This window comes from Taudactylus pleione, unplaced genomic scaffold (assembly GCF_031769625.1).
Source record: "Taudactylus pleione unplaced genomic scaffold, aTauple2 ptg000046l, whole genome shotgun sequence".
Taxonomy (NCBI): domain Eukaryota; kingdom Metazoa; phylum Chordata; class Amphibia; order Anura; family Myobatrachidae; genus Taudactylus; species Taudactylus pleione.
In genome coordinates this window covers 11,192,040-11,313,935 of record NW_028284448.1, presented here as the reverse complement: position 1 = coordinate 11,313,935, position 121,896 = coordinate 11,192,040, and the positions used below count along the sequence as shown (strand labels likewise).

Below are 121,896 nucleotides of genomic sequence, written 5' to 3'. Positions count from 1 at the left end.
TTGCCCCCGACAGCTAATGCCTCTTTACATGGTGTTAGCCCATTGTAGCCTATGCACTACATTTGGAGAATTTATCAGGAAAGGGATCCATAGGATCCCTACCATAAGCTGCCTTCTCGCACATGTGCTGCCGGATGTCGGCACACATGCGGCTGGCAGAAACAGAAATTTAAGTGATTGCGGATGCAGTAATAATTAGTGATGTGCGCACAGCCCCATTTTTAGATTTTGGTCCTAAATCATCAGTGTTTTGGCAAAACCACCCTCAATTGTTTTTGTTCGTTTTTTGTTTCAATAACATTAATTTCTATTCATTTCCTGTCAATTATGACCACCTCACAGCACCTGAAATCTGAGGGACGGATTTAAATTCAATCCGAAACGCGATACAATTTTTATATTCGAGTTCTGAATTGCGCATAGATCTGAGGGCCTGATTCAGAGCTGAACGCTCTGACCAGAGCGCTCGCTCTGAATCAGGGCCGTCCTATTTAAATGTGGAGCGGCCTTTTGGACGCTCGCATAGCTATGGGTTACCACCCACAGCTTATGCGAGCGTCCATGATGATGGTCGCGATGGTCAAAGACCATCGCGACCATCGTGCTTGCGATGAGGCCCTGCGGTAGGGTCTCGCTGCCGCAAGCCCAGGAGTGATTTTGGCTCTATCAGAGCCAAAGTCACTCCCACTAACATCATTACTGATGTCAGTGGGGCCGGACTCAGACGGTAGGCGTTCCCCCTCAGTCTGGCAGCCGCACCCCCGGCACGCCCACCAAAGAGGGTGTGCTGTCAGTCACCATCGACAGCACACCCCCTTTGATGCGAGACCCCGAGCGACGTATTTCTCATCGCTCACCGGGTCTCGCGCATGCGCACGACGGAGCTCCCTCCGTCGTGCGCATGCGCATTCGCACATTGACCCGCTTGCGAGCGAACTTCCCTCGCGAGCGGGTCTGAATGACCCCCTGAGTCAGAACTCTGTTGTACTCGGAACCCCAAAGTGATTCCCAGCTGGGACTCAATTTTGACTTTGAGACCCTACATTCAGAGTGTTCCTACCACTCATCTCTAGTAGTAATACATTTCGGAGAATAAGAATTCCTTACTGCCGCGAATTGTGGCGATAAGGAATCCTTATTAACGGTGGCAGACCAGATGTATTAATAAATATTCCCCATAATACTGTTTGGGCCAGAAAAAGGGCTTATTTCCCTTTATTAAAGATGGGCCATTGGGCTATAACATGTTCATACTGTTGAATGCATCACTTATGACATTCATTCAACTTTCATAATGTAACCCGTCCATTGTATTCAATATTAAACTTTTTTTTTTTTTTATGTTATGTTATGAAAGTTATATTTCACTACAGTACAGGATTTACGTGATTATTTCTGTACCATTACATTTAATATCCCACCGATGCTTCTGCAATTTGTATATTAGTTATTTCCCTAGTGCTGTCGGTTGGGTAAGGATGGAAGGAGGAGCTGCTGTCTCTGCTCTATCCGCGCTCATAACAAACACACACATGTCTGTTTGCTCTCTGCTGCTGCTGCTGCTGCTAAGCTCTCTTCTGATCCAGCTGATAAACACATTGCATTGCGGGGCTGCAATATATACACTGCTTTATCCGATTTACTCCCTCTCCTCTCACTGCTAGTTACACAGGCGAGCACACTCACTTTTATGGAGATGCGCCATGTACACAGACTCTGACGAGAGGGCACGCTGAGATCACCACAATCGCCGGAGAAGTTACTAAGTAATCATGTCCAGTTGAATAAGCAGAAGTGTACAGGCTGCACACAGACCTCACCAGAACCGTTGCTGCCAGGCCATGGAGGGGCTCTTTGACTATGTGGGGCATTTTGGAAGGTAAGCTATTTTTACATTGCACTTTAAGACGTGTGACTTGCACTGGAGGATGGGGAGATTAGGCGAAAGAAAATACTTTGCAGTTGTTTATCTGGAAAGTTTTAGCAAGCACCTCGGAGTAATAAGTTTGGTAGAAAGACCTGAGTGTGGGAAAATAAGGGATTACTGTGCGAGAAGAGAGGGCTATTGTTAGGCAGGGATTGCGGGCTATTAGTAGGCTATGAACAGAGTGGCTAGTGTGAGAAAATAACCTGAAAACAGGCTTCCTGGGAGGCTGCATAATATAACATTAATCCATTCCAGTCCCACTGTGTACACTGTTAGGTGAATGAGTGCCAAACAAATTACAGAGGTCCACAACTTCCATTTTCTGAGTATTACCAAGTATAAAAAACTATGTATATATTGGCCCCATTTCTCCCAGTATGTTAGTGCTTTAGTCAGGGGTGTAACTAGTTATTTGTAGGCCCCATAGCAAAAGTTTGTAAGGGCCCCTATGTACCACCCAATAGTGAAATATGTATATAATGCCGCATATTCACTATGCGATTAAACAGCGTTCACGTTCAATCGTGCATTAATCGGCCGCAAATCAGACAATTTAATGTAAAAAATGGCCAGAGATGCGCGTGCCCGCTGGTCGTTTTTGACATCTATCTTCGCCCGAACATGCTGGTCAACCTGATGATGTCGTCAGGTTGACCATGTTCAGGGATGAGATGTGCCTACACTGAATGACTGCTCGTTCAGTGTAGGCACAGACTGTGAAACGACTGCACGATTACAATGTCATATTGTGCACTCGTTTCACAGTCGCCTAGTGGATGTGCGGTATAACTCATGCAACTTTGACAAGGAAAATGTGGCCCCCTCAGCTCTGGGTCTCATTGCAGCTGCACCCCTTGTAGTTACACCCATGGCTGTAGCTATTAAAACTCTTATGCCCCCTGTCTCTGCCATGTGCTTGCCTTTAAAGCCCTCTCATAATGGGCCCCATGTACTAACAAAATATAACCCCTTTAGTGCTCGCTAAAGGGGTTATACCGTCTTTCTGTATTTAGTAAACTGTTTTTACAGCATCGCTCTCACCATCTTTTAGATGACGAGAGCGTTGCGGGCCCCATTTCCAGCAATGGAGACCCGGCGGTGCCTTTCCGGCTTCAGCGAAGCCTTCCAGGCACTGCCGGGTCTCTGTGTCATGCGCAGACGGACCGTCGCGCATAACACTGGAGCCCCGTTGCTGGCAGCGTTAGGCCCAGTAGAGGACCTCGTCGAGGGTGAGAAGTTCGCTTGACTTTGCGGGACCTCGCCGGAGGCTTGCTTAACCTTCATCATAACATGTAAACTGAATATACCAATAAAGATCTACAAAGCCCGGAGAGACAGTGAAAAATTGTAAAGCGCAACGGAATATGCTGCGCTATATAAGAAACTGTTAATAAATAATAATAAATACATTTTTATTTATATTTATTTATTTGTTGATAAAGTTTTCATAGTTTGCCAAAAAAAAATTCAGGGACAAACTTTTAACACCTGGGGGTGTTTCTGGAGATTAGGAAGAGTTGGCAACTGTTTACGATGTGTGCTATACCAAATTCACAAGCATTATAGTTGTATAGAAATTGTGACTGATCAGTATATTGATTATTTTCATTTCCCTAGAATATATTCTTCTGATGAGTTTAGTAACATATTTCTCATTGTAATATTTAATTGTCTCACAGCCCCAGGAATAGCTAAGAATCCAATAACAGATAAAAAGACATCTGAAAGGATCTGGGAACTTAAAGGCCATTGACAGGGAGAATGGAAGCTGGCAGATTGCTTTAGCATCTGTGTATGGGGTTACCAAGATGAGAGCGAAAACTTGGCCAAGACTGGGTGCAGTTCAGGACAGCAGCCGTTTCTGGGCATGCACTCTTCATGTATGAACAAATTAATCCTAGATTTAAGCCTATGCACAGTAGGCCTGGAATTTGGGAAGACAGTGGTTGAAGGGAGATCTGCAAGTCACCCCTCCTGACCCTATACAGCAACCAGTTCTCAAGCTTTCCATGGTTATATATGCTAGTGGTGGTTGGCTGGTATAGTGTGAAATAATTTCTTAGTTTTTACCTTCTTCAGTAACAGTGGACCTATAGGCAGGGAAGCATAGTGGTGTGTACGTAGCAGATAAACTCCAAATGCCAGCGGAATAAAAGGGTAATATCCCAGGAAGAGACTGCACTCCAGGAGATTGCAAGAAACATATTAATTTAGTTGCAGAAGCAAAGTTTTGGATCTAGTGTTATGCCAGGTACACATTTGGCGTTCTATTGCATGATATATTGCTCCGACGCAGATCGGAACTATATATTGTGTGGATCGCATTGTGTGTATGCCCGATCTCGCAAGTCGTTCACTGCATTGTCCCCGCTGCTGTGCAGCACAGAAAATGGGACAATGCGTTGAACGACACCATGCTGCTAAATAAATGTCCACCGCAGTGTGTATCGTGCCACTGCTGTGTACCCAGCTTAAGAAAGGATCACACTAGATCCGAAATGTTGCTTTTGCTGCTAACGAAACAAATATAATTATTGCAATCTCCTCCATTTGTTGTCTATTTCTCCCTCTCCACAGGAAAGATGTGTTGCATATCATATTAATCAGCACAGTCTGCAGGTGCATCCTAGTCGCATCACATTGTGACTTGACGCATCTTATGCAAAAAACATGCCCAGCGCTAGCAGAGTCTCTCGGGACTTGGCACAACTGCAGCAAAGATGTGTAAGGACACATCTGTATATTACACAGTCAGGTGCATAAATATTGGGACATTGACAGAATTTTCATATTTTGGCCTCTGTTCACAACCACAATGGCTTTGAAATGAAACAAACAAGATGTGCTTTAACTGCAGACTTTCAGATTTAATTTGAGGGTAATTACATCCAAATCAGGTGAACGGTGTAGGAATTACAACGGTTTCTATATGTGCCTCCAACTTTTTAAGGGGCCAAAAGTAGTGGAACTATCAACTCAAAAGCTATTTCATGGACAGGTGCAGGCTATACCCTCGTTATTTCATTATCAATTAAGCAGGTAAAAGGTCTGAAGTTGACTCTAGGTGTGACATTTGCATTTGGAATCAGTTGCTGTCGACTCTCAATATGAGATCCAAAGAGCTGTCACTATCAGTGAAGCAATCCATCATTAGGCTGAAAAATCAAAACAAACCCATCAGAGAGATAGCAAAAACATTAGGTGTGGCCAAACCAACTGTTTGGAACATTCTTAAAAAGAAATAACGCACCGGAGAGCTCAGCAACACCAAAAGACCCGGAAGACCACGGAAAACAACGGTGGTGGATGACAGAAGAATTATTTCCCTGGTGAAGATAAACCCCTTCACAACAGTTGGCCAAATCAAGAACACTCTCCAGGAGGTAGGTGTATATGTGTTTGTTTGTTTCATTTCAAAGCCATTGTGGTGGTGAATAGAGGCCAAAATATGAAAATTCTGTCAATGTCCCAATATTTATGCACCTGACTGTATTTACCTATATTTCACTTTGTGAAATGGAAACGATAAACACATCGTATACAATTATCTGGGCAACCCGCCTAATATCGGAGGATTACCCACATATTTGTATGGTGTGTGCGTGACTGATCCGAAAATATCAACCAGTTGGGCATGCTGAATCGTCCAATGTGATATTTTGAAGTTACAAGTCATCCACATCGGGCAGTGTATGCGGTGCAGTGGCAGACCGACGGACATTTCCCCTGTTGCTTTACAGGGGAGGAATGGGAAAATGTCTTCTCCCCATGGGCGGAAGCCAGATATCATGACCAATACTCTTGGAAATATCATATCTGAGGGTCAGGCTACCAGATAAAATGTTTGTCGGTCAACGTCTGACACACATTTTATCTGACAGTGTAACATTAGGAAGATGTTTTGCACATACAAGGGAAATGGTCAGTTAAATATTTAGCTACCGTTATTTGTACAGTGCACACACATTATGCAGCACTTTACAGAGAACATTTCAGTCATTCACATCAGTCCCTGTCCCAGTGGAGATTACAATATATATTCCCTAACGTATTGAACACACACACACGTTAATTTTTTTGTCAGAACTCTGTTAACCGACCAAAATGTTATTAGATTGTGGGAGGAAACCCAGGCAAACACAGTGAGACCATATAAACTTTGCAAGTACTTTGTCTTGGTCAGTAATTGAACTCATGACCTCAGACCTGTCAGGCAGTATTGCTAACCACTACACCAACATGCTGCTTAAAGTGTTGTCAGAAATGTATATAAATGAGTTTGCTGTATGTGTCGTCCAATTGGGGAAGAAACTGGCATTTGGGGTATTGGATGCAGATAAACAACATATGGTTGATGTGTACCACCTAGAGTAATTTAAGGTACGCACCATAATTGTTGGCTTTTGGATATACCTCCATGAATTATATGTACCCAAGTTTACGGGAGGTGGAAAAACCTGAAGTGACGTACAGTATTGTGCAGAAGCGTCATATCAGATACCAATCTCCTACCACTTTTGAACTTCTCGCTTTTAAAATTTTTCTGCTAAAATACACCTTGGTTTAACATCATTTACATCTTAAATTTATCATGAGAGTAAGAATGTCTGTGTCACCACTTTTTTTTTTTTTTTTTTTCTGTTCGTAGGGCTTGTTTTTTTACACTGGGCATATTGGCGCCGATTCAATTCAGCGCGCTGTTAATAGTGGCGGGAGGGAGCTCCTGGAGCTACTCAATTCAGCGCGCTGTTAGGGCAACTAAATGATTTTTTTTATGGCACCCTCCTGAGGGTGCAAGAAGAAATCAGACTAAGTTCCAGCCGCGAGGCTGTTTTCTGGCTTAGCGTGCACTTAAAGCCGACACTTTAGTGTGAGAATACCGGTTGTCAAGACTAAACACCCAGGTTAAGTTGCAAATTGGATGGCTCCGGAACCAACCTCTCGACGCAATTCAACTCCAGCTGAGTTGAATCTCCCCATTGTACCTAAGAAATGTGCTTCCCTGATGAAATGGAATTTACCAAATATTAGTATAGGATGAGCTGCATCACTAAACTGGTTAAATTCAGTTCCTTTATTTTTGAGTTGAAATGGTTGTGCAGCCTTAAGCAAGGAATCCCTTTTTGCAAGGGTCTGCAAAACTATATGTACTTGTGTGCTTAGTCTGCACTTAGCAAGCAATGTCCAGGCTCAGCCCAACTGCCCCAAAAGCTCTGTGCAAATATTTGCTAACCCAAAAAAGTCACAAGGTGGATTGTAAACCCTTTCTACAAAAAATAAGGCACGTGTTAGCAAATTGATTTTCACAAACCCACTAAAATTGAAATTTGCTCAGGTACTCAAGCGTTGCACATTGTAAATGATCTCCAATGAAAGCGTTTGGTTACTATAGTTAAGTGAAAATATTACATATTAATTCGAAGTTAGTAAATGAGCAATTACGTTTATCTTATCCAACACAAAAAAGTTTTATAAATTCCTATGGACAATAGAAGAATGCACTTCAAAGATCACTGTCAAAATACTCTAGTTATTACAATAGAGAGGAGAAGAATGCTGCTGCATCAGCGTCCATAGTAAAATCTGGGGGAAGGCTCAGAATTGCAGCACTAGCCTCTCGGGGGACCCTCTGCTTACAGAAGATTAGAGAGGGGACCTGTATGCTGGTCTAGTGCATGAGCACTGTCACCCGGTCCCATAGCGGATGAACTCCCTGTTGTGGTGTTAGGTGAGCCACTAACTGCTCTTAATGTAACTCCTGACATTGTAAAAAACAAACCACTCCCTTATCCACACAAACCAATCCTATATCACCGCAAATCCACAAGAACAATAGATCTAGTGTAAAGGTGCATACCCGCTATGCGACCCATGGAAGACAGTACGATTACGACATCATAATCGTACTGTTCCATATCCCCTGCAGTGCCTATAATGAACGATTAGTCGTTCAGTCTAGGCACCCCTCATCATCCCCGAACATGGTCAATCTGTCGTTATCGGCAGACTGACCGGTATGTTCGGGCGATGATTGATGCTGGAAACTACCAGATGGAGCACTCATCCCTAGTCGTTTCTGACATTTTAGTGCCCGATTCATGCACAATTCATGGACGACTGAATGATAACGACATCATTATCGTTCAGTCGTCCATTAATATTTGCTAGTGGATGTGCGCCTTTACACCTTCCTTATAATGGCCTTCGAGGGGATGCTGAAAGTTAAAATATAGATTTCTTCTTTCTTCATATAATGTGGAGAGTAACTCCAACTGAATATTTCGGTATTATAGGGAAACGTAAGCTACTTATTAGTAATTATTGACTCTGGGATATTGTTGGAGCCACTAGACATATTTATTATTAGAATGGTTTAGTTAGTGGCTAGAGTAGTGATTTCCAAATGTTCTTGAATCAAGGCACACTAGAGTATTAGCATTTTTTTTTTTCAAGGCACCTCTAGGCCAAATGTTTCTTATTGAGAAATTCAGCAAAATTATTAAACTTCGTAATTATGCTTACCCGTCATCCATAAGTTCCGTTGTGTGGTGGCGGACGGACAGGGTTGCGTTTCTGATTGTACACATTTTATGATTTGCAGCCATCAGCATTGCTTTTGCCTATTGCGTTGACAATAATTTGATTTGGTACGGGACCAGCAACCCATGGCAACCCTGCAAGAGCCCCACGGCACCCAGTGTGGGAACCTCTGGGCTAGAGCCATATCCGTATTGAAAGTGCAGGTAATAATAACCACATACTAATTGTCTAATAATAGACCTACTTACAATAGTATTTCTTCTCCACAGGGAGACCTTGGGGTGTAGGTGATGGGAACCAATCTGGGCACCACGCAGTTAAAGCTTTTCAGCTCCCAGGATGCATTGGGTCCACTCTCCCTATACCCCGCCCCCGAGCCAGTGGCACCTCAGTTTCGTTGGTGCCTGGCCAGAGTCTGGTGACCATTTTGCAGGGAGGCTTTTCATCAGCCCCTAAAGCTTTTTTTCTTTCTTATTCTTTTACAAAGAATAGAGCGTGCAGCAGCAGACTGTCCGAGAGACGTCTGGGCTGCCGCTCCGTCACCCCTCCGGTGCAGCGACTGCAGTACTGATCCGGGGGACAGCGCTAGCCAGGGCCCCCAGAGGGGACCCAGACTGCACCCAGGCATCAGGGGACAGGTAATAGCGTTCCCGCTAGGCTGTTTCAGCGGGGCGCGGTGCCCTGCCCTCCTTTTGGAGGGCAAAAAGCTCCCTGCCCTCACAGCCTGCGGGTGCCGTCTTCACCCGTGGGCCACCGTGTCCTGCGGGTGGAGAAATGTGCGGTGACCCAGTCGCTTGGGACCGCCCGGCGTGTCCGTAAGTGCCGGGCATGCCCCCAAGAGTGACGAAAAGGGGATGCGTCTTATAGCCACGTCCCCATTTTCGGACGCGCGCGCACAAAGGTGCCCTCTCTAGCTCTGGTGCCCTGCCTGCCGCCGGAGCTAGAGTGAACACTAGGTAAGGTGGGTCGCCACTCGCGGTAACCCACGTGTAATGGCAGTCGATACCTCCGGTCTCAGGGGACAGACCAGAGGTGCTGGGTGTGGACGCAGGCTCCGGCCATCAGGCTTCACTTGATCAACAGGGACAAATTGGTGCGGGAACCAGCGTCCCAGGGGTTAATAACTGGCCAGGGGAGACAGCTTCCGTGTTTAAGCGGCTCCTCCCCTCAGCACGGCTTTCCATTGCGGTCTGGCTTCTCTGAGCTGCTCTCCTCCTCTGGACACGCCCCCTCTGAGGTCTCTGGCGGCCATTTTCTAAGGTGCAGTCGCAGTTCTCCCAGGACAGCGTGTGGTCTGGTCCCCCTGCATACCTCTCCCCAGGGTCAGCGTATGTAGCGCTATTTCCTACCAGCCACTGCATCTGTGTAGTTAGGTATAGTGCCGCTTTGCAGCATCTTTCCTGCATGGTATGTGAATTGTCCCAGTGCTATCTGTCAGCTTATGGCTTTCTCTCATTCTGCCCTAATACAGGTGTTGTAAGGACAGCTCATACCTGACACACACTGTGGTGTTCTGCACTGTGCCATATTTTGGCAACGTGTTCCTGCAGCTTACCTAAGCATAAGACAGGACCAGGATATTGCTCCTTGTTAGTATTTATATATATATACTCGTGGTTGCTTTGTACACAGTGCACTATTGTGCATCATTTACCCTGCAGACATGTCTAATAAGGGTAATGAACACATTACTGTACTTATGTCGCAGTCTTGCAGATTATGTATTGCATTTTTCAGTGAGGAGTATGTGTTTCGGGATGGGTTATGTATGAGGTGTTATAACCCACCATGTGCCTCGAACCCCCCAAGAGGTGTTTCAACTCGTAGTGGGCAAATGGGGTCTCTCAGAGGTGGACCTCATGGCCTCCCGACACAATAACAATTTAGCAGTGTATGGGTCCAGAACAAGAGATGCCGAAGCAAGCCTGGTGGATGCTCTGTCAGTGAAATGGACCTTACGGCTGGCGTACCTATTTCCTCCGGTCTCCCTGCTTCCTCGAGTTCTTCGGAAGTTCAAGCAAGACGGAGGCACTGTCCTGCTGGTGCCTTCAGCTTGGCCCAGACGTCATTGGTACTCAGATCTTCTCCATTGACACTCCGTTTCTGCTGCCTCAATATCCAGACCTGTTGTCTCAGGGTCCTTGCCATTAACCAGACACGGATTGTCTGTCTTTGACGGCGTGGCTCTTGAGACATCCCTCCTAAGGTCCAAGGGATTCTCTAGCTCGGTCATCAACACGATGCTTAGAGTGCGTAAGCCTGCCATCGCCAGGATCTACCATAGAGAGTGGCATACATATTTCCAGTGGTGTTGTACAAGAGATTATGACCCTCGGGTGTTTCGGATTTCCAGAATATTGGCATTCCTTCAAGCTGGATTGGACCTCTGCCTACTCCTGGCCTCATTGAAAGTGCATGTCTCTGCACTGTCGGTGTGGATCCAACGTAGAATTGCTCCACTTCCGGATATCCACACCTTCCTCCAGGGTGTCCTCCGGATTAAACCTTTCTGTGTCCCCTCAGTGGCTCCTTGGGATTTGGCAGTAGCTCTTCGAGCCCTCCAGGGTCCTCCATTTGAACCACTAGGTTCAGTTGAACTTAAGTGGTTAACAGCTAAGACTTTTTCTTCTGGCTATTGCATCTACCAGAAGGGTGTCAGAATTGGGAGCGCTCTCCTGTCGTCCTCCTTTTCTGACATTTCACTAGGACAGGGCAGTGCTTCGTACTCTCCCTAGACCCACATGCTAGATGTGTACGCTCGCACCCAATGTATGCAAATTTGGGAAGGCAGGCGATCGCAAGGCATTAGCACGCCCACTATGTCTTGGCGTGCGATTGCTTTGTGTATGCAGACACCCACCAACCAGTCTTATAATGTCCACTTGCGCACGTTGTCTCCAGGAAGTGTATGCAATCATCAAATGCGATCGCAGCGCTTGTGGCTGAACATACTGCAAGCACTGTGAGCACTTCAGTGTAATATCCAACCAGGTGACGTGTACTATGAAGCTGCCTATAAATTATGCACGCCTCTGAAACGGTGTTGAGTTGCTCAGGCACGCCTACGTTCGCATCGCCTCGCCTCTTCCCCGTTTCTAGCAGCCAGCCCCTGTCACCACCCAGAAACTGCTTCTCCTGTTACTCACTCTGCTGGGCAGTCTATGCCCAGCGAGCGGACGCTTCCCAATCTCTCACACTGGTTCACGCACTGTGATGTGTACACATGCACACAATGCGAAAATCGGCCAGCTACGAACAAACGCATCCTAGCGAGCGGGTCTGAATCAGGTCCTGAGTTCCTTCCTAAGGTTGTTTCTAGTTTCTATGTTAATCAGAAAATTATAGTACCGGCCTTTTTATCGGCAGACCTCTCGGCAGGTGAGGCCTCATTGGATGTGGTCCGTGTCCTCAGGATTTATGTGGACCGTACCAGTTCTCTTCAGAAATCAGACTCCTTGTGTGTGCTCTATGGATTTCACAAGAAGGGATGGCCAGTCAATAAACAAACATTGGCTAGATTGCTTCCTATGACTATCTCAGAAGCTTACACGCAGGCAGGCTTGCCTGTTCCGACTCCTGTTAAGGCTTATTCTATTCTGTCTGTGGGTCCCTCGTGGGCAGTTTGCCATGGCGCCTCGGCTGTCCAGCTTTGTAAGGCGGTCACGTGGTCTTCTGTCCAGACCTTTCTAAAGTTCTATGCATTTGATACCTTCGCGCCTCAGGATGCTTCCTTTGGGCGCCGGATTCTCCTCTCAGCACAGGAGCCTAAAAAGTTTAAAGGACTGCTTTGGGACAGCCGAAGGTCTTTCTGTGGAGCCTATGGACCCTGAAGAAGAAAATGAGTTATGACCTTTGTTTTCTCTTTCTTCGAAGTCCACAGGGCACCCGCCTTCTCTGGCTTCATATGGGCTATTTTGCTGGCCGCCGGCTTTCCATCTCCTTCTGTGTGAGAATGTGATTCTTGAGTGTACCAGTCTTCCTTCTCTCTTATCCTCCTCCGGTCTTTGGCTTATTACCAACTGAGGTGCCTCTGGCTCGTGGGGCGGGGTATTGGGAGAGTGGACCCAATGCATCCTGGGAGCTGAAAAGCTTAACTGCGTGGTGCCCGGATTAGTTCCCATCACCTACACCCCAAGGTCTCCCTGTAGACCCTATGGATTTCGAAGAAAGAGTTAACAAAGGTAAGTTCTTAACATAACTCTCATTGTTAATCATAGGATACAATGTAAAATACTACTTAAATCCTTACCACTCTACATACTTCCTTTAATTTTCTAGCTCCTTGATGAGCTGGACATATACAAAACATCTCAGTATTCATAGACTTGAGAGGAGTCCCATACCCAATAACAATTTATACTTCAACTGAACCACAAAAGATAAATTAATGCTAGCAACACAAAGCCGTTTAGTTAACATTGTAACGGTAACCATATAAAACATAGTTGCCTACTCTCTCGGACGTTGCAGGAGACTCCCAAATTTTTGGGCACCTTGCTCGAAGAGTAGACTGCCCTGCTGTCCTGCCCACTTCATTGCTAAGTGGGCACTATGAGAAAGATAATGCGGTGAAAGAGGGAGGGGACAAGGCCAATGTGATGTGTTTCTATGAAAATCACATCATATTGACACTGTCCTTTCTTGATCGACTAGTGGCATTCCCTATGAGGGGGCTGGGCTTAGTGACTCGTAGCGTCTGGTCCCTTTTCCACCTCCAGTCATCTCTCCTCTGGCTTATTCCTGGCCAAAACTAGGCAAGTATGATTATAACCTCAATTTCCCCATGACGTGATTCATGCTGAATCGCGTTATCGTAGCCTCGTCCCCATTATACAATGCCTGCTTTCTCTACACTGTATAGCGGGGGATGGGGCCACAATGACGCAAATGTACACCATGCCCCCTGCACCGCCCACTTTCCCGTCCGCCTTTGTGCTGATCTGGTTGCCCCCGCCCAGAGGAGGGAACAGCGAAGTAGGTAAGTATGACTAAGCTGTTCCTAGGCAACCAGGACTTGCTCATACCAGTGTCTGCACAGGTGCAGAACTGATTTCAGAGGAGGAGGGTACAATTGCATCGGATGTGAAGGTCCTATGTGACTGCTAGTTAAGTGGTTAAAAAACAGTTTGTGCTAGCTAGGCATGCCGGATAGGCCGCTGACCTGCCAGGACCTTGACCTGTATCTTCCCTGTCCTTCCCCTTATAGAAGCCTTGCGTCCTGCTCCCTTGAACTCATGTGGAGCAGATCATGGAAGTAGGTAAGTATGATTCGAACTGACTTGTCTCATACTCTTTTTGTTTCTCTCCTTCCATATTATCTCCTGGAAAAATACCTTTATTGAGTTTTCTGGCGTTTGCACACTTCGTTTACCTGTAAATAGTTGACCAGCTACAGTCAGGTGCATAAATATTGGGACATTGACATAATTTTAATATTTTGGCCTCTATTCACCACCACAATGGCTTTGAAATTAAACAAACAAGATGTGCTTTAACTGCAGACTTTCAGATTTAATTTGAGGGTAATTACATCCAAATCAGGTGACCGGTGTAGGAATTACAATGGTTTCTATATGTGCATTCCACTTTTTAAGGGGCCAAAAGTAATGGGACAAACTAAACAATCCTAAATCTAACTTTCACTTTTTAATACTTTGTTGCAAATCCTTTGCAGGCAATTACAACCTGAAGTCTGGAACGCATAGACATCACCAGACGCTGGGTTTCATCCCTGGTGATGCTGTGACAGGCCTCTACTGCAAATGTCTTCAGTTCCTGCTTTTTCTTGGGGCATTTTCCCTTCTGTTTTGTCTTCATCAAGTGAAATGCATGCTCAATCAGATTCAGATGTGGATGTAATTACCCTCAAATTAAATCTGAAAGTCTGCAGTTAAAGCACATCTTGTTTGTTTCATTTCAAAGCCATTGTGGTGGTGAATAGAGGCCAAAATATGAAAATTCTGTCAATGTCCCAATATTTATGCACCTGACTGTATATGTAGGACTAGTTGCATCTATAGTCCATTTGTTGATAAATGATCATTTCCAAAAAAAGAATGCACAGGCAAATTTCATTTGTTCACATGTCTAATTAATATGTCAAAAGAGATCGCCATATTCAATACACAGGTAATGTTGTGATTTTCACAGAGGCAGCGTGTGCTTAATCTTTGTTCTTTGATGGTCTGAGAAGACACCTGTTGTGTTAGTTTTGCTTGTTATACCAATTACAATTGTCAGGTGTTGACATATACTTTTATCAAGCTGGTATATAGAATACTGTTCCCAGCTTGATTGACTATGATATTACAGTTTATTACACGCTATTCTGTACGACTAACTTAATATGTCCTCCATGTAGCTTCAACATTACCTGTGTATTGAATTTGGCGATATCTTTTGACATATTAATTAGACATGTGTAACAAATAAAGTTTGCATGTGCATTCTTTTTTTTGGAAATTGTCATTTATCAACAAATGGACTATAGATGCAACTAGTCCTACATATATATTGCTTTGACCTGGCAATTGTGCAATTTTCCCTATTATATTTACAGCCATACATTACTTGATTGCCCAATCTCGTCTGATCTTGGAAGCTAAACTGTATTTGGCCTGGTCAGTACCTGGAAGGGTGACCTCCAGGGAATACCAGGTGCTGTAGTTCAAAATATACATTTTGGGATTTTTTTTGCACACGACCAAGCAATATAAATATGTTAGTTTCTTTTATATATTATCAAATATACCCAGTTTCTGAGTGTGTAATGTATTAACAATTTGCCTTCAGATTTCATTATGTTTTATGAAGTCTGTTTTTTATGATGGGTCTATACCATCTGATTCTTTGAATAAACTATATGGTACTTTATTGTATTGCTGCTAATAAAAGTTATGTTTTAATTTAACCATAATTAGTATTTAAGAGTTCCCCAGACAATAGCCCTACTTTCTTCTCTTTTGCTGTTCAATTCCTATATATGTATGCAGCAAAACAGTACTTATGTGCTAATTGCATGTCATTATAGTATAAAAAGGATATACATATTTTCATATTGCAAAAACTAACACGCATAAATTATGCATGCTGTGCTATTGGGCTACTCTACTAGAATGTTTGGGGCACTCAAAATCTCAGGGAGCGTAAACAAATTTACAATCTAGGCAGAGGTATTAAACCACATACTGTATATGTGTGGATAAAAAATGTCCATCAGGATAATAAAGCATGAAATATATACTCCTCCACTATTTCTCAAGGTTGTCTCATGACAGTCATATATGGTCCATAGGTATAATTACCGGATTTAGGCCCTGATTCAGTAAAGATCGCTATTGTGATCACGCACATATTCTCACTGCGAAAATATGGTAATGATTGCAATCACAATGCCATATGCAGCCTAGCATAAGGACGCCCACTTTACCTTACACACATCCGTAATACTTAGCAAGTCTGCGAAACCATCGGTAACGTTGAGTTCCATTGCAGCCTCTCGCACACTTGCACAAGTTCTGACCTTACTCAGAAATTGCTAACCTCATTGCACGCAGTGAAAGCCCAAGCTGCATATGATGGATGAATAATTTAAGTACACCCATGCAATGGTATTCAAACGCACTGGCATGCCAGCATTTTGCCGGTCACCACCCCCAAACTGTGCTTCCTGTCAATCACTCTGCGATGGGTATGCGTTGTCACTGTAATCGCAGTCCCGATCGCAGTGGAGTCTTCGTGCATGCGCAGAATGCAACAATCGGCCGATTGCGATCGGTAATGAATCAGGCTCTTAGTCCAGGGCTCGACAAATCCTGGTCGCCAGGTCACCACGGTGACTAAGATTTTAGTCATGGCTACAAAGTTTTCCAAGGGTCCCCTCCCGCTGCAGGGAGGCTCCATTTCCCAGGCGCCCGCTGAAATTTTACCAGAGGGCGCCAGACTTCCCGCAGACGGAGCTCACTCCTGAGCTCTGACGTCTGGCTCCCCCACGGGCACTATGGGAGAGACGTCATGATGTTAGGAGGAGCAGCGGACGCAGGATCGGGGCTTAAGTATTCTGTGGGGGGTTTTTTTGTGTGTTCGCGCGGCACTATTACAAGGAGCTTACTACTGAGGGCACTATTACAGGACGCTTACTACTGGGGGAAACTTACAAGGGGCTTACTACTGGGGGCAATTTTACAGGGGGGCTTACTACTGGGGGCACATTTACAAGGGGCTTACTACTGGGGGCAATATTACAGGAGCACTACTACTGGGGGTAATTTTACAGGAGCTTTACTACTGGGGGCACTATTACAGGGGCCTTACTACTGGGGGCACTTTTACAGGGGGCATTACTAATGGGGTAAATTTTACAGGGGCACTACTACTGGGGGCACTAATACAGGAAGCATTACTTTTGGGGGTACTATTACAGGGGCTGGTATGGGCATGTTGCAGAATCTGATGACAATTAAAGAGGCGTGTGGTGATTTGATGGCATGTGGGGAGGTTGAGGGGCACTGAAAGGGCATGTGTGGTGGTCTATACAAGCTTTCATATATTTTGGTAATGGACGATGGTCTGGCCCCTAAACTTTTGAGATGGCTCCTAGATTTTACAAAAATTTGTCAAGCCCTGCCTTAGTCAGTCCAGAAATAAGGGATATATGTCACATATCACTCAAAACAGCTGAGCTGGACTTGGATTGTTCCGGTCTTTTGTAGAAATTAATTGCAATATCCAAAGATGACAAATAGAGATGGCCTGCCTTTGAAAACTCTGTCTGTAGACAGGGAAATGCGTCTGCCTACTTATCTCTACTCAGCAGCGCTGATCACCACTGGAATACCCTCCCATCTATTTGTCATCTTTTGGATATTGCAATTAATTTCTACAAAAGACCAAGTTCAGCGTAGCTGTTTTGAGCGAATATTGGGATATCATCTGTCATTCTATATGCCCACCCCTATGCTAAGGGACTGCAGAATATTACATACCCGCATTTGTCAAATTTCATCCCTCATTTCTGGACTGACTAAAAACGGTAATTTATACCTATGGACCCTATATGACTTTCTTAAGACATGCCTGAGAAATAGTGGAAGAGTATATAATTCATGCTTTATTATCCTGGTGGACATTTTTTATCCACACATATATGTGGTTTAATACCTCTGCCTATATTGCAAATTTGCATTGATTTTTTTTAAGTAATAATTTTATGTATATGCTATATTTACATGTGTGTGCTTATTATGATGTTTCTATGCACCTTTAATAACACTTTTTGAATATTCACATGTTTCCTTTATTAGTTTGTTATAGATCCGCAAGTCACCTTTCATTAGTATTTATTTATTAACAGTTTCTTATATAGTGTAGCAAATTTCGTTGCGCTTTACAATTTGAATAAACATTAACATTATACTGGGTTGTAAAAGGCATACATACATAGAAGACATAAGGGCAAGAGGGCCCTGCTCGCAAGCTTACTTTGCGCCGTTTACATGATTTACTTATTTCATGCCTATTGATGTTATTTAATAGCACATTTTAAAATAACTTTCTAATTCCATTCCATGTCTTCCATAAACACGTTTGAATCTACTTGTGAATACTACAAAGCGCTATTTCATATTGAGACAACAAACTTTAGCAAGGATACTCCAAAATGCTTGTGGTAAGAAGAATTTGCCAACTATCGTCTGTGTTTTCTGTTTGCTACACACTCGGACACAGAGGCCTGAAGTCTAAGAACTGAACAATCTCATTAACATGTCAGATTTAGAAATTAGATATGGTATTTCCTATTTTACTATAATTATTTTGTACACAGCACAGTATTTTTTCAGTAAATAAAACTTAAGTTACTGAATAAACTAATATGTAACACTACTTTTTATTTCAGCTAAAATGTTGCTTCAGCTCAGTGTTCCAATGGTTATGGATGCAATCCCAGTTAAGCAACATAAAATAATTACTAAGAATACTGCATAACTTTGAATAAGACAGTGTGCTTTTTCCCATAGTAGTACTGTAGGTGACTAAGACTAAATCCCAATCCTAGTGATGTTAATAATTAATTTAATTTAGAACAGTTAAGGGGTTTAAACTGTAATATGGCATCTAACAGTAACATAATTAATTAATCATCAGCATATGGAGGATAACCTAATGCAAGGGGTTTAATGAGAAGATCATTATGTGATGTGAATGACTACAAGACAAGAGAGGTTTATAAAATAAGTAAGAAATCAAGATATTAAATAAAACAAAATAGAGCAGTTTAACAAAAATGAGTGGTACTGTTTTTTTCTTTTTTTTTTTTTAAATCTTTTTTGCTTGTAAGTAGTCGATATCCATGTGCTGAGAGTATTATCAGTGTTGAGGTTAGGAACCTGGGCTGACCATAATTAGCACACAGGAGGACCTTTATGAAAAGCAAACCAGCTCCTCCATAGTGCAAATACAGCTTTGAACTCTCTCTGGTCCTCAATTTAAACGGATGCATCTAGAAGTTTTGTAATAGCGTAATTTGGCAGAACATGATGGCTGCATTTGCTAATGAGCAGCAGTTTGCACAGGTAGCCTGTAGGAATTGTGGTATTGTGAAGTCTGTCCCAGTGAAGTGTGGAGTGTGGGCACTGGTGTGCCCTATGTTGTTGAGTAGTACAGAAATTAATCATATTTTGCAAAGCAAGATCATTATGAGCGATAAAGGGGCAATTTCTTGCTGTATGCAGTCAGTATGTTGATACCAGAATGTTGACAGTTGTGATGTCGACATGGACAAAATGTCGACATATGACAATTTTGGCATAATTAGAGTTAGGTATACCTCAGTAATAGCTTGCCGACATGATGAACATGTTATCCCTTGACATAATCACCATGTTGACATTCTCTTGCCAACATTATGAATGTTGACATGGTCACCACGTCATAATACACTGAACCCCTTCTTGCTAGTGATGGCCATTGGCTTTGTGCAAATGTGCTTCAATTATGAAACTGCCGGAAGCTGTTGGAAATTGACTCTTGTCCTAGACTTAATGGAACCCTACTCTTCAATGTTGCATTTTTGTAGTGAAGCTTATGTTCAGTTATCTATAATAAAAAAGTTCCCATGCACAGTGCGCTGTATGAATTAAAAATAAAAGCAAGCAGCGCACTACCCCTATTATGATCTCAACAGCCCCCCAGTGCTAGGTTCCTTTCATGTTTTCCACTGTTATAAGGAAAGTGAGCCCAGGGTCTCCCTTGCACAATTAAAACCAGCCTAAGTCTGATCAGCAAACACTAGTGCCTCTATGGGGGATAGTTAAAAAACCACCATGCCATCCCCTGCTGATGCTACAGATGCCACCGTGAACAGTAACGATGCTCTTGGCTGTAGATAAGGTAATTAACAAGAACAACACCCAATATTGCCAACTCAGTATTATTTCACATTAGTCTATGATAGTGTGGGTCCCTGTCCCCCCGTTTGACTACACTATATAAAAAAATAGTCATTTTTGGGCGTGATATTGCATACTTACCTACTTTGAGATAAATCTGCAGAAGTGGCTGGCTACCGCCATTGTCGTCAGTGTATTTGCATCTACAAGTGATAAGACTACTGACAAGTTAAGCTAAACTTCTATATGGGTATGTCTCCGTACCAATTACACAATCTCGCCCATACTGTACACTGACTGTGTTTTCATGTACCTTCTCTCTCTGTTTTGTCCCTCTATGTGTAAGGAAGCAAAAGTGTTAAATCAGCAACAGTATGGTGTAGTTTGTTTTGTGTGTATAGTCAGAAATAATGTGCATTTATGCTAAGCCAATGGGCAGTTTGTTAAGGTGCCATACACATGCATGCATACCCCAATTAATCTACCAATATGGAGTACCTAGGGGAAACTCTTACATGAGGGGCACATACAAATCCCACACAGATAGAGCTTTGGTGGTAATCAAACTCAAGTACTGTGAGGCAGCAAGCCAAACATTGTGCCAATGTGGTGCAGTTTTCATGATCCCATAAATCTCAAACTGATTAATTCCCATGATCATTTACCACAATTGCGGTGTCTAATAGTTGGAGCTAGATATGAAAGGCATCCAGTCAATAATTAAATCCTGTTAAACAATTTCCCATCACTACTTCTATTGGCAGAGAGTTTCATAGTCTGATAGTTTTGTCATTATCCCCTGTCACTTAATCAGTTGTGTTTTGTAAAAATAATAATTTTAAATGTTTAAGGTTTTTACTCTTTTAAAAAAAACAAAAACTTTTTATTCTATTATTTTTGATTAAAATAAAAAAATTCACAAGTATAAATAGCTAGACAAGTCACATGGCAAATTTTGCTGCAATATAGCGTTTAAATATTCAGCCTTATTACCAATAAATGGTACCTGTATTGATAAATAGGCTCCAATAGCAGTGGTGTATCTATAGTGGGTGCAGGGTGTGCTGGACACACATGCCCAGGGTCAAGCAGAGCCTTGCAACTAACACCCTGCACCCAGAGTAGACTCCATTATATGCTGTGCAGCATATCCCCCACACCTGTAGCTGCCACCAGCAGTGCAGTCTTGAGTGATCTCTTGGGAAAGATTGCATGACTGCAGGAGGCACTGTGCTCTGAATTATTTTCAGGGTGTTTGTGTGCTCTACACACAGACCCCCATTTATTAGTATGTCTTTGTCTGCTTCTTGGGACAAATCTGCCTATACAGGTTGAGTCTCCCATATCCAAATATTCCGAAATACGGATTTTTTTTGGCATGACTGAGATAATTAAACATTTGATTTTTAATGGTTCAATGTACACAAATGTTGTCTAAGGCACAAATTATTAAAATTATTGTATAAAATTACCATCAGGCTGTGTGTATAAGGTGTATATGAAACATAAATGAATTTAATTTCTATACACAAACTTTGTTTGAACCACAAAATTATTGAGTATATTGTATAAAATTACCTCCAGGCTGTGTATAAGGTGTATATAACACATAAATGCATTCTGTGTGTATATTTGGGTCCTATTCCCAAGATATTTCATTATGATATGCAATTATTCCAAAATACGGAATAGTCCGTTATCCAAAATACCCCTGGTCCCAAGCATTTTGCATATGGGAGACTCAACCTGTATTTATAAAAACAGTCAAGAGAAAATGCTATTTTCTGAAAGTAAATAAAATTGTTCATTTAACTACCACCATGTATCCAAAGTAATAAAGGGTTGAGGTAGATTCTGTTTTACTTATGACAGTCTGTGCTGTCATAATGATATCTGCTTTTTATATGAATGGTTAATGTCCACCTTTGCCCTAGGTCCAAGCGGCTAGATCATGTTCTGCATTACTATGGCCTGCTTGTCTATTTAGTAGATGATTTACTGAATCCTCATCCTCTTAATTCCATGGGATCTTTAGTGCAAAACATATTTTATTAAATTTATCAAAGTAAAATAAGAACAACACATGTATTCAAAAGCAGAAACCGGTCCGTCATAAAGAGAAACCTCATAAAATGCAGATACACTGGAGAAGAGAGAAAAAAGCAGCTAATATAATTAACAGACTGTCAATAAATGTTAAAATAAAAACAAGGAAATCAATACAATGGGGAAAGTAGGGGGAGAGGAAGAGGGGAAGTAAAAGCAATATAGAGAGAGCAAAGTCACTCCAAATCAGATGTATATCAGTGACGCCCATAGACATAATAATAATAATCAACTACTAGGGGGTACTATCTTCCAAAGATCAGTCCAGACCCAGAAAATTTAGGGATGATTAGAGGAAAGGATGTTTTTGAAGGTCAGTCTTTGAAGTCCATCCAGCGAAACCAGGTATCTCTAAAGAACTCATAGCCTCCATCTGTGGAAGTCAATATATCATCCATTTCCATGTAGAAATCAATTTTGTTAAACCAATCAATTACTGTTGGAGGAGAGAAGGACCACCACTGTACTAGAATAACTGATTTAGCCGCAAAATTCAAATGGCACAGCAAGAATTTCTCATATTTTGAGATGGGTCTGTATGATAGATGAAACAACCAAAACACGGGGTCTGTAGAGACCGATTCCCCTAAAATTTTGTCAGAAAGGTTGAGCACCTCTGTCCAAAAGGGTTGGAGTATAGAGCAATGCCACCAGATGTGAAGTGGGTTACCCAGGGCACTGGAACAGCGCCAGCAAATATTAGTCACACTGATCCCTATGTCTGAAAAGATATCTGGGCATCGGGAGAGCAATTTAGAGTATATTGGGTCTTAGAATAAAAGAAATGGGGAGAGCGCTGGACAGAGGTATAATATTTAATGATCACTTACAAAAAACATAAAAATATAAGCAATTGCAATATAATATACAATAACAAAATTAATATAAATCCAGGACCCGTCAGATCAATTATTGCTGAAATGTTAATTAGGAGGCACCTCAGTCAGTCAAAGATAATGAATCGATAAATGCAGATAAAATCACATAGATAGCAGCTAATGTTAGTGAAAGCAGGATTAGCTGAAAAGCATCTCATGCACTTCCAAAAACCACATACAGCCAGAAGTATTAGTAGATTGCCATATACCTAACCGCAAAGTCCTGCATACATGATTAGACTCCAGCTGGTTAATAAGCAATAATGTCTCAAGAAGAAAAACCAGGCAACCTATGTAAATATTAAACAGCGGTAACCCTATACGGAGACCGTATATCACATGTGTTGTATAGAGCTGTCTGCCGACGTCCCGGTCAGAATCTGCAGGATAGTGTCTGTCCTGTGTCCCGCAGAATCTGGCAGCGTAGTAGTTCTCAACCACCTGGGAGGGAGAGCAGCGTTGTGCAGTAGGGTCCCAGCAGTGTAGAATCCCAGCAACTGAAGAGGTAAACCGCACCACCATGGATAAAGTCCCGGCGGCTGAGGAAGCACAACAGCGTCTCCGTATGTGTGCTCACGCTGGAGCAGTGCAACTAGGGCGGGCTGCAGCAAAAGGTACGTGACCAATCTGGTGCTCTTAGTCAGTGGTCCTCGAGGCAATAACTGACGCGTTTCTCAGCCAATCGGGGGGGCTGTTTCATCATTGAGTCTCCACAACACAAACACTGGTGGAGCAGGCATGGGCTAATCTGAATATTTTTTCCTATTTGTCCTCACCCAATTCCTCACCAATCTCTTGGCCCGAAATTGTAGTAAAATGAGGGAGGGATAGGCTAGTATCCACCGACAGGAGATTATAAATCAGAGAAATGGCATGTGGCGGAACTGGCACATAGCTGTTCAAAAGTAGTGGGAACCAAGCAGAGGGCACCAAAAGGACCAAGAGATTGAAGGAAGTGGCGAGTCAGTAGATAACGCCAATCCTCTCCTAACGGCAAGTTCCACTTTTCACACACCTCACTGAAGGGCACAAATCTGCCCTCATTCACCAGCTGACCAACTCGGAATGTATACCAAATGTATAATGATATGGGTAAAACCTTCATACATAGGGGTCTCAGGATGATGGTTTGATAATATTATTTTAATTGGTAGCTTATGCTTTACACAAAGTAACAAATATAAGGATTACACATTTAGAGTATTGTAAAGCAATACTCTAAATTTGTAATCCCTATATTTGTTATAGTATAAGCATAAGCTACCAATTAAATATAATATGTATGAAGGTTTCGCCCCTATTTATATCATTATACATTTGGTATTTATATTGTGCACATCACTATTTCTTAATATGAATAATAGGTGCCTCTTATGGAATACTTTGTCTAATTTGTTTGACCCATTTGTTTGGCTCATTTTTCATATATTGATCTAATTTCCTAACTTAATAGTAACATTGTTATTTGTTAGGCTTCCCCAAGATATCTTGGGATTCGCCGTGCCCACAGCCAATTCTGGTTGACTACACCATCTATTAGTGTTGTTACCATTTTTCCTTGGTATCTGTGTGTTTGCATATGCAATTATTGTATATAGAACATATGTTTAAAAATCCAACAATTATTGTATATTGCAACATTAGTTGTCTGTATTTTGTGTATCATACTATCTTGTATATTCCATCCTATGTATCACCCCTTTTAATGATTTGTACCCCTGATGAAGTCCTTGAGAAGGACGAAACGCGTAGAGTTGAGGTAGCGCTTATAACGTCTGTTTTAAGTTCAGCCTTGAAATTCAAAAATCAAAGGGATAATCACCAGGCTATCTCTATACCTTCATATTGGCATTGTCAATGACACCTCTTTTATACATTTGATGTAAGCAATTGCTTGTTATACTAATTTTTAACATTTTAATCAATAATAAAATTATTCTGATGTACTAATATTTGGCCATAGGCCACATTGTTAGGTGATTTCTTTGAGAGGGTATGTTCACAGGACCAAATGGACATCTCACACATTGAATAAGAACCCTGGTGGCCAAATCAGAAGAATTCTTCAATGCTAATATCTATTAGTTGAAAGTTTTCAGTGGTATCTCCATTATGAATTTTGTTTTGGTATTAAATTGTACAAAACATTCCATTTGTTAGCGCCCTGGTTGTATTGTGTTTGGCTATCTTTATGGTTGAGTCCTACTAACATGTATACTGGTGTATATACATAGAGTTTAAAAAAAAAACAACCTTTTTGTTATATCGACTGAACCCCACAATGGAGGGGCCGTATGCACCCACCTTTGCTATGGGGCCCCCAAAGAGCTAGTTACGCCCCTGATACCACAGGTAGTTACAAAGCCTTTAGTGGCCATTATTCACACAGCCAAACTGCCTTCGGGCGCATGCGCGAACGGAAGTGCCCTCTCTAGCTCCGGCGCCCTGCCTGCTGGATCCTATATTCAGCTATGGGAAAACATCGATGTTTTGCCTATATTCAGTATACTATATTGAGTGAAATTCAGTTTTCTGTTCAATTTGACATTCGATTTTGGCTTTAGTAAATCTCCAAAATCAAAATCGAATGGCAAACCGAACAGAATACAAAATAGATCTTTAGTAAATATACCCCCAGGATTGGAAGGCTCTAATGTCAATACCAGGAGGGAATTGTGCATTAAATAGAAACGACATAAAAGAGGAATTAAGTGATGATATTAAGGTGGATCCTATAGTAGGATTGGAGATATTAGGGAGGGTGGGGAGCCATGGAATAAAAGAGATGGGGACTGCTATGGCTTGGTTCTCAATTTGCACCCACTGTTTGGTTGTATCTACTTTAGACCATTCCAAAATTCTATTAAGAAGACAGGCCCAATAATAGTCTGAATATTAGGGAGATGTAACCCCCCCACTATCTGTTTGCCTAAACATCAGGTCTAGCCTCAAGCGGGCCTACCACCTCCCTGATTAGAGCCTGAATGTCTAGCAACCATCTAGTAGGGCAACTTAATAGGTAGTGTCTGCAATAGGTATAAAATATTGAGAAGAGAGTTCAGAGTTCATTTTAAGGATGGGATCTTTATTGAAGCATTTTGATAATTGCTATTGTCATATCTGACCTATTGCCTGGTATATTCTGTGATCTTCCAACATAAATGTAAAAATTGTGGCTCTATAAAAATGAGTGACAGAGTGGTATTGAGTGAACATTTGTCATTCAATCATTCCTTTCCCCATAGGAGCTTAGTCAAAATTTTCTGACCTTTTTTTTTTTTTTTTTTTTTTTTGAGTGTGGGAGGAAACTGAACTCATGACATCTGTTGTTTGAGGCAGTAATGCTATCCACTGTGTCACCATGATGACTATAGCTGCATACACACACAACGATTTAGTTAATGAACGATTTTAGTAAACTATTTTTTCCCTTAAAAAATTAACTAAAATCGTTTACTAAAGTTGTTCATTTACTAAATGTAATGAACGATTTTTATGAACTACAAACGATTTTTGCATATTAACTTAATGAAAATCGTTGAGTTGACAAGTCTGACTGAACTACAAACTACAAACGTGAACTTGCATGAACAATAATCGTTCATCGTTTGACTCAGAAAATGAACGATTTTTTCAAACTATTATCGTTAAACGATATCGTTTAGCGATAATCATTCAAAAAATCGTTGTGTGTGTGTATGCACCTTAAGGTATTAACATGTCCCACAATACAAGAAAAAAAAAATCCTTTTTCTCCACTGTTGTTTTTCTAATAAACCAAATCAATAATGAGTTTTTATAGTCAGTAGATTCTTGAAACTTGTTCAAGTAACTATTATTTCTTATTTGTGCACCCAAAGATTTATTAACTTGCTACACAAACAAAAGAAATAATCTATTAACAAAAGTGAGCACGAGCACTGTGATCAGCACTAAAAGTAAATAATAAAAACCAAATATCTCCAGATAGCCTAGTATGCTTCATTATTATGGAATATATTAAATGCAGGTGATTGTATGCAAGAGCTGTATAACATTATACTATGCAACTCGCCGGTGTAAAATGTGTTAACTAAAAAATCTTGTGAAAGGAAGAATTTTTTTTATTTTTTTTGTTAAAACACGCAAATAAAAACTAAATGTATGCATGAGCAACAAAGAGCACTTTGTCAACAATTCATCAGCATTGTGTATTTGTATCTGACTGCAAATACAGCTTTCACAAGTGTATATACGCTTCTGTGCTGGTCTGCATCAGTTCACCTTTGCAAGCACATAGCCTTACTGTTCTTGGCCTACATAAGGATACTTGTCCTGATTTCGACCGCATAGCCCTTATTTATGTCCTTATCGGGACTGTATACTCCAGATATGGAAAGAAAGTTGGGAGTTGTCTCACTTTCGCGGCAGCTCTGCATAACAGAGCAGTGGTGAATGGGGGCTGCAAATACCAGCCACGGGTGCTCGTGACATAAAATGGGTGGTTGGAGAAAAATAAGGGGTAGCCTAATGCTTTTCAACGCTAGGCATGCCTCCAAGGGTGTGTTAATATAGTTGTGTGATTTTGAGCATATCTCCAGCATTTACCCAAAATTGCAGTAAACACGGAAGTAAAGTGATCATATACCTAACCTGCAGTTTACTTCCTGTTTGGGTTCGCCTGGCAGGAAGTACTTCATTTGTACTTCAAAAATGATTATAAAAATAGATTAAAATGATAGGGGCAAACCCCATACATAACCCTTTCATCCTCTAAAAAGATTGGGTTGAAAACTTCTTTTAAAGAGGGTAAAAACAAGATAACAAGATTATTGCCAAACCGGAAGTGACCTCAATTAAGTACTTCCTACCTGGAGGACCCAAAAAGCGAGTGAACTGCAGGTTAGCTATTTAAGCTCCAAACTGTCTCACATGCCTTGAGGAAGACCCAGATACAGGTCGAAACACTGTGACTGTGTGAATCTCTTTTGAAGAGGATACCAGGATTTATGCATTGGGGCCCACGTCTCCATCCCCTTGAAAACATGCTTAGGTTCCAGGGTCCGATGCACATGGGGCCCCAGTGTTTATCCATTTGGTATGAATGTTTTTTTGTATCCATTATTGGGGTGTTTTATCATCAAAGTCTTATCATTTGAAGTGTTTTTATTCCCCCTTTTAAGGGTAATATACATCAGTTGTTATGAATAAATTTCATGTATTTTTACAAATGTCTATATTAGGTGTGTGTGTGTATGTATATATATGTGTGTGTGTATGTATATATATATATATGTATATATGTGTGTGTGTGTGTGTGTGTATGTATATATATGTGTGTGTGTATATATATATATGTATATGTATATATATATATGTATATATATAAGATGTGGGTTTCTTTTGGGCGCTGTTATAAATATGTTCTTGATAAAAGCAACACAATATGAATGTAATGACCTAATTTTCTTTATATATATATATATATATATATATATATATATATAATATATATAATATATATTATAAAAAAGATTAGTTCATTTGGTCCTTATTTGGTGAATAGACCTAGGATTCTCTTAGGCTGCTTTCTTTCCCAGGTGCACCATATTTAGTCCACCCAATTCACTTGAAGCTTCAGCTTATGCAGCCTGGCCAGTGGAGCAACAATCGATCGCGATAGTTGCGAAGGCTTCTACCGATGCTGCACTCTGATCGCAAATGCAGCAAGTAGGTTTTTGTTTCATATAGACAACACCTGCTGCATTTACATTTTGTTGCACAGTTGCTTCTGTTCGACTGTGCAATACCGTCCATATCTGAATCGGGCCCACAGTCTATAAAATGATAGAAGCTAATTGGCTGTTACTCTATCTCTCTTCACTTTACCTCTATCCAAACTTTCATAAATCTCACCCTAAGTTTATTGGAAAGATATTGCGGGCCTTGGTAAATCGAACCCCATATTACAGGTGGGTTCTGGAGTATAGACTGACAGTAAAAAGTTTGACACTAAAGGTCGACCAGTACAAATGGTCGACGTTCAAAATGTCGACACAATGTGTTTCAAAAAATGATAGTGTTAGGGAGGGAGGGTTAGGCACTAGAAGGGATGGTTAGGGTCAGGCACCTACCCCGACTGTTAGGGTTAGGCACCAGGAGGGAGAGTTAGGCAACAAGGGAAAGATTAGGGCTAAAAAGAAAAAAAAAATTGTGTCGACCATTTTTGTGTCAACATTTTGACCCTGTCGACCTTTTGGCCCAGTCAACCTATTGACTGTCTAACATCTAGTGTCTATCTAACACTGTCAACCTTTTTACTGTCCATATCTTAATTCACACCCATTACCGATAGCTGTAATATAGGTTAATGTGCTAAATTGTCTGAAAGCACTAAACTAAAAATGCAGTTCATAAGCATACACATGTATGATAAATTTCTGACAGTTTGAGTTCTGCCCACACAACTTCATTTTTGTTTTAATTAGATTTCTGTTTTGTTGAATGACTGCAGTCAGCAGCGGCTCCTACCTTCTTGCATGAAGAAGGCTGCTGCAGGTTGGCCGGGTCCCGGCATCGGTGCATTGAATCTGGCAGGCCATGGAACAGGTGCTTGCGCACAAGTGGCAGTGTCGCCGTGCATGCGTATAACATCGGCTTCTAGGAACTGCATTGGCTACAGCCCTTCAAAGCCATGTAGGGTTGCCTGAAAGGCAGAGCAGCGGTTTCCACTGGACTGGCAGTCCCAGGGGAAGAAAAGACTTCCCTCTGGGGCTGCCTGTCCTGTGTGTGACTGGAAGGTAGCGCTTCCAATGGGAAGCCACTGCCAGTCACAGTGTAGCCAGTGCAGTCACGGACTGCAACTGGCTCACTGAGGTGGCGGATTTTACTGGGAGGGCTGCAGCCCCGAGGTAAAATCTGCCAATGACTGCAATTCACCAAGAACAAACTATTGTTGTAATACTGCTGGATTAAATAATTCTTCTTATAAACATGTTGTATTGACCTTATTTTGCCACTATACCAGAGGTTCCAAAACACGGTCCTCAAGGCTCCCCAACAGTGCAGGTTTTAGAGATATCCATGGTTGAGCACAGGTGACTTAATTACCACTTGTGCTCAACCATTGGATATCTCTAAAACCTGAACTGTTGTTGGAGACTTGAGGACCATGTTTGGGAACCTCTGCACTATGCAATTCTGTATTTGTTATAGCCATGTTTTTTGCTGTGCAATCTGATTTTATCTTTTGTACTCTTTTGCAGATTTCAGGCATGTATATACTTTGCTTCTGCTTTTCAAGCAATATCTTGTGGAATCCACTATTTGGCATCTGTGTTCATTGCTGTTACTCCAAAGTATATATGCAGACCTCCAGGGAACGCAAGCCTGATATTGTTCAATAATGCATCTATATCTGGGATCGATGAAGTGTGGAGGCTATGGACATCACCAAAAGATTACCTTGTTTCCCAGCAGGATAATGGTGACATTTGGGAACTACACCGTTGCAGTCGTCTTAAACTTACAAACACATTAGATCCAACAAATATCTATGAAGAAAACAAGACATTGCATTCTTGTTCTGATGGATACTGGTACGATCACACTCATTTGGATAGTAGCATTGTTACAGAATGGGACCTGGTCTGTGACCGTGAATGGCTTGCTAAATTAGTTCAACCCACCTTTATGCTCGGAGTACTTCTCGGTGCAGTGTTTTTTGGTGATATCGCAGACAGGTACGGTATTAAAATGCAACATACCTGAATAATCTAAAAAAAAATGAATTGTGTTGAGGAAAAGGTGGCTAGCAAAGACATCAGGTTGAATATCGAATATGAAAATTACTTGGTCACTTCACTAATAAATGCTCAAGTTCATTTAGCATTAATTTTTACCCACTGCTGTGTGCATGAGTGTGTAACAAAGATCATTTGTGATGTATGGTACTGTAACACTTGTTCACATGAGAAATAGGTGATGCTGCGTTCTAACAATGTAAACATGGTGTTAACATTTTACAATGCAATGGGTGAGCCACAACCATCCATCCTATATTAATTTATTCATTAAGTTTCTTATATAGCGCAGCATATTCCGTTGCGCTTTACAATTGGAAACCTTTAATAGAACAAAACTGGGTAATAACAGACAGATATATAGGTAGGAAGGCCCTGCTGGCAAGCTGACAATCTATAGATGCAATGTTTCCATATTTATTGCAGCGATAAAAATAATTGTGTGTATTGCACTTCCATAGGACCCAAGAAGCTTTATATTTACATAACATACAGAAACCATAAACCTAAAACACCTGTTTAGATTTACAGAAACCATGATAGAAAGGAGAGGCAGCCATTTTGGGTCATCAGTTACAAGGTTTATTCATCCTAGCCTCAAAGGTTCCAGACGAGGCAGCCATCTTAGGAGCACAAAATAAGATTACACTGGTGAAATGGGCAATGACTGGAAAAAATTACACATAATGGGGAAGATAGAAAACACTAGTCGAGATACACAATCCTTACAAAATCATTGGATCCATGTACTGTTCATCCTACATGGGAGAGTACCAAGCAAGGCAGCCATCTTGGGCATACTACATTGGTTACAGTGTACAAAATAATGCATGGAAATAAGACCTACAAGGTTAAAAATTAAAAAAAAGTTAACTATACCCAATCCATAAATAGTTCCACGTGTTGTTCATGCTGCTTATGAAAATACCAAGTGAGACTGTTACCTTGGGCACATTACATAGGTTAGAGTGGGAGGGCTATGCAGTTCGTACAAGTGTAACATGCACTAATTACAGACTATATAAAATGGAACAGAAGGTTGACGTTGGCAAACAGCAACACATTTCCTCCTATATATTGTAGTTGCTGCACATTAACATTTTTGCAAAAAGTTTCCTACATTTATAAAACTGAGAAAAAAAAAAAACAATACTTGTGTTTCTTACTGGGTGCTATGCAACTAATGGGTTCGGTACTGTATCCCGGTGGTCAGGATGCCGACGGTCAAAATGGCTACATCCTGACATTTAGAAACCTGACTGATTTGGGTAAGTAACCCTAATACTTACCGTCGCGATTTCAGCGGTCAGGATTCAGACGGCTGTTGGGGAGCCAGGAATACCGACCGCCTGCATCCTGACTGTCGGGATGCCGACCACTAATAATAATAGTTATTTTAAAAGTAAAACTATTTTTAACAAAACAACATATAGAGGATTATGTTATTGGTTCCAAGATCAAGCAAATGGCGTGTTTTCAGTGAGTTCACCGTTAAACTTAAAGTGGCAATTAGTTACAAGGCAACTGGAGCATCCACAAGAACCCATGCAAATAAGAAGAGAACATACAAACTCGACACACACAGGAACTTTGTAGGCTTTGAACCCAGGACCCCTTTGATTGTGAAGCAACAATACTAACCACTGTGCTACTACATACCTGCTCTTAATCCTTTGATTCATATATCTGTGCGGGGCTGTATTATTGATAAGGCTAGCTAGGTTGAAGTTGATGTGAGCGACCACCATACTTTTTGTTTGCAGTTTAGGAGCCCCACAGGGAGAAGTTGCAAGGCACACTCGTAGTCAGCTGAGATTAAGATAATTAACTGCTTCCTTTTTGGCGTGAAACAAATTGTCTCATAATAAAATAATTATCCATAAATTATATATTTTTTTTATAATAAGCATTTTATTCACTTCAATATTAGTGCTGAACAATTATACCCCCAAAATGTGCTTTCCTGAAAAGTTCTATTCGTGCAATAAAAATATTTTTAAAAAATTGGATAGAATTCTATTGAGGAGACCCTCAAAATAGATATAGGACTGTGTACTGCAGTCTAGTACCTACTGTACCAGAGTCGGGCTGTCAACTGTAGTGGGGTGAAAGATTGAAGTTCTGGAGGAGGCCTGAAAGCCTAGTGGCACGGCAATGAGTTAATACGGGCCTACATCTGTGCATACAACATTTGAAAGCCTTTGATAGATAACTGTACCTGCAGATCTCTCTCAACAAGGGGGAGTTGTATCAAACCACCTAAAAAGTACAAATGGAGAACTTTGCCCATAGCAACCAATCAGCTTCTACCATTTATTAAGTGCATTTAATAAAATGACAGCTGGAAGCTGATTGGTTGCTATGTCACAGTCCGGCAGAAGGAACCAGATGGGTGGAGGGACCCGAAAGGATCTCTCTTTGCAACACGGGTGTGCGGGAGTTAATTGCATCTGAAGATGACAAATGCTCACAGTCAAGCACAGAAAATACTGTATTTTTGGAGCTTGATGAATTTAGGTCCTAATACTAGTGTATGTGGACAGTGGGCCACATCGGGAGAGAAAGGGAAGCAGGATATATCTGTGAAGTCGCCTGCCTTGACGTCACTTAGCTGAATTTGCATATGCTGGGAGCGAGTGTCCGCATCTAGCGACCGGTTCTGAATCAGGCCCTTGGAATTGAATAAGGCGATAAGCGGTGACACGCGCAAAACATTCCTGCTGGTAAAACCAACGATGATGGCGAAAAGTCCGGCATGTGAAAAGCAGCTGACTTTTTTCGTGGCTAATTGAATATGCAACTTACTCGCAAAGTGATGTGAATAGGACACACAAGCAGCTTCTGCTGATTAAAATGATAAGCTGCATGCCTATATATATTGCACGAAAAAACGCTCGGTGCTACCAAGTCACACCACGGCATGGCACTACTTGAAGCGCTATTCAAAACATACTGGGGGGAGGAAGATTTGTTCTCAGGTTTATCCATGTGGCTACCGATTGATAGCCAGCAGGACTTCATTGACTTAACGGAAGAGAAGGAAAACGGTTAAGCGTGTAGATAGATGATAGAGGTGGTAGAAAGGGGTGGCGAGACTAGGAGCTTGGCAAGAAGAAAAATGGGTTGTGTGGGGCACTGGGGAAGAGTGTGTGTGGTATGGCTTAGTGGTAGAGGTGCGTGGGGTACAGATCCATGTAATAAGAGGGGTAAAGGGTAAGAACAAACACAAAGGGGAGGTAGAAAGGATAGTCACACATAAATAAGATACAGACACATCCTGGAGGGTGATGGAAACATACCGGGGGGAGGAAGATTTAAGACAGCTAGGACAGTGAGGAAAGCAGGCATCAGGGAGCATCAAGTGTGGAAAAAACAGGTGGGAAGGCAGCATGTGTATAGGAAGAGCTGTGCTACCTACAGAAACAGTGGTAGTATGCTGCATGTACAGTATGGGGCAATTTTTAGAGAGGAGTGGGAGCTATCCTGGCAGGGTTGGGTATGGAATCCCAGCGGTGACCATCCCGATGGTCTCAATACCGGCAGCGGAATCCCAAAGGTCAAAATCTCGACTAACCCACCCCTCCCGCAGCCTGTCTCCTTTGGCAGCCTAATCATAATTCACACCCCTGACCTAGATAATATAAAGGCCTTGATGAAAACCAAAGAAAGATGCCAGAAACATAAAACAATACATTGAGTGCATGGGTAGTTGGTCATGTAGAAGCCAACTAATTAGAACACCACTTTAAGAGAGGACAGAATAATGCCACTAGCATATATGGAGCATAATGACCATTTCTCTATTTTTTTTTTCCATTTTCACTTAAGAGGTTGTAAGTAAATCTATGCATTTATTGAGTCAAGGAAAATAAATTAGAATTCTGAAAACGTATTTGCTTTTGTTCTATTTTAAATGTCACTATATACACCACTGATCCTTGATTACCAATTCACTTAGAAAAGTTGTTTCCTGACATGGTGAGTTTAATAGTAATTGCTGTCAGATTTCCATCTTTGTTATGTGTTTAGTAACAACACCTCTGCACAAATAAGCTCTGTTGATCTGGCAGAAGGCAGGGATTATGTGTTCTTATATCTCGTTTGCTGTGGTGCAATCAGAAACATGTTTTTGGCAGGATGACCAGGGCCAGTAATGCTTTCTAATTTGCAAAGCATCACAAAGCGATAAAATTTAGTTTTGAAAATTACTAAATGCCAACTATTACTAAATATTGGTTCATCTAGTGCCAAGATCACCAGGAACCATCCAGAGACCACTGAGTATAACCATTATTCTATTTTCACTGTAATTTAGCAATATGCACTGCTTCACATGGATGTTTAAGAAAGTTGTGCATATTGCAAAGTCACAGTGACCAGTAGAGACCAATACCAGCTAGGGACTTGTAGACTAAAGCTGGGTACTCAGCGCAACATCGCCAGCGACGGGACCCACCATGCTGCAAGTACATACACATGGGGGGGGGGGGGGGTGCGTGTCATGCTGCATTTTGGTGGGTTGGAGGCACCGAAAAATGCACGATATGATCATTATCATTCATATCATGCGTTTTAATTGTACCGTGTGTACGCACCTTAACTAATGGGTACCTTATCTAAGCTGCCTAACATCCTGCTAAACTACTCCAAGTGCATATGTAGTGTTCACTCTAGCTCCGGCGGCAGGCAGGGCGCCGGAGCTAGAGAGGGCACTTCCGTGCGTGTGCTCCCGAAAAGGGGGCATGGCCATTGAAAACGGGGAGTGTCTATATAACGCGTCCCCTTTTCGTTACTCTTTGGGGCGTGCCCGGCACTTACGGACATGCCGGGCAGCCCCCAAGCGCTGCCGACAGGGAGAATAGATGCCGGGCGCCTCCCCTCTCTGCACCTGCCGATTGGTACTGTGGCAGCGCTCCTCCCTCAGGCCGGCCTCCTCTCTGCTCCTCGGTGGCCATCTTTGCAGAAGCATGGTGAACGCTGCTGGAAGCTGCTGACGGTGGCATCGCGCTCTTGGTCACCCGGCATAGCTCTCCTCCATTGGCTACAGGTCTGTGTATGCAGCGCTGTGTCTTACCAGACTCTGTGTAGTTGAGAAACAGCGCTGATAGTGCAGGGATTAATTTCTTCTGCATTGTATGTGACTTCTGCTAGCGCTGCTGCTTGTACTTTCACTTTCTACTGTCAGCCATTTTACTGTCCCTGCTCTTACCGCACCGCAAGGGCTTTAGCAGAGTAATTGCAGGGTGTTTCTCCAACTATACTAACAAGTATTAGTGAGAGGGGTCACATACTTACCATCATGTCTGAGAATGATATTCCTCGCCAGCTTCTGTGTACTACATGCAATGTACCAATAGCGGAGGGGGAGGGTAACTATGTCGGCAGTGTTATTTATTGGCGCAACCAATTACTGTCACGGCTTCGGTACAGGAAACTCCCTGGGCTTGTTTCGCTAAAGCGCTTACAACCTTAGTGGGCCAGCTAGCTCCGCCACCTGCGTTTACCCAGATGGGATTGTCCCAGCAATCAGTGGTGTCGTCACCCATGCAGGGTTTCCCGAGAAAACTGATGCTACCCCACAGTCTCCCTATTTCCCCTCCCGAGGTTTCACATGACCTGCGTGGGTTAATTCTCTGACAAATTCAGTACAGTATTTGTCGGATGTTTGACAGGGGGAGTCTGTGTTGCGACCACATAAGCGGCCAGTGGCGAGATTCTGGATCTATCTGACCAAGAACCTCTCCGTACTAAAGAGTCGGACGCTAAGTCCAAGGTATACCTGGCCTTATTTGGGCAGTCCGCACGGCTTTAGTTATTGAGGAGGATGATCCTCCAGTGGCCAAATCCAAATATGCCTTTTTCAAGGATATTAAGGGTGACGCCACGGTGTTTCCTCTGGTCAGTTAGTAGATCATTTGGAGGAGGCGTGCAAACATCCCGGAAAACAGTATCAGCCTCAGAGGCGCTTAGCCGTGGCTTATCCGTTTGCAGACAATTATTTTTCTAAGTGGGAATCCCCTCCGCAGGTGGATTCTCATGTGACACTCCTAGTCAGAAGTGCCACTTTGCCCATGCCTTCCATGTCCTCCTTGAAGGATGCTACGGACCGCAAGGTGGAATTCTGCCTTAAGTCCATTTATTCCCTTCCAGGGGGGGGGGGGGGCGTCCAGACCGGCTATGGCCTTGTGTTGGGAAGTCAGGGCTATGGAGCGCTGGGCTGATAGTTTGGAGGCGTCTTTGGACTTGGACTGTTCGACAGAACAGGCAGAGTTGGTAGACAATCTCCGGGACTCAGCGATCTTGCATCAATGAAGCGGCTTTGGATATCAGTATTCTCACATCTAGGATTTCTTCTGCAGCTGTTGCTGCTCGTCGCACCTTATGGTTGCGGTCTTGGAAAGCGGACGCTGATTCCAAAAAGAGCTTAGAATGTTTGCCTTTTAATGGAGAAGTCCTATTTGGTCCGGATCTGGACAAAATAGTAGCTACGCTGGCAGCAGCCAAATCCGCTTGTCTCCCGTCTGCTACGGTCCCTTCAGGTGCTGGTACGTCGTCCTTTTGGCCTTACAGGGCCCAGGGTAGGCCTAAAGCAGTCTTTTCCACGATAGGCTGGGCCCAAGAAATCGGCCAAGCCCAGGAAACAGGCCTGGAGTACCAGACGTCCGGCCCCGAAGTCAGATGACAAACTTGCGGCCTGACGGTCCGGGCCTCCCTTTGGGGGATCCCAAAGTGGGAGGCCGCCTGCTTCAGTTCGCCCAGTGTTGGTCGATAACTACGAAGAACACTTGGGTTCACGAGGTGGTTTCTCACGGGTATGCCCTCTCCTTTCGGCACAGGCACCCATCCCGGTTCTTCACCACAGGCCTTCCATTAGACCGGAACAAAGCCTTGGAACTGCAGAAGGTTTTGCACACTATGATCCAGGCTGGAGTTGTAGTACCTGTTCCATTCTCCCAGAGGGGCCAGGGTTTCTATTCCAATCTATTTTTGGTGCAGAAACCCAATGGTTCTTACCGTCTGATACTCAACCTCAAGGCTCTCAACAAGTCCTTGAGGGTGCCTCGGTTTCAGATGGAGACCCTACGGTCCATTATTCTGGCGCTGGAACCTGGGGATTACATGGTGTCATTGGACATCCAGGTCGCTTACCTGCATGTCCCTATTCTTTTGCGCCATCAGCAATTCCTCAGGTTTGCAATCCGCAACGAAAATTTTCAGTTCCGGGCGCTGCCTTTTGGCCTGCCGACAGCATCACGAGTGTTCACCAAGGTCATGGCGGCTCACTTGCGGACGCAGGGAGTCCGACTGTTACCATATCTAGACGACCTTCTGTTGTTGGCAGGGTCTCCAGAGCACCTTCTAAGCCATCTGGAACTGACAATTGCAGTACTGCAGCGTCACGGCTGGTTGATAAACTGGCAAAAGTCCACCCTGACCCCGTCTCAGAGGATCCTGCACCTCGGGGCCTTGTTGGACTCCCGGCAGCAGCGGATCTTTGTGACAGAGGAAAAGATCTCTGCTTTGCAGTTGAGGGTGCGCAGTTGTCTGCAGTGTCGCCGAGTGTCTGTGCACTCGGCAATGCGGTTACTGGGCTCCATGGTGTCAGTATCCGACATAGTGGAATATGCCCAGTTTCACTCCAGACCTCTGCAGCAATTGATCCTGTCCAAATGGAATGGACTGCCTCAGAGTCTAAAGTCCCAGATGATGGTGCTCATTCCGGAGGTTCGCCTGTCTCTAGCCTGGTGGTTGCAGACGACCCACCTCAACAAGGATCGCCCATTTTGGGTGGTTAACTGGGTCCTGTTAACAACGGATGCCAGTCTCTCGGGCTGGGGAGCTGTCACGGGTCCACACTTGTTCTAGGGCAGGTGGACTCCGGCAGAGACGGAGCTTCCAATAAACATCTTGGAACTCCACGTGGTGTTCAATGCTCTCCAGCAGGCACATCAGGTTCTCCAAGGTCATCCCGTGCAGGTCCAGTCGGACAACGCCACCACGGTGGCCTACATAAATCGACAAGGAGGAACCCGAAGTCGGGCAGCACTCGCAGAAGTGTCCCGCATCCTGGTCTGGGCGAAGCGCAATCTCCCGGCTATATCAGCGGTGTTCATCCCGAGAGTCCTCAACTGGGAAGCGGATTTTCTCAGCCGGCAGGACGTGCATCCGGGAGAATGGTCTTTCAACTTTTGGTGGACAGGTGGGGTCTTCCAGAGATAGACCTCATGGCGTCCCGGCACAACAACAAGTTGCCGGCGTACGGGTCTCGAACAAGAGACGAAAGGCGTCTCTGGTAGATGCTCTGTCCGTCCAGTGGACGTTCAAGTTTGCCTACCTCTTCCCTCCGTTTTCCCTTCCGCGGGTAATCCAGAAGTTCAAACAGGAAGGAGGTGCGCTCCTGTTGATAGCTCCCGAGTGGCCCAGGTGGTACTGGTTCTCGGACCTTCAAAGTCTGTCAGTAGACGTTTCTCTGAGGTTACCACTACGGCCGGACCTGCTATCACAGGGTCCTTGTCTGCACCCGGACCTGACTCTGCTGTCTTTGACGGTCTGGCTGTTGAGACGGCCATGTTAAGGTCCAGAGGGTTTTCCAGCTCTGTGGTGCAAACTATGCTAAGAGCTCGGAAGCCATCCTCTGCAAGATTCTACCATCGCGTGTGGCATACGTTCTTCCAGTGGTGTTGACCTGGAGGTTATGCCCCTCGGGTGTTCCGCCTGTCTAGAGTGTGGCTTTCCTACAGGCTGGCCTAGACCATGGGCTTCGTCTTGCTTCCCTGAAGGTGCAGGTGTCTGCCCTGTCAGTCTGGTTTCATCGTAAGATTGCTCCCTGATGTGCGCACCCTTATGCAAGGTATTCTTGGCATTCAGCCACCTTTTGTTCCACCGGTGGCTCCTTGGGATTTGGCTGTGGTCCTGAGAGCTCTCCAGGGACCGCCGTTTGAACCACTGGTCTCAGTGGACCTTAAATGGCTTACAGCTAAAACAATATTCCTTCTGGCCATTGCTTCGGCCAGACGTGTTTCTGTCTTAGGGGCTCTCTCCTGTAGACCCCCTTTTCTGATTTTTCATAGGAACAGGGCGGTGCTTCGCACTCGTCCTGGATTCCTTCCTTAAGCGGTATCAAGTTTCCACATCAACGAGGAAATCATTGTGCCGGCTTTTAATTCACCTGATCTTTCAGTGGGTGAGGCCACTTTCGATGTAGTGCGGGCCTTAAGGATTTATGTTGACCGCACTTCTTCGTTTAGGAAGTCTGACGCCTTGTTTGTCCTCCGTTGCTTCCTTAAAAAGGGTTGGCCTGCTTCAAAGCAAACTTTGGCAGGTTGGATTCGTATTCGTGAGGTATTACGCTTTTGACACCCTTGCCCCTCAGGATGCTTCCTTCGGGTGGCGGATTCTCCTTTCGGCACAGGAGCATCCCCACCCGTAAAGGATACTGCTTTGGGACATCCCCAAGGTATCCTGTGGATACCCTATGGACCCTGATGTAGAAAATATGAGATATGGTAAGAACTTACCTTTGTTATCTCTATTTCTATGAAGTCCATAGGGTTCCACAGGACTCCCGCCCTGTCGCACCTGTGCTGCAGATGGGCTTTACTCTGGTCACCGGTTTTTCCGTCTCCCTCTGGTGAGAATGTGATTCTTGTGTGTGTCCAGATCTTTCTTCTCTCTCTTTCTTCTCCTCCTCTGGCCTATGGCTTGGTACGTAACTGAGATGCCTTGGCTCCGGGGTGGGGTATAGAAGAGGGACCATGATGCATCCTGGGAGGCTGAAAACTTAACTCTATGGTGCCCGATGCCTGACGTCATCGCCTATACCCCAAGGTATCCTGTGGAACCCTATGGACTTCGTAGAAATAGAGATAACAAAGGTAAGTTCTTACCATATCTCATATTTTTCCGCTGCTAAAAATAAGTGGGAACAGCCCGAGAGAAACCTGTGATATCGTTTTTTGCTAAATAGTCTCTAAGATTGCGACATCTGGTATACCAGGGACGAATCCTAGAATTCGCTAATGACGCCTATTCTAGGTCGGATTGCATCAAAAGCCATAGTTGTTTGGCCTTTCTGCTACTGCTCTTACTGCTTGTGCTAAACCTGTTGACCCAAGTAATCACATTCTGATCAGGGGATTTAATTGCCGGCTTTAATAAGTCATTGCGGTCAACAGATAGAGCTTTTAACTTGAATTAATTCATTCAGAGGGTATCCTCTCTCAACAAATTTGTTTATCATTAAATCAAGTTGTTCGTGTCTTCCCTTACTCTCACTAGTAATTCTACATACCCGGAGCATCTGTGAGTACGGTAAGCTCCGGAGTGTGGAAATAGGGTGGAAACTGTTTTAAGTAAGGTGTTGCGGTCAGTCTGCTTAACATACAAAGATGTCTGTAATTGGCCCAAAATAGATGTCATGTTCCTTGATGTTAGGATTACATCTTTTCGTGCTGATAGTAGAAGTCAACTTGGCTGGTTCATCTGAGGAATTGTGTGACAAAATCAAGTTTTGAAATATTTTCTCTGTGCCAGTCCAAAAGATAAGAATGTCATCTATGAATCGTAAATACAGATAGATGTGCTGAGTAACGTTGGAATTAGTAAAAAAATAATCACTTCTCCACTGCGTACATATAGGCATTTGCGTACGATGGGGCCACACAGGACCCCATCGCACATCCAGCCAATTGTACAAAGAACCGCCCATCATGCATAAAATAATTGTGTGTGAGCGTAAACGCCAACAAACTCTCACAGTTCGACACTGGGCCCCTTATACAACACATTGTCAGTAATCAAATTTCTCACTGCCGCAAGTCTCCCCCCCCCCCCCCCTTCCCCTGTGGAATACAGGTGTAAAGAGTTAAGACATCAACACTGCAGAGGAGACAATTATGGAACTGTGTGATGGCCGATAACTTCAGTAGCAACGATGACGTATCCTTCAAATATGTATGACGATTCTTAATGCATAGTTGCAACAGAGCATCAAGATAGATGGCTATAGGTTGGCACAGAGACCCATGGGCAGAGATAATAGGCCTGCCCGGGGGACTGTGCGTTCTTGTGAATTTTGGGAATGGTGTAAAACACCGGCACAACCGGGGATTCCACACACAATGACTGAACCACCTCTTCAGACCATAACCTCATAAATAAAGCTTCTGTAAACATCTTATCTAATTCTTTTTTGAAAGCACAGGTAGGATCTGAAAGTAAAGAACCATAAGTGGAAATATCAGATACTTCATTATCATCCAATATTATGTTTCTGTATTCTGTGGGTGTTATTTTTTTTTACACTGATTGATGTGGCTCTGTGGTTTGTATACACTGGCTCCCTTCTTTTGTATGGTTGCCATGGCTGCATCCCTAACAGACTCTGGGGTCTATTTACTAAGCAGTATTTGGCTGGCACCTTATCACTTTCTTATCACTTTTCACTCTGTCTCCTAACATTGCTTAGTAAATAGACCCCTCTGTCATCTGTGTGGATGGCAGAGGCGCTCCCTAGTGACGTCTATGGAGGCGCGTCATTGGTTGCCAGCGTGTCTCCGTGGGTCACCAGAAGTGCGACTGGCGTCTTTGGTTTATGGGGAGGAGGAACCACGTTGTCCTGTCAGGTATTTAAGTGTATATGTTTGTAATGTTTTATTGTATATCAGCGTCTTGAGAAAGGAGATTTGACCTCCGAAACATCGATCTAATAAACCGGAGTTTATTTCACCATGATTGAAAGTCTCTGAGTGCCGCCTTCCTGGATATACAGTATATTTGGAGTTTTGTCCAACCCTAAAGGAGAGCACCGGAGCAGTTATTGTGCCAAGCACAGCCAGTTGAGTGCCGGTCTATATCTTATGAGGATGTGAGTGCGGATTTCCTATCTATATGTAGTATAATATTTGCATTGTCAAAAAAAAAATTATGTTCCATCTGGAACATATAAATGTTGGCGGACAAAGGTGCCACACAAGACCCCATAGCGCAGACAAGAAACTTTCTCTTTAATTCTAGACGTTGGATAAACCGTGAAATGTCAGGGCCCTTATAGTGACTGTTATTCATGAGAACCCTCTGGGCAGGTCCCAGGCCTGCATTGTGAGGGATGTTGGTGTATAAACTGGAAACATGCAGTACCAACAGAAAGAGGGGTCACACTGTGTAGTTAATTAAGAAATGTGGTAGTGTCCTAAAAAAAAAAAAAGGAGCTCAAGGACTGCACAACTGGCTATAAGAAATGATGTAAGTATTGAGCAGCCAGCACAGATCACACTGATCTATGCAGTGATTCTGCATAACACGCTGCTGGTGAGGGGATCTATTTTACTCTTATACTTTGCCCTCAGTTTGCTCCATTTACGACTGTGTTTGCAGACCCGATTCTCCAGTTTATGGAAAGTACTTGCAAGTTGGGTTGATGGTGTATTGAGTTTTATTTCTGTCTTCAGCTGTGTTTTGCAGATAGATTTGTGTTTGTTTGTTTTTTCACAAGTTTGCCTTTAGTAAATGTGTTTGAACATCAGGGTAAACTCTCACGGGAATGCAAAATCTGGCAGACACGATTCTTAGTAAACCCAGGCCCAAGTGTTTTAGAATCCCTTACTTAAACTGCCAATTCACTCTGTCCAAATGCATATTCAGCACCCATAGACCGCAACAGGGCAGGGGTGTTAGACATATGGATATGGTGAACATTGAGATCAATAACCTTTTTGTGTGTTATCCTGAGTCTCCTAGCAAGGGGAGAACCTCACTTAGGCCCGTATTCAATATGTTTTCACACCCGCGATACTTTTTCGCCTGGTGGACTTTTTGCCTATATCACGTGTGGAAACTTTTCGAGCGATTCCCCGTATTCAATATGAAAGTACGCGAAAACGGCACCCGGCTATACTTGTCGGAAAGTCCTCTCCAGAATGGGGTAATCAGCCTGGCAGCCCCCAAAAGATGCACTGACTGGGGGATCACTATGGATACCCCCGAATTGGCCATGCTGAAGGTATTTGGTGTCTTTAAATGGTCTCAATAGGCGCTGTTTTGCATATTTGCAGTGGTGAAGAATAGCATTTTGTTTTATTTTCTGGAGAAAATAACTCGTCCCTGCAAAATTTGGGTACCTGAAAATGGGGGTCAGCTTATTTTAAAGTTGCTAAAGTATCGTTTAAAAATACGGGAAAAACCACTTGCTGCAAACACATGCAACCAAAAACACAGCTGGGGCATACTTGGGGACCCCCCTGGAGTCTACTTCGCTAGTTTTTTACTTTGTCCCCCAACTTTTTTTTTTTAGCCCCCAAAATGAAAGTAAATTTTTTGGGGTGTTCTTAAATCTTTTTTAAGAATTTTTTGATGCAGTTTACCTTTGGGGGACTGTCTTAAGGCTACACGGGGTTTCCGCAACGTTGCACCCCAAAACACTAATTCGGCACTTTTTTCCGCCTGCTATTCATAAGCAAAACTTTTTCTCCTATTACATTGCATTGACTTTCCGCCTAGGCGGAAAGTCTTTGAAATTGAATACAGCGATACTTTTCCGCCTGGTGACATGACGTCATCAGTGAAACTTTTTTGCCGATCTTGGCTTTTCGCTCCAAATTGAATACTTTCTTAGTGTATATCAGATTTGGGAGAGCCTCTTCGAAGCTGTTTGCTAACAATTTAGAGATGTATTTAATGTCCCCATTTAACAAGGATTTTGTCTGATATCTGGAGAACAGGGCGGTGTTCTTGCCTTCCTTCGGGCAAAATGGGGTTGGGCAGAAAAATAGGAAGTATCTGAATTAGCTTTTAAAAGGGGAGGGGCTAATTTATCCTTGCATGTTTTATAATGGAAAATGTATCTGGTCCTGGACTCTTCTCTGAAGGGGTAAGAGCTATAGCCAGATCCTATTCCTGGAGAGGGAAAGATTGGTCAAGAGCACGGGTGGGCAATAAATGGCCCTCCAGCTGCTGTTAAGCTACACATCCCATCATGCCCTGCCACAGTTTTAGTATGCCTTGATGGCAAGGCTTGCTGGGATGTGTAGTCCCATAGCAGCTGGAAGGCCACTTATCGTCCACCCCTTGTCTTGAGTAAGGACCATCTCCCCAGGCAGTTTGGAGAAAGTGACAGAGGCCAGATAGGCCAAACTTTTTTTTCCCTAAAGAGGGTCTCGTCGACAGATTGTGTAGCATAAGATAGATGATAATGATTAGAGTAATATACATGGAGGGTACAGGCTGTGCCCCCCTTGGTGTGATGGACAGTGCTATGCCCATTCTTGAATGAATAAAAGTCAGTGAACATTAGGCCCTGAAATTCCTGGCTAATAACTTCCTTGGTTTATTTTCACATTGGTAATATCTATTCCAACATTTCTGGCATGAAAGTTTAATACTGTCATTTAATACGTTGTTCAGGGTGGATCTAACCTCAAGTAAATCAAGAGCCAAGCTGAATACATTTCCCTTGAGTAAAACACTTCTGAGTCTCCCATACTGTGATTGTAGAAGTGGTACTGTTGTCACTGAGAGAGATGTACACATCTAAAGTGGCAGCTAGCTGTGCTGCGCAGTGTCCTGCAAGACTATTATTGAACTGCTAGGCAGGTGTGTCACACAGATGTATGATGAGCAATATGGGTGCATCATCTGACCAAGTAAAGCTGGGTACACACCTAGAAGATATATCTGCAGGTGATGGTTGTTCACACACACTGAACAACTATTATCTTCCTTCTGTCCACGGGTCGCTTCAAGACCCCCCCCCCCCCCTGCTGCTGCAAGTGTACGGGCGGTCGGCTGATCGCCCATACACATAGCACAATGGACAGATACAGTATATCTGCAGATATATCTGCCATCGGCTGTGCAGCACAGCAGATGCAATATGTCTGTGAATGACAAATCGCTGGTACACACTGGCTGGCGGGCATACAAAATATTGGCCGATCAATTGATCGCCCAATATATCTGCCAGTGTGTACCCAGCATTAGGTAAAGTATGTAGAATGGATTCTAAAATAAAAGTACCTTTAAATAAGTGAACTTGAGCTCATGGCCTTCACAGGCAAGAAGATCAGCCAGCAGCAGGGGCCGATCATAAGGATCGTCCATGACTTACTGCTGGCTGGGAGGGGGAGAGAGCAGGGGTGGTGGAGCTGCTGCTGTGCAGTCTGCTTAGGATGGTAGGTGCAGGGGAGTAGCGAGGGTGGCTCCAGTGGAGCACCTGCTCCAGCCAGGGCGCTGGAGATCAGCCATCCGACGAAGGGCAGAGCACCTGCTGAGCTGAGCGTGAAACACAGAGATCAGTGCCTCCAGACAGGGGGCACAGTGTGGACGGAGCGGCGCTTGTGGCTCCGCCCACACCACGCCCCCCCAGTATGGGCGCACTGATCTCCAGTTGAATGGCTGATCTCTGGCGCCCTGTAACAGTAAGGAGGGGGAAAGGAGATCTGATTAAGGGGGAATATCTGTGTTTGTGAAGGGAGGGGAGCTTTAAGTGGAAGAGCTGTGTGTATGAGTGTGTGCGGGGGTTGGTCTGTGTGAGGGGGATAACTGTGTGTGGGTGGAGGGAATCTGAGTGAGGGGGAGCGCTGTGTGTGTGAGAGGAGGATTAGTGAGGGGGGAGAGCTGTGTGTGAGAGGAGGATTAGTGAGGGGGGAGAGCTGTGTGTGTGAGAGGAGGATTAGTGAGGGGGGAGAGCTGTGTGTGTGAGAGGAGGATTAGTGAGGGGGGAGAGCTGTGTGTGTGTGTGAGGAGGATTAGTGAGGGGGGAGAGCTGTGTGTGTGTGAGGAGGATTAGTGAGGGGGGAGAGCTGTGTGTGTGAGAGGAGGATTAGTGAGGGGGGAGAGCTGTGTGTGTGTGTGTGTGTGTGTGTGTGTGTGTGTGTGGAGGATTAGTGAGGGGGGAGAGCTGTGTGTGTGAGAGGAGGATTAGTGAGGGGGGAGAGCTGTGTAAGGGGGAGAGCTGTGGCGGGGTCTGAATGAGGGAGGATAATTGTGTGTGTGTTTGAGGGGAGGAGATATGTGTGAGTGGGGAGAGCTGTGCGAGAAATGTATACACTGTACTGTATGTACTTATAATATGGAGCCCCAAGGCAGTACTTTGCATAGTGCCCTGTGGGATCTTAATCCGACTCTGGGACTGAACAGAAGGGAGGAAGGGTAGAGCCCCGGGCAATAACAAAGAGGGAGGAGGAGACAGTCCCCTCCTATTATCACCCCTGGCTTCTCCTCTTTTGAAGTGGGTCTTACCTACCACCCTGGCCCTGACGTTAGCTGGCCCGGTTTGCACGGAGGAAACAACATGGCGGTTGTGTCCCTGCTGCTGAGAGGAGGCCTGAGCCAGATGCTGCTGCCTGGGTCACGGCACCCATGACTGGGAGAAGCCTGAGCGGTAAGTCTGGTGAGGTCACACCTGACTGCTGTTACACCAAATGCCAATGAGGGGCACTACTATGGCATGTGTATAAAGGGCACTAATGTGGCATAATGTGTTAAAGGGACACTACTGTGGCATAACTTAAATATTGTTATGCATAGTGTGAGTAAGGAATACTACTGTGGCATAATGTGAACTATGGACATTACTGTAGCATAATATGAACTGTGGGAACTACTGTGTAGCATAAAATGAAGAAATAGCCAAAACTGTGGCATAACGCGAATTAATGGGCACTGTGTGGCATAACGTGCATTGTGGCCATAATTTTGTAACAATGTGAATAAGGGGCACTACAGTGGCATAACATGATTAAAATACACTACTGTGTGGCATAATGTGAATAAGGGGCACTACTGTGTGGCAAAACCTGAATTGCGGGCACTACTGTGTAGGTTATTTTCAGTTGGTGGAATTACTTTAGTGGGTTGGAATATATCTAGCCCTCAATGTCGAAGTTTGATACTGCCCCTAATGTTTAATTTTAGTTTCCTTTAATTTGCCCCTACATACTGGACCCGCCCCCTACCTGGTACACTTGGGAGGGGGGACGTGGTAGCACACACACATGCTCCAGGCGCGATGGCTACAAGCTACACCCCTGAGTAGGTGATCCTGCCTGTGGCTGGGAGAGAGAAGGGAAGCTACAGGTTCCATGTGCTAGTGACCATGCCACGCAAATGGATAACAGTCACAGTGGTATGTATTTTGTGGGATTAATAAATGTAGGGAAAGCAACTAAAGAAAGAATCACAAAAGAAGGGTCACCCCCCTCCCCCTTCCAGTATCCATAATTCAAATTATATTCAGTTTATGGTACCAGTTCTATCTGCTTTAAAATAAATTGTATTGATTGCCATAAAACAAAGAATTTTATTCTTGGTGAAGTTGGCTCAATAGAAACTGTGTGGCTCATGAAGTGCAATTTTCGCACCTACAGCTGACAGTAATATGGTTATGAATTGGCCCCAAAATATTTATATAATACATTCTATTAATAGAAAATTGTCAGGTTCTCTGCATAGCCCAGAGATTTGTTTTAATTGCATCATATGCACAGAATAGGAAAGACTGCAATGTACATTAACATATTTGAGGGTTAAAATGTTATAACTTGTCTTTGTCCCTGGAAATTGGCAACAGTTGGCATCTGTTTACTACATACACAAGTTATTTTCCACAAAGGTGCAGAAAGATGTCTAAAGAGAATTTTTTAAAAACATGAATGCAATGCATTGATCTGAAAACATAAAGTATCCATTAATATATCTTATTTTCTTTAACAGTTAATAAATTGTTACTTCTCTAACCTATCTTGAGATTTGTAGATAATTCTGTTGTAGTAATTTTGGCCTTTGCTTGAACCAGTGGATGCAGGATTAGTGTACCAGATCTCCGGGAATAGCTGGCCTCATTAGTTTCTCTGGCAGACACAGCAAGGGTGAAATGTCATGAATATTTATGTATAAACAGGTTTTTGGATTCATTTGGACTGTAGCTCAGCAGTCCATTTGTTCCGAACTTCACTCAATTACTTTCATATCTTTTTATGTCTGTCAAAGAATTGTTAATATTGATTCAGCTTTATTAATCGTTCCTGCGAGTTTCCATTCACAGCTGTACATTATAACACTTTGGTTGGAAGCACAACAGCAAAATATACACTGATCAGCCATATCATTAAAACCACTGACAGGTGAAATATATATATATATATATATGGGGCACTCTCGGTTCAATGAGTAAAGTGTCGGGGTGCCTTCCTTACAATCATGTAGTAATCCAGTGTCCATAAAAACGGAACAGGCGGCATTCCCACGGGCTTCATAAACAGATGAAGATCCTTTATTGACCAATGTTTCAAGGTTCCACAAGCCTTTTTATGGACATTAGATTACTAATAAATAAATATATATATATATAATTAGGGATGTGCAGGCTCGGTTCTACTCGGTTCCGTTCGTTTTTTTTTCCCGAATCTTATTGGGTTTCAGCTGTCATGAGTTTTGGATAGCCAATAAGATTCGGTAAAAAAAACCGAACTGAACCGAGTAGAACCGAGCCTGCACATCCCTAATAAATATAAAAAAAAATATATATATATATATATATATATATATATATATATATATATTATATATAATGAGGGTTGTCCAAAAAGTAATGCCTAAATGCTCATGACTCTGAAATAATGTGCAATATTTATTTGAAACTTTGTAGTTTAATATGTCTGCTAGCTATATATGTATTTTTGTTTAGGTAGTCCAAGAAATACCATGGAATCCAAGATGAAACAAGGAGCCGTCATTGAATTTCTGGAAAAAGAAGGCTGCAGTGCTACAGAAATCCACAGAAGACTGAAAAAAGTGTATGGTGAGCGTACAATTGACTATAGCAATGTCAGAAGATGGATGAAGCATTTTCAGTCGGGAGAATCATCCGTGTGCGACAAACCTCGTGGTGGCAGACCATCAACTTCAGTGACAGCAGAGAACCGACACAAAGTCGATGCCATGTTTCAGAAAGACCATCGTGTGACCATCAGAGATATCAGTGGTGAACTTGAATGTAGCCATGGAACTGTAAAAACACTAAACAATGATTTGGGATATCGTAAAGTGTGTGCTAAATGGATTCCAAAGCAATTAACCAGGGATCATAAGGCCCAGAGGGTGGAAGTGTGCAATGACCTTTTGACCAACTTTGAAGCCAACCCTGAGACGTTTTTGGAAAATGTCATTACAGGAGATGAGACCTGGGTATTCCTTTATGACCCAGAAACAAAGGCCCAATCAGAGCAATGGAAACACCCAAGTTTACCTAGGCCAAAAAAGTTGAAATCACAGCGATCCGTAAACAAAGTCATGACCACATTCTTCTGGGATTGCCGAGGTGTTGTTCTCATCGATTACTTGGAACCAAACCAATCAATCAACAGTGATCGATACATTATTACACTTAAGAAGCTGAAAGAAGCCATCCGCAAAAAAAGGTCAATAATTCCATTGTCAAATGTCATCTTATACTACGACAATGCCAGACCTCACACTTCGACGGCAACATCTGCGGCCATTGCCAAAATGGGGTGGGCAATAATGCCACATCCACCATACAGTCCTGATTTGGCCCCTTCTGATTTCATCTGTTTGGCCCTCTCAAATACTGTCTCCGGGGTCAACATTTTGAAGACATAGAGGTTGTTAAAAACGCCATACGTTCCTGGGTTAAACACCAACCACTTGAATTTTTCCAAAGTGGGTTCACAGCTTGGGTTGAGAGGTGGAGAAAATGTTTGAGGGCAGATGGTGAATTATTTGAGTAGAGTCATTCTGTTACTAAGACTTCACAGTATTTTACTGCAAATTTTCGAATCTGTATCTATAATAAAATTTGAGTTGTGAGCATTTAGGCATTACTTTTTGAACAACCCTCGTATATATATATTTTATCCCTTACATTGCAGGGTAATAGTGTATTTTATATTTACTATATTAGCTCTGATATTTTGGTGTCACGCCCTTGGATGGTGTGACCGTGCACCGGCGATGGATGATGCATGCCTATGTACGTCATTCATTACAGCCGCCCTTGAAACTGCACAAAACAGGGGGCGTGGCTTTGCCCCCTATCGCGTCTGGCGTAGAAGGGGTTCATAGTGACGCACCAGGTGTCACCACTCCCGGTGATGCCAGTGCATAAGGTTGGCCTCTGGTAATGTGCATATGAAGCAGTTAGAATCAGAGGAGGCTCCAATTAGACACCTCAACCTTGGGGTAGGTAGGAACGGTATGCAGTAAGGAAACCGGCTGCCTTAATACCGACAGCCGGCTGCTTTATCCCGGCGTGGGATAAATGACCGGCGTCTATATCTAGACGCCGGTCATTTACCCCACGCCGGGAGACCGGCGCTCGGTATCCCGATCGAAGGGATGCCGGGCGCTGCGAGCGGACAGCCGCAGGGGGGGAGGGTTGGGTTTAGGGCACCCGGGGGGGACTTGGGGCTAGGCACCCCCTGGGAGGGTTAGGGTTATGCTAGGGGAAGGGGGGGTTAGGGTTAGGCACCCCTGGGGGGAGGTTAGGGTTAGGCACCCCTCGGGGGGACTTAGGTTTAGGCAGCAGGGAAGGGGGGGATTAGGGTTAGGCACTTGGGGGGGAGGTTAGGGTTAGGCACCCCTAAGGAGGGTTAGGGGGCTAGGTTAGTTTATACTTACCTTAGGGACGATCGGGATTTCCAGCGCTGTCGGGCTTCTGCTGCCGGGCTCTGCTGATCTGTCGGGCTGCCGCTGCCAGGAATAGAACTGCCGGGCCATGCGGCAGCCGGGATTCCATACCAATTCCGTAGGAACGGTGCAATAGGTTATAATATAACTCTACATATAATGATGACACTAGCTGGGAGCTTAAACAGATATTAGCTTTCAAAATATCAAATAATTACACTTTAAAGAATTCACCCGCTTGTCAGTTTATCCATAGCTATCTGAAGGTGGGTATTTTCATACATATAAGATGTGGTAAAGACCACAGAGGAACAACAGGGCAGAGCATCATCTAGCACAAAATTCTTATTGACCTTGAAGATAAGTGAAAAGAGGGGATAGTGGGCCCGATTCAGACCTGGACGCTAAGCCGTACACTATGGGCGATTGTCACCCGTATGCGTCAAAATAAGCATGCGCGAACCAGTCACTGCGTCCAGGAATCGTGTGCTTGTAGTAAACAGACTGGACACTACTTTGAGTGACAGTGCCGTTTGTGGGAGGTAACGGGAAGGTGCTTGTGAATGGGGGAGTGGTGGTGCGAACGCAGGCGTGTCTGGGCGTCAAAAGGGAGTTCAATGGGCGTACATAATTAGCATGGAGGCGTCATTGTACTCGTCGCTTGGTTGAATTTCAGCCTGCAGTGATCGCAGTGCTTGTGGCGGGGTAGGGTCTACCTCAAGCACTGCGTGCAGCGCCGATGGCTCTCGATGTTACTGATTAATCATACACTTCCTGGAGTTGACGTTGCTAAGAAAGAAAAGTGGATGTCTTTATACAGGCGTGCGTTCGCTATGCCATCGCTCTCTAAGACATAGAGGGCGTCCTTAAGCCAGACAGTGCGATCACGGATTTTGCATACCCGGCCCCTGACAGCAGCGAGAGAGCGCAGCCCAGGTCTCAATGAGCTCCTGTGTTGGATAATGACATTGTACAGTAGATGTGAATAGGTATAAAGAGCGAAGGTAACTGAATCCACAAATTGATAAACCTGGCGTAGACTCTGAAGGTACGAATCGTTAACTATTCCGGAGGACTGCCCACCCTATGAGTTACCAATTAAAGGAAGAAAATTGGACTTTGACACTGTTAAGCGCTGACGAGAATGAAACGTTTTCCAAGCCTCCCAGAAAATGACGCAGCATATTCTTAATTAAGATATGGAAATTAGCCGCATATATCTGGGAGGGATGGAAAGTAAAATACATACCAAGGTATTTTAGAGGGGAGGTAGCCCACTGAAAAGGAAAACTGACAACCCACCTCATATGGGTCTGTCTATAAAATGCTAATGCCTCCATTTTAGATGTTGATTAAGAAACGAGATATAAAATAATAGTCCTTGAAAATGTTTAGGGCATCTGGGATTGCCTGTCAAGGGTTGTGAAAATATAATAAAAGGTCATATGCAACAGCAGAAATTTTAAGTTTGATGGTCCTATAGTGATGCCTTGCCAAGTTGGGTTTTTGATAAAATGCTTGATTCAAAGGTGCGTATCCACTAGACGAGAAAAATTAGCGATTGAATGATTACGACATTCGACGCGCACTCCAGCTGGTCATTGCCGGCAATTGTCATCCCCTGAACATGCAGGCCAACCTGCTAGATATCGACAGGTTGTGCATGTTTGGCGATGAATGAGGGTACCTGCACTGAACAAAATATCATTCAGTGTGGGCACATTATCCACTGCACAGGATGATGAACAATTGTACGATTACAATGTTGTAATCATACAGTCGGTCCACTCTCGTGTAGTGGATACACACCTTAAGGAGTCCAAAATGAGGTTGAAGAGGAGAGGAAAGAAATGACATCCCTTTCTATACCCTTACTGGAGGAAAAAGGGCGAGTGTTGAGTCCATTCACTGTAAGAAAAGCCATGGGGTCACGATACAGAATTTGAAAGACTGACAAATGAAAACCCTGTATGTGAAAGACCGTTAACAAATGGGACCATGACACTATATCAAACGCCTTATCAGCTTTGCAGTTCACAACAGTATAGTTGTGTGCTCCAATCATATGGGAGTGAGTCATGGCTGCTATCAGTTGACAAATATAGTGCACAGAGGAGCGACAAGTCAGTGGTAACATCGAGGAACATCGGACCCATACGCACAGTTGTGATTGAGCTGACCCTGACTCACAAACTGCGAAACTTCCTGTCACCATCTAGACCTCTGGCTGCGTATGCCATCGCAGGGGCTTAATTATGCACACCCCTGTAACAGCCTTCAGGCACACCTGCATTCCTTCAACCACTCCCCTCTCCACTCCCAAACGGTGCTTCCTGTCAATCACTCTGTGATGGCTCTGCGTATCTGCTGCATTCGTGCATGCGCAGAACACAAACATTGACGAGGTGCGTGCGTCCGCAGACTTGCAATCCAAGCTGAATTAGGCCCTTTGTTCGGCTAAGAGAATACAATAATTCTGGCTTCATTAAAACCCACAAGGAAACCATTACCATCCATAATGGAATTAAATAAAGATGTTATAATAGTTGAAGGGATAATAATTCATACTCTGCACTGAGTCCATCCAGGCCTGGCATTTACCATTATGGAGAGTCTTAATAACCATTAGAATCTCTGTTTCAGTCACCAGTGCCATCAAAGAGTCACTATCTAAGTCGGACAACTGAGGGAGTCCATCAGTCCTAACAAACTGCATTCCCAATGCCGGATTGTCTGTAGGTGTTGTGTCCATGGATTCATAATATGAATTGGGGTTCGAAAATTGTGTATCATGGACTAAACGAAGATGTGGAATGTGTGTCTGCTTATGTTTGGTTTTAATGATGTTGGCCAATAGTTTCCCAGACTTGCTGCCCCATCGGAGGTATCTATTTTTTGGTAATCAAGATTAAGCTGGGCGCTCTCTGTGCACAAAGGACCTGATTCAGTGGCACCATAACTGATTTAATGAGCCATTCGCAGTTTCACCGTACCGGCCGTGTACTTACACGTGCATGGCTTAATCTTTGAGACAAGCATATGCTACTGGCAGTATCAACCAGGTAGCTCTCGGTCCACGCTCTGAATCAAGGCGTCCCTTTTTTTTTTTTTAATTCCGGCCTCCAGGTCGCTTGCACAGCTGTGGGTAACCACCCACAACTTGTGCGAGCGGCCTGGCAATGGTCGCGATTATCGCGACCATCGGCATTGCGAGGAGACTCTTATGGTAGGGTCTCAGCACTCGCAATGCCAAGTGGACTTCCTGCTCTAATAGAGCAGAAAGTCCACTACTGACATCACGAGTGATGTCAGTAGGGCCACCAACAAACGGCAGGTGTTCCTTCGGGAACGCCTCCGTTTGTACAGCCTCCCCGCCTACAAAACAACATCGTCAGCCGCCCCGTTTTGTTGCGGGCCCCGGAGCGAGTGATTTCTAACTCGCTACGGGGCTTGCGCATGCCGCACGTGCGCATTGGCCCACCATTGACCAGCTTGCGAGCGCAATGTGCGCGCGAGTGGATCTGAATCAGGCCTAAAGTGTCATGTAACTGCTGAGCGTCTTTTTCAGCAAAAAGCAGGGCTGTGTTGCAAAAATATTTGTATCAATTCTGCATACAGTAGATGATATAAGGCTGCAATAGAATTAGACATGAGCAAATGTATATAGAAATCATTGCTAGAAAGAAAGATGTGCAATTTGTTCAAAATGCTTTAGTTATGCATGCATTTAACATTGTATACCTATTATAATATTAGTTCTTCTTTAATATTGCACCATATTTACCAAATTTGAAATCCTATCCTCCGAGAGAGCTTCTGGAGGAAAGACGCAGCTGACCACTATAGGAAGCAGGGTCAAGTGCTCTTGTTACACAGAAAAAAGGGATTTGCCCTCCAGCACACTGTAGCAAAATCAACAAAACATACTTAAATCCTACATGATAATAGAGATTCAGAGGTATTCGTTACATACATTTGCTCTTGTTGTTAGGGGGGCGGGGCTGGGCTCCCACATCATTTAGCCCCATTAAATAATGTGTTTCAGCATCATTTTAGCCCCTCCCCCTTCCAGGGCCGGATTAAGGTCTGTGGGGGCCCCTGGGTAACAAACTTGTGGGGGCCCCTTATGCAATGTCCCCAGTAGCAGTGCCCCCAGTAATGGTCCCCCCTATGCAGTGCCCCCAGTAATGGTCCCCCATATGCAGTGCCCACTGTAGTAATGCCCCTTATGCAGTTCCCCCAGTAGTGGTCCCCCTATGCAGTGCCCCTTATATAATGCCCCCAGTAGTGGTCCTCCTATACAGTGCCCCCAGTAGTGCCCCTTATAAAGTGCCCCCAGACCCAGTAGTGGTCCCCTCCTATTGCCCCCAGTAGTAGTAGTCGTCCCCCCCCTATACAGTGGGGACAGTAGTTGTCCCCACTATGCATTGACCCTAGAAAACACCCCCCCCCCCAGTGCCCCCATGAAGCGGCCCCCTATACAGTGACTCCTATAGCGGCCCCCCTATGCAGTGCTCTCTGTAGTGGCACCCTCCCCTATGCAGTCCCCTGTAGCTGCCCCCCCCTATGCAGTGACCTCTGTAGCGGCCCCCTCTCCTATGCAGTGTCCCCTGTAGCTGCCCCCCCACATTGCAGTGACCTCTGTAGCAGCCCCCTCCCCTATGCAGTGTCCCCTATAGCTGCCACCCCATGCAGTGACCTCTGTAGCAGCCCCCTCCCCTATGCAGTGTCCCCTGTAGCTGCCCCCCCACATTGCAGTGACCTGTAGCAGCCCCCTCCCCTATGCAGTGTCCCCTATAGCTGCCACCCCATGCAGTGACCTCTGTAGCAGCCCCCTCCCCTATGCAGTGTCCCCTGTAGCTGCCCCCCCTATGCAGTGACCTCTGTAGCGGCCCCCTCTCCTATGCAGTGTCCCCTGTAGCTGCCCCCCCACATTGCAGTGACCTCTGTAGCAGCCCCCTCCCCTATGCAGTGTCCCCTATAGCTGCCACCCCATGCAGTGACCTCTGTAGCAGCCCCCTCCCCTATGCAGTGTCCCCTGTAGCTGTCCCCACCATGCAGTGACCTCTGTAGCGGCCCCCTCCCCTATGCAGTGTCCCCTGTAGATGTCCCCCCATGCAGTGACCTCTGTAGCGGTCCCCTCCCCTATGTACACACACACACAAAAAAAAAATCACCACTTACCTGAATCCCCGCTCCCGACGCGACCGCCGCTGCCCGCTCTGAGTCTGGGCTCTTCCACTGCACTATGGGAGAGACGTCAGCGTCATGACGCATCTCCTATTATCAGCAGATGCGGGGGGAGCCGGAAGTCGGAGCTCATGAGTGAGCTTCGGGCGGCTCCCTCCGTTGTGCAGCAGCCAATAAGAGTCTGTGTGACTCTCATCGGTTGCTGTAACATACACACAGCTGCCGCCGGCGGCTTTGTGTATGTCACTGTGTAGTGTAGACTGCGCGATCTACACTACACTAGCGGAGGGGACTCTAGTGGCGGGTGCAGACAGCGCACCGCTGCTAGTGGGGGCCCCTCCGGGCGTGGGGCCCCAGGGACGACCGCCCCTGTCGCCCCTCCCTTAATCCAGCCCTGCCCCCTTCATACGCACCACAATTCCCGGTAATTATCTTCCCCATTCCCTCCACTTCACTAGGACTTGGGCAGGATGCGGGAGATCCAGTTACTCTTCCAGGGGGGTTACCCGAAAAATTGAGAGGCTCCTGCAACTTCTGGGATAGTAGGTATGTATGCTAGGTAGTGACAGGGTATAGGAGGTTGACCTGCTCTTCAGGAAGTCCATGGGACTCCCCAAAAATTTGAGAGTCCTTTTGAGATATTTGGGAGAGTATGCAACTATATATTGTATTTATCTGTTGTCAAAATGTGTCTAACAATCAATTGTGTATGGACCAATCTGATGAGAGTATTTCTAAAATAGTGAGCAGACAAATTCTTTACTTGTTTTGTCATTGTTCACTGTTTAGACCTTTCAGGGTGCAGTGTTAGCTAAGGCTAATCTATTTAGCTTCAGTTAGGAATCTTGTGTCACACACACTGGAGCCTGATACTGTAGATCAGTCAGCAGATGTCTACAGAAATAGGCTGATAACAGTCATCTATCAAAAGCATTTCTAAGCAAGCATGCCCGACAGTGACACACACACACACCTGCCACTTTGATGGAATAATATGAGTTCCTATTATGTTTGTTTTAATTATAAAATACAAATTTTTCTCCTCATCTCCAGAGTGGGAAGACGACCAATAATCTGGATCACAAGCTCATGCCAGTTCATATTCGGTGTTGTTGTGGCATTTACCTTCGACTACTACAGCTTTGTCATTGTTCGTTTTTTCCTGGCCACGGTGTGTTTTTCTTTTATTATATGTTACAGTATTCCAAATCCTACAAGTAAAAAACTAGGTAATTAGAGCCTGAATAATTTTCAATGTTGAATGTTCTGCTATTAGGTTCAGCGCTAATAATAAGAGAAACCAACTGTTTGCTCAGGAGATATTGCTTACTCATTACACCGTTTATGCTGTGTTTTATCTGTGCATGCTGCATGCAGGGATGTATACGGTTAGGTCAAAGCACTGTTTACTTGCCTATATGTACACATTTCCCATTTTAAATATTTGCAGAGAACTTTGCACCCAGTTAATCATAAAAACCTAAATGTGCAAATGGCAGATATCAAAACTAAATTTTCTAGAAGAGCGAATTTCACCAGCATGTAATTTAGGAGACCTTTTCAGTTTTTAGCTATGCCCATCACTTGTAGCTCATCTCTCACTCAATCTAATTTGTATATTTGCATTTTCTGTTCTGTGTCTGGAGCACAATTGTGACTAGGGGGCCTATTTATCCATAACATGATGTAAAAACAGCAATTTCTGCAACATTTTATGAGTAGTTGCTTTGTGCTAACAAAGGCTAATTAGCTCTGCAGATCACAGTCCCTATCAATGCGGACTACGATCTGACCCCTATGTACCAAATACTGAAAAATTAAGTTGTTTTGAATTTAGCCCTGCAGGTTTTACCGTTTTTGCCATCCTCAGATGGGGAAACCGTTTTATACCTGTGGAGGCACATGCTCAGTGTCCGATTCCCCGTAGGAGTCGTTCACAAATGTGAAAGACTCCCCTGAGTGCGGCTGGGATCTAACTCGCAGGGACAGTGGTTATTGCTACCATTGTCCCTGCGAGTTATCTTTAGTACACAGAAGTGCAAGTTTTTATTAAAATGAAAAAATCTGCATAGCAATACAGAACTGCTGGGATTATTATGTAGGACTCTAGATCATCATGCAGTACATACAGGGTTCATCCAGCCACCAGTAAACCACAGCACACATTTTCCACTTTGCAAAAGACTCCATATCACAGTGAACAGCTAAGCATAAACCAGCCAAAAATGCATACCTGTTACCAATGTGGATTGGGAAATGATTATAGGTAGGTCATGCCAACCGTTCAATGAAATCAAGCCCAAATCTCCACAAACCACACCCATTACCTATAAGTCCACACTGCTTTGGTTGCTGAAACTTTGAAGTCTGGGGGGAGCAAGTCTGATTTTTCCTAGAATAATTCATTTTAGGAAATATCAGCGGGACGTGCTCTGGGACCCCGGCGGAACCCCCACTGAGGACTGATTAAGCAATTGGATGTTTCCAATTAACTTAATTAGTCCTTAATTACTCACCTTCCAAAGCGGAGTCATTTGCATCCAATGTCGGGAGCCAGGTCTTCTGCAGCAGGGTGAGTATGTGAGTGTTTGCAAGTGACCCCCGTGTGAGTATATTCCCCCCTGCAGCTAGTACTGGGAAAACTACATCTCCCAACAGCCCTTGTGCTACCCAGCAGCCCCCTCCCCAGTGACAAAATGGAGGGGAGGCCACCAGGAGCTGTGTAGACCACCTGAGATCCTCGGACAGGTTAGTATCAATTTTGTTTTTTTACGTTCCGCAGGGTTTTCAGAGCTGAAAACCCTGCAACCACTTTTTTTTAATTGGATACGGGTATCGTCAGCACGCATACCCGCAGTAATCCAATATTGGGGGTTTTTTACCTCGTGCCCAATTGAATCATCCCTTAGGCAGTTATGTAAATGGTAGGAAAGGAGTAAAAACATTGAATCATCTAATCATAAATGTCCCTAAAACAGGGCTCGACAAAACCCGGGGGCCAGGTCGCCATGGCGACCAGATTGGTTGCCTGGCGACCAGATTTTCAGCAACCCCCGGGCCCTGTAGTCAGTGGCGGGCTGGGCCGGGGGGCAGGGTGCCATGTGCCTGTGACACAGACTGCACTGTGCGTGTAGCGCTGACCGGACAGAGTTCGGTCAGCGCTACACAGTGACTGACAAACACACAGCCAACGGCGTGTGTTTGTTTTGAGTGGCAACCAATGAGAGTCTGTTAGACTCTCACTGACTGCCGTTGCGCTCCATCTTCCGGCTCCTGCAGTGGGTAATGGGAGAGACGTCATGACGTCTCTCCCATAATGCAGAGCGGCCCGGCCCGACGAACGGAGGAGCGGATGGTGGCGGCGAAAGCAGGGATTCAGGTAAGTGTTTTTTATTATTATTATTATTACGTGTGGCACTACAAGGGGGAGAGCACTACTGGGGGCACTAAAAGGGGGAGAGCACTACTGGGGGCACTAAAAGGGGGAGAGCACTACTGGGGGTACTACAAGGGGCAGAGCACTACTGGGCACTACAAGGGGGATTACTACTGGGGGCACAACAAGGGAGGGACTACTACTGGGGACACTACAAGGGGGGGACTACTATTGGGGGCACTACAAGGGGGGATTACTACTGGGGGCACTACAAGGGGGGGACTACTATTGGGGGCACTACAAGGGGGGGACTACAAGGGGGGACAACTATTGTAAGCACTACAAGGGGGAGAGCACTACTGGTTGCACTACAAGGGGGGTGGGACTACTACTGGGGGCAATGCATAGGGGGGCCACTTCTGGGGACACTATATATGGGGACCACTACTGGGGGCACTGCATAGGGGGTGTGGCCGCTACTGGGGCACTGTATAAGGGGGGGTGTTACTAGGGCACTGTATAGGGGGACTACTACTGGGGTCAATGCATAGGGGGGCTACTACTGGGGGCACTGCAGAGGGGGGACTACTACTGGGGGCACTGCATAGGGGGGACCACTACTGGGGGCACTGCATAGGGGTGCCCAAAGCATATTCTTGCATCTGGGCCCACCACTCTCTAGTTCGTCCACTGCCGGCGGTGTCTTTGCTTGCCCGGGGTTTTTTGGCTGCAGAGGGGTGGTCTTTCTGGGGGATGGTTGCCTGGAGAGGTGGGTTAGCTGCTCAATAATGTGGCTGCGTGAGGGTGGTTTACCTGGGGTACCCTGTTAGTGGTGTGGCCATTGGGGTTGGTTGCCTGGGGCGTAGGTGCTCAGTAATGCTGCCCTGGAGGAAGGGGGGGTCTGGCTCCTACACTTTCATCCTGTCTCCTAGGTTTTAGAAAAATTTGTCAAGCCCTGCCCTAAAACCTTACATTTTATGTAAGATATCTTATATGTTCGAAATCTCATGTTAAAAATAGAAATAGTAAAAGTAAATATAAAGCACCTTATTCTTGGTACATTTTTAGTTTTCTTACAAACACAATCAAAATGTTCATAATATAGATAATTTCAGTTTTATTTGATTAGTATTAATTCCGTTTGAAAGTCTAAAACACACATGCAGCTCAGTCTGTTGGCAACTGTACTTCGTGATTTTACTACATAATATCATCGACCCTTACAATAAGTGATATAGTACAATTTAAGGGTGATGTCCTAGTAACACAAATTATATATTTATATACATATATATAGTTTATGGTTGTGAAGGAGATAACCTTTTGATTTATTATAGCAATGAATCATTTTTGAATATGCCTCGATCAGCCTCACACATTCTGGACTTTCTATCCCACTTTTTCCTGCAAAAATGTTCAAGGTCAATCAGATTGCAGGGGGATTCTCTGTAGGTCATTCCACAGATTTTCAAAGAGATTTGAGGTCAGGGCACAGACCAGGTCATTGCATGAATGTGGATACTATGTGGACCAAAGAGTGTGTGTGTGTTTTTTGCTTCAGTTCTAAGTGTGTATTGACTGTCAGGGCATGCTGTCAATTGTGGTTCCACAAGTGCGATCATGCCTTGGCAGCCATAAAATTGAGTTATTACAGGACTTTTTGCTATTTTATTACTCCACAGCCACAGCCTAGGTGTGTTTGGGAAGAACCTAAGTGCTCTTAACATGTGGCTCATTTTTCCTAGAGGGATGAGGGTTCATTTCTTTTGTGGACCCGATCCCCCTAAGGAATTCAGCCACTTGCTGAACAGGCTGTAAGACATTATGGCAGTGGAACGTCACACTGGGTGTCCCCAGGGAATACATACGATGGCGGTTCTAATCCAGACAGCGGCATCCTGGCAGAGGAGGAAATCCTGATCGTCAAAGGTAAGTATTTACCCCCTAAACCTAACCCTCCCTCGGTTGCCTAACCTTAACCTCCCCCCAAGTGCCTAACCCTAATCCCCCCTCTAAGTGCCTAAACCTAACCCCCCTTCCCCGCCGTCTAAACCGAAGTCCCCCAGGGGGGGGGCCTAACCCTAAGCTCCCCCTTCCCCTAGCCTAAACCTAGCCTCCCAGGGGGGGTGTCTAACCCTAAGTCCCCCCCCGGGAACCCTAAACCTAACCCCCCCCCTCCACCCCGTGGCTGTCCGCGGCCGGCTTACCTTCGATCAGTAAGCCGGGTGTCGGGCTCCCGGCGTAGGTAAAATGACAGACATCGGGATATCGACGCCTGTCATTTAACCCCTTGCCAGGATTAGACAGTTGGTAAGCCGAGATTCCGTCCATCAGCTTCCCGACTGCTTCCCGTCCCCAGCCCAGTCTTTCAAACTCCATTGCTGGTAGTAACTCCATGCTGATTGTCCTTTCTATTCTGCTGCTACCATGCTAGGCTTTCATCGCTAATGCTGGTGACACCCTAGGGGAGAAGACACAATTTTTTTTAGTATTATTTATTTTTTTAATAGCAGAAAACATGCCGCAGAAAGCAATCTGCAAGCAATATGTGGGTTTTAAATCCGTGGACAATCCCGGCAGCTTGGCTTCTCACCCCCCATTGTGGTGATTTGCAAAGTGTAATAACAGGTCAATTTATTTTCATAGTCTAGTTATTACAAAGAAACAATTGAATTCATTGGGCATAGATTAGGTATAAGAAGACTGCAGCATATAATCATATGTATAGTAATAAGCTGACCATGGCTGCCTAAAAGACTGTCTATGAGATTGGTGCTTTGTATTCCACTGTGCAAGCTAGTTTCCATTATGAAAGTTTGTGAGTTTCAAAAAGTGGGCCTAATGCGCTTTGTCTCTTGCAACCTCTTCAGGGGAAATAGTGTGTACAATTTACTTACTAACACACATGATGTGGTCACATCAGATGCGACCAGGGCAATCCGGGCTTTCCACAGTTGCATGTGATGTCTACCCCCAGAAGAGATTCTTCCTGCAGTCCGAACTCGCATGGTTGACTGCAGTGGCGGCTCCTTGCAGTCACAATGATCTGCAAATGTCATTTTTTTAAAATTAATTTTTAAATCTCCCTGAAGACAGTGGTAAAACAGTAGGATTTTGCACATTAATACTAATGATAATCTAGTTAATGCAAAGTGTTTTGTATACATAAGTTGCATTAATCAATTCTACAAAAGCAGGGAAAAATTTACATTTTCAGCTGCTTTTATGGAAATGTACGTGTCCGGGCCATTCATCAAAAAGGTAATGCGGGAGATATCTGTGAGCTTACCTTTCACTTCCGATGTGGCCCGCTGTCCCCATACACTAGTATGGGGACTGAAATTCATCAAGCTCCGAAGCTTGACTTCGGGAGCTCTTGCTATCTTCAGATGGCGTTTGCTCCCGCAGCACACACACCCTCGGGTTGCGAAGGGGGATCCTTTGTGCGCCTGCGTGGTCATGCAGTCACACTAGCACTGCCGAGTCGACAGTGCTAGGTTTCACTGCTCCGAAAGAAGCAGTGAAGCCATTCGGGGAGACAGCTGATTTTCGGGTAAGCTTTCCGAATTGCTTCGGTGCTCGCAGTGAATTATGTTAATTATTGGGGTCCACTAAATACAAGTTAGATCTTAAAAATGGCAAGGACATGACATTTTGTAATAAACCTTTTTGGAAACATTCAAAATACAGTTCTCCAAATAACTGAACAAAGAATGAACACAAATGTTACTGTTGAATCTTATTTAAAGTTTCTGTTCTTTAAATATAGAGTCTGATAATAGCATATGCAAAAAAACATTGTTTGCAATGTCCTTTGTCTTTGAGCTTTAGCCTCATTGGTGCCTTGTAATTAGTTTGTTTAAATCATAAGTACTGTACAACTCTGCACAATTTAATTTGAAAATAATAAATATTTCTCTTTATTTCCAGGTTTGCAGTGGTTACCTAGTGGTGGTGTTTGTTTATGTGACGGAATATGTAGGGATCAAAGCTCGTACATGGGCTTCTATTCACATTCATGCATTTTTTGCAGTAGGAGTTATGATTGTGGCTCTGGTTGGTTATTTGGTGCGCACCTGGTGGCTGTACCAAATAATCCTTTCTGTCATCACCCTGCCATTTGTCTTATGCTGTTGGATGCTTCCTGAGACACCTTTTTGGCTGCACTCCCAGGGAAAATACAAAGAGGTAGAAGATATAATTAACACAATGGAGAAGTGGAACAGAGTGAGCAAGTCCTGCAAACTCACAGAACTGTGTCCTGTGGAGGAAGCCACTACTGCTAGTGGACAGGAAATTCAGCGTACCAAAAAGCACAATATCTTACATCTGTTTCAGAACTGCAGTTTTGCAAGAAGGACCATTTCTGTGTGGCTCATCTGGTTTACTGGTAGCTTGGGATACTACGTATTTGCCTTAAATTCTGTCAACCTGGGAGGAAACGAATATGTAAATCTTTTTCTTTCAGGTATTCACATCATATCCATAAGCCCATGACAGAGATGCAGACACACACAATAACATCCCAATACATAGTGCTTACAAGTTACAATAGTGTAAAATGTTGTGAGTGATCTGGTAGTATTTATTTTTTTATTAATGACAAGTTTTTTATTCTATTTTACTCAGTAACTTTATAATTTAAATGCAAAACTGTGTCTCTCACCTAGAGTTAATACTATAATATTGATTGTTACTCCACTCAAATATTTAACTGGTGAATTGAAAAATATTTATGTTAACGGTTTTATTATATTCCCTGCCCATCTTACATAGTTTAGGTTCTCCTCATTCTCACTATGGAGGCATAACTACTACTTATCCTGTTACTACTACTATCCCGTTACTACTTGTCAAGTTTGAAATGAATGAGCCTTTTAACATATTGTTACTATCTGTCCCTCCCTAGCTTTGCGCCATCACTAAAATCACATCAATCCGATTTGAACTATCCAAGAACAATACCCACTATCTACTAATTCTTTCACATGTATTATGAACTGTATAGGATTCATTTTTCGGTCTCGTCATTGTTATATCTCATTTGTAACAAACGTGCTGTGACCTTGTAATTATACTAGCTGACGTACCCTGTTTCACCTGAGTAGACAAATATTTACGATTTCCATTTCCATCTCACCACTCCAGTAATACATTAATCCTTCACCACCATAGTAATGCATCACTGCTATAGTTAGACATTACCTTCCCTCACCTGTGTACTAACACATTCCACTCCCTCACCTCTGTAGTAACAAATTATCTTCACTCACATCTGTAGGCTAGTAACACATTTCCCTCCCTCGCCCATGTTGTAACACATTCGACATTCCCGTCCCTCACTTGAGTAGAAATACAATCCCTCCTTCACATCTGTAGTAACACATTACACTCACACTTGTAGTAACTTATTCCCCTTCCTCATCTCTGGAGTAACACATTCCCCATCCTCAACTCTGTAGTAACACATTACCCCCGCTCACCCCAGTAGTAACACATTCCCCTCCCTCACCTCTGTAGTGACACATTACCCCCGCTAAACCCTGTAGCAACACATTCCCTTCCCACGCCCCATAGTAAGACATTTGACATTCCCCTACCTCGCCTTTTGTAGTAACACAATTATCGCCACTCACCCCTGTAGTAACAGATTCCCCTCCACACATTCCCTTCCTTCATCCCGTAGTAATAAATTTGACATTTCGGCCCTTTTCGTTCCATAGGAGTCGGATTTAGAAAATTCCCTTCTTAGTGGGCACCTACGTCATGTATGTAATATACTCCCCAATTTTCATGTTCCTAGGTCCAAGGGTTTGGGCTGGGCGTTGATGAATCAGTCAGTCAATCAATCAGTGTGTCAGTGAGCAAGGACATTTGATTTTATATATATAGATTACATAGTATGTTTCTGTTAAACCTCATTGTATAATTAAAAATCAGTTTTCGAAGCACAATGGTTTATAATATAGATAAATTCCAATGGAAAATCAAATCATTTGAAATCTCATTTTACAGGTGCTGTAGAGATTCCATCCTATATTATTTGCTGTCTCTGTATGGACAAACTTGGAAGAAGGAACACATTGGCTCCATTCCTGTTACTCAGCACTGTCTGTTGTGGTGTAATTATGCTCATCCCTCAGGTAGTTATAGGTTTAGTTTCTCTTGTACATGTGACTGGGTGTTTTTAAGTAGTCAAAGTTCAGTGAGCACATGTTCATTCAGGTGCATGCTATAAAGATGGATGTAAAGAAGAATCTGCCTGTTTGGATTCATATCTTTTGCACCTAGTATAGGGCAGGTGCAAGTGTGCATTGATGATGATTATAGCCAACAAACCAAGCATATACTGTCATATACTACACACATGCAGCACATCTTGTGAGACATAACACACGGCATATAGATGAATATATGCATTTGAGCAATGTACAGCATGTCCAATATACTTCTAACTCAGCATCAGGACCAGGTCAAGAAAAATGTATGTTTTGGCAGCAGTGCTATCATTTATATATAACGTAATACAATCTGAGCACTGGTCATCTCTGTTTTTAGTTCTAACAGTAATGCCTATTAATATGTCACTAGTAGTAGTATGGAACAATAAACTATGAGACTTGGCGAATCAGCAATTTGGAGAGGAGGAGACTAATGCTGGGTACACACTGGCAGATATAATTGCCGATATATCTTGTGCGCGTCGGCCAATGCGTACCAGCGATATAGCTCTGTGAACGACATTGTTCAGACATATTGCGTCTGCTGTGCTGCACAGCCGATGCACAGTACGGGCAGTCAGCTGACCTCCCATACACTTGCCGACTGCCCGTACACACATGTACGGGGGACCCAGCCAGCGGTACCCGCGGACAGATGAGTTCAGTGTGTATGAACAACTATCATCTGCAGATATATCTATTAGGTGTGTACCCATCTTAAGAAGAGTGTGCTCTCCCTTCTGCTCCACAGGATCCAGTGGTAGTGGGCTCCTGCTGCAAATATGGTCAACATCTGAGTGGGTAATGTTCTTTGCTGGTTATGGCACTATCTATAGGACAAACTCATAGTATCATGCAAATCTCCTGTCAACTGCCCCATATGACAGAGATTGTTTGTACAAATACTTCAAAGGGATAATCTAAACATAATCCTCAATAGAACTGTCCATCCTGTTAATGATTACTGCTCTATTTGTGGTAAATACAGAGAATGGTTAATGTGTAAGTTCATCTGGAGCAAAGGCTTCTATTTTGTGCACTTATCAAACCACTGTATTGTTTAACTACAGTAGCATGGTCAGGGGCGCCCAGCGGGAGGAGGTGGATTCTAATTACCCGGTCTTGTTGCAAGGGAATCGGTATGAAATACCGCCGGCCGCACGGACGGTGGTTCGTTTCCCGGCATAGCCCGGCAGCGGAAGCCCGACAGCGCTGGAAATCCTGGTCGTCGCTAAGGTAAGTATTATCTAACCCTCCTTAGGGGTGCCTAACCCTAACCTCCCCCCCCCAAGCGCCTAACCCTAATCCCCCCTGTAAGTGCCTAACCCCCCCTTCCCCGCTGCCTAAACCTAAGTCCCCCGGGGGGGTGCCTAACCCTCCCTCCCCCTGTCCTAACCCTCCGGGGGGGTGCCTGACCCCAAGTTTCCCCGGGTGCCCTAAACCTATCCCTCCCCCCCCCCCCCCCCCGCGGCTGTCTGCTCGTGGCGCCCGGCATCCCTTCAATCGGGATGTCGGGCGTCCGGCTCCCGGCGTCGGGGAAATGTCGGCCGTCTACACGTAGACGCCCGGCATTTCACCCTCGCCGGGATATGGCAGCCGGTTTCCGATCGTATACCGTTGGAAGGGCCTGGGTACACCGACCTCTTACCTGCCAGCACCGCTGCAGCGACCTCTCTAACGCAAGCTCAGCAGACGTTGCCATGGGTCCAGGAAGGCTGCTGCCACTGAGCTCAACAGTGCAGCAGTCTCCTCTGCCTGCATTTGATGTGCAGGGAAAGGGAGGAGCGATCACAATGATTGCGTACCCCCTGGATCTGCCCATGGCTGAGGGAAGCACGGACCCTCCCATGATGTCTTCGCAGTGACAAATTATTCTTTTTTATTAATGTATTTTTGTAGGGAGCATGGGCATGCCCTGCATGGTAAGACCACACACCCCTCCCACAGTACCGGGACCCGATACCACTCTCTACAGCCCTGAGCATGGTGTAACAATGTGTGTGTATTGCAGAACTATGTGTTGTAAAATAATAGCAGGTTGCAGAGTTTGGATCCATACACTTACAGTGCTAAGGGTTCATAATCATGAATGGATAATTACTAACCAAATTGGCCTTTCACGTATTTACAACTTAGGTGCGACCAGCCTTAGGGCATGTGCAGGATCTGTTGGCCATATGAAAAAGCATGTGGGACTGTCTGATTTAAGGGGCAGGTGCGGAGGTCTGATGCCAAGTCGGTAGGCCAACGGAGCATTTAAGTAACATGTTAGGACATCTGAGTGCATGTGGAGGTATCTGATGGGCATTTAAAGTGTGTATGGGGTGGTTTGATGGGACAGGTGTTAAAGTTTTATTAGTAACACTTCAGAAATCTTATTATTAGAGCCATTATGAATGCTATGTGTTACACCTAAAACTGTCGATGGGACTATTTGCTATAGCGAGTGCACGTTTCCCCCAGGCTCGCAGGGCATCCACAGCTATTGAGAATAGGGCCCCCACAGTCCTTAATCTGGGCCTGGCAGTGCCCAGTAATGACCCAGTAGTAATAGTAATGTCTAAATATTTGTCACTAGTAATAGTAATGCCCACTTAAGTGACAGTACTATTTGTGCCCAATAATGTTCAATAAGTAACAGTAATGCCCATTAATATGCTACCAGCACTAGTGATGCTGAACATAATGACAGCAGGGCCTAGTGATAAGGAAGTAGTATTATACAGTAATGTGGACAGCACTACTTACCCATGTCATCATTTTCTGCTTGTTGTTTCTAATCATCAGGTTGCAGAGTCCCAATGGCAATCACTTGGCATGTTGTGGTGGTTTAATCGCTGGCTCCTAAATGGCTACTACCTGAAGCTTATTAGAATCAACTGGGAGATATATCCTGTAGAATGACATTTGATAATTTTGTGCGGCTCAGGAAATGCTACCAGATACTCTTTCCTGTCCCATCTCCATTTGCTGTCTCCACAAAGACTGTATTATTACCCCATTAATATAATGCCTAGAACTAGGCCTCCGAAATTCTGCACCTCCTGATCCTGAAAGTAAAGCAGGTTTTATTAAACCTTATACATCACCCACTAGGTTTTATATTTGTTGATAAAACGTATATGGCGGTCTGCAGTCAGTATGTTGACATTCATCATGTCGAAACCAGAATGTCCACTGTTATGATGTTGCCATGGTTAAAATATCAACATCACCAAAATGGCGAAATATCACATATTGACATAGTGAAAATGACGACATTAGCGTTAAGGTTAGGGTCAGGGGTTGGGTACGGCATCCTGGCATTCAGAACACAGCAGTCATAATGCCGGCAGCGGGATCCCGACAGTGAAAATGCCAGCAAAATTAGGTAAGTATTTTCAGGCTAACCCTTACCTACCTTTCCTGCAGACTAGCTCTAAAGCTCTCCCTCCCCTCACAGCCTTACCCTCTCTTCCCACAACCTATGCCTAAGGTTCAGGGGTTGTGGTTGGGTACGGCATCCCAGCATTCAGAATCCCAACTACAGAATGCCGGCAGCAGGATCCAGACAGTGAAAATGCCAGCAAAATTAGGTAAGTAATTTTAGGCTAACCATAACCCGAACCCACCCCTCCCGCAGGCTAACACTAAACCCCCCTCGCAGCCTAACCCTAACCCTCCCCTCTCGCAGCCTATACCTAACCCTCATACTTAATGTTACAAGTTGCTGGTATTCTGACCTGTCGGATTCCTGTCGCTGGCATTCTGATCACCGAGATTCTGAATGCCGGGGTGCCGACTCTATCCCGTTAAGGTTAGCATTAAGCATACCTTAAAAATTAATTGTCGGCATTGTGACCATGTTGACAATTCATCAGTGTTGACATGGTGGCTGTCAACCTAATATACCAAACCCATGCATCCAAGCATTGACAATAGTAACCAAATTAATATTAAGACAAAACATATACCTTCTTGCCATTTCTGATTTATTTAACCAGCTGCAATAGGCAACAGTCTTTGCTGATTCAATTTTTAGAGGATCTTATATCCTAATTAGGATCTGGCAGAGAGATGATTTGAAGACTTTCCTGTTCAAATTCAATAAACATTTTGGGTTTTGCATGCTACAAGTCATTTTTCACTTGTCTGTTCTGAGGTAACATCAATGACTTTAAATTGGCTTCCCTCCTAGTTCTGTAACAATTTCAGTCAGAACTAGTAAGTAACAATAATATGTTAAATTTTTCAGATTGGGCTCAGTTTCTGCCCTTGGCAAAATGTGCCGTTAGCAACTCCCCTTACACCCCTACATACACCTATTCAATATTTTGCAAGTACAGCCCTGGCCAAAAGTTTTGAGAATGACACAAATATTGGTTTTCACAAAGTTTGCTGCTTCAGTGTTTTTAGACCTTTTTGTCAGATGTTACTAAGGTATACTGAAGTAATATTACATGCATTTCATAAGTGTCAAAGGCTTTTATAGACAATTACATTAAGTTTACGCAAAGAGTCAATATTTGCAGTGTTGACCCTTCTTTTTCAAGACCTCTGCAATTCGCCCTGGCATGCTGTCAATCAACTTCTGGGCCACATACTGACTGATGGCCGCCTATTCTTGCCTAATCCATGCTTGGAGTTTGTCAGAATATGTGGGATTTTGTTTGTCCACCCGCTTCTTGAGGATTGACCACAAGTTCTCAATGGGATTAAGGTCTGGGGAGTTTCCTGGCCATGGACCCAAAATTTCGATGTTTTGTTCAGCGAGCTACTTAATTATCACTTTTGCCTTATGGCAAGGTGCTCTATCATGCTGGAAAAGGCATTGTATGTCACCAAACTGTTCTTGGATGGTTGGGAGAAGTTGCTCTTGGAGGATGTTTTGGTACCATTCTTTATTTATGGCTTTGTGAAAAAAAAAAATTGGCAAAATTGTGAGTGAACCCACTCCCTTGGCTGAGAAGCAACCTCACACATGAATGGTCTCAGGATGTTTTATTGTTGACATGACACAGGATTGATGGTAGCTCTCACCTTTCCTTCTCCGGACAAGCATTTTTCCAGATGCCCCAAACAATGTGAAAGGGGATTAATAAAAAATATATATTTTCCCCCAGTCCTGAACAGTCCAATCCCTGTACCTTTTGCAGAATATCAGTCTGTCCCTGATGTTTTTCCTGGAAAGAAGTGGCTTGTTTGCTGCCCTTCTTGATACCAGGCCATCCTCCAAAAGTCTTCGCCTCACTGAGCTTGAAGATACACTCACACCTGCCTGCTGCCATTCCTGAGCAAGCTCTGCACTGGTGGTGCCCCGATCCCGCAGCTGAATCAACTTTAGGAGACACTCCTGGCGCTTGCTAGACGTTCTTGGGCGCCATGAAGCCTTCTTCACAACTATTGAACCTCTCTCCTTGAAGTTCTTGATGATCTGATAAATGGTTGATTTAGGTGCAATCTTACTAGCAGCAATATCCTTGCATGTGAAGCCCTTTTTGTGCAAAGCAATGATGACTGCACGTGTTTCCTTGCAGGTAACCATTGTTAACAGAGGAAGAACAATGATTTCAAGCTCCACCCTCCTTTTAAAGCTTCCAGTCTGTTATCCTAACTCAATCAGCATGACAGAGTGATCTCCAGCCTTGTTCTCGTCAACATTCTCACCTGTGTTAACGAGAATCACTGAAATAATGTCAGCTGGTCCTTTTGTGGCAGGGCTGAAATGCAGTGGAAATGTTGTTTTGGGGATTAATTTCATTGTCATGGCAAAGAGGGACTTTGCAATTAATTGCAATTCATCTGATCACTCTTCATGACATTTTGGAGTATATGCAAATTGCCATCATAAAAACTGAAGCAGCAGACTGTGAAACCAATACTTTTGGCCATGGCTCTATGGTAATATCTAAGCATAGTGCTACACTTTGGTTCATGAAAATACAGGTATGGTACAGTAAGTACTCAACTGATAAAATCAGAACCATGGGGCCTCAATACTGTTTGTTTGTTTTTGTTTTGTTTTTAAAAAGCTTTATTGTGGGCATAATTTAGGACCTTTTTGCCTTGATATACATTTATAGCAGAATTCCTATTAAGATATTGTAGAGTAACAGACATAAATTATGTACTTGTGTATTACAGGACTACAGTACGATAACCATTGTTATGAGCATGGCAGGAAAGTTTTCTATAGGTATTGCCTTTGGACTTATTTACCTATACACAGCTGAACTATATCCAACAGTCGTACGGTAAGCGGAACTGAATATAAAGTATGTACATTTATTTTAAAATACTTAAATATACAGGAATTGGGAAAAAAAATCTTTCAGTATTTACATTCCCCACCCCCTCGGGGACAAATTCAAACAGTTTCTCGCCAAGTGGTAACCTATTCGCTTGTAATTCTAGGTCCTTGGCTGTTGGCAGTGGGAGCATGATGTGTCGGATTGGTAGTGTGGTTGCTCCGTTCTGTGTTTACCTTACAGATGTGTGGATATTTATGCCACAGGTATTATATTATTATAATATTATTTGATCCTACTAGTGGTTTTCCAGCAGCAGTTAAGAAGCCAAGTACTGCCTATCGCTTGACTAGAGACTTGTGATTTCACATGGAGAGTTGCAGGTCTACTCTCTCACTTAGTTTCATTTTATGTTCTTAATTTTGTTACAGATGTGTCCTTATACCCCTAGCCTCAATAAGGGATGCAGCGCAAGACGCCTGGCACGATTAAGCCTCCAGATCCCATACAAATTTGCGCTGAGCGTTGTGTTTGCATCTTTTTTTGTCTGAAAATACATTTTAGCCACAATGCAATGTGACTAGGACGCACCAGGAGACTGCACTGATTCATTTGATATGTTACACTTGTATATCTGTGTGCCACTCTGTAAATGAAGCAAAATAAAACTGCGGCCGCTGCACCATAGCACTTCCTATACAGGTCCAGACTAAGTCGCACGCAGACATAGAAGTCTCGCATATCAAATTATTCAGCACAGTCTCCTGGTGCGTCCTAGTCACATCGCATTGTGACTTAGACGCATTTTTGTCATAAAAGACGCCCAGCACTAGCAGAGTGTCATGGGAACTGGTGCGCCAGGAGGGGCTGATTGGCGCGACTGCAGCAAAGATGAGTGAGGACACATCTGTACGCTGTGAATTTGTGTTGGTAAGGTAGTATTTATATGTATAAGTAACAGTGTGCACTTAATTACCTCTCCACTTAATATTGCTAACCTTAATTACCATAATGTATATTTTATTTTTAATTGAAGTAGTTATAATGTCTGGCTTTTTTTACTCAACAGCATGTAAATTGTCAGTATAAATGGAATTCATGTTAGACATTGGGGCAGATGTATTAAGCTCTGGAAAGTGATAAAGTGGAGAGTGATAAACGACCAACCAATCAGCTCATAACTGTCATTTTTCAAACACAGCTTGTAACATGACAGTTAGGAGCTGATTGGTTGGTACTTTATCACTCTCCACTTTATCACTTTCCAGAGCTTAATACATCTGCCCCATTGTATTTATTAAATTGTCTTTACACTCTTCATGACATAAGAAATGACTAATACACTTGTTTTGTGTTTGGAACTTTTAGCTACTAGTTGGGATTGTGGCCTTCATTTCTGGCATTTTAACCCTTCTGCTCCCTGAAACACTTGGGATGCCACTCATGAACACGATGGAGGAAGCTGCAGAATTGCAAAAAAATAGAGAAAGTACAAGAAAATCACTGTCAAAATCTAACGGCATTGTGATGGAAAAATTACAGTCCTCAAGTACAGACATCCCCGATGCATAGACTCTGAAGCTGCTCATCATGTGTTAACAGGGATTGATTTCACCAGAATCGCATAAGGCATAATTTACGTTGAAACCCATGGTGCTTGACACAAATATCTGCAAAATCAATCAGTTCCTGTGCGCAGATGTGAAGTCATAGACATGCAGGGCTAGGCCGAAGCTTGCTGTTTTTATGATATAACGAATTCAAAACTCAAACGTTTTGTTGAAATGCTAACTCCAGCTAATGACATAAAAAATTGCCAAAGCAAACAAAAAGCTACATTGGACTTGAATCTATCCATTTGTTTGTGTAGAGAGTACAGGCCACCCACATGGTTCACAGCATCCAATGTCACACACGCAGTCTGTGTCAAGAGAAAACAACTTTTTCATATGCCACCATTTCTGTACTGCATTCACTTTATACTGGGATCATACAGTTACAGCTGTGTCCTTATACACCTAGGGGTATATTTACTAAAGTGGGGCTTTTACAAATGGAGTTGTTGCCCATAGCTACCAATCAGATTCTAGCTATTATCTTCTAGAATGAGCTAGTTAAATGATAAGTAGAATGTGATTGGTTGCTGTGGGCAACAACTCCATTTCTTAAAATCCGCACTTTAGTAAATATGCCCCCTAGCTTCAATACGCCATGCGGTGTGAAGCGCAGGGCACAAGTGAGCTGACAGGTCCTGTGTGATTCTGCTTGCACCAAGCATCTTTGTGCATCATTTTCATTCGAAAATACGTCTTAGTCGCAATCGGATGTGACAAACCCCTTCACAGACTGCACTGATTAATTTGATATGCGACATTTGTATATCTGTGTGCGACTGAATCTGTTTATGGAGCATAACAGAACTTTGCATGGTACAGTAAAAAGCTGCATGCATCATAGCTTCAGACTCAGACATAAACATATTAAACAGTGCAGTCTCAGGAGGGTGCAGTCAATATCTCGACCGTAGGGATTTCGGCACTCAGAATGCCGGTGCCAGAATCCAACACCTGTCAGAATCCCGGTGCCGACATCCTGACAGCCGGAATTCCCAAAGTAAGTAGCGGGGTTGGGGGGAGGGTTAACGTTAGGGTTAGGCACTAGGGTTAGGTTTAGCGTGCAGGGAAGGGGAGGTTAGGTTTAGGCACCAGGGGGGAGGGGGAGAGGTTAGGGTCTGACACCAGGGAGGGAGGGATACTGACCGACAAGTGTCGGTATTCTAACCCTGTTTGGATGTCGGCTTCGGGATTCTGACCGCCGAGATCTCGAGCGCTGGCATCCCGTCTCATGAAGTGGTTTGTCTCATCCAATTGCGATTAAGATGCATTTTAGGTTGAAAAAGCTGCTCAGCACAAGCCGAGTAGCACAGGACCTGGCGCGCCTAAAAGGGCTGCAGCAATAGTGTATGAGGACACATCTGAATTTCCCCAAAAAAATTTATGTTGAAATCGTCACCAAAAAGAGAAACAAGTTGCTGCTTTAAAGATGGATATATTTAGTTTTATATAATTCTTGAGCTTGTTTATGCTTACTGATTGCATGTACACAGCACACAGAATGACCATTGATATGCACTAGAAAAACCTTTAATCATTAGAGGTGCAGAGAATGAGTAGCAGAGCTGAGACATTTATGTGCTAAGTATATGCTTCTTCAAGCACAAGGTAGACTCATAATAACAATGGTTGCAGATCATCCAATTATTCGTCTATGGATAAACACATGGGTGTTGTTATCTTTAGTGTATGTGTTTGAAGAATTAACTTATTTAGATTGAGATTCAGAGGACACCCTCCTCTCATATTACACTACAAATTCTGTTCACAAAATTCCCATGAGCGTGCAAAACGAAATATTACTTTTAGTCTTTCTTCAAAATCTTCCTAATCTACATGTAACGTTACATCTACGTACTGAAATAAAATGAGCTCAGCAGATTAGCAAAATAACGGTTACAATTGTTTTGAAGCATTTTTCTTAAAAAAATTTGTTTTTATCAGAGTGAAGATTAGTTGAAGGCCAATTATTGTAGTTTAATTGCTAAATATTACCTGTGTACTCTACTTATTGTCACAAATAAAATGTCAACAAAATACATCTTGGAGTATGTCTGTCCCTACTGTACACTGTATTTATTTCAGCTTCAGAATGTATGCTGATACCTTCTGCACTGTATAGTATCAACTGTTCTAGATATTTCTTCAAATGTTATACTATAATATTATCAGTTACATTGTACGTATTAATGGTGAATGGGAGATACAGAAGTATACAATGTGATGTTTGTAGATATCATCTCTTACACACGCAACATAAGCATGATGTTATGTTCCTGGGTTTGTGATCTGTAGAAAGTGTACAAAACTCAACTCTGATTTATCACTGAGAGGGTAATGTAATAATTAAGCAAATATACTAATGGCAATCTAATAGCTTTGCATATTTATATGAAATATGTATATTAAATAAAGTATAACCAGTTTAACTTATCTGCTTAGAATACCACAAGGATATAAAGATTTATATTAAGAATTGAATTGCAGCAAGCTGTACTTGCATATTTGTTTTATATATGTGTTTATCCTTATGTGTGTGTCTGTGGAGGGTAGGGGGTAGAAACGTATACAAAGAAAAACGTCTGGATGAGGGTTTTTTCCAGGTCCCATTACAATTTCTATTATGTTTTAGTACCACTGATAATTTTGAAATAAATTCTAAATAAAATACTTGATACCCCAAAACAATTAGGGACTCCCAGCTTTAATCATTTAAAATCAGTCTGCGCAAGTGACATGAAATAAGCTTTTTTTTTTTTTTTTTTTACCATTTAGAGACCCCAAAAGTTTAAGGGAGTAAAATAATGTATTCATTTAGGGACTGTAGTAGAGTTGGAGGTATGCCTATCATACCACATTACATGCTGGAATATGTAGCTCCACAGCAGCTAGAGTGCCACAGGTTGCCTACCCTATCATAGCAGAATTACAGCATACCACAGGGAGGTTTACAAGTATAGATTCCTCCACCACCACAGAACAACCATAAATCACTTACCAAGCATTAAAGAGGCCTTGCATTACCAGGTGTGGGGGAGTGGTAGAGTCATCACCTTAATCCCAGGAGGTTGATTCCTTCTTGACATTGGGCAGTCAATCACTCTGCCACATCCACCACACTACTCTTTCTTAGAGGTTAGTCCTTGACCATGCAAACCAGAAGCCCAGAATTCATATTTAAAAAAATAAATGGCTGGACAGGCAGGTACCATCCCATTAGTCTTGGATTCCCATATTTAATGGAATGTAACCACTTCAAGGAAGCATGATTCAAGACACTACAAAAATCACCCCTGATAAGTAATACTGAAGTGTTACACATGACCTAAGTCCTTGGGAAAATATTCATGGATACATAAGGTTCTAGATCACTTCCACCCTCAACAGGACAAGCAAAAGGTGTCTTCTGATTTTTCCAAGTTTTCTGTAGAATCAAATGATTAATCTGATTTCCTTGGATAACTGGTTGGAAAATGTTATAATTTAAGTCTACTATTCTACGATTTAACCCTATCTAACCCTGCCATTTTATTTGTAAAGTCCTACCTGGAGTAGTCAATAGTAATATAATCGTCTTTCCTGGTGCAAAAACTTGAGCCGTTGCATTACGATTATATAACAATTCTTGTACCTGCTGGGAGTCTAACAAATTCCCTCTAGGTAATTGTCCAACCAAATCTAAATGATTTCACATGTTCATAACATATTGTAGGACATTCTGTATTTCTACCAGCTGCTCCTTCCAGGGCAGCCTGAGGTTTATGACCATAAAAAACCTCAAATTGTATCTCTCGGACAGCAAACAGCAAGTAGGGAAGAAGTTTATTCCAACGTCTTCATATATCATCTCAACGTTAATTTTAATGTGTGATTAAAATCTCCACCAATTAATCAATTTTGAGGATAATAAACTGATGTTCTTACAGGCGTAATCTTTAGAAGTTTTAACAGACCCTTAATTAAGTGGGACATGAAATTGATTCCTTGAACCATAAGGATTACCTTTGGAAGACATACAGTATTGTTCTAACTTTAGAACTAACTGCGTAGCTGAAGCAATACACAAGAGAAATGCTTCCTGATAACTTGTGGCATAATCAATTATGAGGGGATGCAGTCAATATCCCGACAGTCGGGATGTCAGTGCTTAAAGTGTCGGCATCTGAATCCCGATACCTGTCAGAATCCCGGCGGTGACATCCCAACGGTAAGTACTGCAGTTTTGGTTAGACACTCGGGAGGGTTAGGGTTACGCACTAAGGGTGAAGGGTTTGGTTTAGGGTATGGGGAGGTGGAAGTTTAGGCATTATGGAGGAGGTTAGGTTTAGGCGCCACGGAGGGAGAGGGGGAGGGTTAGGATACAGACCGACAAGTGTGCTGCCGGCGCCATGATTCTGACCACCAGGATCCCGAGCGCCTGCATCCCATACACATCGCAATTATGAGCAATATAAACCGGCACTATTTGGAAGATGTTTCAAGAGAACCCGCCAAATCAACCCCAATCTTTTCAAAAACCAAATTTTAGAATTTGCAAAGAAACTAATGGGGCAGAATTAAGCGTCCTTCAGAAGTACGCTGACAATCTGCACAAGAAGCACAAAATTTAGCTACTTCAACATACCCAGCCAAAGCATCCAGGACATCATTTTCTCTATAATTTTGTCTCACCCCAAGGAATGGTATTGGCTACGGAAACAGTTGGGATCTATCAATTGCTGAACGGTTTCATCAGTTTGTCTATGTTGATTTTTTCTATACAACATATAATTCCATAGGTCGAAGTACAGATATTGGTTTTTTTTTTTACTATCCAAAGGTTTGTCATCAATAGTCACTAAATTTTTAAAAGCTCTACTAAGTGCGGTGTTTGCCAATGAGTAGCTCTGAGATCACAATGAGTAAAGCCAATATTTCTTCATTAAAATTTTCAAACCTCATATCATCCTTGTCACCAGAAAGATGCACATTAGCACTATGGAAATTCCCCCAAAATCGATTTCACACCCATTCAATCCTGCCTCAATATGCAAATTAATATCAGCAAATTCAGCCATATTAGTTATAATGTTAACAGACATACAGATTTTTCCTCATACAGTACACCTATCCTTTTTGTGCCATATGACTTCGATGTTCCACATAGGTAGCTATTCCCAGACTGGTACTTTTTCCTACATTTAGGGCCAAATGTAATAGGGTATCTGTTTTAGTAAATTGCGAGTTTTGTGCTAAACTCACAATTTTTCACAACTTTCCAATTTAATAGGGTGTCAGTTCACTAGAACTCGCATTTTTTCAGAGTTACTAAAAATCCCCATTCTCAAACTCGCATCCAGATGTTTTCACATTGAAAACAATCAACTCGCCCAATGTAATAGAGTGTCTGTTTCAGACTTGCAAAAAAAGTTAACTAAAGTCCCCAAATAATAGACCTGCTTCAGGATAGCGAGTATATCCTGAGCAGGTCAGATTAACACAGAAACATGCACATATCCATGAGATACGTGAATATTTCTGTGTGTACTTAATGGTTTTTTTTTTTTAAATGACGTGCAGCCCCCACCCCCCCAAAAGCATAACCAACCAGGGCTTTCTGAAGCCTGTCCTAGTTTTAAAAATGCAGGGGAAAAAATGCGTAGGGTTCCCCTGTATATCAAGAACCAGCACAGGGCTTTGCTGAGCCAGCCCTTTTTGTGGAAAAATGGGACAAAATGAGTAGGGATCCCCTGTTTCTTCATAACCAGCACTGGACTCTTTCTAGTGGGGGGGGGGGGTAATGCCACAGCCAGGGAAAACCTTTCACTGGGGTAAGGGGGGGGGGGGGTAATGCCACAGCCAGGGAAAACCTTTCACTGGTATGCATGGCCAAAGCATTACCCCTGACTGCTAGTCAGCCCAGGCCGGGGATCCCTGGGGAGTTGGGGACCCCCCGAATAAAGGAGTCCCCCTTTCCAGGGCACCCCAGGCATTGGCTGATAACCCGGGGCTATCCCCGGCACCCGTGGGCAGTGCGTGCCGGGTTGATAGTGTTATTGTGTAGTGTAAAATAGATGTTTAAATATTCTCTTTAGCTGTGGTACTACACGTCCCAGCAAGCCTCCCCCGCATGCTGGTACTTGGAGAACTACAAGTATCAGCATTCGGGGCATTACGGGCCCGCTGGTACCTGCTGTAGTTCCACAGGCAAAGAAATACATTAAAAAAACACAACACACACCGTGAATGTAAAACTTTATTATTACATACTGTTGCCTTCTCATATCCGTAGGATGACGTACAACAGTGTAAACATCGGTGTTATTGACGCACATCGGGCAGTAACGCAGCATGTAAGTCATGTCTGACCAGCTGCAAACACTGCAGCTCTCCTGACACGCAGAAAGCTATCATGCTGCGAAAGATGGCAATGGCTAATTTATGCACGCCCATGAAATGGCTTGTTAACAGTCAGACACCTGCGTTTTTGTCCACCCTCCCCCCCGTTACCTCCCCCAAACACTGATTACCTGTCACTCAACTTGCGAGTGAATCCTCTGGGTGAGAGTAAACGCATTGCAGTGCGTGTGCAGCGCGGTATTCACGCAATGACAATCTCTCAATCTGCGTAAATCTCGGAATCAGGCCCTTAGCATGGTAGTTTTCCATTTAATAGTAAAAGGGACTAGGTCAGATAGAAATATTTGCACATCCCCTTATATACAGTGAATATGAGTAGTAGACCATGCATAATTAAAGTACTGGCAGAGTCTGAATCCACTGTGCCCCTGACCACCTTATGTTCAATCTGAACCAGTACCTAAATCATCTGTGAGCCCATGGGCACAATAGTAAAGACTTGAAAATAAGAAAACCACAATGACACTAACACCGACGGTAAAATGAAATTGGCGTGTGGAAGGTCACGTGGTTCTATTTCCATTCCCATTTTCAAGAAGCTGTTCGCACAACTAATATTCTGTATGTCTAATTGTTGAAACATCTTTGTACTGTAAGCATTAACTTAAATCTCCTTCAATTTAGCCTCGTCTTTGCTGATCTTTCACAGACTCATAGCCTGGGATCTGTAATGTTCAAGCTACATACAATAGTGTGAAATTATCATTGGAATATTAATGACAGGTTGATTATCTGGAAGCCGGCAGGATTCGTAACAAACTGGTAGGCAGTGGTGGGACAGTAATTTTTTTTTTAATGCGAACTAAAGATAATTAGTGATAGGTGATTCCGGAGAGAGGATCGGCACCCTTATTTATCAGAGACCATGCTTTAAAATAAAGAGGACAGGCAAGTGCAAATAGTTTCTTCCCCCACCCCTTGTCTTTCTTTTCTAATCTTATTTGGCAAAAGTGAGATCCAAGATGGCGACAGTATTAGCAGTTGAAAAAGAATGCGCTTTTTGTTAATACAGTGGAGTTATCAGTTCTGGCAAGAACAGAGGCCCTGATTCAGAGCCGGACGCTCTGACAGAGCGCTCGCTATGAATCAGGGCCGGGCTATTTTTTCTTAGAACGGCCTCCTGGCCGCTCGCATAGCTGTGGGTGACCACCCACAGCTATAGCAAGTGCCCAGGAAGATGGTCGCGATGGTCAAGACCATTGCGACCATCGGGCTTGCGACGAGACCCTTGTGGTAGGGTCTCGTTGCCGCAAGCCCCAGAGAGATTTCGGCTCAAACAGAGCCGAAATCTCTCCCACTGACATCACTCGTGATGTCAGTGGGGCCGACCCCAAACGGAGGCGTTCACATGGGAACGCCTCCGTCTGGGCAGCCACTCCCCCGGCCTGCCCACCAAAGGGGCCATGCTGTCACTCAACATCGACAGCACGGCCCCTTTGGTACGAGACCCGGAGCGACGGATTGCCCGTTGCTATCCGGGTCTCGCGCATGCGCATGACGGAGCCAGCTCCGCCGTGCGCATGCGCTCTGGGCCACCATCGACCCGGTTGCGAGCGCTCAGCACTTGAATCAGGCCCAGAGATCAATGGATCCAGTTGCTCATGGAGTCCGATCATAGGGGGTGACTCAGCCGTGCGCTGCTGTATGCAGATTCTCGATAGTCAGGAATCTGCTCATGCGTATGACCCATTCTGTGCATTCTGTGCTTGCGTGCAGCTTTGCAATTCCGTCCAGTGCTGAATCACCCCATAATTCAGGTGCCGGAAGCCAGGCATGTGCCATGCAGAGGTCAGACGCCTCTATTAGTTTCGGTGAGGATCCTGCCATGGATCGGTACTTACAAACTGCCCTTAAATATGTGAGGGAAAAAGACAATGTGTCATCCCTGCAGCTGATACAACAGCAGCCGCAGAACACCAAGCAGCTATAGAACGTGAAGCTGCAAGGGAGACTGCAGAGCATGAAGTTGCTGCTGCAGAACAGGCTGCCAGGGAGGCGACAGAGCGCGAAGTTGAACGCCAGTACCAGCTTCAGCTAGCCAGACTCGACAGCCAGCTTGCAGCCAGAGACTCACTTGCCCCTGCCCAGAGCATTTCCTGGTACTCAAGACCTGGATACGTTTTTTTCCAGGGGATTAAAAAAAGTTTGCAGGCAATATGCACTGGCCCTCCTGGACTGATAAAGCTTTGGAGGCATTTGCCGACCTTCCCCCTGAAATGGATGGAAATTATGCTGCAAATAAACAAGCTTTGCTGAAACATTTCAACATCACCCCAGAGGTGTACAGACAGAAATTCAGAGGCTTACAATGCAGTGCCTGATACATATTCTGTACTTATGGCTCACTTAACACCATATTTCATCAGTAGGTTGAGAGCGAGAGAGTGACAGAATATGACGAACTCAAAGACTTAATGATTCAGGAGCAGTTTCTTTCCTGTGTCCAGCAGATGTGGAATAATGGATCGTGGACCATGACCTAAATCAGCTCAGGAGGCCGCCAGCCTGGCGGACAAGTACACCAAAGATCCTGCTGCAAAATCATTTGGGGTGATCATGCAGTCACCTGGAAAGAGAGGCAATCCAAAGGATCAAACCCATTTTCCCCTACATCTACACCAGTTGTTGTTGCACCTTTTGGGAGGGTGTAGGGGAAAATCTTTTGGGCAATACCTGCAGGTGTTATAATGAAGTAAGACACATCAGTGTCACCTGTCCCAAAAAGAAGTTGATCGTGGGGATCCCTGCAGGAAACCTGTTGCCTGCAGTCCTGTGCGTTGGAGGACCCTAGGAGCGCCTCAGAGACGATCTACAATTGGTCACTGTCAACGATCAGGTAACCATGGGTGTAAGTGACACTGGTGCAGACATTACACTTGTACTTACGGCAAACCAATCATAATAGTATTCTTAGATTGGGGAGCAGGAAGATTACAGGATGTTGGGGTGCTGAACAATCTTCCTGCTTCTGTATTGTTAGGAACTGATTTGGAGAGGATGAGGTCTGTATATGTATCTATATATGATGTAATTGATGAAATGTCACAACTTAACCCTGTTCCTTCCCAAGTGTAACAAGCTGCTTGAGGGGAAATGTGCACAAATGTATGTGAGGTAGCATAGGTATTCACTGGCTTCTCACCCTTTGAAGTGTATGCGTGCCGGGTGCGTGGCCCCCAGTGGCAAATGCAGGATTTCCAGAGGGGGGTTTCCAAATGCTTAATTTTAGAGTGAGTGTGGCCTGTCAATGAAGAGGGCAGAATTAGTACTTAACCAGCTTTAATATGCGTCATACAAAGTGTAATGTGTGTAATAATTCCAGCATATACAGGACCAGAGATCACAGTAAGCCATTATATGCGTCAGTAGGGCCATCCTGCCTGACCTGAACGTACTTATTTTAGATGTGGGCACCATTCCAGAGCATGGGAGCAAGTCTGGGAGCCTGGAGGAGCAGCAGAAGAACCTAGCACTGCCCTGGGCATACTGTATATGTACATATTGGGCTCTATAGCAGTGCATCTGTAACAGTTCATGTTTTCCAGATCTTCTAGTTGTGCACAGGTTATTTATTACTGGCTGATACATGTTAAAAGATCCAGAGGGGGTGCTAATTATTTCATTTGTGATACTGAGAAGAACATGCAGCACTAGTAACAATCTATTATATTACTATTTCTATTGTGGTCATGGTGTGGGCTGGGGAGGGGGGTTTCCAGGCAGATGGAAACTCCCCCTGCGTTTGCCTATGGCCCCTTAGATTTTACAGGAACAGTGTGTAGGTAACTGAACACCCCGTGAAACTTCAGTAAAACACAATGTGGTACAAATCAGGGAGAAAATGCAGTCCCTAATGGGGATGGCACAGAGCAACCTGCAGCTGCGCAGACTAAGCAAAAACACTGGTATGACCACAATGCTAGAGCATGCATACTTGACGTGGAGCAAAAGGTTCTCGTGCTGATCCAGATGCGTCAGAACAAGTTGTAGGCTGCCTGGGAGGACTCCTACACTGTAGTACAACATCTCAACGATGTTAACTATATGATAGCCAGGACAGAGGGCCACAAGAAACACAAGGTCTAAAACTCAAACATGCTTAAGGCTAATCATGAAAGGGGGGCCTGTGTATTAGCCATGTGTAACCTATCTGAAAATGAACATGAGGCGGATCCCCTGTTGGATTTAGCTTCTGCTGCTAAGAAGGGGGGCTCCTTAGCTGACATCTACCCTAATGAGGAACTGTCAGGGCCAGATTAACAATGGGGCGGATGGAGCTACAGCTCCAGGCCTCCACATAAAAATAGGCCCATTGTCCTGACAACATGATGTTGACTGGCCATCTGCTCTCCACACGGTCAGCCCTAAATCATAAGTAGTAAAATTGTATTTCTTTTTACCTCACAAAATGAAGGATTTTTTTTCCCTTTACATATTTAGGGAGACATTGGAGCAGAGAGTATAGGGGGTACACGCCCACATGGCACTGGACACACCCACACAGCACTGGTCACGCCTCCTCTGCTTCTCATAATAGGCCCTTGGCCATTTTCAGCTCCAGGCCCATGTGGCCATCAATCCGGCCCTGGGAACTGTACGAAGTGCAGCTAGGCCAGTTAGCTAACCCCTTACAGCCCTATCTGCACCATTTCACAGGACAGCCTGGAAAAACACCCTTAGTCACACATAATGTGGACATAGGTAACCAGACCTCCCTCAAACAGCCACCATACAGAGTTTCCCTGAAAGTGCTGGCAACTATGAAGAGGGAGATTGATGAAATGTTACAGCTAGGGATGATTAAAGCTGCCCCAAAGAAATGTGTCGGCACCCGGATATGTGTGGACTATAGACAAATAAACAATGCCACTGTGTTTAATGCCTATCCGATACCCAGGAGAGACGAACGGTTAGATCGGCTAGCCCAGGCAAGCTACATCACTGTTATGGATCTCAGTAGAGGGTACTGGCAGATCCCATTTCCACAAGAGGCCCAGTAGAGGTCCACATTTATCATCCCATTTGAGCTGTATGAGTTCCTGGTCATGCCCTTTGGGATGAAAAATGCCCCGACTACTTCCAGCACCTAGTTATTACTTGAGGGCAAAGAGAAACATGCAGTTTCTCTTAGATAACATTGCGGTGTTCAGCCAGACCTGGGAGGAGTACCTGATCCATTTAAACAGTGTGCTAACCAGAATATTTGGGACTGGACTGATCATTAAACCAGAGTAATGCCAACTCGGCATTAGTGAGGTGCAGTACTTGGGGCACCAAGTAGGGGGGTGCCCTCTGCCCAGAACCAGACAAAGTAGATGTTATTTCTATGTGGCCAACCCCTAAGATTAAAAAAACAATGTCATTTTTGGGGACAGCAGGGTACTACAGAAAGCTTGTACCCCATTACAGCACCTTAGCTAAACTGACTGATCTGACAAGAAAAAATTGCCACTGGTGGTTAACTGGACCACGGATTGTGAAATAGTATTTATTACTTTAAAATCAGCCATGGTGCAGTTGCCTGTGCTACAACCTCTGATTTTTAAAGTAGGTTCATCATACAGACAGATACTTCCAATTATGGGTTAAGAGCTGTGCTCAAACAGGTGACTGAGTGGGGAGAGGAGCACCTTGTAATCTTCCTCTGTAGGAAATTGCTCCTCAGAGAAGTGGCCTATGCCACCATAGACAAGGAGTGCCTTGCAATTGCATGAGCTATACAGAAATTGCAGTCATATCTGTATGGGCAGGATTTCATGGTTATTACAGATCATAACCCACTGAATAGGGTATCTGGAGAAAATGGCAAGCTGCTGCGATGGAGTCTCGCACTGCAGCAGTACAATTTTACTATCCTGCACAGAAAGGGTAGAGAACGCGGTAATGCGGTTGGTCTCTCTCGGCAAGACGAGGTGGTGAGTGATGGGCAGGAGAGGGTGTGACATATGAGTCACTGCTTGCCATGCCCTCATAAAGAGGAAGTATTGTGGCTCTGCCCAGCAGAAACAACATGATAGTGTAATTGTTAAAACCTGTCTGTGTCTTAATGGGAATACACACCTAGCAGATATATCTGCAGATCGAGTGATCTGCAGATATATCTGTAGATGATGGTCGTTCATGTATACTGAACGACCATTATCTTCCAGGCTGCCCGGGTCCACCCCCCTCCCTGCGGCTGCCGCTGCATGTGGACTGTCTGCAGATATATCTGTCCATCGATTGTGCAGCACAGCCAATGCGATATGTCTGTGAAAGACGTAGTTTACAGACGTATCACTGGTACACACTGGCCGACGGGTACCAGATATATTGGCCGATCAATTGGTCGGCCAATATATCTGTCAGTGTGTACCCAGCTTTAACTGTATGATTTATCAATTTCTGTGGACCTGTGATCGATCTTTGATTGCACATGAAAAACAGCCCTTATCTGCCCAGGAAGGATGAACAGCATGACTCTAGCCCTTAGGGCTAATTGTAAATGATTGTGACCAAAATCACACATAATGATGTGCTCCAAAGGGGCGGCAACTACATGTGAATGTATGACCTATAGCCAGAGTGTCTGGCCTATACGTCAATAAGATTGTTTGATAACCCATGTGTCCAATATTTAGCTTAGGCCAAAACTTCCTGAGAGAGAGAGTTAAGACCATTCCTTGAAGTACAGTATGATGCAATCCTTTTCTCCCCCCTCCTTTTTAAGTGAGCAAGCTGACTAAAACTGGGTACACAATGATAGATATATCACCCGTTCCACTGAATGGGTGATATATCTATAGTGCAATTATTTATTACCAGTTATTTATATAGTGCACACATATTCCGAAGAAAATAAAAGAAAATATTTGGCCATTCACATCAGTCCCTGCCCCAGTGGAGCTTACAATCTATATTCCCTATCACATGCGCACACACATACACACTAGGGTTAATTTGTGTTGGGAGACAATTAACCTACCAGTATATTTTTGGAGTGTGGGAGGAAAAAGGAGTACCCAGAGGAAACCCACGCAGGCACAGAGAGAATATACAAACTGCGCACAGGTAGGGCCGTGGAGGGAATCAAACCCATGACTTCAGTGCTGTAAGGCAGTAATGCTAACCATTACACCGTCTGTGCTGCTGGGTATGTTCAGCAGATATGTCTGTGAACGACGTCGTGCAGCAGAGCAGATGGCCGATATATCTCTTTCTACCCATATTGTTAATTTAATGGCATGGCTTGATCCATGTAACTTCTTGTGACCTTCCACAAGCCAATTTCATTGTATAATTGGTGTGACTGTGTGGTTTTCTTATTTTCATTCCTATCATTATCATAGAAGCTGTTTGCACAACTAATAATACTTTCACTTAGTTTCCTTTCTAAAAATAGTTATGCTTTAAATATCACTAAGTACGCTGTTCTAAACCATAAAGTTAAGGGTGAAAAGGAGGATCGGTACGTGTGCTCTGTCCTACTACGTAACCAATATAACATCTGGGAGATGCAAATAAACTTAAGTTCAACCTAAAGGAAGGGATAAAGATGTCGTAGCAAATATCCTATTGTGGATTCAAATACTTAAAATATTTTTTTTCTGCTCAGTGACAGTCAGGGAGTTAATATAAAGCCCCATATATTTAGTAAACTGCTCCACACCTTGTTCTATATCTGAGAGGGAAGCCCTCCTATCACAGCAAATCTAATACTTCCATTTTGACTGCACTGAGACCGGGAAAGTCCATCAGCTCGAAACAACCTTCGGGCTACTGTCATGATATTAGTCAATCACAGCCAAGTAGACCAGTTCGTGATGAGAGAGCACCAGGAGTCAAAATGTTTGAAAAGCAGAGCATCAAGATTGGGAGACAAACATACTTGCAGAATATCAATTTATATAATTTCCTACAAACCCTATGCCATGCTCTGTAGGCATCCCATAAAAATGAATGTGGAATCTTTGCCCTTGGCAGATGGAGAAGGGCGGCAGGCAAGTAAGGATGAAACAGAGACTCCTCTCATCTTCTATCTGAGCCAATTCAAAATAAACCAAAATGGAGCAGCAGAAGAAAAGGCTTGGATATCTGGCAGGCCTAATCCCCCATTCTTTTTATCTTGGATGAGTCTAAAGTCTTCCTGTACATGTTTTTTGGTAATACTAACAGGTGACATCTGCATGCTGGAAAATTATTTTGGAAATATCACTTTGAATGACAGCATCTCTGCCCAAAAGGGAAAGGGATAGATTAATCCAGTTATTTAACTGAGTTAAGAATATAGTTATTGAAGTGGTATAATTATATTTAAATACATCAGATAATATTCGTGGGATATGGATGTCAAGGTACTTAAGTCTTGGATAAAACGAGATAGTAAACAAGGATCATCTCTAATCAAATCAGGAGTGGAAGTATTTCTTATTTACTACTTTTGATCTTGTAGCCTGCAAAGGAGCTAAACAAAAAAATGTAGTCAGTTATAGATGGCACGGATGTGGATACCTTTGATACAAATGAAAGCATATCATCTGCAAGCAACGATAATTTAACTTCATAAGTAGCAACAGAAATTTCCTGAAAGGTCGCAGAGGCCAGAGGTGTACAACTAAGGGTTTCAATGCAAGGGCGAAAGATTAAAGGGAAGGGTGGGCAGTCCTGACTGGTATATATGCTTTTTAATGTGGATGGGTGAAGATATAAATCCATTAGCCACTATTTTAAAGAGAGGAATGGAGTATAATGTTTGGAGTAGCATGATAAATTGGGGAGGGAATCCGAACCTTGCCAGCGTCTCATAAAGATGATTACAGACTACAAGGTCAAAAGCCTTCTTTGCATTTAAGGACAGCAAGTGGCTTAGGTTAGGTACCTCAGAATCTCTCTCATTATGTAGAACTGCCTGGACTTTATGTATATTATCCACCAAGTTTTTTCCCGACACAAAACAAGAATGGTTTAGATGATTGAGGAGATGTCTAGATGTGGTAACAGCAACTTGACTTGATCTGCCAAAAATATTTTATAATCCACATTGAGGTGTGAAATGGGTCTGTAGGAGGTAGGAAGAGATGTGTATCTACCCGGCTTAGGTAAACATTTAATATAGGCTGTATTAAAGTGTGAGGCCAGATCACATTGAATTATTATGGCATGAAAGAATTGTGTTAAGTGTTCAATCACTAAGGGTTAGATTATTATTTATTTGTTTTTTTAATCTCCACTAAGGCCATCAGGACCTGATGATTTGAAGGGCTTAAGATGTTCTACAGCATGAGTATTTTTTTTTTGGAAATGGGGGGAGTTCCCAGTTTAACAGATGGCATTGAAAGGCTTTTGCACCACCAAAGCATAGTGCCCTGTGTGTGTGTATATAGGTATCTCACTCTGTTCAAGATAAAGTATAATATAGCAACAAGCTCTATTTACAATTGCCGACTTCTATATAGGGGAGCTACATAATGGCTCTGAGTAGTGCTTGTGGTTTAGTTGTTTTCTCCAATGTCAGAGGAGAGCACCAGAGAGAACCACAAAAGAATGTGTGAGAACTGCATTCAGCCTCCACACTGAGGGGAAAATTTACAAAAGGTCAGTTCTGGTTCTAAATCAAAACCGACCAACAACTATGGTTATTGCCGTCATGTTTGTGTCTAAAATAATATATATTTACTAATAATATAGATTATTAGTGTCAATTGAAAACGTCAATTGAAAACGGGCAGCAATGTTAGTCAATTGTTTCTGCTCCAAATGCCGCCTGTTTTGATCATTCAGGTCAAACCCAATGGCAATTGGAAGATCAAACACGACAGCAATCCCGTCCAAACAGAAGCACAGAATAATCTGTGCAGGCTTCATTATGTAAAAAATCTTAGAAACAGTTTGTTATTAAAAAAAAAAAATAGCGTGTGGTCTCCCCCTATATCAGTAATCAGCCCCAGACCCCTCAGCCTGGGCTGGTAGTGGAAAATAGGGGAAAAATTGCATGAGGTTCCCTTTATTTTTCAATAACCATTACCAGGCTGCAGGCTGAACTAGCCGGGGGGATAATGCTATTACAGGGAGACACTGGTAGTTCTTCGGGATGGGGTACCCATTTTTGGGGGTCCCAACTTTCCGAGGAATTCTAACCCTGGGCTGACCAGTTTGGGGCTGCGGGACCCAATGCTTTATCTCCCTGCTACGGCATTATCTCCCTGTGCAGGTTATAGGAAAATAGGGGAAACCCCACTCCATTTTTTCCCCATAATTTTTCAGTACCAGCCCAGTCTGAAACGTTCATGACTTGTTACGGATTTGTTTTTTGGGGCGGAGGGCCTGCAATTTTCTTTAATTTTTTAAGCCTTTATTTACTTTTTGCCCTAATAAATCTGCACAGATCATAGTAATCTGTGGGGTGCTCCCAAACTCATCTGCCACAGGCAGGTCTATTTTTTGGGCATCAAGTGTTGGTCGTTTTTAAAAGCAACCATTATAACAACTCTGGTTTCTATAGTCGTCTATGTAAAAGTATTGATTGTTGGTCTGATGTTCTAAAGTGTTCCAAAGTCAGGTTTTTTGTCAGTTTACCCTTCAGTAAACAGCCAATTTTAGTGGGTTTGCAAAATCATCGGAAGTTCGTCCCAAAACCGATGGTTAGTAAATGTACCCCTGAGAATTTAAGAGGGAGTACAGAAAAGCCTGTAAATTGTAAATCCCTTATATGATATCTCAGAAGTCAGCGTTTAGTAGAGGCTTTAGTACTCATTTTATATGTGCTACATGGAAGTGTAAAGGGAGGGTCAGCCCTACTAACCGATGACAATTGAGATTGTATTGGAAAATGAAACCCAAAAAGAAGTCTTATCTGTGGCCAAGAACTAGGCTATTTCCCACCACTATAATCATCATTCATTATTTGTAACTGCACAGTGCCTGGCAGTTATAAATCTTACAAAATACAATTACACATAAACAGAAAAAGTAAAGTCGACTGATGAAGTGTATGCAGACTTGAGACAAAGGTTAGAGAAAACCCTCTTAGGCTTAAGGTGTGTTTACAGTATAAGGGATAGATGACAATGCTGAGACAATAGTAGTGGACATGGAATGGTCACGGGACTGGAGCTGGAGTAGGATAGGCTATAGTGAAAAGGTGGGTTGTAATAGAGCAGGAGTGCAAGTTACAAAAGAGGACAGGTGATCTTATCGGATGAGAGGGGATACAGTCAGTATCCCAGCGGTCGCGATGCTGGCACTGATAATACTGCAGCCGGATTCCCGACATCTCTCACAATACCGACACCAGGCATCCCGACCACTTGGATATCGAAAGTAAGTAGTGTTTTAGGTTTAGGGTGTGGGGAGTGGGAGATTAGGTTCAGGCACTAGGGGGTGGAGGTTAGCGTTAGGCACCAAAAAGGGAGGGTTAGGGTAGGGAGAGGGTTAGCATACCGAACAACAAGTGCCGGTATGCCAGCCCTGTGGGGATACTGGTGTCAGGATTCTGACAGCTGGATCCCGACTGCCGGCATCCCATACCCAACCCAATGAGAGTATACGTTAAAAAGATATGAAAGATGTATGAAGAAAAATAGATGGTAAGGTCTTTGAAGATGAGGTTGAGAAGCTTGAATTGATTTCTGGAGGAAATTGGGAGCCAGTGCAGGGATTTTTCAGAATTGCATAGTGGGTGTCGAGTGGTGACAAAGATTAGTTTAGCTGTGGCATTTAGAAAATAGTGTAGAAGGCAAATGTGGTTGAGGGGAAGTATAGATAGTAGAATGTTGCAATAGTATAGTCAGGATATAATGATATAATGGATAAATAGTGTAGTCTGGCAATGTTTTGAAGGAGGCAACAAGACAGTGCAAGAGTCAAAGATGACAACAGAACAGAGCATGGGGACCAGGGGCGATAATGTCAACTATCCTCCCTATGTGGATCAATTGGGGGCTTTAAAATGTCCTACTGTGATTCCCAAGTGATTTAGGTTTCCAGTACAGCACATATATATGTTGGGTGCTTGAGAAATATTGGAGTTAGTGTGCATTCAAGTCCATGTCCCTTAATCCTAAAAAGGTATTAAGGAACATTTCATTCAACCGTGTGGTATATTTTGTTGACATTTATCATGTTGACAGGATTCGAATGATATAAAAAAATTCTTGGTGCTCCAGTGATGACTTATCTTGTTTGATGGGTCTTGCTGCATTGAGTAATGCCCCTAATACTAACCATTCCCCTAGTGCCTAACCCTAGCATGCCACTCCCACAGCCTAACCCTAACCTTCCGCTCCATGCAGAATATCAAAATTTCACATTCCAACATTGTGATCATGTTGAGATTCTGCAGATGTCGACATGAATATGTTGACATGTCAACATCATAACTGTCGACATTATGATTGTCAACATTGTGTCTGCATCCCCAACTGCATGAGACAATTGATCTAATCGTGGAGAGCAAATTGATTCATTGGGGTAAATTTACTAAAGTGAGAGTTTTTTAAAGTGTTTTTTAGAAGAGATGTTGCCCATAGCAACCAATCAGATTCTACTGAACATATAACTAGCATCTTCTAGAAGATAATAGATAGAAACTGATTGGTTGCTATGGGCAACATCTCTTCTAAAACTCACTTCTAAAAACTCTCACTTTAGTAAATTTACCCCATAATTCTAGAAGTGAGGGGCATAGCCTGAACTTTGTGGGCCCCAAAGCATCATTTTGATGGGGCCTCTGGGCCTGATTCAGACCCGGACGATATGACAGAGCGCTCGCTCTGAATCAGGGCCGGGTTTTTTGTTTTTTTTAGAACGGCCTCCTGGCCGCTCGCATAGCTGTGGGTGACCACCCATAGCTACAGTGAACGGCCATGATGATGGTCGTGATGGTCAAGACCATCGCAACCATCGGGCTTGCGACGAGACCCTTGTGGTAGGGTCTCGTGGCCGCAAGCCCCAGAGAGCTTTCGGCTCTAACAGAGCCGGAACCTCTCCACTGACATCACTTGTGATGTCAGTGGGGCCGCCCCCAAACGACAGGCGTTCTCATGGGAATGCCTCTGGTTGGGCAGCCACCCCCCTGGCCTGCCCACCAAAGGGGGCGAGCTGTCACTCAACATCGACAGCTTGCCCCCTTTGTTGCGAGATCCGGAGCGACGGAGTGCCCGTCACTATCCGGGTCTCACGCATGCGCATGACGGAGCCGGCTCCGTCATGCGCATGCGCTCTGGGCCACCATCGACCCAGTTGCGAGCGCTCAGCGCTTGCGACCGGGTCTGAATCAGGCCCTCTGTTCCAATGCTATTAGAGTGACACCTCTCCACAGCAGTTGCTAATTGTATGTCCCATATTCGTGAATTAGGGCCTGATTCAGCAAGGAACACAGATGCGAATGCAATAGCGATTACGCACGCAGTCTCACTGTGAAAGTATGCTAATCCATTGCGATCGCAATGCAATCTCAGCACAACATAAGGACGCCCACTTTATCTTACACACATCCGTAATGTTTAGCAATACTGCAAAAACATTGGTACAATCGAGTACCGATTGTGTGCGTATTAAAAACTGTGTTCCTTGCTGAATCAGGCCCCTAGTTCATTTTCTGAACCATAGTCATGCCCTAGTTAATGTTAATGGTAGTGCCCTAATTCACATTATGTCACATTGTAGGGCTGCCAGTTTACATTATGTCACACAGTACCCCAATTCCCATTTGACAGTGTTTCCAGTTCATATTATGCCATACTACAGTGCCCCCTGTTCATATTATACCACACTATAGTCCCTCTAGTTCATATTATGTTACATTACAGTACCTCAGTTCATATTATGTAAGATTTGTGCCCCCCATTTCATATTATACCACATTACAATGAGCAGGTCAGATTATGCCATATTACAGTGCCTCCAGTTCAGATTATGCTTCATTACAGAGCCCCCAAATCATTATAACTTCCACTACACACCCTGCTTGCCGACATTCTGGCTGCCCCCTCGGTGAGGGAGCAGCCAGGTCAGTATAGCCGGGGAGGCGTGTCGCGGCATAGTGTGGCACAGCCGAGGATATTACCTGGCATTCAGGGTGGAGTGGGGGGTGTAACATTTTGGCCCCGTCCCCGCTACACAATGCCTAGATTATACGCCACCCCCCCCTCACTGCGGAAAATCCAGAAAATTGGTATGCACCTACAGTATAAAAAAATGGGTCCAGGGCCACCTAAGCCGCTGAGCACCATTGCAATGGAACCCCTTGCACCGACTACAGCTACGTCCATGTCTAGAACCCAAGGAATACAATGTGAGGCTGGTGAGCTGAGTATAGAGTCTTAAGTGAATATGAGTTTAAAGGATGGAACATTTTGAACCCAGTGAATGCCAAGAGGATTTGAAGTGGTACTGAGTATATAAGAGTTTAATGTAGGATATAAATGTAGGGGTAGTAAACATGACCTGTCAAGTAGTGAGGGTCAGGAGGTCTATTTTGGAAGATTGCTAACAGAAGAATGTAAGTGGAGTCTCTGCTTACACAACTTATCAGAGTGTGACAGCTGGTTTAATGACACTGATTGAGCTATATTTCTACACAATGCTCATGAACCAGGTGGTGGTGGGGGTAGGGGAGGTTGGCGAGAGGAGGGGTGCAAGTACACTATACTGTCAGCAAACAGGGAGCTGCAATTATTTTGGAAAAATGTTATGTAAATTGTTGATTTTGTAATGGATTTTAACAGGCAAACTAACAAAATACAAACTAGTACATTGAGAAATGCAAGACAGAATGTAGATTGGTGGTGGATGTAAAATTCATCATTAATAAAGCATCAGCTAGATAACTATTGCAAATTTCTATAAAGCTAATGGTGAGAGTACAACATGTGTACTTTAATCTATTGGAAGCCTCATCTGTATTCATTAACCAAGCATAATTGTAAAGCAAGAAAAAGGGAGGTGAAGAGCTATATCCTTCTTCATTTGAAGTCAGCAAATTCCACATGTCTTGCAACTGCATATTGCTACAGACCTTTGACACTTAGTGGGGAGGGGGGCCCTAGCCAACTAAGATACCTCAGAATTCACATCATTGCAGCTGTCCATAGCTGTTGGACAGGACTCTTTCAAATGTTGATAGAGGTTCAGTATATTATGTATACATGGTCATAATGTTAAAAGACCATGTCGACATTCAATATGTCAAGACTAAATGACATGGTCAGATGTCGAAAATGTGGTTTTCACGTAAGTTTAATCCTAATGATATGTTGACATTCATATTTCAACATTTTGACACTGTCGACATTTTACAGATGTTGATATGTTAGACGCTAATTTTTCAATATTATGAATGTCGACATACAGATGGTCGAATTAGTGACTGCAAATCATTGAAAGAGCACCTGGTATGACTTAATGATGCTTAGACTTAGCGGTATTAGCACGCTCTACAAGAGACCCTGAAAATTAGGTTGACGCATGTGCTGTGGAACTGATGGCCTAGACTTGTGCTTTGAGTTTAAATAAAATATAATATTGTGCAGTTCGAGAGGCCTCCACTCTAGAATGCTTCAAAAACAGACTTAAGACTTGCCTATTTACTCAAGTATTTCACTAAAGTTTCTTTAGTTCCTAAGAAAAAAAAATACACCCCATACAGTATGCTTAGTTCTCTTTTAAATTAAGCTTATTTGTATATTGTTTTTATCTAATGCAAATGTGAAGCACTTTGAGTCCTAGTGGGAGAAATGTGCTATATAAATATTATTATTATTTAAAAATATATGCAAAAAAAAAATGTAAAATTACAGTGGGTTGCAAAAGGATTCAAAAGTTACAAATGACACACAGATTGTTCCAGATAGTATTTTTTGCGAACTAGTAGCCTCTTAAAGTAAATTTTAAAACTCATAATTCATTGTTTGTCTGCAGATTAAAATAAACTTGAAAAATTCTGCTTGTATTTAGTCCCTGCAGACTAGTACTTGGTTTAGCCTTCTTTTTACTGCAATACCAGCTTTAAGTCAGGTTGGTTGGTTAACTGCCATTTCCAATAGTGATTTTCAATTGGATTGAGATCTGGACTCTGAGTTGGCCTTGGAATAATTGTCCTGCTTAAAGGTGAAGTTCGCTCCAGTCTAAGCCACTGAACTACGTAGATCCTTTAAAGTGATATATGCCTCTTCCACTGCGAAAAAAACGGGTTATTGTCGTGTCAACCTGGGTTGCAGCTCAGTGGAAACAGCTCCTAGAAAAAAATCCTGGGTCGACTCTTTGGAGTGTTGGGCACTGTTTTGGAGAGGTTGGAGAGCTGGGCGTTGGGCACACTCAGGTTTGGAGAGGACGCTGTGTGGTGAGTGTGAGCTTGGAGAAGCTTAGCACACAGGCCTAGAGAGGAGAAGCAGCCATGCTCCACGCTGTGTGGTGAGAGAGTTGGGTCCCAGCAGCAGCATGTGGTCTGATGAGGACATCCGGGAGCTCCTAAACATCAGGGGTGAGGAGGAGATCAAGCGTCAAATGATGGGCACAGTAAGGAATGCCAGTGACTTTCATAATATCACAAAGATACTGGCAAGTAGGGAAATAAAAAGGTCCCAGCAGCAAGTGGTAAACTAGCTAAAGTCTCTGCACAAGATGTTTACAAAAGTCCATAACAATGACAGAAATAAAAGTGGTGCAAAAAGGATGGAATGGCAGTATTACGATTTATGTTACACTGTTTTTGGCAATTCTGCCGTAACAAATCCGGTGAGTCTGTCAACTTCTATAACCGTGTCCGCCAGTCAAAAATCTGTGGGGGAATGCAGTCAGGCCAGTCAGCAAAACATGCCAAGCAGTCAACCCTGCCCTGCGTCACCGCTGCTACTTTCTGATGAACATGACACCAGCGAGCTTTATTTGTCCATTGAGATGACCAACACCATTGACTTGGAGGATTCACAGACCACCCTGTCACAAACTACCCTGTCATGAACCAGAGATATCGCAGCCTACCGAGATCCCTGTGTTATGCAGAAGTCATAAGTATTAGCCAATTTTGTAAACAAAAAACACTACATTCATCTAAAAAAAATAACTTCTTTTTGTAATTAAACACACACTTAAAATAAATTAATATTACTATTACTACAAAAACCACACTACAACTACTACTACTACTACTACATATAATCATATATTATCATACCTCCCAACTGTCCCGATTCCAGCGGGACAGTTCAGTTTCAGAGGCAGTGTCCCGCGGATGGGGGGAAGTTGGGGAGATCACTGTCACACCACTGCTCTGCAGATCTGAGCAGCGCACGTCATCCATATACACTGTGCTGCCTCTGTTAGAGACTGGGGGCCTGTCCGGCAGCTCCCAGAGCGCTGGGCAAGCCCCCAGCATGATGAAGACTCAGCATATCCCGCTCGGCCACACCATCAATTTTCAAAAGCGTGCATGCATGTGTCCCGCTTTTACATCTTCAGATGTTCGGAGGTATGTATTACTACTACAACTAATACTACACATAATCATATATTACTACTACTACTACATTTAATCAATTACTGCTACTACATATAATCATATACTACTATTACTACTACGTACAAGCATATATTACTACTAGTACACAGGGCCGTAACTAGGGTAGTGCAGCGTGTGCCGTGGCACAGGGCACTGCAGGACAGGGGGCACTGTTTGGGCCTGTAAAATTTTCTATTTATTATCATTCTCACTTGTAGCTTCCTCTTATTTCATCCCCAGCATCTCCTGGCTACCCCTATCTCTTCTCTGGCCCTTCCCCATGAGGCGATGACCTTTTTTTGGGTGCATTATGTCCCTATTTGAAAAATGGGGGGGCGCCAATGCTCTTTCTGGCACAGGGCACCAAAAAGTCTAGTGACGGCTCTGCTAGTACATATCATATATTACTACTACTACATATAATCATATATTACTCAGCACCGGTGCCACCATTAGGCAGCTGCCTAGGGGCACCGGCACCTGGAGGGCGCCACCGAGGCAGCCAGCAATAAAATAACACCAGCAATGACTGCGGGTCTTGTCAACCTTGCACACCTCTAGTGGTGTTTGCTGGACTGGACTGTCTAGCTAGCTCTGGTAACAACTGCAACACTGCTGGTCACAAGACTGACGTGTGCAGCTGCTGTGATGCCATCAGCACAACGTGGGCTCTCTCCCGGGGCGCCGAGGGGGGGGGAGCGGGTACTAATTACCCGGGCCTGGGCTTGCTGGAGGGGCCCGGCGGGGGCATGGGCCTGACGCCGCCCCCCCCTCCCTCTTACATCAAAGCAGCCCAGCACACGCTGCTGTGTGCTGGACTGCACTGGGAGACTGCTCGCGGCTGCTAAGTAGCAACCACAGCAGTCTCCTATGCTGATTGCGTCCCCCACTGCCTATGCGCCGTGCTGAGGGGCTCACAGTGCCCCCCTCCCCAGCGCACTTCATGAAGGGGGCATGGCCATGCCTCCCGCGATTAGGCCATGTCCCCTTCTTTCCCCGCACCCGGCTGACGGCGCCCCTGGCTCTCTCCTCCCCTTCCTAACACAAGCGGAATGAGCTGTCCTGTTTGCTCTAATTCAGTAATTCTCCTCCCCTGTGTCAGCCTGGCTGCTGAAATTCAGTGGAGGGCGGAGGATGCGGTCACACGTAATTAATTGATTTCCCCTAAATTGGGATCCTGATAAGAGGCAAAAAAGCAAAATATAACAAGTTATTGTAGATAAAGGAGATGCAAAAGAATGGAAAATATTCACTCACACTTTGTTAAGCATATAATTATCTGTATATTTTCAAATATCTTATTTACTACTTTTTCAAACTTGTATGATATATATGTATGGGGTAGGGATAAAATTATAACAACTGGGATGCACTGTGAAAAGCGGTAAATAAGATTTCCTAGAAAAATACATAAAATTATATCCTGGTTGCAGGTTGCAGTTGATATAGAATTTTTATTCACTGAGGGGCCTTTCATCAACACTAAAATAACGTTATTTTAGTATTCATGAAGAGAGTTAACACAGGAGATATCATTGATATCTGCTGGTTAAGTCCACCTGCGTTAATTTCCACACTCCCCATACATTAGTATGGGGATGTGGAAATTATGGTATTCATTAAAAATTCCAAAAATTCTGTATTTTCGGAATTTGATGGAGTTACTATTCGCCACTGTGAGGTGGCAAACAGCAAGTAAAACTTACCTGTGTCAGTGTGGACAGGTCCCCCGGCGTCTCCCTCCATCGCTCTGGTCCCTCCTCTGGCTCAGGTGGCTGTTCTGAGACGTGTTCTCCCAATAAAGTTTAGAAAAAAAAAAGTTTTTTTTTTATTTCTAAACTGTACAGTGTGCTGCTGGGAAGTGTCAGCACAGCCACTGGAGCCGGAGGAACTGCAGCTGCAGCGGGCAGGTAAGTGCAGGGACGGGAGGAGGTGATCGGGGGGGCTGAGGGGGACACAAAATTACCGCAGCTGTAGGCTCCATGCGAGTTCTAAACCTAATTACCTCCATCAAATTTTTATTCCTTTCTTTTGCACCTTTATCTATAATGATTTTTAACACGTCAATTATCAGGATCCCAATTTAGGGTAAATTAACTAATTATAGCCCCATATAATTAGTTAATCTACCCTAATCCAATTAGCACAAAAAAGTTTCGGCCGTATTAAACAGGGTTTTTTCACCATTGTTCGGGTATTTTTCAACAATTTTTTTATCATGCTATCCAATTAAACCCCATTTATTACAGACGAAAATGTTCTGTTTTTCTCTCGAAAAGTCACGGACCTATGTATTTTCTCTGCCGCGATCGGGAGAAAAACGCCTTCTTATCAGGGTTTTGGTTTAGCTTGCCTGAGGCAGGCGAAACACAATCCCTGATAAATGCCAGCTTCGGGGCTAATTGGATAGCCACGGGCGAGGTAATTGGCTGCTGTAATTTAATGCAGCTAATTGGAAATCCCCCTATGTGTTTTAAGGGACATTCAATAAAATATGAAAATTTTAATTAATATTAGTGGTCCATACTGCTCTACCTAGATAGAGATCTTCTTGTTCCTTTGATTGGGACAATAGGGTATGTAAGTAAATATCTGTGGGGGTAAAAGATGGTGAGCAAGAGGGCATGTGAAATATTGGCGGGCAGGTGGGCATGTAATGGATTAGCTAGTGTGCAGAGTGGCATGTCAGGGACAAGTTAGGCATAGGTGTATGTGAGAACAAGGGTGGTAGGCAGTCACAAGGCATGTGATGAAAGTATTGAAAGTGGTCTAGAGGGAAAGGACGGGTGGTAAGATGAAGCTTTGCCTAGGGTGCCGACGAACCTGGCACAGGCCCCGATATTACTACTACTACTACTACATATAATCACATATTATTATTACTACTACTACTACTACTACTACTACATGTAATCATATATTACTACTACATATAATACTATACTACTATTACTACTACATATAATAAGCACATATTACTGCTAGTACATATCATATATAATTACTACTACTACATATAATCATATATTGTTACTACTACTACTACTACTACTACTACATATAATCACATATTACTACTACTACATACGCCTTACACAGTATATAAATGAGCACACAAGAAAAACAGTAATAGTAGTACAAAACAATACAGGACAAGGACATGGTTTATAAACATTGCTGCAGAACACAAGCAGCAGGGCCTCAGCAACCAAGTGTTAGGTGCCAATTGGGGAGTAAGGAGTAAATTATAGTATAAGTAAGGGGAGGCAAAGCACGAGGGACGAGGGCCCTGCTCGTGAGAGCTTACATTCTAAAGGGGAGGGGCAGACAGACAGGGGCGAGACAGATGGATAGATAGTGAGGAAGGAGCATGGAGCAGTGGGTTAGGAATGATATATGCCGCGGAATGTGTGTTATAAGATGACCTTGTGTTATGTCAAAATTAAGTCCTTCGTTCATCTATCTCTATAACAAAAATACATTTTATTTATGTGTTATTTGCATGAGAAATGTACAAAATAAAGTAGGTGTACTGTAATTTTTGTCTGTTCAATTTTAGCATCTAAATACATCCAGCTAAAATTGTGGCTATTATGGGACTGCCCCGCCATCCTAATAGTGAATGCTATAGTCCCGACTGCTGGATGCTATGCCATACTCCTGTGAGTGGGTGCGTTTTACATGCTAGGCCCATCCACAGAGAGGTGCAGCCATCCCCAATATGCAGTGGGACACGCTCCCTCCAGGGGAGGACCCCCAGGATGTTGCTGTACTCGGGTCCAGAATTTCTCTTGGCAGGCCTAGAGGGGTCCATCAGAGACAGTAGGGAATGGGGCTTAGTGGTGGGGTAGCAAGTTCATGGAGGGAGGGAGATGGTTAAGAGTGGAGGAACAGGAAAGGCGGGGGAAAGAAGCAGAGGGTTGGAAGGGAGACTGGTGAGAAAAAAAAGTGGGAACAGCAAGTGGAGGAGACTAGAGGGGAGGATAGGGGTGGAAAAAGTAGGTAAAGCAGAGGATTATGTGGACACTGAATATGGGGGTGATTGAAGCAAAGGTGTTCATGCTGTGGATGAGGAAATAAGTGAGATGAACACTGGAGTGAAGGCTGGGTGATGTGGAGACAGTGTGGATAAATGTGGTATAAATACTACTACTAAATATAAGCATATATTACTACTGCTACTAGCACATATAATCATATTTTACCACTAATACATCTAATCATATACAATTATTATTACTACTACATATAATCATATATTATTCCTCCTCCTTCTCCTCCTACTAAATATAATCATATATTACTACTAATACTACTACATATTAGGGGTGTGCACCGGCCACTTTTCGTGTTTTGTGTTTTGGTTTTGGATCTGGATCTTTCTTCGTGTTTTGGATCTGGATTGGTTTTGCCAAAACCACCCTTCCGTGTTTTGGGTTCTGGGTTTTGTGTTTTGGATCTGTATTTTTTTTTAAAAAAGCATAAAAACAGCTAAAATCACAGAATTTGTAGGTTTTTCTGCTCCTATGCTATTATTAACCTCAATAACCTTAATTTCCACTCATTTCCAGTCTATTCTGAACACCTCACACCTCACAATAGTGTTTTTATGTCCAAAACGTTGCACCGAGGTAGCTGGATGACTATGCTAAGCGACACGGGTGGGCGGCACAAACACGTGACCCATCTAGGCGTGAAACTGCAGTGGCAGACAGGATGGCAGTTTGAAAAACTAGGCCCCAAACTGTACATAATGCAAAGAAAAAAAAGAGGTGCAAGATGGAATTGTCCTTGGGCCCTCCCACCCACCCTTATGTTGTATAAACAGGACATGCACACTTTAACAAACCAATCATTTCAGCGCCAGGGTCTGCCACACAACTGTGGCTGAAATGATTGGTTCGTTTGGGCCCCCACAAAACAAGCTGGCAATTAATGTGTCCCTGCACAAACTGGCTCTATGGAGGCAAGATGTCATCCTCATCCTCCTCATCCACCGATTCCTCACCCTCTTCAGTGTGTACATCCTCATCCTCACAAAGTATTAACTCGTCCCCACTTGAATCCACCACCACAGGTCCCTCTGTACCTTCTGGAGGCTGGTCTCCCTGGAAGAGCTGATAATTCATTTTGATGAACATCATCTTCTCCACATTCTGTGGAAGCAACCTCCTACGCCTTTCGCTGACAAGGTTCCCGGCTGCACTAAACACTCTTTCGGAGTACACACTGGAGGGGGGGCAACTCAGGTAAAATAGAGCCAGTTTGTACAGGGGCCTCCAAATTGCCTCTTTTTCCTGCCAGTACAGGTATGGACTGTCTGCCATGCCTACTTGGATGCTGTCACCGATGTAATCCTCCACCATTCTGTCAATGGTGACAGTATCATATGCAGTGACAGTAGACATGTCAGAAATTGTTGCCAGGTCCTTCAGTCCGGACCAGATGTCCAAACTTGGTCCTGCCTGCCCTGTATCACCGCCAGCGGGTTGCTTAGGATACCTAAGTTTTTTCCTGGCAGCCCCAGTTGCAGGAGAAAATGAAGAAGGAGCCGTTGACGTGTCACGTTCCGCTTCAGCTGACAGTGTGTTCACCAGCAGGTCTTTGCACCTCTGCAGGCTTGTGTCGGCCGGAAAGAGAGACACCACATAGGCTTTAAACCTAGGATCGAGCACGGTGGCCAAAACGTAGTGGTCTGATTTCAACAGATTGACCACCCTGGAATCCTGGCAAAGCGAATGAAGGGCTTCATCCACAAGTCCCACATGCCGAGCGGAATCGCTCCGTCTTAGCTCCTCCTTCACTTTCTCCAGCTGCTTCTGCAAAAGCCTGATGAGGGGAATGACCTGACTCAAGCTGGCAGTGTCTGAACTGACTTCACGTGTGGCAAGTTCGAAGGGCTGGAGAACCTTGCACAACACGGAAATCATTCTCCACTGCGCTTGAGTCAGGTGCATACCCCCTCCTTTGCCTATGTCATAGGTGGATGTATAGGCTTGTATGGCCTTTTGCTGCTCCTCCATCCTCTGAAGCATATAGAGGGTTGAGTTCCACCGCGTCACAACCTCTTGCTTCAGGTGATGGCGGGGCAGGTTCAAGAGTGTTTGCTGGCGCTCCAGTCTTCGGCACGCAGTCGCTGAATGGCGAAAGTGGCCAGAAATTTTTCGGGCCACCCAAAGCGTCTCCTGCACGCCCCTGTCGCTTTTCAGAAAATTCTGCACCACCAAGTTTATTGTGTGAGCAAAACATGGGACGTGCTGGAATTTGCCCAGATGTAATGCCCGCACAATATTGGTGGCGTTGTCAGATATCACAAATCCCCAGGAGAGTCTAAGTGGGGTAAGCCACTGGGCGATGATTTCCCTCAGTTTCTCTAAGAGGTTGTCGGCGGTGTGCCTCTTACTGAAACCGGTGATACACAGCGTAGCCTGCCTTGTAACGAGCTGGCATTTCTGAGATGCTGCTACTGGTGACGCTGCTGCTGTTGCTGCGTAAGGTGATACATCTACCCAGTGGGCTGTCACAGTCATATAGTCCTTAGTCTGCCCTGTTCCACTTGTCCACATGTCCGTGGTTAAGTGGACATTGTGTACAACGGCATTTTTCAGGACACTGAGGACACTTTTTCTGACGTTTCTGTACAGTCTCGGTATCGCCTGCCTAGTGAAGTGGAATCTAGACGGGATTTGGAACCGGGGACACACTACCTCCATCAATTGTCTAAATCCCACTGCACTAATGGCGGATACCGGACGCACGTCTAACACCAACATAGCAGTCAAGGCCTCAGTTATACGTTTTGCTTCAGGATGACTGCTGTCTTACTTCATCCTCCTCGCTAAGGACTGTTGGAGGGTCAATTGTTTAGTAAAAGTAGTGGTGTTCCTACTTCCTCTCTGGGATGATGAACGACTCCCAGCAGCAGCAACAGCAGCAGCGGCAGCAGTAGGCGTAGCAATGCAGGATCCTCCGGAGGAATCCCGGATAGGAGAGTCAGTCATGCCAGTGACATGGCCTGCAGGACTACTTCCGATCCTAACTAAGGAGGAAATTGACGAGGAGGGAGTTGACGGTGTGGTTTGCAGGCGCTTGGATACAACAGAACAACGGGATTTAGGTGTCCCTGGACTGCTTACGGTCTTAGCCAAAGTTTCTGAACTTGACAGTAACTTTTTATGAATGCGCTGCAGGTGCCGTATAAGGGAGGATGTTCCTAGGTGGTTGACGTCCCTACCCCTACTTATTTCACCTTTACATATGGTACATATGGCAAGACAGTTGTTGTCCGGATTTGGATAGAAATATTGCCAGACCAAAGAGGTGGAATGTTTGGTCTTCTGCCCAGGCATGACCGTGATGGGCTTTTTCATCCCACGGACAACAACTGTCTCCCCCGGAGCCTGATTTAAACAAACCACATCACCATCAGAATCCTCCTCGCCAACTTCCTCCTCAGCGCCAGCTACACCAGTATCCTCATCCTGTTGTACTTCAACAGTGACATCTTCAATTTGCATATCAGCAAGTGGACTGTGGGTGCTCCTTTCAGCACTTGCAGGGGGCGTGCAAATGGTGGAAAGAGCCACCTCTTCCCGTCCAGTGCTGGGAAGGTCAGGCATCGCAACCACCACCACACTTGGACTCTCCTTGGGGATTTGTGATATCTTCTTAGAAAGCACAGTTCTTCGCTGTGCTTTTGCCAGCTTAACTCTTTTGATTTTTTTAGTGGGAGGAGGGCTTCCATCGTCATGTGAAGCTGAACCACTAGTCATGAACATACTAGGGATCGACCTTAGCCGTTCCTTGCCACTCCGTGTCGTAAATGGCATATTGGCAAGTTTACGTTTCTCTTCAGCTGATTTAAATGTCTTTTTCAAGGTCATTTTCCTGAACTTTGCCATTTGGGATTGTATGTGCCCTCTACTATGACATTGGGCATCGGCCTTGGCAGACGACGTTGATGGCATGTTATCGTCTATGTCATGACTAGTGGCAGCAGCTTCAGCACTAGGAGGAAGTGGTTCTTGATCTTTCTCTATTTTATTTTTATCGGAGAAAGTTTGGTCCTCCATTTATGTTATATCGATTTGATATATACGTGCGGCTAAACACAGAAAATAATTTTTTTTGGGGTTTGGACTGGAGTGTACTTTGTGGGTTACAGCACCCTTTAATGGTCAAGCCAGCCGGCCCTTTACTTATGACACAGGCGCACGCTTGGCACTACTTTGTTGATGCACGTGCGGCTACTGCGCACACAATTCACAAACACAGAAAATAATTTTTTTTTGGTTTGGACTGGAGTGTACTTTCGGGGGTTACAGCACCCTTTAACGGTCAAGCCAGCCGGCCCTTTACTTATGACACAGGCGCACGCTTGGCACTACTTTGTTGATGCACGTGCGGCTACTGCGCACACAATTCACAAACACAGAAAATAATTTTTTTTTTGGTTTGGACTGGAGTGTACTTTCGGGGGTTACAGCACCCTTAACGGTCAAGCCAGCCGGCCCTTTACTTATGACACAGGCGCACGCTTGGCACTACTTTGTTGATGCACGTGCGGCTACTGCGCACACAATTCACAAACACAGAAAATAATTTTTTTTTGGTTTGGACTGGAGTGTACTTTCGGGGGTTACAGCACCCTTTAACGGTCAAGCCAGCCGGCCCTTTACTTATGACACAGGCGCACGCTTGGCACTACTTTGTTGATGCACGTGCGGCTACTGCGCACACAATTCACAAACACAGAAAATAATTTTTTTTTTGGTTTGGACTGGAGTGTACTTTGGGGGTTACAGCACCCTTTAACGGTCAAGCCAGCCGGCCCTTTACTTATGACACAGGCGCACGCTTGGCACTACTTTGTTGATGCACGTGCGGCTAATGCGCACACAATTCACAAACACAGAAAATAATTTTTTTTTTGGTTTGGACTGGAGTGTACTTTCGGGGGTTACAGCACCCTTAACGGTCAAGCCAGCCGGCCCTTTACTTATGACACAGGCGCACGCTTGGCACTACTTTGTTGATGCACGTGCGGCTACTGCGCACACAATTCACAAACACAGAAAATAATTTTTTTTTGGTTTGGACTGGAGTGTACTTTCGGGGGTTACAGCACCCTTTAACGGTCAAGCCAGCCGGCCCTTTACTTATGACACAGGCGCACGCTTGGCACTACTTTGTTGATGCACGTGCGGCTACTGCGCACACAATTCACAAACACAGAAAATAATTTTTTTTGGGGTTTGGACTGGAGTGTACTTTCGGGGGTTACAGCACCCTTAACGGTCAAGCCAGCCGGCCCTTTACTTATGACACAGGCGCACGCTTGGCACTACTTTGTTGATGCACGTGCGGCTACTGCGCACACAATTCACAAACACAGAAAATAATTTTTTTTTGGTTTGGACTGGAGTGTACTTTCGGGGGTTACAGCACCCTTTAACGGTCAAGCCAGCCGGCCCTTTACTTATGACACAGGCGCACGCTTGGCACTACTTTGTTGATGCACGTGCGGCTACTGCGCACACAATTCACAAACACAGAAAATAATTTTTTTTTTGGTTTGGACTGGAGTGTACTTTGGGGGTTACAGCACCCTTTAACGGTCAAGCCAGCCGGCCCTTTACTTATGACACAGGCGCACGCTTGGCACTACTTTGTTGATGCACGTGCGGCTACTGCGCACACAATTCACAAACACAGAAAATAATTTTTTTTTTGGTTTGGACTGGAGTGTACTTTCGGGGGTTACAGCACCCTTAACGGTCAAGCCAGCCGGCCCTTTACTTATGACACAGGTGCACGCTTGGCACTACTTTGTTGATGCACGTGCGGCTACTGCGCACACAATTCACAAACACAGAAAATAATTTTTTTTTTGGTTTGGACTGGAGTGTACTTTCGGGGGTTACAGCACCCTTAACGGTCAAGCCAGCCGGCCCTTTACTTATGACACAGGCGCACGCTTGGCACTACTTTGTTGATGCACGTGCGGCTACTGCGCACACAATTCACAAACACAGAAAATAATTTTTTTTTGGTTTGGACTGGAGTGTACTTTCGGGGGTTACAGCACCCTTAACGGTCAAGCCAGCCGGCCCTTTACTTATGACACAGGCGCACGCTTGGCACTACTTTGTTGATGCACGTGCGGCTACTGCGCACACAATTCACAAACACAGAAAATAATTTTTTTTTTGGTTTGGACTGGAGTGTACTTTCGGGGGTTACAGCACCCTTAACGGTCAAGCCAGCCGGCCCTTTACTTATGACACAGGTGCACGCTTGGCACTACTTTGTTGATGCACGTGCGGCTACTGCGCACACAATTCACAAACACAGAAAATATTTTTTTTTTTGGTTTGGACTGGAGTGTACTTTCGGGGGTTACAGCACCCTTAACGGTCAAGCCAGTCGGCCCTTTACTTATGACACAGGCGCACGCTTGGCACTACTTTGTTGATGCACGTGCGGCTACTGCGCACACAATTCACAAACACAGAAAATAATTTTTTTTTTGGTTTTTACTGGAGTGTACTTTCGGGGGTTACAGCACCCTTAACGGTCAAGCCAGCCGGCCCTTTACTTATGACACAGGCGCACGCTTGGCACTACTTTGTTGATGCACGTGCGGCTACTGCGCACACAATTCACAAACACAGAAAATAATTTTTTTTTGGTTTGGACTGGAGTGTACTTTCGGGGGTTACAGCACCCTTTAACGGTCAAGCCAGCCGGCCCTTTACTTATGACACAGGCGCACGCTTGGCACTACTTTGTTGATGCACGTGCGGCTACTGCGCACACAATTCACAAACACAGAAAATATATTATTTTTTTAGCACTTGGGGGGAGCACCCCTGATGGACAGAGCACCCCCTGGACAACACTACAGCACTCCTTTAGGACTGGGACACTGCACAGGACTTTGGAGTGGACACAGCCCCTATGGAGAACTGACTGCACAACACAGTCCAGCCAGCCCCTATGGACTTTGAAGTAGTGGACACAGCCCCTATTAACAACAGCAGCACAGCACAACACAGCCAGCCCCTATGGACTTTGAAGTAGTGGACAACAGCAGCACTACACTACACTACACTACACTACACTACACAGCCCTAACTCCCACCCTCCCTCTTCACTGTCCACAGCCGAGTGAGAAAATGGCGCCGACGCGGGTACCTTATATAGGATCCAAAACCCGCGAGACTCGGAAGGCGGGATGATGACGTTTTGCCTCGATTTCAGATCCGAGTCAGGCGGGAAAAGTCGAGCCTGACTCGGATCGGACTCGGATCGGGGGGGCTCGGGGGGGTTCGGATTTCAGAAATCCGAACCCGCTCACCCCTACTACATATAATCATATATTATTATTACTACTACTGCTACATATATATTTATCCTCCTCATCCTCCTACTACAACATATAATCATATATTACTACTAATACTACTACATATAATTATATATTACTACTACATATAATCAAATTTTACTGCTACTACTACATATAATCGTATACTACTACTACATATGATCATATATAACTACTATTACTATAAATAATCATATATTACTACTACATATAATCATATATTACTACTACTACTACATATAATCATATATTACTACTACGACAAAAAAATCATATAGTACTACTACTACTACATATAATCATATATTACTACTATTACATGTAATTATATATTACTACTACGACAAAAAAAATCGTATAGTACTACTACATATAATCATATATTATTACTATTACTACTACATTTAATCAAGTATTACTATTACTACTACATATAATCATATATTACTATTACTACTACATATAAGCATATATTACTACTACATATAATCACAAATTACTACTACTACTACTACTACTACTACTACTACTACCACCACTACTTATAATCATATATTACTATGGGATGTATTTATGAGACCAGTAGCCATACAATCCGGGCAGGGTGCCGGACCGATCGTCCAGCGCCAGAGGTGAGTAGTGATGTAGCCAGGGATGGGGGGAGTTAGGTTTAGGGATGCCCCCAGGGGGACTTAGAGTTAGGCACACCCCTGGGGAGGGTTAGGCTAGGGGAAGGGGGGGGTTAGGTTTAGGCACTAGGGTAGAGGCTAGGGTTAGGTACCCCCCGGAAGGGTTAGGTTTTGGGGGTGGGGAGGGGAGGTTAGGTTTAAGCACTAATGAGGGGAGGTTAGGGCTAGTCACTAGGGAGGGAGGTTAGGGTTAAGCACCCCTAAAGGAGGGTTAGGGTTAGGGGGGAGAGGGGAGGTGAGCGCTAGTTTACTTACCTCCATTGTCAGGACTTCCTCGCCGTCGGGCTGCCGATGTCGGGATTTGAACCGGCGGCTACACAGCCACCGGCATTTCAATCCCATTCCATTACTACTACTACTACATATAATCATATATTATTATTATTATTATTATTACTACTACTACTACTACTACTACCTATAATCATATATTACTACTACTACATATAATCATATATTACTACTACATATAATAAGTTATTATTACTACTACATATAATCATATATTACTACTACATATAATCATATATTACTACTACTAAATATACACACTCAAATTTCTACTACTCCAAAGAAATCATTTAGTACTACTACTACTACTACTACTACTACTACATATAATCAAATATTACTACTACTACTACTACATTTGATCAAATATTACTACTACTACATAGAATCATATACTACTATTAAAACTACATATAAGCATAAATAACTACTAGTAGATATATATTACTACTACATATAATCATATATTATTACTACTACTACTACTACATATAATCATATATTACTACTACTACTACATATAATCATATATTACTACTACAATATATAATCATATATTACATCTACAATATATAATCATATATTACTACTACTAATTATATACTACTACTATTACATATAAGCATATATTACTACTACTACTAGTACATATAATCATACATAATCATATATTACTAGTACTACATATAATCATATATTATTACTATTACTACTACTACATATAATTATATATTACTCTTACTACTACATACTGTATATATATATATATACATGCTTATGGAAAAAATGGCGGCACTCCAGGCGACTTATTCAGGATGCAAAAAGTGCTAAAATTCAATCCTTAATTTCAGGCACATGCCTGTCATCAAGGATATATATAAAAAATCTATGTGTATAAACATATACACACATAGCATACACACACATAATTTATAAGCATACTTACGCATAGCATACACACATACATGCACACATAAGCATCCTTACATACACAAACAAGCATACTTACACATGGCATACATACATACATACTCAGGTTGCGGCCTAGGATCGGCCTTTACTCACGCCTGTGCCGGCTTCCCCTGATCCCTTGAGTGGTCAGATGTCAGGTGCGGCGCACGGTGAAGCGCTGAGTATTATACTTAGAGCCATGTAGACATCCATGAGCTGCACTGTGCCTTGATTACTGCGGTCGCCATCATGGACGCAGCCATGACACTCTGCATCACCTGACTACCCTTTACCCAATGGTAGCATGGCAGTGGTCAGCTGACACTATCCACCAATGATCTGCTACTACAGGGTATAAAGCCAGTCTCCGGACAGCAGGAAGTTGCCTGTGCAACATTGTCGCTAACTTGTGTGTTCTTGCTGTTATCTCATTCCAGGTTCCCTACGTGATTTCCTCGAGTCACAAGTGCCAACTCCTTGTGCAACAGTCTGTCCGAACATCTTGCCTGTGTGTGATACAAGTGCCAACTCTTTGTGCAACAGTGCATCCAAACATCTTACCTGTGTGTGATACAAGTGCCAATTCCTTGTGCAACAGTGAGTCCGAACATCTTGCCTGTGTGCGATACAAGTACCATCTCCTGGCGCGACATTGCGTCAAGTACCCTTCTCCAGAGTACAATTACAAGTGCCACTCCTTGGTACAACAGTGCATCAAAGCACTTGCCTATATACAAGTACCAATCTCCTGTGCAAAGGTACTTCTTTTAGAAGTATATCTCTTGGGCCATTGTTATATTGTCTCTATTCCCACGGGATCATACACCTGTCCAAAGGGCCGCGACCTGCCTGCGGGGTGCAGCTTAAACCCATATCGCGCTTGAAGGGGTCAATGATGAACACCTCCCAGCTGGTTAGACTCCGCATCCTTGGACAGGTCTTGCCAAAGTCTGATATTCATGGATGAGGAAATCATATATACAGGCCCCACGCCTCCGACTTTCCTCCCCTCTGTAGGGGGTCTTTCTATAGCAAACATGACAGTTTGCAGAGGCCCAATGGAAGCTACAGGTTCCCAGGCGACAGCATTACAAGATCTTGCCACTCGCATGGACAATCAGGAGGCGGCTCAACACCAGGTGGGTCAATACCTGCAAGAGCTTTCTGGACAACTACTGTCAAAACAAGCAACACTGGCCACGCTCCTTCCTCCTCCCGCGGTGATAGCACCACCTATTCCACCAGCTCAGTCTTCGGTTTCTGGTGGCACTAAGTCCCGCCTGCAGCTGGCGTTACCGGAACGTTTTGATGGGAACCCTCGATGGTGTTGAGGATTTATTAACCAGTGTGAGATTCAATTTGAATGCTTACCGCAGAATTTCCCCACAGCTAGATCAAAGATGGCATATATTATTTCCTTGTTGTCTGGAACAGCTTTGGACTGGGTTTCTCCACTGTGGGAATGAGCAGATCTGCCAGTTTCCTCTTTCAAGAGAATTTTTGATGTGCCTGATCGCACGGCTTCCGCTTCTCCTGACCTGCTACAAGTTCATTAAGGAACCCGTACTGTTGGACAATATGTGGTTCAGTTCTAGACTATCTCCTCTGAATTAAAGTGGAACGAGGAGGCTCTAAAGGCAGCTTTTCTCCATGGGCTCTCTGAGAAGATGAAGGATGAACTTGCCTCTTGTGATCTTCCGGAGTCATTTGCTGAGGTGGTCTCTCTTTGTATTAAAATTGATTTATGTCACCGGGAGCGTACGGCTAGTAGAGGTCGATGGGATAGCTTCCAAACTCAGCAGTCTCAAGCTGTTTGTTCTTCTTCTTCCTCCACTTACAGTAGAGAAGAACCAATACAGGTCAACAGATCTCAATTATCTTCTGCTGAACTAACCCGCCGGTTCCAAAACAAACTCTGCCTTTATTGTGTCGCTCCAGATCATGTTCTAAAAAATTGTCTTCTCCTTTCGGGAAATGCTAGACCCTAACTGGTTCTGGGAGCGTCCAGTTAGGGGTATTGGTTAAGCCATCCCATGTCATGGATAGTTTTTTAACGGTGAGTCTTTCCTACAAGGAGAAGACAAGAGAACTGAAGGCTTTAGTAGATTCCGGAGCAGCGGGATATTTTATTTCTGAAGCCTTGGCTTTCTCCTTGGAAATACCTGTTACTCCTCTTTCAACTAAGTTAGATCTCTCTGGTGTGGACGGCAGCATTATTCTGGGTAATCCAAATTTGTTTGTTACCCACTCAGTGTCTCTTCAGGTGGGCTGCCTTTATCAGGATGTATTGAAACTCTTTGTCCTTCCCAGAACTTCCTATTAATTAGTTCTGGGATTACCCTGGCTCAAAAAACACAATCCTACAATGGACTGGTCTACGATGCAAGTTCTTGCTTGGGGTCAAAACTGTTTTCACTAGTGTCTGTCTCAAGTTGTACCTGTATGTACCCACCCACTTTCTACGAGTTATTCTCCAGTTTCTAAGCAAAAGAAAGTCCCTCTGGATCTTCGTTTGCCAGATGCATACTAGGATATTGCTGATGTGTTTAATGAGCAGTCTGCAGATAGATTACCTCCTCACCACCCTTGGGAGTGTAACATTGATCTCGTGCCAGGGAAAATGCCTCCTAGATGTCGATTTTATCCTCTTTCTGTGCCTGAGACAGCAGCTATGGCTGAATACATTAAGGATAATCTTTCCAAGGGATTCATTAGACCTTCTTCTTCTGCAGGAGTGGGTTTTTTCTTTGTTGAAAAGTAGGATGGAGGACTCAGACCTTGCATAGATTATAGGGGGCTCAAAGCAATCACCATAAAAAAGGTACCCTTAGCCCCTCATCTCAGAACTCTTCGATAAAGTGCGTGGAGCCCATATATTTACTAAACTGGATCTCTGCAGAGCCTACAATTTGATTTGCATTAAATCTTGTGATGAGTGGAAGACCGCATTCAACACACGTGACGGTCATTTTGAATACTTGGTGATGACATTCAGTTTGTGTAATGCTGTCTTCCAGGGATATATCAATGAGATTTTTAGAGATGTTCTTTAAAAATTTGTGGTGGTATATCTCAACGACATAATAATTTCTTCTGAGGATTTACAGTCTCACCGACTTCATGTCAAGGAAGTTCTGTCTCACCTTTGAGATCACAGTCTGTATGGGAAGATATCCAAGTTTCTTTTTGAGCAGTCCTCCATGAAATTCCTTGGGCACATCATTTCTGGTAGCTCTTTAAAAATGGATCAAGACAAGTTGAAAGCAATTTAAGAGAGGCCCCAGCCAACTTCCTTGAAGGCCATTCAGCGATTCTTAGGCTTCTATAATTATTATAGAAGATTTATTCTGGATTTCTCCATGGTGGTAGCACCTATCACGGCCCTTACAAAAAAAGGCTCCAATCCTTCCTGTTGGTCACCTGCAGCTATAGCGGCTTTCCAGAAACTTAAGACTGCCTTTTCCACAGTTCCAATTCTACATCAACCACAACTTGAAAAACCTTTTACTTTTGAGGGGGATGCCTCCTCTGAGGGTGTAAGAGCAGTGCTTTCACAAATTGGAGATGACGGGAAGAGACATCCTTGTGTGTTTTTCTCTCATAAATTCTCTCTGGCTGAGAAAAATTATGCTATTGGAGATCAGGAACTGTGGGCCATGAGCCTAGCATTGAGGAATGGAGACATCTGTTGGAAGGTGCAAAACTCCCAATCACTATCATCACCGACCACAAAAATCTTGTCTATCTTCAGACGGCTCATCGCCTAAATGCCAGACAAGCTCGCTGGTCCCTTTTCTTCACCCAGTTTAACTTCAAACTCCAATTCTGCCCTGGGATCTTGAATAAAAAGGTGGACGCACTGTCTCATTCCTTTTTGTCCCCTCTGGAAGAAGAGGTTCAACCGCAGACCCAGACTATACTGGATCCCCTTGTCTTGGCTCCCACCCCAGTTCTATGTTCCCCTCCTGGCAAGATTTTTGTAGCTCCTCAATTACGAGAAAAGATGTTGACTTGGGCTCATGCCTCTCTTTTTGCTGGTCACTCAGGCATCCTCAAAACATTCAAATTCTTGCAGCGGTCTTACTGGTGGCCCACTATGTGGAAAGATGTCCGTAATTTCATTGTATCTTTTGCCAAATGTGCCCAGCATAAGTCCAATCGTAATAAAGTTGTTGGTCTTCTACGTCCGCTGCCTGTGCCGAATGCTCCTTGGACCCATCTCCCTATGAACTTAATTTCTGAATTGCCACCTTCTAAGGGACACAATACTATTTGGGTAGTGGTTGACCGCTTTTCAAAAATGGCCCACTTCATTCCTTTAACTGGCCTCCCTTCTGCTCCTCAGCTGGCAAAGGTGTTTATCCAAAAGATCTTCAGACTTCATGGTTTGCCTAAAGAGATCATATCTGACCATGGGGTACAAACAGAGAGGGTGAACCAGTAACTGGAAACTTTTATTAGACTCTTCGTATCCTCCTCTCAAGATGACTGGGTCGATTTATTACCTTGGGCAGAGTTTGCCCACAATTTTAGGTACCATTCCTCATCAAATTCTACTCCATTCTTCACTGTGTATGGTAGACAGCCTCGAGTGCCCGAATTTCAAGACTTACCACCCATGGAAGTTCCTGCCGTTACCAAGTTGGTTGATTTTTTTTCAAATTTGTGGAAGGACGTTCATCGTTCTTTAAAAAGGATCTCCTGTAACTACAAAAAATTTGCAGACAGAAAATGTCTTGCTGTTCCCCTCCTGAGAGTTGGGTACAAGGTATGTGTCACAAGCGTGGAATTTAGGAGCTGTGTTCCCGGACTGGGCCTTGGATCTGTATTACTTGGCGCTGACGCTCGCTGGAGGAGGCTTGGCTTAATGAAGTTTCTCCGCATGAGAGGGTGCAGCGAACTGACAGGAGTTTGAGGAATGCGGCAGTAACGAGATAGCTAGGAAGCTATGTGGAGCGGCTGGATAGCCTAGGGTAGACGTTGGTAGCTGAGTGGCTACGTGGAGCGGCTGGATAGCCGTGGGTAGACGTTGGTAGCTGAGTGGCTATGTAGAGTGGCTGGATAGCCGCGGGTAGACGTTGGTAGCTGAGTGGCTACGTGGAGCGGCTGGATAGCCGTGGGTAGATGTTGGTAGCTGAGTGGCTACGTGGAGCGGCTGGATAGCCGTGGGTAGACGTTAGTAGCTGAGTGGCTATGTGGAGCGGCTGGATAGCTGTGGGTAGACGTTGGTAGCTGAGTGGCTACGTGGAGCGGCTGGATAGCCATGGGTAGACGTTGGTAGCTGAGTGGCTACGTGGAGCAGCTGGATAGCCGTGGGTAGACGTTGGTAGCTGAGTGGCTACGTGGAGCAGCTGGATAGCCGTGGGTAGACGTTGGTAGCTGAGTGGCTACGTGGAGCGGCTGGATAGCCGTGGGTAGACGTTGGTAGCTGAGTGGCTACGTGGAGCGGCTGGATAGCCGTGGGTAGACGTTGGTAGCTGAGCGGCTACGTGGAGCGGCTGGTTAGCTGTGGGTAGACGTTGGTAGCTGAGCGGCTACGTGGAGCGGCTGGATAGCCGTGGGTAGACGTTGGTAGCTGAGCGGCTACGTGGAGCGGCTGGTTAGCCGTGGGTAGACGTTGGTAGCTGAGTGGCTACGTGGAGCGGCTGGTTATCCGTGGGTAGACGTTGGTAGCTGAGCGGCTACGTGGAGCGGCTGGATAGCCGTGGGTAGACGTTGGTAGCTGAGCGGCTACGTGGAGCGGCTGGAGCGCAGTGGGAAGGCTACTTAGCTAAACTAAGAAACTAGTTGCACTGGCAACTTGTGTGATCATTGGGGATTCTTTTATAGTGGACACTGGGAGCTGACAGGCTGAGAGAGAAGGAGAAGGCTCCTCATTGGTGGTAGTGGAGTCACATGGGCAATCCAAGATGGCCGCGCCCATGGACCGGAGGACAGCGCTTCCTGGAGATAGTCAGCGGGGACCAGCGGTGAGCAGGAGCCGGCGTGGGAGCAGCACAGCAGCGGGACCCTCCAGAGGACAACAGCGGAGACTGCCTTGGGAGAAGAGGAAGGAGCGTACAGCGCGGGAGCCGGAAGACAGCGTGGGTCAGCGCCCGCACAGGTAAGCAATGGGGTCTGATTCTGGGGTCTCCAGGCCGGCGTGTGACAGTACCCCCTTCTTCAAGAGTGGCCACCGGACACTTCCTTGGTTTATGAGGAAATTTCACATGGAACGCTTTGACCAGATGGGGTGCATGGACATCGGAGGCATTTATCCAGATTCGTTCCTCCGGACCATAATTCTTCCAGTCGATAAGGTATTGAAGACGGTTGTATCGACAACGGGAATCTAAGATTCTGTCAACTTCGAACTCCTCTCCCTGCTGTGTTTGAACACTAGAAGCTTTAGGCAGGACCTTCTGAAATCGGTTTAAGACTAGTGGTTTTAAAAGAGAAATATGGAAGGAACTTGGAATGCGAAGAAATGGAGGAAGCTTTAACTTGTAAGTCACAGGATTCAAGACTTTGATGATTGGGAATGGACCAATGAATCGCGGAGCAAATTTCATCGAGGGTACTCGGAGTCTTAGGTTTCGGGTAGAGAGCCAGACCATATCCCCAGGTCGGAAATTTGGAACCGCTCGTCTTTGGCGGTCAGCAAATTTCTTGTACCGGGCTGACGTTTTAGTCAGAGAGGAACGAACCTTTTCCCAGATGTTGGAGAATCGTTGAAGGGACATTTTGGCCGCAGGCACATCTAATGTGGGAAGAAGAGGGAAATCTGGCACTCGAGGATGTTGACCAAAAACTGTAAAAAAAGGAGTTGAGCTGGTGGATGTGTGATAATGATTATTGTGGGCAAATTCGGCCCAAGGAAGAAGTTCAATCCAGTCATCTTGGGAGGAGGAGACAAAAGTGCGCAGGAACTGTTCCAGGTCTTGATTGACCCTTTCGGTCTGACCGTTGGTCTGGGGATGATAAGCGGTAGAAAATTTGAGTTTTACCTGAAGGGCTGAGCAGAGTGACCTCCAGAACTTCGCTACGAACTGTACTCCCCTGTCGGAGATGATCTCTTGAGGAAGGCCGTGGAGCTTGAAGATCTCTTTTATAAAGCTCTGGGCGAGTAGAGGTGCAGACGGAAGCCCAGTAAGTGGTACGAAATGAGCCATTTTAGAAAAACGATCCACGATAACCCAAATCGTGTTGTGGCCCCGAGATGGAGGAAGATCAGAGATGAAATCCATAGATAGGTGAGTCCATGGCTTAGATGGAATTGCAAGAGGTTGGAGTTGACCTGTGGAACCCGCCGAGGTATCTTGTGTTGGGCACATTTGATGCATGAAGACACATAAGACCTGACGTCCTTTTTCATCGAAGACCACCAATAGGACCGCTGGATAAATTCTAGGGTTTTATCCATACCCAGGTGACCAGAGAACCGGGAAGCATGAGCCCAATGCAGTAACCTCTTGCGGAGTTCCGGAGCGACGAAAGTCTTCCCAACCGGGGGTATAGAAGATAATTGGGTAGAGGCGAAGGAAGCGGAATTCAAGATTGGTTGGGGCTGTTCCATGGGTAGATCAGGGTTGCTCGTCATGGAACGGGAGAGTGCGTCGGCTTTGAGGTTTTGTGAACCGGGGCGATAGGAGACTTTGAAGTTAAATCTGGAGAAAAACATTGCCCACCGGGCTTGACGAGGGTTCAAGCAATTTGCAGATTTAAAATAAAGGAGGTTCTTATGGTCAGTAAAAATGGTAATGGGGTAATGAGCTCCTTCTAGAAGATATCGCCATTCTTCGAGGGCTAGTTTCATGGCGAGTAACTCTTGATCTCCAATGGTGTAGTTCTTCTCTGCAGGCAAAAACTTCCGGGAAAAGAAACCACAGGGATGAAGTTTTTCATCTTTAAATCGCTGGGAGAGCACTGCACCGACACCTTCAGAGGATGCGTCCACCTCCAGGATAAAGGGCCGGGTGGAGTCTGGTTGCTTTAAGATGGGAGCGGAGATGAAGGCTTGCTTAAGAAGTTGAAATGCAGAGGTAGCTTCGATGGGCCATATAGTTGGATCTGCTCCCTTGCGGGTGAGGGCTGTAATCGGAGCTACCAGAGTCGAAAAACCTTTTACAAACTTGCGATAGTAATTGGCAAATCCTAGGAATCTTTGTATGGATTTTAAGGAAGAAGGAAGAGACCAATCAAGAATGGCTTGTAGTTTTGACGAATCCATTTGAAGGCCTGTTCCGGAGATAATGTATCCCAGGAATGGTACACTTGAGACCTCAAACAGACACTTCTCTAATTTGCAAAACAGTTGATTGGACCGCAACCTCAGAAGGACTTGTTTGACCTGGTCTCGATGAGTTTGGAGGTCTTGAGAAAAAATCAAAATGTCATCTAAGTAAACAACCACACACTTGTACAAGAGGTCCTGGAAGATTTCATTGACGAAAAACTGGAAGACGGCCGGAGCATTACAGAGGCCGAAGGGCATAACGAGATACTCGTAGTGCCCATCCCTGGTGTTGAAGGCCGTTTTCCATTCATCGCCTGGACGGATACGAATTAAATTATAGGCTCCTCTTAGGTCGAGTTTGGAAAAAACTGTGGCTCCCTTGACTCTATCAAATAACTCTGTAATGAGAGGAAGAGGGTAGCGATTCTTAATAGTTATTTCATTAAGACCCCGGTAGTCAATACACGGGCACAAGCCACCATCTTTTTTTTTACGAAGAAAAATCCAGCCCCTGCTGGAGACATGGAAGGTCGAATGAAGCCTTTATTTAAGTTTTCCGTAATGTACTCCGACATGGCCTGAGTCTCAGGGAGAGATAGAGGATAGGTTCGGCCCCTAGGAGGATTCTTCCCGGGAATCAGATCTATGGGACAGTCCCAATCACGATGGGGAGGTAACAGGTCTGCGCTCTGTTTGCTAAAGACATCCTGAAACCCATCGTAGGCTTTGGGCAGGTCTGTAGAATCCCGTACAATGGAAGATCTGATAGGTATTACCCGCTGAAGGCAACCTTTGAAGCAATTGGAACCCCAGGAGATTATTTGCATGGTGGTCCAATCGATTTGAGGTGAATGTCTCTGTAGCCAGGGTAATCCGAGGACTAAAGAATGAGAGGCTTTGGGAATCACTAGGAAGGATAGTTGTTCGGAATGGAGCACCCCAATGGTAAGTTTAAGTGGTGTTGTACGATGGGTGATGGTTCCACTAGAAATGCGACTACCATCGATGGCGGTTAAAGTGATGACTCGAGGCAACGCTTCCATGGGGATTTGATGCTTCTGGACAAATTCAGTAGTGACAAAGTTCTCTGCCGCTCCGGAATCCAGGAGAGCTAATACAGCTTTGAAACCTCGAGGACACTTTAAATGAGCCTGGATGGTGGAATCAGACTTCCTTTGTGATTCAATGGCAACTCCTAACTTAACCTCTCTTTCATAAGTTAGGAGGAGGCGTTTCCCGGACGAATGGGACAAGTTTTAACTAAATGTTGAGGAGATCCGCAGTACATACAGAGGTTCTGCCTCCGCCTTTTCTGACGCTCCTCAGCCGACAAATGAGAGCGGTTGACCTGCATGGGTTCTTCGACCAGAGGAGGAGAGGGTAAGCGGGAAACTGGACGTGGCCTTCCACGATCAAATCTGCCTCTTTCCAAGGCACGCTCCCTGTGATGGAGATCCACCTTGTTGCAGAGGGAGATTAACCCATCCAAACTGGTTGGAAGGTCACGGGAAGCTAGGTCGTCTTTGAGCCTTTCAGAAAGGCCACTCCAGAAGGCAGCGATGAGGGCATCCTCGTTCCAATTGAGTTCTGAAGCCAGAGTCTGGAACTGGACTACGTATTGGCCGACGGTCCTGCTGCCCTGACGGAGGCGTAGAATATCAGCTGATGCGAAGGTGGTTCTTCCGGGTTCATCAAAGATTTTGCGAAATGTAGCAACAAATTCGGGGTAGTTGGAGAGCAGGGGATCCGACTTCTACCAAAGGGGCGAGACCCAATCGAGTGCTTGGCCAGAGAGTAGAGAGATGATATATGCCACCCTGGTTCTGGCCATCGGAAAGTTGGCGGATTGTAGCTCGAATTGGATTTCGCATTGATTTAAAAAACCCCTGCATAATTTGGGGTTGCCATCGAACTTGCTCGGAGGGGAGAGCTGAAGACGAGCAGGAGGTAGAACCGGAGGAGCAGGTGACACCACAGGAGGAGAGGCGGCTTGGGAGCCAGCGGGAGCGGGATGAGCCAGTAAGGACTGAATGTTGTCCAGGCGTGACGACATATCTTGGATAAATTGGATCAGCTGAGCCTGAGAGGTCTCCTGTCTTTCCAGATGGGATAGTACATCCTGCGAGGCTTCTATCCCAGATCCTTGACCACTTGCCGAGTCCATCTGGCCAGTGCAAACTGTCACAAGCGTGGAATTTAGGAGCTGTGTTCCCGGACTGGGCCTTGGATCTGTATTACTTGGCACTGACGCTCGCTGGAGGAGGCTTGGCTTAATGAAGTTTCTCCGCATGAGAGGGTGCAGCAAACTGACAGGAGTTTGAGGAATGCGGCAGTAACGAGATAGCTAGGAAGCTACGTGGAGTGGCTGGATAGCCTAGGGTAGACGTTGGTAGCTGAGTGGCTACGTGGAGCGGCTGGATAGCCGTGGGTAGACGTTGGTAGCTGAGTGGCTACGTAGAGCGGCTGGATAGCCGCGGGTAGACATTGGTAGCTGAGTGGCTACGTGGAGCAGCTGGATAGCCGTGGGTAGATGTTGGTAGCTGAGTGGCTACGTGGAGCGGCTGGTTAGCCATGGGTAGACGTTGGTAGCTGAGTCG

General features: G+C 44.2%; 1 protein-coding gene and 1 pseudogene across 1 annotated transcript; both read left to right on the top strand.

Annotated features, from left to right (window-relative positions):
- The first annotated feature begins 1,483 nt into the window (after positions 1-1,483).
- SLC22A16 (solute carrier family 22 member 16) lies at positions 1,484-74,961 on the top strand. The gene is made up of 8 exons (XM_088460481.1): positions 1,484-1,879; positions 30,083-30,559; positions 57,506-57,623; positions 63,759-64,296; positions 65,844-65,971; positions 72,173-72,282; positions 72,443-72,542; positions 73,645-74,961. The coding sequence occupies exons 1-8, from the start codon at positions 1,842-1,844 to the stop codon at positions 73,846-73,848; spliced, it is 1,713 nt and encodes a 570-aa protein (XP_088316607.1). The 5' UTR covers positions 1,484-1,841; the 3' UTR covers positions 73,849-74,961.
- LOC148537686 (5S ribosomal RNA) lies at positions 15,019-15,136 on the top strand (annotated as a pseudogene).
- Positions 74,962-121,896: the final 46,935 nt, after the last annotated feature.

What these genes read in the sequence shown, in the direction of transcription:
- SLC22A16 (XM_088460481.1), top strand. Translation starts at nt 1,842, where the DNA reads ATGGAGGGGCTCTTTGACTATGTGGGGCATTTTGGAAG. An exon ending in TATGTGGGGCATTTTGGAAG is followed by an intron (nt 1,880 to 30,082) that starts GTAAGCTATTTT and finishes ACTCTTTTGCAG; the next exon opens with ATTTCAGGCATGTATATACT. An exon ending in TTTGGTGATATCGCAGACAG is followed by an intron (nt 30,560 to 57,505) that starts GTACGGTATTAA and finishes CCTCATCTCCAG; the next exon opens with AGTGGGAAGACGACCAATAA.